This window comes from Rhinoderma darwinii, chromosome 1 (assembly GCF_050947455.1).
Source record: "Rhinoderma darwinii isolate aRhiDar2 chromosome 1, aRhiDar2.hap1, whole genome shotgun sequence".
In the NCBI taxonomy this organism is placed as follows: Eukaryota; Metazoa; Chordata; class Amphibia; order Anura; family Rhinodermatidae; genus Rhinoderma; species Rhinoderma darwinii.
This window is the reverse complement of record NC_134687.1, coordinates 91,149,432-91,271,327: the sequence shown is the minus strand read 5'-3', so window position 1 is coordinate 91,271,327 and position 121,896 is coordinate 91,149,432. Positions and strand designations below refer to the sequence as shown.

Sequence of the window (121,896 nt, the reverse complement as noted above, 5' to 3'; positions counted from 1 at the left end):
AAATAGCATTATAAGTGACAGCCAGCACGGTTTTACTAAGGACAGAAGTTGTCAAACTAACCTAATCTGTTTTTATGAAGAGGTGAGCAGAAGTCTAGACAGAGGGGCCGCTGTGGATTTAGTGTTTTTGGACTTTGCAAAGGCATTTGACACTGTCCCCCATAGACGCCTAATGGGTAAATTAAGGACTATAGGTTTAGAAAATATAGTTTGTAATTGGATTGAGAATTGGCTCAAGGACCGTATCCAGAGAGTTGTGGTCAATGATTCCTACTCTGAATGGTCACCGGTTATAAGTGGTGTACCCCAGGGTTCAGTGCTGGGACCCCTATTATTCAACTTATTTATTAATGATATAGAGGATGGGATTAATAGCACTATTTCTATTTTTGCAGATGACACCAAGCTATGCAATATAGTTCAGACTATGGAAGATGTTCATGAATTACAGGCAGATTTAAACAAACTAAGTGTTTGGGCGTCCACTTGGCAGATGAAGTTTAACCCCTTAGTGACCACTAATACGCCTTTTCACGTGAGTCACTAATGGGCTTTAGGCTAGGCTGACGCCTTTTCACGTCAGCCTAGTCTAAGTCCTGCACGGGTCTCCCGTGCAGGCAGGAGCCGGGGCTCTGCTGTCTGATGACAGCTGAGCTCCTGCTCCAACGCCCGCGATCGAAGTTTACTTCGATCGCGGCCGTCTAACCCGTTAAATGCCGCCGTCAATAGCGACCGCGGCATTTAACTTTGTTTACAGAGGGAGTGAGCTCCCTCTGTCACCCATCGGCGGCCCGCGAATGCAATCGCGGGTCTCCGATGGGCTGTCATGGCAGCCGGGGGCTTGATAAAAGCCCCCAGGTCTGCCCTGGACATATTCCTGTTAGGACGCGCCGGAGGCACGTCCTAACAGATTGCCTGTCAGATTTACACTGACAGGCAATAATGCTCTGGTATACGAAGTATACCAGAGCATTATAGCAGCGATCGGAATATCGCACAGTAAAGTCCCCTAGTGGGACTAATAAAATAAGTCATCAAAGTGAAATAAAGATTATTAATAAAAAGTACAGTAAAAAAATAAATAAAACAATTTTTTTCCATAAAAAGTGGTTTTATTTAGTAAAAGTGTAAAAAAAAAAAAAAGTACACATATGTGGTATCGCCGCGACCGTAATGACTCCATTAATAAAGTTAATATGTAATTTAAACCGCAAAGTGAACACCGTAAAAAAAACACGCAAAAAACCATGGCGAAATTGCAATTTTTTCCATTGCCCCCCAAAAAAGTCATAATAAAAATGAATCAATAAGTGCCATGCACCCCAAAACAGTACCATTCAAAACTACGTCTTGTCCCGCAGAAAACAAGCCCAAAAAATCACTACATTGATGGAAAAATAAAAAAATTACGGCTCTTGGAAAGCGACGATGCAAAAGCAAATAATTTTAGTTCAAAAGTGTTTTTATTGTGCAAAAGTCGTAAAACATAAAAAAACCTCTACATATGTGGTATCGCCGTGATCGTACCGACCCATAGAATAAAGGTAACATGTTATTTACGTCGCATAGTGAACGGCGTCAATTTAAAAACGCATAGAACAATGGCGGAATTTCAGTTTTTTTTATAATCCCCCCCAAAAAGGTTAATAAAAGTTAATATAAAAATTATATGTACCCAAAAATGGTGCTATTAAAAAGCACAACTAATCCCGCAAAAAACAAGTCCTCATACAGCTATGTAGACGAAAAAATTAAAAAGTTATAGCTCTTTGAATGCGACTATAGAAAAACGAATAAAATAGCTTGGTCATTAGGGCCTAAAATGGGCTGGTCACTAAGGGGTTAATGTAGATAAATGTAAAGTTATGCATCTGGGTACCAACAACCTGCATGCATCATATGTCCTAGGGGGAGCTACACTGGCGGATTCACTTGTTGAGAAGGATCTGGGTGTACTTGTAAATCATAAACTCAATAACAGCATGCAGTGTCAATCAGCTGCTTCAAAGGCCAGCAGGATATTGTCGTGTATTAAAAGAGGCATGGACTCGCGGGACAGGGATGTAATATTACCACTTTACAAAGCATTAGTGAGGCCTCATCTAGAATATGCAGTCCAGTTCTGGGCTCCAGTTCATAGAAAGGATGCCCTGGAGTTGGAAAAAATACAAAGAAGAGCAACGAAGCTAATTAGGGGCATGGAGAATTTAAGTTATGAGGAAAGATTGAAAGAATTAAACCTATTTAGCCTTGAAAAAAGACGACTAAGGGGGGACATGATTAACTTATATAAATATATTAATGGCACATACAAAAAATATGGTGAAATCCTGTTCCTTGTAAAACCCCCTCAAAAAACAAGGGGGCACTCCCTCCGTCTGGAGAAAAAAAGGTTCAAGCTGCAGAGGCGACAAGGCTTCTTTACAGTGAGAACGGTGAATTTATGGAATAGTCTACCGCAGGAGCTGGTCACAGCAGGGACAGTAGGTGGCTTTAAAAAAGGGTTAGATAATTTCCTAGAACAAAAAAATATTAGCTTCTATGTGTAGAAATTTTTCCTTACCTTTTCCCTTCCCTTGGTTGAACTTGATGGACATGTGTCTTTTTTCAGCCGTACTAACTATGTAACTATGTAACTATGTAACTAAAACGCACACGCTCGTATAAATCCGGCCTAAGTGTCTTTACCACTGTAGCGTTACAAACTACAATCAGTCCTAAGGACGAGACTTAAACATGAACCATTTATAAATATTACATAATAATGATCCAAACATGAAAACAATTTCACACTCCACTTGATAATAAAATGTCACTTTATTTGTCTAATACTTGTAAGCACGTCATTCTATAATTATTGCTTGTACTTGTTGCCAGGAAGGTTGATAAAAGATTTTATAAGTAGAGAAACAAAAACATTGTTAGAAATAAACGGCGCACTTTATGGTTATTTAATCTTACAACGGGTCACCAGAAAACCTGTTAGCACACTAGTGAGTTATGAAGCAGGTGATATAGGCTTGCACTACTTATTTTATGGCTGATGTTAACAAGACAGTAGGGTGCATTCTGATTTCAGCTAAAGGCTCTATAAGGCCTTGTTCACACAGTGCAGATTTTGCATGTGTTTTCAAGCTAACAACAGAAATGGTACTTAAACAGAAGAAATGTATAAAGGAAGGCCTTAGGGTATATTCACACGGCCTATGTTCGGCCTCCAAACATCTGAAAAACGGCATTCTGTTCCGACGGGCCGTTTTTTTATGTGGCCGTTTTGAAAAACGGCCGCGTAAAAAAACGGCCATGAAAAAGAAGTGCAGGTCACTTCTTGGGACGTTTTTGGAGCAGTTTTTCATAGACTCTCTATAGAAAACAGCTGCAAAAATGGCCGTAAAAAAACGCAGTGAAAATCGCGAGTGGCTTAAAACACGTCTGAAAATCAGGAGCTGTTTCCCCTTGAAAACAGCTCTGGATTTTCAGACGTTTATGAGTTCGCGTGTGAACATACCATAAAGAATTTCCTCTCCTGGATCCAACTCTGTTTTTGGCTCAAAAAATGCATGTAAATCTGCACTGTGTGAACAAGGCCTATCAAAGCTTCCCAACCCATTTTTAACATTAAAAATTTGTTTTTGCCACAGCACTATATTAATTTCCCCTCTGTACCAACCATGCTGAAAGCAGCCAAAACAATAAGCAATAATTTCTGTAGAATATCTACAGGATCTTCAAACATTCACGATCACAAACATATGGTTCAAAACTGGTAAAATTGGTCATAGACTAGTAAATCCGAAGTTAGAGCAGTAGACAGAGTTTGGTAATTACTTATTTAAAAGATTGGCAATCTTCTATTTTGTTGTGGCAGACATTTTTGCAAAAGAGACAGCAGGAAGCGCAGCCATATTGCTTGTCTCTTTTATTTCTATGTAAGTAAATAAAATATAATTACCACTTGTTTGACTGCTCCTCTAACTTCTGATTTACTAATATTTGCCAATTTTTTGTTTTGGGTGGAAATCCTTTTTAAATCAACCACATTCAGGACAAGGAGTAGTAAGGTCTGTAAATTAGTCATCCGTTAGCAATAAGGGTATGTGCACACACACTAATTACGTCCGTAATTGACGGACGTATTTCGGCCGCAAGTCCCGGACCGAACACAGTGCAAGGAGCCGGGCTCCTAGCATCATACTTATGTACGACGCTAGGAGTCCCTGCCTTGCTGCAGGACAACTGTCCCGTAGTATAATCATGTTTACAGTACGGGACAGTTGTCCTGCAGCAAGTCTTATTGAATGTTTTACTTATAGATCCTGATTTACCTTAAATACTAAAGGAGATCACCTCTCAAATTGCCCATAATGTGCTTACGATATCCATAAGAAGTTCATGTGAGCTGAAATAAATGTTTTTGTGGTTGGACAAATGCCGGAAAGTGTATTTGACACCAGTAGTATATGATCCATCAATACAACCGACAAATATTTGCTTATCAGATCTATTTTGTGACGCGTTGTTTTGTTTTTGTTACGTTAATCTACCTGTTCATATGGTGGTATTATACGATAAGCAATAAAACTATACTATGCATGACAATTTAATTTTAGTCAAATATAAATCAAATCCCAATGGGACAAGATAAGTGTTGGCTTATCAAATATTCTAGATCACCGGACGTGAAAGAACAATCTAGAAAACGGTGTTCTCTCTGCTCAGTCTTCTGCATATTTCTCTGTTGGAAACAAGTTGTGGATTATAAGGCTGGGTTCACACGAGCATGTTACGTCCGTCATGGACGGAACGTATTTCGGCCGCAAGTCCCGGATCGAACACACTGCAGGGAGCCGAGCTCCTAGCATCATAGTTATGTACGACGCTAGGAGTCCCTGCCTCTCCGTGGAACTACTGTCCCGTACTGAGAACATGATTACAGTACGGGACAGTTGTCCTGCAGCGAGGCAGGGACTCCTAGCATCGTACATAACTATGATGCTAGGAGCCCGGCTCCCTGCAGTGTGTTCGGCCCGGGACTTGCGGCCGAAATACATTCCGTCCATTACGGACGTAACATGTTCGTGTGAACCCAGTCTAAGAGTTCTTGGATCTTTATTTTACCGTAATGTGTATTGCCTTGTGTTGTAATCTGAAATTCACCTCTTGTCTCAATCATAGCAAAGATCAAAATGAGCCCTCCATTATGGTGCTGGGCTTGGCCTTCAAGGACAGAAGGGATTAGTATTGGTTTCCCCTAATGCGCTTTACATGACCCTTAAGCCAATTCCTCACCCTCTTTAAAGGGTAACTAAGCTCTTCAGAAAACTTCTGACATGTCATAGTGACACGTCAGAAATTTTGATCGGTGGGGGTCGGAGCACTGAGACCCACACCAATCGCTAATACGAAGTGGCAGAAGCGTTCGGGTGAGCACCGAGCCACTTGGTTTCTGATCGGCTTTTCTCGGAAAGCAGAGGTAACTGTGTACGGACTTAATAGAAAGTCTATGAGCCCGTACGCTAACTGCTCGGCTTCCCAGAGCGATTCTGCCTCTTCGTTTTAGCAATCGGTGGGGGTCTCAGTGCTCAGACCCCCACCGATCAAAACTTCTGACATCTCACTATGACATGTGAGAAGTTTTCTGAAAGTTTAGTTGCCCTTTAATACTAGCAATGCAGTTCCTATGGAGATGGGAGTCGGACATAGATTTTGTTTACCCAGTAAGGGACGAGACCAATCAAGGCTGGACCATCTCTCTCCAATTGCCCTATAGCAAGGACTACACTACATCGCTGACTGTTCAGATTGCTCATCTCTTGTGTTACAAAGATATTGGAAGGTCCTAAATGGCCATTAGAAATGATCAATATTTCCCCAAGGCCTAATACCGAAATAATTATTATATTGGACTATTTGTAGGCTAGATACTTGGCAAAACCCATCATTGGGAACTGATCTACCTCTCTACTTTAGACCTTTAAAAAAACAAAACTTTACCTCTGTTTCTTTCTTATCAATACTAATTTAGAAAGTGGATAATATTCTTGGCTGTAACATTATGCATACAACAGTTTATTACGGAGTAATATAATGAAGGTACTTCGTAAATCTGAATTTTCCATCAATATTTAAAATCACATATTTAGATTTTTATTCTATGTCCAATGACGATTACATTTCTATTTCCTAAAATGACAAACACATAAAATATATTAACTTTATAAGGACGTCCAGCTTCCGACAACTCTGCCAACAGTCGATCTTGAGCAGGCGCCAACCAGACGTTTTTCCTACAGTGGCTGCTAATAGATGGATGGCTCGAGTCCGCCAGAGCAAGAGCCGCTGCTTATTTCTGGGACATCCCCAATGGCGCATATAGTCAGGGAATGTCTTCATGATACAACCCCTTTAAATTCCTTACAATTGGCCAATGATGTCAGTTATATAAAACGGAATTGTGTTTAAGAGACAATTAGACTGACCAAACAAACAGGCACAGAAAGTCGGATATTAAAAAATGTGCTAAAAAATAATTATTTTATATGAAAGATAAATGTTGGAAAATCCTTTATCCTTAATCCTAGAAAAATGGCTAAATCCATAGTACTACAAGTGTGAAGAAAAGGGATGTCATTGTGAAAGAGTTCAGGATACTAGGATGTGCTCCACTTCTTAACATGCACTCCACCCTGGACCATGATCCGTTGTTCGGCTGTGGCTCCAGACCAAGAACTTTGCACATTATGTTGTAAACGTCAACTGATCTGATTGGTGCAGATCTAAAGTTTTCTCGAAAATCTGAAAAAAATAAAATTAAAAAAACATTAACTACTTCACTAACATTTGTATTTTTAATAAGCTTAAAAGTACCATATGCCCGTTATGTGTTTTTCACCTGCCAATTAATCACTGTTTAATTAAAATGTATGCAACTTTGTAATGTACTTCAGGTTTCATTTCCTTCTCAAAATCTCTGCTTGCAGTCAATGAATATTAAAATTCCTTGTTTACTTTCAGAGGCTGAAAAATTCTGCTCTAAAAATGTTCAACTGACACAGGTGCTGGACTTCAGGACAAGTTTCTCTTTTGTAACGACTTCCACTGCGTTTAGAGTCCCAGAGCCTTAAAAATGGCTTTTCTTTTGCATAACGTTATTGTAGAAACTTTATTTTGATTGATGTCATTGTAAGGGTTAATTCCTAAGGGTATGTGCACACGATAGCAGGCATTTACATCTGAAAAGACAGACTGTTTTCAGGAGAAAACAGCTGCCTCGTTTCAGACGTAAATGCTCCTCCTCGCATTTTGCGAGGCTTCTCTGACAGCCGTAAATTTTGAGCTGCTCTTCATTGAGTTCAATGAAGAACGGTTCAAATTACGTCTGAAAGAAGTGCCCTGCACTTCTTTTGACGAGGCTGTATTTTTACGTGTCGTCGTTTGACAGCTGTCAAACGACGACGCGTAAATGACAGGTTGTCTGCACAGTACGTCGGCAAACCCATTCAAATGAATGGGCAGATGTTTGCCGACGTATTGTAGCCTTATTTTCAGACGTAAAACGTGGCATAATACGCCTCGTTTACGTCTGAAAAAAGGTCGTGTGAACCCAGCCTAACAATCACGTGTATCAATTCTTCATCACTATTGCGATTAATCTAGGACATATTTACTAGCCAATTGGAATTGGTTAAATGGTTGGGTCACAGGCAAATTGGCGGTACAAGTGTATAGTAAAAAGCTATGTGCACCTTTTGAAAACATTTTTATATATATATATAAAGATTAAAATAATTAAACCTATTTAGCCTTGAAAAAAGACGACTAAGGGGGGACATGATTAATTTATATAAATATATTAATGGCACATACAAAAAAAAATATGGTGAAATCCTGTTCAATGTAAAGCTCCTCAAAAAACAAGGGGGCACTCCCTCCGTCTGGAGAAAAAAAGGTTCAACCTGCAGAGGCGACAAGTCTTCTTTACTGTAAGAACAGTGAATCTATGGAATAGTCACCGCAGGAGCTGTCACAGCAGGGACAGTAGATGGCTTTAAAAAAGTGTTAGATCATTTCCTAGAACAAAAAAGTATTAGCTCCTATGTGTAGAAATGTTTCCCTTCCCTTTTCCCGTCCCTTGGTTGAACTTGATGGACAAGTGTCTTTTTTTCATCCGTACTAACTATGTAACTATATATACATATATATATATATATATATATATATATATATACACATATACATATACACAGTGAAGGAAATAAGTATTTGATCCCTTACTGATTTTGTAAGTTTGCCCACTGTCAAAGACATGAACAGTCTAGAATTTTTAGCCTAGGTTAATTTTACCAGTGAGAGATAGATTATATAAAAAAAAAAAAAGAAAATAACATTGTCAAAATTTTATATATTTATTTGCATTGTGCACAGAGAAATAAGTGTTTGATCCCTTTGGCAAACAAGACTTAATACTTGGTGGCAAAACCCTTGTTGGCAAGCACAGCAGTCAGACGCTTTTTTGTAGTCGATGATGAGGTTTGCACACATGTTAGATGGAATTTTGTCCCACTCCTCTTTGCAGATCATCTGTAAATCATTAAGATTTCGAGGCTGTCGCTTGGCAACTCGGATCTTCAGCTCCCTCCATAAGTTTTCGATGGGATTAAGGTCTGGAGACTGGCTAGGCCACTCCATGACCTTAATGTGCTTCTTTTTGAGCCACTCCTTTGTTGCCTTGGCTGTATGTTTCGGGTCATTGTCGTGCTGGAAGACCCAGCCAAGAGCCATTTTTAATGTCCTGGTGGAGGGAAGGAGGTTGTCACTCAGGATTTGACGGTACATGGCTCCATCCATTCTCCAATTGATGCGGTGAAGTAGTCTAATTCTTGAACCGTAAGCCATAGACGCTAGATCTATGAACGGCATTAAAACTGTGTGTTCCAGCCAGAATGAAGAAATGGTAAATCTCACCCACGCTTAACCCCTTAAGGACGCAGCCTAGTTTTGGCCTTAAGGCTCAGAGCCCATTTTTCAAATCTGACATATTTCACTTTATGTGGTAATAACGTCGGAATGCTTAAACCTATCCAAGCGATTCTGAGATTGTTTTCTCGTGACACATTGGGCTTCATGTTCGTGGTAAAATTTGGTCGATATATTCAGTGTTTATTGGTGAAAAATTGCAAAATTTAGTGAAAATTTGGAAAAAATAGCATTTTTCAGAATTTTAATGCATCTGCTTGTAAAACAGACGGTTATACCACCCAAAATAGTTACTATTTCACACTTCCCATATGTCTACTTTAGATTGGCATCGTTTTTTGAACATTCTTTTATTTTTCTTGGACGTTACAAGGCTTAGAACCTAAACAGCAATTTCTCATATTTTTAAGAAAATTTCAAAATCCTTTTTTTTAAGGTACCTCTTGAGTTCTGAAGAGGCTTTGAGGGGCCTATGTATTAGAAACCCTGATAAAACACCCCATTTTAAAAACTAGACCCCTTAAAGTATTCAAAACAGCATTTAGAAAGTTTTTTAACCCTTCAGGCATTTCACAGGAATTAAAGCAAAGTGGAGGTGAAATTTGCAAATTTCATTTTTCTTGCTGAATTTCAATTTTATTCATTTTTTTTCTGTAACACAGAAGGTTTTACCAGAGAAACACTACTAAATATTTATTGTCCAGATTCTGCAGTTTTTAGAAATGTCCCACATGTGGCTCTACTGCGCTCGTGGACTAAAACACAAGCCCTAGAAGCAAAGAAGCACCTAGTGCATTTTGAGTCCTCTTTTTTATTAGAATATATTTTAGGCAGCATGCCAGGTTTGAAGAGGTGTTGAGGTGCCAAAACAGTAGGAATCCCCGAATAGTGACCCCATTTTGGAAACTACACCCCTCAAGGAATTAATTTATGGTTGTTGTTACCATTTTGACCGCACAGTTTTTTCACAGCACCTATTTGAATTGGGCTGTGAAATTAAAAAAATGAAATTTTTTCCAATAAGATGTCATTTGTGATCAAAATTTATTATTTTCACAGGGAACAATATACCCCATTTTGTTGCCCAATTTGTCCTTAGTGCGGCAATACCCCATTTGTGGTGATAAACTGCCGTTTGGGCCCATGGGAGGGCTCAGAATGAAAGGAGCGCTATGTGTTTGTTGGAGTCCAGATTTTGCTGGATTGGTTTTCGGGTGCCATGTTGCATTTGCAGAGCCCCAGAGGTATCAAAGCAATGGAAACCCACAGAAGTGACCCCATTTTGGAAACTACACCCCTCAAGGAATTCAAATATGGTTGTTGTTACAATTTTGTCCGCACAATTTTTTCACAGCACCTATTTGAATTGGGCTGTGAAATGAAAAAAATTAAATTTTTTCCAATAAGATGTCATTTTTTATCAAAATTTCTTATTTTCACAGGGAACAAAATACCCCATTTTGTTGCCCAATTTCTCCTGAGTCCAGCAATACCCCATTTGTGGCGATAAACTGCAGTTTGGGCCCATGGGAGGCCTCAGAAGTGAAGTAGCGCTGTGTGTTCTTTGGAGTGCAGATTTTGCTGGTTTGGTTTTCGGGTGCCATCTCGCATTTGCAGAGCCCCAGAGGTATCAAAGCAATGGAAACCCACTATAACTGACCCCATTTTGGAAACTACACCCCTCAAGGAATTCATTTATGGGTGTTGTGACCATTTAGACCCCATAGTTTCTTCACAGAACTTATTTGAATTGGGCTGGGAATTAAAAAAAATAATATTTTTTCCAATAATATGTCGTTTTAGCTCAAAAATTCTTATTGTCTCCATAAATAAAATACTACATTTTGTTGCCCAATTTGTCCTGAGTGCGGCAATACCCCATTTGTGACGATAAACTGCTGTTTGGGCCCATGGGAGGGCTCAGAAGGAAAGGAGCGCTATGTGTTTGTTGGAGTACAGATTTTGCTGGTTTGGTGTTCGGGTGCCATGTCGCATTTGCAGAGCCCCATAGGTATCAAAGCAATGGAAACCCACCAGAAGTGACCCCATTTTGGAAACTACACCCCTCAAGGAATTCATTTATGGGTGTTGTGACCATTTTGACCCGATAGTTTTTTCACAGAACTTATTTGAATTGGGCTTGGAATTAAAACAAAATTAATTTTTTCCAATAATATGTAGTTTTGGCTGAAAATTTCTTATTTTCACAAGAAATAAAATACCCCATTCTGTTGCGCAATTTGTCCTGAGTGCAGCAATACCCCGTTTATGGTGATAAACTGCCGTTTGGGCCCATGGGACGGCTCAGAACGAAAGGACCACCATTTGGCCTACTGGGGATTTTCTCGTGCAAAGTCATGTGTGCAGAAGCCCCAGTACAGTTTAAACCCGCAAGAAGTCACCCCGTTTTAAAAACTACACCCTTAAGGCATTCATCTAGAGGTGTAGTGAGCATTTTGACCGGAGAGATACACCCCATAAACTGTAATGTGGGTTCTCCCGGGTATGGCAATACCCTCAATGTGGTTGTTATCAGCTGCTTGGGCACACAGCAGGGCTCAGAAGGGAAAGATAAGGGGGGATAAGCTGTGCGGAGTGCATCAGGGTAAGTAGAATTGGGGTAAATTATAAAACAAGGGATGTATGATAAATGTTAAAACACTTTTTCATAGAGAGCTCTGGTTTTTCGGGACACGCGTTACATTGATATATTGTGTCCTCCCTTATACCCCTCTTATAGCAGACTTTGCACCTCTTTTGACTTTTTCCCTTCTTGCCAGTTTGGGGAACTTCTCCAGGAAAGTGTTGCCATGGTACGATGCGTGTGGCCTCGCTTCCAGAAGTACTGGGTGCCCCCCCCCCCCGTTCCTGGTCCCTAAAGATTAGGTTCTTGATAATCACCTCTTGAAATTCCAGGAAAGTTCCCCTCTGGCCTGTACATCGACGTAGCACGTACACATTGTACAATGCCATCTGTATGATGTGCCCGGCCAGCTTCTTATACCACAGCGCATGGCGCTGTAGGGCTTCGGGACTTGATCTGACAAGTCCACCCCTCCCATGTACCTATTGTAGTACAGGATGCAGTCTGGTTTAGGGGTCGCTGTACTGGTACCTCGTACAGGTACATGGGTACTGTTGTGACATCTCTCTTGTCCTTGTACTTGACACACAATATGTTGCTGCTAGAATGTGCCCTGCGCTCACCCCTTCTTGTTTGCCCTGCAGAGTCTTAGGGAGGCCTCTCAGATTTCTTCTAGCAGTGCCGCATGCCACAGGACTGGAAGCGAGGCAGTTGAAGAGTGGGACGCCGGTATAAAAATTATCCAGGTAGAGGTGGTAACCCTGGTCCAGCAGTGGGTGTACCAAATCCCACACAATTTTTGCATTAACTCCCAGTAAGCGGGGGCATTCTGGGGGCTGAGCACTGGTGTCCTTCCCTTCATATATCCTAAACCTGTATGTATACCCTGATGCACTCTCGCACAGCTCATACATCTTCACGCCATACCTTGCCCTCTTACCCGGCAGGTACTCGCGGAATTGAACCCTCCCTTTAAAATCCACCAAGGACTCATCAATAGAAATACACTTCTTGGTGGTGAATGCTTGGGAAAACCGGGCACTGAAACGGTCTAATAGGGGTCTCCGTTTATACAAACGGTCAAAACTGGGGTCATCTCGGGGTGGGCACGGCTCATTATCAGTATGATGTAAGAAGCCAAGTATTGCCTGATTTTTTATTTTTTTCTAGGTTACAGTTCAGTTTTGAAGTTGCTTTGATGGACCTATATATTAGAAACCCCTATCAAACACCCCATTTTAGAAACTAGACCCCTCAAAGTATTCACAACAGCATTTAGAAAGTTTATGAACCCTTTAGGTGTTTCACAGGAATTTAGAGCAAAGTAGAGGTGAAATAAAAAAAAAAATTTTGTCAGAAAATCCTCTTTATACCATTTTTTTTTATAACACAAAAGGTTTTACCAGAGAAACGCAACTTAATACGTATCGCCCAGATTCTGCAGTTTTGAGAAATATCCCACATGTGGCCCTCGGGCGGTAATGGACTGAAGCGCCGGCCTCCGAAGCAAAGGAGCGCCTAGTGGATTTTGAGGCATCCTTTTTATTAGGCACCATGTCCGGTTTGAAGAGGTCTTGTGGTGCCAAAACAGTGGAAAACCACCAAAAGTGACCCCATTTTGGAAACTAGAGACCTTGAGGAATTCATTGTAGTTTTCTTGGGGTGCATGCGGCTTTTTGATCAGTTTTTATTCTATTTTTAGGTGGCGTGGTGACTAAAAAACAGCAATCCTACTATTGTTTTTTTAATCTATTTTTTTTACAGCGTGCACCGTGCACTATAAATGACATATGCACTTTATTCTGCGGGGCGATACGATTACGGCGATACCAGATGTTTATAGTTTTTTTATGTCTTATGGCGTTTACACAATAAAATACGTTTTGTAAACAATCATTCACTTTTTGTGTTACCTTATTCTAAGAGCCAGAACGGTTTTATTTTTCCATCAATAAAGCCGTGCGAGGACTTATTTTTTGCGTAACGAACTGTAGTTTCGAACAGTACCATTTTTAGGGACATGCGACTTTTTGATCTCTTTTTATTCCATTTTTTGGGAGGTGAAGTGACCAAACAATTGTTATTGTGGTACGGTTTATTATTATTTTCTTTTACGGCGTTCACCGCGCGGGATAAATAACGAAATAATTTTGTAGTTCAGGCCGTTACGGACGCGGCGATACCAATTATGTATAGTTTATTTGTTTGTTTATATATTTTTATTAATAATAAAGGACTGATAAGGGAAAAGGGGGGATTTTTACTTTTAATACTTTTAAAACTTTTATTTTCTTATTTTTACACATCTTTTTTTAACTTTTTTTTAACTTTATTACTTTGTCCCATTAGGGGACTTGAGGGCAGGAGGCCCTGATCGCTATTCTAATACACTGCACTACATGCGTAGTGCAGTGTATTAGAACTGTCAGCTACTCACTGACAGCAAGCATAGTGGGTCCTGACGTTGTCAGGACCCACTAGGCTTCCGTCGATGGCAGAGCCGGACGCCATTGTTTGGTGTCCGGTTGCCATAGCCACCATCGCCAGCCGCTATCGCGTAGCAGGCTGGCGATTGTAGCTTAACCCCTAAAAAGCCGTGATCACTATTGAACACGGCTTTTAAGGGGTTAATCAGCGGGGACACAGCGATCGGTCCCCGCTGTAGGAGCTGTGACAGCTGCTGTACGAGACAGCAGCTGTCACAGCTCCTGCATGTGTCGTGAGGACGGCCGAAATGGCCGTTATCCCCGCGACGTAATAATCCGTCGCTGAGCGCTAACGATACAGTTAGCGCGACGGATTATTACGTCGCTGAGCGCGAAGGGGTTAAACAATAGGGTGCACTTACTGAGCGCAGGGACCGCCACCCAGTTGTATATAGATATATGCCTGTGTACAGTGTGGCAGTGTTATTTGTGCCAATAGCTGAATTGGCCATATTTTCGTGCCCTTAGCAGAGAAACACCGCCAAAACATAATGTTTCCACCTCCATGCTTGACAGTGGGGACGGTGTTCTTTGGGTCATAGGCAGCTTTTCTCTTCCTCCAAACACGGCGAGTTGAGTTAATGCCAAAGAGCTCAATTTTAGTCTCATCTGACCACAGCACCTTCTCCCAATCACTCTCAGAATCATCCAGATGTTCATTTGCAAACTTCAGACGGGCCTGTACATGTGCCTTCTTGAGCAGGGGGACCTTGCGGGAACTGCAGGATTTTAATCCATTACGGCGTAATGTGTTACCAATGGTTTTCTTGGTGACTGTGGTCCCAGCTGCCTTGAGATCATTAACAAGTTCCCCCCGTGTAGTTTTCGGCTGAGCTCTCACCTTCCTCAGGATCAAGGATACCCCACGAGGTGAGATTTTGCATGGAGCCCCAGATCAAGGTCGATTGACAGTCATTTTGTATGTCTTCCATTTTCTAACTATTGCACCAACAGTTGTCTCATTCTCACCCAGCGTCTTACTTATGGTTTTGTAGCCCATTCCAGCCTTGTGCAGGTCTATGATCTTGTCCCTGACATCCTTAGAAAGCTCTTTGGTCTTGCCCATGTTGTAGAGGTTAGAGTCAGACTGATTAATTGAGTCTGTGGACAGGAGTCTTTTATACAGGTGACCATGTAAGACAGCTGTCTTTAATGCAGGCACCAAGTTGATTTGGAGCGTGTAACTGGTCTGGAGGAGGCTTAACTCTTAATGGTTGGTAGGGGATCAAATACTTATTTCTCTGCGCACAATGCAAATAAATATATATAATTTTGACTATGTAATTTTCTGTTGTTTTTTTTTTTTATATAATCTATCTCTCACTGGTAAAATTAACCTAGCCTAAAAATTCTAGACTGTTCATGACTTTGACAGTGGGCAAACTTACAAAATCAGCAAGGGATCAAGTACTTATTTCCTTCACTGTGTATGTATATATATATATATATATATATATATATATATATATAACAGTGTATCAGTGTGATTGGTGTAACTTTTTAATTACTGTTTATTAAAAACTATTTTTACTTTTTGAGATACAGCTGCTTTGTATCCTGTATACAAAGCAGCTGTATCTAGCCCCGAAACCTGTATCCGTCAGGTCAGTGGGACTGACGGGTTTAGGGTCAGCAGGTCCTGCGTGTCTGCACAAGGTTTGGAATGAGCAGAGGCATCTTGCCTTAAAATGTCCAGATTCACTCAGTCCTCTAGATATACGATTTTGGGGAGGCTGTAAAACACTTGCGCCATACATCATTGCTTTCAATATATTAGTTAATATAAATGACATATTTGTGTACTAGCTCAAATGCATTGATCAATGCAAGTTTTTGTCATTGTAATATGGCAAGTTGGCTTTTCTGTTACTGTTGCTTGTTCTATAATAGTTTTCATGCATATTGATACATTAAATTATTGACTTTTGCTACTTCTGTGGTGTAGAGGGGTTTTCTAAAGAAAAAAAAGCTTATGGAAGTCAATGAAAATCATACACGGATAGGTCAACATTTCCATTTAGAAGACTTGAAATACTTGCCAAGTAGTTGTCCAGCTCTAGCTGCTGTGTAACACCCGCTGTGGTAATGCCTCCACCTCAGAGCTGTAGCTAGGCTTTCCTATGCCCGGGGAAAAGATTCAGTGTTCTGCCACAGTCTTGTATCTAAATACTCTGGCCAAGGCAGTGTGGCATGTTGGTGCCCCTCCTGTCACCAAACTCCCAGTGCATAGACCCATTCCCCCTCCTAACTACACCCCTGCTCCACATGAAGAAGAGTCATGTTGATGAAAGGCTGCAGAAGTGGAAGATATATTCATGCAACACAAAAAAGATATTTATATGACTGCATAGCAAAAGCAGAAAACATTGTGGCACTAATAAAAGAGCTGTAAAAAATGTAGTGTGTCAATTTCCATGTGTACAACTCCTTTGGTCTACTACTCTGTTATATGGTGCGACAGGATAACTTGAATCATCATAATAAAGAAAAAAAAAAGCTATATAGAAAATCAATATTTACCTGGGCCAGATGCCAAAAAGAAACCTCTCATGTCCATCAACTCATTGTCATATCCATGCCACCCATGCTGCCAGCCCTTGTTAGGCACTGTGCCATTATTCCAAAAGGGAAGTTTCTCTTTACTCTAAATAAAACAAAATGATTAGCACTGTACAAGACATACAATTGAAAAGAAGTATCGCATTATTCATGCCTACCTCAGCTATGAACCAGCCCTGTTCAGCTACCAGAGTGAACGGAGGCACAAATTTTCCCTTCTTGTAATGAAATCGGTCTGGAATTTGGTCCTTTTCATAGACGGTCATGTGCTCTACATCTTTCAACTGGTTGTACACCTGTCAAATGGCATAAGATATTTTGAGTAGATACTGTATCAGGTTACACTAAATAATGGGCAATCTGACAAACTATAGATATAAATTTTTGTCTTTATTTCTACTACATGATTTACTCTCATTTTGTCCTATTTTAGGATCTCTACCTTAAAAAGGTTTTCTGGTTTAGAACACCAATTTTCAAACACTGTATTAGAGAATTCATTGAGTTAATTAAAGGATATCCCTGATTCAGGAACCTCATCTATTAACCAGAGCAGACATGTAAAACATCTCTCACGCTACAGGACCCAACACGTCAATGCATTACATGGACAGCCCATCTCTTTAATAGGAATGGTGTAATGCATCACTTCACCTGATGTTGCGCTGTATGGAAATTGAACAATTGTTCCCAGGCTCCCACACAAATGAAAGCTGATCGCTAGTGACACCCTGTGATCAGCTTGTTGTTGAAAGACCCTTTTAACAAAAAGGAATTGACAAAAATCCTGAAACCCTCTTTAATCACTTATTTTGCAAACAAACAGGAGTTTGCTCTACATAATACCACCTGGTTGCTATTTTATTTATAGATTCCAATAAAAATATTCCACCATTATATGAGAAAAATGCGGCTAAATGAATACAATGAAATATATTGGGCTTCTGCTCTTTATGGTTTCTGGTCTCCATTTGCATTTTGCACTTTAAACTAAAATCATAGTTCTGCATAAAACCTTAGCGATGAGCTTTCTGGAACACACCAGAGAACGAGAATACGACTGAACGTACAGTGAACATGCAGTAAAGTTTAATGTAAAAGTCTAGAATGGTACCACGTACCTTGGTGTGCTTACCCTCTGCAGGCCACAGACTCACAACAGGACCTCTATCTTTTATTTGTAAAATGTCATTGATGTCAATATATTTTCCAAGCTCTATCACTTTCTCCATCCAGAATATATCTGTCATACCATGGTCAGAGAAGAGAATAACATTTACATTGTCCTTCAGTCCACTTTTCTACAAAACCAAACAAAAAGAATCATTACTCAATGTTTAACAACTTCACGCTGCCAATATGTAAATTCACGTCCTAGCCGCATATGCCCTGTGCAGCCAGGACGTGAATATACAGTCCTCTGCTTGTCAGCATTGTGAGAAACTAGACATGGACCGCACAATCCACAGTATATACGTTGATCTGAGCCGCTAGGCATAATTTAGAAACATGAACATGAGGTTCTTTGTAAACATTTTGATCAAACTGTATAAGCCCACTTGCCACTTCACGGCGACCTCTTTAAAGTGGGTCCCTACTCTAGCGGTTGCAGCACCGCATGGCGGCTACCACCACCGCAGCACCGCTCCTGCAGAGGGAGCAACCCAGCAGCCCAAAAGCACCCATGCCTTCAGACCGTGCCAAGCCTCCTTGGCTCTGGGCCACGTCCCCCCACAAGTGCAGCACTACAGCAACAGACACCACCATACAGCACCACAACAGTCCTCTGCTTGTGCCGGCATAGCGCGGAAGACAGCGCTCTGACACCGGCAGTGTAAGTGTACCCGGCTCCCGAGCAACCTGCTCTCTGATAGCGAAACAATTGGTTCGGCGTCTGAGCATGTGATCACCATGATTAACCCCTTCCCGCACCTTGATGTAACTGCACGTCAAGCTGTGAAGTAATTTCGTGCACCTTGACGTGGTTACGTCGGCTCTTTAAAAGTTAACCGCTGCGCGGCGCTACACCGCAGCGGCGGTTAACTGTGTAGTGAGTCTGCCCTGGTGTCCGGACAGAGTACAAGGGACCAATCGAAGCGGTTTGTCTGTACAGACTTATCAATTGGAGCTTAGCACATTAGAGCTCTATGTCACAGGCTCTGATCTCCTCTGTTGGAGTCAGGAAGTCGAGGAGATCAGAGCCTGCAGCCCTCGTGTGTAACAAGTGTTTAACAAAAAACACTTAAAACCCACATTAACCCCTTAATCGCAGTCCCAAATGGTGATCACCCCCTCCCCTCCTCTCCCAGTCTATAAGGGAGCTTTTCTTTTGTTACTTTTTTTTTTTTTAAATTAAAATAAAAACCTTTAGTTAGTTTAGTCAGATCTAGTCAGTGTTAGTCAGCGTCAATTTAGTCAGTGTTAGTGTCAATTTAGTGTTTAGTGTTAGTCAGCGTCAATTTAGTCAGCGTCAGACCGCTTATCAGCGTCAGATTTCCCATTAGCGTCAGACCACCTGTTCGTCATCGTTAGACCGCCTGTTCGTCAGCGTCAGACAGTTAGTCTCAGTCAGTTAGCGTCCTTCAGTTAGCATCAGTCAGTGTGTGATTGTCAGTTAGTCATCGTCTTTTTGCAAGTGTAGTTTAGTGTTCGTCAGTTATAGTGTCATAAAATAAAAAATATATATTAGTGTACGTTAGTGTTAGTATTTAGTGTTTTATGTAACAAAAAAAATTCTATTCTACATTTTTTTGTATACACAGTATACAAGTGTACATAAAAATTTACTGTACACAAAAAAAAAATGGCCCGCAAAACATTTTCCGCAGAGGAGGAGTATGAGATGCTGGCATCGGACACAGATACTGCGAGTGATGCTGGGTCCGCTTTTGTGCTGTCCTCTTCCTCAAGTGACACCGAGGAACCTCCTCTCAGTCGCAGGAGGGTTAGTGTTCAGGTTACACCTGCACCTGAACCTAATTGGTTGCCCCCAACCTCCTACACCCCCAAGTACCGGACTTTACTGCTGCTGCAGGGTTCCAAGTCCAGACAGCAGGGCTGTCCGAAATGTTTTTTTCAGCGCTTTTTTTCGGACAGCATTGTGGACAAAATTGTTGAGCAAACAAATCTTTGTGCTCAATTTATTGCGGTCAACCCCAGTAGTTTTTATGCCAGGCCATACAGGTGGCATCCCACCGACAGAGCAGAAATGCTGCAGTACTGGGGATTGGTCCTAAATATGGGCCTAACAAAGAAGCCATCTGTGAGGGCCTATTGGTCCACTGATATTCTTTACCACTGCCCCTTATGCCGCACCACAATGCCGAGGGCTCGTTTTGAGGCAATACAGAAGTTTTTGCATTTCAATGATAATTCCCAGTGCCCCCCCCCCCCAGGATGACCCCAATTTCGATCGACTCTATAAAATTAGACCCCTTATTTCCCATTCGGCCCAAAAGTTTTCCATGTCATATACCGTTGGAAGAGAAATTGCCATTGACGAGTCCCTGGTGCATTTCAAGGGAAGGGTGAAGTTCAGGCAGTATTTGCCCAACAAACGTGCCAGGTATGGCTTCAAGATCTACAAGTTGTGTGAGTCGGAGTCGGGCTACACACATACTTTTAGAATATACGAGGGAAGTGACAGTCAGATTGAACCCCCAAACTGTCCACCCGTCCTGACCACAACTGGGAGAATTGTCTGGGACCTCCTGCACCCACTGTTTAATCAGGGGTACCACATGTATATTGACAACTGGTACACAAGTGTACCCCTGTTCAAATGCCTGGCGGAACAAAAAATGGTGGCGTGTGGGATGGTCCGCAAAAACCAGAGACAGCTCCCAAAAACCCTTCTCGGCCAACCCTTGCAGCGTGGGGAGAGCAGGGCGCTCCAAAGTGAAGGGGTACTATTTTTGAAATTCAGGGACAAGAAGGAGGTGTTGATGCCAACATCCATTCATGATGCCACCTGCTCTCTTGTCCCTGTGCGTGGTGCAACACCCACCACCACGTCACGGCCTGTCTGCATCCAGGCATATAACAAATTTATGGGGGGAGTGGACCTTTCTGACCAGATGCTAAAGCCGTACAATGCCATGTGGAAATCAAAAATTTGGTATAAAAAACTTGCGGTGTACTTTATCCAAATGGCATTGTACAACTCCTTTGTAATATACAGGAGCACTGGTCGGGAGGGGACATACCTGGAGTACCAGGAGAAGGTGATCAAATCCCTTCTCTTTGGGAATGTGGCAGAGGTAGGAGAAAGTCCTGCCTCTGCAAGTAAGGATGTCCCCAGGATAGTTCCAGGGCAGCACTTTCCTGGTGAAGTGCCGCCCACCGCAAAAAAATCCACCCCCAGAAGAGGTGTCGTGTCTGTGCCAAAAGAGGAATAAGAAGACACGACATACCAGTGTAACATCTGTCCCACCCACCCTGGACTGTGTATGAAGGAGTGCTTCCGGATATATCACAACTCTCTGGATTTCTAAATTTTATTTTCATCCGTCCCTTTCATTTCCAATTACCTCCCATTTACCATAACCATTTCACCATTTAAAATTTGAACATCCCCATAACAAAAACAAAAAATTCCTATTACACCCCTAGATGAATATCTAGGATTTGTAATATGGTGTAGTATCTGCACAATTTTTTAGGCCTATGCAAACATGACATGTGCCCAAAAATTATCCAAGTAAAATAAGGCCTCAAAATCCTTGTGATGTTCCAATACTTTCTAGCCCTGCCATATGTCCAGCAACAGAGAATTAGGGCCAATTTGGGGGTGTTTCTAAACTCAGAAGAAATATCCTGATATATGTTGAGGTGCTTTTCTTCACTTGCATGCTCTGTGTCTGAAAAATCTGTCCTATAAATGAAACATTTGTGAAAAAATTGAAAACGTTCTTTTTCACTCCAGATATCCACAAGATTCTGGAAAAAAAAACTATGGGGTTAAAAAAGTGATCACACACCTAGAAAAAATTCCTTGAGGGGCGTTGTTTTCAAAATTGGGTCACTTTTGGGGGGTTTCCACTGTTTTGGTCCCCCCAGTGCATTGCAAACGCGACATGGCACTAAAAACTATTCCATCAAAATCCGCGCTCCAAAATCAAAATGACGCTCCTGCTCTACTGAGCCCTTCTGGGGGTCAAAACAGCAGTGTATTACCACATATGGGGTATTGCCGTAATCGGGAGAAATTGCTTTACAAATGTAGGGGTGCTTTTTCTCCTTTATTCCTTGTAAAAATTAAACATGTCTAATGTTTTTCAGAAAAAAAAACGATTTTCATCTTCACACACTTTTTCAAATAAATGTAACAAACAAACTGTGGGATCAAAATGCTAACTATACCCCTAGAAAAATTCCTTGAGGGGTGCAGTTTCCAAAATGGGGTCACTTTTATGGGGTTTTTACTGTTTTGGCAGCACAAGAACTCTTCAAACCTGACATGGTGCCTAAAATATATTCTAAAAAAAGGAGGCCCCAAAATACCCTAGGTGCTCCTTTGCTTCTGAGGCCTGTGCTTCAGTCCGTTAGCGCACTAGGGCCACATGTGGGATATTACTAAAAAACTGCAGAATCTGGGCAATAAAGATTGAGTTTCATTTCTTGAGAAAAACCTTCTGTGCTACAGAAAAAAAAATAATTACATATGCATTTTGGCAAAAAAAAATACATTTGTAAATTTCACCTCTAGTTTGCTTTAATTCCTCTGAAATGCCTAAAGGGTTAAAACACTTTTCGAATGCTGTTTTGAATACTCTGAGGGCTGCCGTTTTCAAAATGGGGTGATTTATGGGACTTTCTAATATATAAGGCCCTCAAATCAACTTCAGAACTGAACTGGTCCCTGAAAAAATAGGCTTTTGAAATTTTCTTGAAAATATGAGAAATTGCTGCTAAAGTTCTAAGCTTTGTAACGTCGTAGAAAAATAATAGGATGTTCAAAAAATGATGCAAACATAAAGTAGACATATGGGATATGTGAAATAGTAACTATTGTGTGTGGTATTACTATCAGTCTTCCAAGCAGATACGTTTAATGTTCGAAAAATGTTAACTTTTGCAAATTTTCTCAAAATTTTGATGTTTTTCACAAATAAATATTGAATTTATCGACCAAATTTTTTCACTAACATAAAGTACAATATGTCACGAGAAAACAATCTCATAATCGCTTGGATAGGTAAAAGCATTCCCAAGTTATTACCACATAAAGTAACACGTCAGATTTGAAAAAAATCGGCCTCGTCCTCAAGGCCAAAACAGGCTCAGTCCTGAAGGGGTTAACGAATTATGGTGATCTCTGAAAAGTTCGTTTGTAAACAATCTTTTCCCGCTGGTCATCTCCTTCACTCCGTCACAGTGTTTCAGAGAGAAGGAGACTGATTGAGAGAAGGCAAAAGAAAAAAAGTGTTGTGTAAATGTATATATATATATATATATATATATATATATATATATATATAGATGGCGTCAGGCACTCTTCCTGCATCTTTTCAGTTGTTCTGCGTCTCACAAATGTTCTTCTCTGTGATCCAAACACCTCAAACTTCGATTCGTCTGTCCATAACACTTTTTTCCAATCTTCCTCTGTCCAATGTCTGTGTGCTTTTGCCCATATTAATCTTTTCCTTTTATTAGCCAGTCTCAGATATGGCTTTTTCTTTGCCACTCTGCCCTGAAGGCCAGCATCCCGGAGTCGCCTCTTCACTGTAGACGTTGACACTGGCGTTTTGCGGGTACTATTTAATGAAGCTGCCAGTTGAGGACCTGTGAGGCGTCTATTTCTCAAACTAGAGACTCTAATGTACTTGTCTTGTTGCTCAGTTGTGCAGCGGGGCCTCCCACTACTCTTTCTACTCTGGTTAGAGCCTGTTTGTGCTGTCCTCTGAAGGGAGTAGTACACACCGTTGTAGGAAATCTTCAGTTTCTTGCCAATTTCTCGCATGGAATAGCCTTCATTTCTAAGAACAAGAATAGACTGTCGAGTTTCACATGAAAGCTCTGTTTTTCTAGCCATTTTGAGAGTTTAATCGAACCCACAAATGTAATGCTCCAGATTCTCAACTAGCTTAAAGGAAGGTCAGTTTTATAGCTCCTTTAAACAGCAAAACTGTTTACAGCGATGCTAACATAATTGCACAGGGGTTTCAAGTGTTTTCTAATCATCCATTAGCCTTCTAACACAGTTAGCAAACACAATGTACCATTAGATCACTGGAGTGATGGTTGCTGGAAATGTGCCTCTATACACCTATGTAGATATTGCATTAAAAACCAGACGTTTGCAGCTAGAATAGTCATTTAGCACATTAACAATGTATAGAGTGTATTTCTGATTAATTTAATGTTATCTTCATTGAAAAAAACTGTGCTTTTCTTGCAAAAATAAAGAAATTTCTAATTGACCCTAAACTTTTGAACGGTAGTGTGTAGAGATATATATATATATATATATATATATATATATATATATATTAGCGGTGCTGTCATGTCCCTCGACTTAGGTTTCTATTCACTGTCATGTTATGTTATATGCTCCTATTGCAGTTGCTTTGCTTTATTTAGTTTGTCCCTGCTATCTCCCTGTAGCTAGGCTCTGAGGTAATAGCTCCTCCCTTCTTTCTGTGCTTAGTTGTCTTTCCTCATGGTTCCCATACTGTGTAGTCATCTCCTGCTCAACTCTGGCAAAATATCATCTTTTCACCTGCTGGTTTGTGTACATTACAAGTATTTCAGCCTGAAAATAAACTTCTCTGGAAACTTCCCACGTGCCTCTTCAGCTGAGTTGACGCTATCTGACAGTGTCTTGGTGTAAGTACCGGTTCAATACAGACATATACAGTGAGATTGTCTCAAGGGCCCTACAACTTACAGCCTGGTCATGGAGTCAGAATAGTGAAAAGATGATTATATATCTGCCAGATCCAGCTGTATAGTCAGTGTGCAGCTCCTGCAGAGATAGTCACAGACAAGCAACTGCCTGCAGAAGAAATCATCAGTGTGTGTGACCCCACAGCATAGACCCTTCTAGCAAGCTAGCACCCCCACCTCTGTATTATCCACATCCTGTCTGTGAGGTGTCATGTATGAAGAGAACATTGCACAGTCTTCTCAAGGTGAACAGTACCTACAGTCAGAAGAAAGTATGGATCCTAGTCTGCAGTACAGTGAGAGAGCTAAACGCTCTGCTAAGCCTACATGGAAGGTTACAGAGAATCTAGAAGGTGCAAAACATGAACTTTCTTCTGCTGTCTCAAACTTCTGGCAAAGATTGCTGAGTCACATCTCCACCATCTCACAGCCTGCTCACAATGTTTCACCACTAGAGGGAGCTCTAGAACAGCTTTGTACAGCATATGAACATTATTCACTGAAAAGCCAGGAATATGTTGGCATTTTGAAGAAACTTAATACAAAGGATTCTTTAGAAGAATTTGAAAGCTTCCAGAAACTTAATTTGGAACGAGACAGCCTAGTATGCAAAATTAAGTCTAACACAGAGGCAAGAATCGCGCAATTACAGGAAACGTCGTCTCGCATTTCTAAGTCTACCAGTCGTTCAAAACTATCTTCTAAGTCAAGATCTTCAAAATATTCCACGCTCAGCGAACAGCTCATAAGAGCGCGGGCAGAAGCAGAGGCTACTAAAATACAGGCCGTCTTTGCGCAAAAGAAGGCAGATATGGAAGCCGATGCAGCGCGCCAAAAGGCGGAAATAGAAACTTTAAACAAACAATGCGAGCATGCCACAGCTATGGCAAGGTTAAAGGTTTTAGAAGAAGCTGCCAGGGGAAGTGAAAGAGACAGCATCAGTGTATGTGAAGTGGAGGTAGAAGATCCTCTTAAGCGCACAAGAGACTACGTACTAAGCCAAAACAGTGAACCTGTGATTGCTGCTAATGATCCTGACAGCGCAAATATTTCTCCAGAGCAACGGGGCACAGATTCTTCTGCAGCATTCTGCATCCAAGGTCAGTACAATGCATTACCAATTTGTCATCCTTACCTTTCTCCACATACCACATTGCACCAGAACCCTGCACCTCAGCAAGCTCATTACACAGACGCCCAGGTGCAATCCAATATGCTAGCAAGTCACCAGACTCCTGGCAACCACATAGTTCCAGTTCCATGTGTAGCTAAACCTATGGACTTTAAACTATCTCCTGGATTGAACGCCCGTGCAGACCCGTATTTCCCTATGTCTCTTAGCCAGAACACCGCAAATAATATTATCAGCACTACTCAGCCAGCAATACTCTGCCCAAAGTCAGAGAGAACTGACATGACAGAGTTTGCAAGATACATGGTTCGCCGCGAACTTACTAAAACCGGCCTCACAAGGTTTGACGACCAGCCTGAGAACTACAGGGGCTGGAAATGTGCCTTCAGAACCGTTATTAGTGACATTGGCATTACTGCTGCTGAAGAACTAGATCTGCTGATCAGGTGGCTCGGTCCACAGTCTACAGAACGTGTCAAGAGATTGAGATCTGTCCACATCGAGAATCCAACTGCAGGCCTCATCGCTGCTTGGGAGAGACTGGAACAAAGCTTTGGCAGTCCTGAAGCCATAGAGAATGCACTGTTTAAACGGCTGCAAGGTTTTCCAAAAATATCTGGCAAAGACAATGAAAAATTCCAAGAGCTCAGCGACCTACTCTTAGAGCTCCAGCTGGCCAAGGCAGACCCACACCTACCTGGCCTCAGTTACCTAGACACAGCTCGTGGGGTAAACCCAATAGTTTCCAAGCTGCCGTACAATATTCAAGAAAGGTGGACTACACTTGGGTCGAGATACAAAAAAGAAAAGCAAGTCTCCTTTCCTCCATTTTCTTACTTCTGTGAATTTATCAGGAACATTGCAGAATCCAAGAATGACCCAAGCTTTACCTCCAGTGAGTCCAGTGGTCCTGGTTCACCCCATCCTAAGTACGACAGCCCACGTTCTAACTATAGAAACCACAGAGGTCCAGTGTCAGTGAAAAAGACTGATGTCCTTCCCACACCCTCATCAGCTCCAGACAAGTACAACCAAGGTGAAAAGATTGAAAATCCTAATCGCCTATGTCCTATTCATAAGAAGCCACATCCTCTCAAGAAATGCATTGGCTTCAGAAAGAAACCGCTCCAGGAACGCAAAGAGCTTCTAAAGAAATTTAGGGTATGTTACCGATGTTGTGCGTCTACTGAACATTTCGCTAAAGACTGTAAAACTACTATTAAATGCATAGAGTGCGGCTGTGAGGACCATGTGCAAGCGCTCCATCCATCTCAATTCAGTCCTGCTCCACCTGCACATTCCACTCCTGCGATAAATCATGGCGGGGAGAATGCAGAGCAAGCAGCAAATCTTACTACTGTATCTTCTTCATGCACAGAAGTCTGCGGAGACGACCTTTGCGACAAGTCCTGCGCAAAGATATGTTTAGTCAACGTATACCCCAAGGGTCAACCGGAAAGGGCCGTAAAGGTGTATACCATCCTGGACGATCAGAGCAACCGTTCACTCGCAAGATCAGAACTCTTTGACCTGTTCAACTTAAAAGGAGATGCTTACCCTTACACCTTGGGTACTTGTAGTGGCATTACAGAGGTCTCCGGAAGAAGAGCCAGTGGACTTATAGTGGCTTCTCTCAACAATCAGGAGATACCCTTACCCACACTTGTTGAGTGCAACCAGATACCATCCAACAAAGATGAGATTCCTACGTCAGAGGCTGCTCTTCATCACACTCATCTAAGGGCTATAGCGAAAGAAATACCAGCCCTTGACAAGAGTGCAGAGATCCTACTTCTGCTCGGTAGAGACATTCTCAGGGTACATAAGGTACGCCAGCAAATCAACGGACCACATGATGCTCCGTTTGCCCAACGCCTTGATTTAGGTTGGGTTATCATAGGCAACGTCTGTATAGACAAGATGAAGAAGCCTACCAAGATTTCCTCATTTAAAACTCACATTTTGCCAAATGGTCGCAACACTTATTTTCAGCCATGCCCACACCATTACTGGGTGAAAGAGAAGCTGAACAACAGTAAGTGGCAGCTTGACCACCAAGATAATATGAACACATTCCTGTCCTGGGATGACAGTCTTGGAGCAACAGTGTTCAATTCTACAAGTGAAGACAATAAGTTGGCACTTGCAAGAGAGGATAAAGAATTTCTCAAGGTTATGGACAAAGAATTTGCTCAGGATGAGTCTAACAGCTGGGTAGCACCTTTGCCTTTCCGTTCCCCAAGACCAAAATTACCAAACAATCTACAGCAAGCAGTTTCGAGATTTTCCTCTTTAAAACGCACCCTAAAGAGGAAACCAGAGATGGAAAAACATTTTGTAGACTTCATGCAAAATATATTTGATAGAGATCATGCAGAACCTGCACCACCACTAAAGGAAGGAGAAGAATGCTGGTACCTTCCATCCTTTGGCGTGTATCACCCTCGCAAGCCTAATCAAATCAGAGTGGTGTTTGATTCCAGCGCTCAGCATGAAGGCGTTTCTCTAAACAACCTGCTCCTCACTGGGCCTAACCTAAACAACAACCTCATAGGAGTACTCATCCGCTTCAGACAAGAACCTGTTGCAGTAATGGCTGACATCCAGCAAATGTTCCACTGCTTCATTGTCAAGGAAGACAACAGGAACTACCTCAGGTTTCTATGGCACAAAGACAATGATGTCAACAACAAGGTCACAGATTACCGGATGAAGGTACACGTCTTCGGCAACAGCCCCTCTCCTGCTGTAGCAATCTATGGATTGAGAAGGACAGCCCAGGAAGGTGAGAAGGGGTATGGATCTGATGCTCGTCAATTTGTTGAGAAGAACTTCTATGTAGACGATGGACTTAAATCCTTACCCACAAGTGAAGAGGCAATCGATCTCCTCACCAGAACGCAGGCAATGCTGTCTGTAGCAAATCTCAGACTTCACAAGATTATCTCTAACAGCCAGAAGGTAATGAAAGCGTTCCCCTCTGAAGATCATGCAACCAACTTGAAAGACCTCGATCTTGGTTCTGATGTTCCTCCTATACAACGAAGCCTAGGTTTGCTGTGGGACATTAAGCAAGACACATTCACCTTCCAAGTGTCAGCCAGTGACAAACCTTTTACCAAGCGAGGAGTTTTATCTGTTGTGAACAGCATCTATGATCCTCTTGGCTTCATAGCCCCCGTCACCATTCAAGGCAAGAAATTGCTGAGACAGTTTACCACCGAGAACATAGACTGGGATACTTCTCTGCCTATTGAGAAACAACAAAGGTGGAAGATATGGAAGGAGTCTCTGAAAATATTAGAACAACTCCAAGTCTCACGTTGTTACGTTCCCAGCTCTCTTTCAGCTGCCATCAGAAGAGAAATACACATTTTCTCTGATGCGTCTATCGAAGCCATAGCTGCAGTAGCCTATCTGAGAATCCCAGGAACCAACAAGCCTCACTGTGGATTTGTCCTGGGTAAGGCCAAACTAACCCCAAAACCTGCACACTCTGTGCCAAGACTTGAGCTTTGTGCAGCTGTGCTAGCAGTAGAGATTGCTGAAGTTATTAAAAACGAAATGGACATTGCAATTGATTCATTTGCTTTCTACACAGATAGTAAAGTTGTGCTTGGTTATATATACAACCAAACAAAACAATTCTATGTATATGTCAGCAACAGAGTAGAACGCATTAGAAGTTTTTCTACTCCTGGGCAGTGGCAGTACATCTCCACTGACCTTAACCCAGCTGATCGTGGAACAAGACCTGAACCGGCAGCAGGCCTATGTGACATGTGGTTGTCACCTCCAAGATTCTTGTATGAGGATCCCTGTTTAATTCCTACCAACACCACCTATGAGATGGTGGATCCCGAGTCTGACAAGGAAATCAGGCCTACAAATACCACGCTCTTCACTTCTGTAATTCCAAAATTGAAGCTGAAGTCACATCGCTTTGAGCGCTTCTCAAATTGGTCATCTATTGTGCGAGCTGTTGCTCACCTAATTCATATCGCTCACTGCTTTGCTAAGGACACATCAGAGTGTCATGGCTGGCATATCTGTAAAGAACACCCTACTGTCGCAGACATCGAACATGCTGAAGAAGTCATTACCCGTTGTGTGCAACAAGAAGTATACAGTCAGGAGATTGACAATATTACAAAGGGTATCAATCTTTCCAAGAGCAGTGCACTCTTTGAACTGAATCCAGTGCTTGATCATCACAAATTGCTGAGAGTGGGCGGCCGTATAGTGAGATCTGATCTAAGTAGCAAGGAACAAAATCCTGTCATTATACCAGGTCGGCATCATATTGCTACACTATTGGTCCGACACCATCATGAAAGAGTGCAGCACCAAGGCAGACAGTTTACGGAAGGTGCCATCAGGTCAGCCGGCTTGTGGATCGTAGGGATGAAGAGATGCATCTCTTCCGTGCTCCATAAATGTGTCAAGTGTCATAAGTTAAGAGGAAGACACCATCAACAACAAATGGCAAATCTCCCAGCAGACCGACTAAGTACGGAACCGCCCTTTACTTATGTTGGGGTGGATGTCTTTGGCCCATGGTCAGTTGTTACACGAAGGACCCGTGGTGGAGTCGCAAACAGCAAACGGTGGGCTGTGCTGTTTACATGTCTCAGCATCCGAGCAGTACACATCGAAGTGATTGAGTCTATGGATTCTTCTTGCTTCATCAATGCCCTCCGAAGATTCTTCTCTATCCGAGGACCCGTCAAGCAACTGAGGTCTGACTGCGGCACTAACTTCGTGGGAGCCAGCAAAGAACTGCAGTTAGACAATTTCTTGTCTAACAATGGGTGCACATGGGTGTTTAACCCTCCACATTCGTCTCACATGGGAGGATCATGGGAACGCATGATTGGAATTGCACGCAAAATCCTTGACTCCATGTTGCTGGATCACAAGTCTTTGCTTACTCATGAGATCTTGGTCACCTTTCTTGCAGAGGTGTCCGCCATAATCAATGCAAGGCCACTAGTCCCAGTATCCTCGGACCCTGATTCCCCAGTTATTCTTACCCCAGCTACGCTTCTTACCCAGAAGATCGGGACTGCTGCAATCCCTCCGGGAATCTTTGACCACAGCGACATTTACCGACGCCAATGGAAACAGGTACAATACCTGTCCAACGTGTTCTGGCACCGCTGGAAGACAGAGTATTTGCACATACTTCAAAGCCGTTACAAATGGCAGACGTCGAGACCTAACCTCCAGGAAGGTGACCTTGTTCTTCTAAAGGATAAGGAAGCCCATCGCAATGAATGGCCAATGGGTCTTGTTACCAAGGTTATGCCTAGTGATGATGGAAAGACTCGAAAGGTAGAGGTCAAGGTGACCAAAGGAGGCTCAGTGCGAGTTTTCTTCCGCCCAATCACTGAACTAGTGCTTCTTCTTCCAAAGAAAGAAGGCACATAAAGGACACAGCCCCCAGCTGGCTGCTAGCTGTGTTATATTTGGAACACCTTACCATTTGGAATATACAGTGGGTTGGTGGAAGTATTGGCAAGTTGCGGCTTCCCCGATCCGAAGATGGGTTTCTTACTTGGAACTTGTACAAGCGGATACCTACTGTTGTGGACTATCGGCAACAGACTTGGACTATAACTATTGTCATTGTTTGCATGTTCCTTTTGTCTTTCAGGTTCCAGGATCCACTACTGGACATTATTCAAGGACATTCTTTCAAGTTTGATTTTATTGTGAAATCTAAAGATTTCAGACGGGGAGTGTCATGTCCCTCGACTTAGGTTTCTATTCACTGTCATGTTATGTTATATGCTCCTATTGCAGTTGCTTTGCTTTATTTAGTTTGTCCCTGCTATCTCCCTGTAGCTAGGCTCTGAGGTAATAGCTCCTCCCTTCTTTCTGTGCTTAGTTGTCTTTCCTCATGGTTCCCATACTGTGTAGTCATCTCCTGCTCAACTCTGGCAAAATATCATCTTTTCACCTGCTGGTTTGTGTACATTACAAGTATTTCAGCCTGAAAATAAACTTCTCTGGAAACTTCCCACGTGCCTCTTCAGCTGAGTTGACGCTATCTGACAGTGTCTTGGTGTAAGTACCGGTTCAATACAGACATATACAGTGAGATTGTCTCAAGGGCCCTACAACTTACAGCCTGGTCATGGAGTCAGAATAGGTGCAGCTACTGGACAGTGCAGAAACTCAGGTTTTTAAGCAACCAGGGAGCATGTACAGCAGAGAGGGTTTTCTCTGCTGGTGCTTGGGCTGTCTGATGAGCTTAGTTAGGCTTCACCTGAGACGGCTCTTTAATTCAGGTGTGTACAGTTGACACAGGGCTCTCAGTCTGGGGAAGACAGGCATGCTAGCCTGTGAGAGTCACCACCGTGTGAGGTAAAACTGAAGGTTTTGAGGTGCAGGGCACAAGGCTCAGTGTCACATAGTGAGGGACACTGAATGTGTTAGTTAGAGGCTGGACGGCCTAGGATTTATTTAGTTTATTGTTGTACCACTGACTGCTGTTGTGAAGACAATAAAGCTAGCTGCGGCTGGTTTAAACTTTTTTGGAGTGAACTTTCTATGTGTGCCAACCATCTCACCCGGGAGATGGCGATCCCATAAGCTAAGTGGTCCCCAAGTTGTCACAATATATATATATATATATATATATATATATGTAGAGATAAGCAGCACTCTGCAACAGATACCAACACGGTAATGGGTGCAAGCAGGTAATCCAGATCTGTGGATTATAAAACATAAACGAAAGAAATCCCACAGCACGCCGATGGTTCCAAAAAGTATGTGATTTATTCAGTCAACAGCTGCTACGTTTCCGTCCTGCTATAGGACCTTTTTCAAGCTTGAAAAAGGTCCTATAGCAAGACGGAAACGTTGCAGCTGTTGACTGAATAAATCACATACTTTTTGGAACCATCGGAGTGCTGAGGGATTTCTTTCGTTTATATATATATATATATATATATATAAAAAATGTGGGTGGCTGTACGCGTCTGCCAGAGGTATTTTTCTTCAGTGGCACAAACTGGGCACAAGATATTGTGCACTAAAATGGCACATCAGTGGAAAATTTTAATTTTCACTCTGCACCATCCGCTGCGCATTAACCCCTTCGCGCACCAAGACATAGCATGTCGTGGTGTGGGGGGGGTGATGTATGGAGTGGGCTCACGCGCTGAGCTTGCGCCAAATGCTGCGGGTGTCAGCTGTATATTAGAGCCGTGTCGGACTAACGGAAAGGAACAGCGGTCGCACTTTTACAGGAGCCTGTAAAAAATTTAAATATACTGCAATACGTTAGTATTGCAGTGTATTGTACCAGCGATCTACTGATTGCTGGTTCAAGTCCCCTAGGGGGACTAATAAAATGTGTAAACACAAAAGTTAATTATTATTAGTGAAAAAAATGTAATAAATATTTCAAGTCCAAAAAAAACACTTTTCACATTTTTTTCTCTAAAGTAATGTAAAAAATAAAATAAAAAAATACACAAAATTGGTATTGTTGTATCCATAAAAGTCAGAACTATTACAATATATCATTATTTAACTTGCATGGCGAACACCGTGAAAAATAATGAATTTAAAACGGCTAAATCGCTGTTTTTTGGTCACCTTGGCTCTAACAAAAAATTTAATAAAAAGTGCTCAAAAAAAAGTATGTACCAAAAAATGGTACCAATTAAAATTACAGCTCATCCCGAAAAAAATAAGCCCTCACACCACTCTATTGACAAAAAAATAAAAAAAGTTATGGCTCTTGGAAAGCAGGGAGGGAAAAATGAAAAAGAAAAAGCAAAAAATGGTTCAGTCCGGAAAGGGTTAATTACTTTCTAATGAAAAAACATTTATGACCACATGTGGGGTATGGCCGTACTCTTCACAAATGTTGGGGTGCTTTTTCCTCCTTTACCCTTTGTGAAATTGAAAAAAATTAAAATTTTTTGTGGAAATAATGTTGATATTAATTTTAACGGCCTAAGGCCGAATTCACACGAGCGTGTGCGTTTTGCGCGCGCAAAAAGTCCACAAAAGGTCTGTTTGTCATCAGCATATGATGCGTGGCTGCGTGATTTTCGCGCAGCCGGCATCATTATGACACTCTGTTTTTATGTTTGTAAACAGAAAAGCACGTGGGCCGTGTGCCGTGCGCGGTTTTCACGCACCTATTGACTTCAATGGGTGCGTAATGCGCGAAAAGCGGGCAAATATAGGACATGTCGTGCGTTTCAGGTGAAAATCATGGACTGTCTGAACATAGGTCCGTGCGACGTATTATACGTTCGTCTGAATAAGCCCTAATTCTAATAAACTCTGCAAAGGACTAGTGGGGTATAAATGCTAGATAGATTCCTTAAGTGGTGTAGTTTCCCAAATGGGGTCACTTTTGTGGGGTTTCCACTGTTTTGGCCTCTCAGTGGCTTTGAAAATACGACACGGCACCCGAAAACCATTTCAGCTAAATTTGAGCTCAAAAAGCCAAATAGCGCTCCTTCCCTTCTAAGCCCTGCTGTGGGTCCAAACAGCAGTTTATTACCACATATGACATATTTCCATAATCTGGAGAAATTGTTTTACAAATGTTGGGGTGCTTTTTCTCCTTTATTCCTTGTAAAAATTAAAAATGGCTAAGTTTTTTCAGAAAAAAAAGTAGATTTTTACCTTTACAGACTAATTCCAATGAATTCAGCAAAACAACTGTGGGGTCAAAATGCTAACTTTACCCCTAGAAAAATTCCTTGAGGGGTGTAGTTTCCAAAATGGTCTCACTTTTGGGGTCTTTACTGTTTTGGCCCCACAAGACAATTTTTGCATATTTTCTCCAAATCTTGGGTGTTTTTTTACAAATAAATATTGAATTTATTGACCAAATTTTTTCACTAACATAAAGTACAACAGGTCACAAGAAAACAAATCTCCGAATCACTTTGATAGGTAAAAGCATTCCGAAGTTATTACCACATAAAGTGACACGTCAGATTTGAAAAATCGGCTTCGTCCTGAAGGCCAAAACAGGCTATCCTGAAGGGGTTAAGGTAAAAGTAGATTTAACATCTAATTTTACCTTAAGATAAGGTAAATATATACAGCCCCAGAACCAAAGCCCAGTACATAAATATAGAGCCCCAGGGCCAAGCTGTCTTTAATCAGGCCGCTGTATTAACGCTGTGTATTTCCAAAGTTTATATCAGGTACTCAGCAGTGGTTGGTGCATTGCCGGATGGGAATACACTAGAGGAGTTGAATTTCCCCATGGATTGCTTGCATTTAAATAATCCAATCATTTCATACAAAATTCTCATTAAAGACAATTTATGTTCAGTAGGAAACACAAAGATAGTACAGGACAGGACAGATAGCAGCGTTTTCCGGCATATTTTCCATTCCAAACTGAGCTGTAGGGCAAATCCATTTATATGCTTGAATTCCAATGTATTTTAATCACCCAAATCAATAAAGTTTCAATTCTGAATTTCAATAAACAATATTTAGAAAAAAACAAAACACATTCCGATGACAGGGGATGACAGACATAATTTACCGTTGCGTAGGAAAGTGGAGTGAATTATTAGAACGAACGCCCTAGGAGCTTTAGGTCTTACTGATCGGAATGATCTTAGTGCACACTCACTTTGTATATGTGTTTTTTTTTTTTACCCATTTCTAGAGTTGTGCTGTTTGTTACAATGCTGTTAATTGGTATGCACAGATAAAAATAAAAAGGACGTACTCACGCCATGGTATTATGGGGTTTTAAAGTGTGAAGCTACACAAAACGACCATCGCCTTGCCTGTCTCTGTCCCATCCCATTGTCTTATGCATAAGCTGGCATAAAGAATAAAGTTTGGTGGGGGCCATAATGGCTTTCTGTCTTATTGGATATTTGGATGAACTTCACTGTTCAGTACTGGGTACTACTGTATATCATATCTCATGCCGTGTTTTTAAATAGCTTACATAGCAGTGCTGGTCTATTTTCTTTATCTTGAAGCCTTTCAGTTATTTTAGTATTAAAGGAGGCAGGGCGATAACGTCTTACTCATTTTCTGATAAAAGAGGGGCTGCCACCACAAATGCTTTAAAGGCTGTCTCACCACATTATAAGTGCTCTATCTCCTACATAATCTGATCAGCGCTGTAATGTAGATTACATCAGTGGTTTTTATTTAGAAAAACAATCAATTTTTACCAAGTTATGACCTATTTTAGATTTATGCTAATGACTTTCTTAATGCCCAACTGGGCAGGTTTTTACTTTTGACCAAGTGGGCGTTGTAAAGAGAAGTGTATGACGCTGACCAATCAGTAACCAATCAGCGTCATACACTTATCTCCATTCATGTACTCAGCACAGCGAGATCTTTCGAGAACTTACTCACACATTAACGTTACTGAAGTGTCTTGATTGAATAGACATCACCTCCAGCCAGGATGCGATGTCTATTCACAATCCAGACACTTCGGTAACGTTTGTGTGGGACTTAATGACAGCAAGCGTGATCTTGCGAGATCACGCTGTGGATGACAGCACAGCGTGACCTCGATGTGGTGTGTGAGTAAGTCACACACAAATGTTACCGAAGTGTCGGGATTGTGAATAGACATCGCGTCCTGGCTGGAGGTGATGTCTATTCACTGTCAGGACACTTCAGTAAAGTTAATGTGGGTGTATGTTACAGCACATCATGATCTCACGAGATCACGATGTGCTGAGGACATGAATGGAGAGAAGTGTTCCACCCGGATTGGTCAGCGTCATATACTTCTCTCCACAATGCCCACTTGGTCAAAAGGTAAAAACACGCCCAGTTGTCCATTAAGAAAGTCATTAGCATAAATCTAAAATAGGTCATAACTTGGTCAAAATTGATAGTTTTTCTAAATAAAAACCACTGGTGTTATCTACATTACAGCGCCGATCACATTATGTAGGAGATAGGGCACTTATAATCTGGTGGCAGAGCCTCTTTAAATCTGATATGCATCAATTTATGTGGTAATAACTTTGGAATGCTTTTACCTATCCAAGCGATTCTGAGATTATTTGTTTTCTCATGACAAATTGTACTATATGTTAGTGGAAACATTTGGACGATAAATTCAGTATTTACTTGTGAAAAACAGCAACATTTTGAGAAAATGATCAAAAATTAGCTTTTTTCTAAATTTAAATGTATCTGCTTGTAAAACAGATAGTAATACCACACAAAATTGTTACAAATTAACATTTCCCATATATCTACTTTATGTTGGCATCGTCTTTTGAACAGTCTTTTATTTTTCCAGGACATTACAAGGCTTGGAACTTTTCTCACATCTTCAAAAAAAATTTTATGAACCAGTTCAGTTCTGAAGTGGCTTTGATGGCCTTATATATTAGAAAATCCCCAAAAATCACCCCATTTTAAAAACTGCACCCCTCAAAGTATTAAAAACAGCATTCAGAAAGTTTCTTAACCCTTTAGACGTTTCACAGGAATTTACAAATTTCATTTTTTTTGCCGAAATTCATCTGTAACACAGAAGGTTTTACCCAAGAAATGCAACTCAATATTCATTGCCCAGATTCCGCAGGTTTTTAGAAATATCACACGTGGCCCTAATGTGCTGATGGACTGAAACACAGGCCTCAGAAGCAAAGAAACATCTAGTAGATTTTGAGGCCTCTTTTTTTAGAATATATTTTAGGTACCATTTCAGGTTTGAAGAGGTCTTGTGGTGCCAAAATAGAGTAAAACCCCCCAAAAGTGTACCAATTTTGGAAACTACACCCTGGAGGGACCAAAACAGTGGAAACCCCCCAAAAGTGACCCCATTTGGGAAACTACACCCCTTAAGGAATCTATCTAGGGGTATAGTGAGCATTTAGATCCTACAGGTCATTCCAGAATTTATTAGAATTACGCCGTGAAAATAAATAACAACATTGTTTCCACTAAAATGTTGCATTTTTTCATTTTCACAAGGAATAAAAGGAGAAAAAGCTGCCCAACATTTGTAAAGCATTTTCTCCAGAGTACGGAAATACACCACATGTGGTCATAAATGTTTTTTAATTAGAAATTAATGAAAAAGTTTCAGGATCCATTTTTTGCTTTTTCATTTTTGTTTTTCACTCCCCGCCTTCCAAGTGCCATAAAACTTTTTCCTTTTTCCGTAAATGGACAGGCGAGAGGGCTAATTTTTTGCGGGAGGAGTTGTAGTTTTTCTCTACATCATTTAAAGAGGCTCTGTCACCACTTTATAAGTGCCCTATCTCCTACATAAGGAGATCGGAGCTGTAATGTAGGTGACAGTAATGCTTTTTATTTTAAAAAACAATCTATTTTCACAACGTTAGGAGCGATTTTTGTTTATGCTAATGAGCTTTCTTAATGCCCAAGTGGGCGTATTTTTACTTTCGACCAAGTGGGCGTTGTACAAAGGAGTGTATGACGCTAACCTATCAGCATCATGCACTCCTCTCCATTCATTTACACTGCACTAGCGATATAGTTATATCACTATGTGCAGCCTCATACACAAGCCCTAACATTACTGCAGTGTCCTGATAATGAATACACATGACCATCCAGCCTGGACGTCATGCGTACTCAGAATCCTGACACTTCTGACTCTTTTCTTTGAGATTTCCAGCACGGAAACGAAATCTCGTTTAGCTCCGTAATCTCGCGAGATTTCGTTTCCGTTGCAGGAATCTCACAGAAAAGATTCAGAAGTGCCAGGATTCTGAGTACACATGACGTCCAGGCTGGATGGTCATGTGTATTCATTATCAGGACACTAGTAATGTTATGGCTTGCGTATGTAGCTGCACATAGTGATATAACTATATCGCTAGTGCAGTGTAAATGAATGGAGAGGAGTGCATGATGCTGATAGGTTAGCGTCATACACTCCTCTGTACAACGCCCACTTGGCCGAAAGTAGAAATACGCCCACTTGGGCATTAAGAAAGCTCATTAGCAGAAACCAAAATCGCTCCTAACGTTGTGAAAATAGATCGTTTTTTTAAATAAAAAGCATTACTGTCACCTACATTATAGCGCCGATCTCCTTATGTTTGAGATAGGGCACTTATAATGTGGTGACAGAGCCTGTTTAAAGAGGCTCTGTCACCAGATTTTGCAACCCCTATCTGCTATTGCAGCAGATAGGCGCTGCAATGTAGATTACAGTAACGTTTTTATTTTTAAAAATCGAGCATTTTTGGCCAAGTTATGACCATTTTTGTAGTTATGCAAATGAGGCTTGCAAAAGTCCAAGTGGGTGTGTTTAAAAGTAAAAGTCCAAGTGGGCGTGTATTATGTGCGTACATCGGGGCGTTTTTAATACTTTCACTAGCTGGGCGCTCTGATGAGAAGTAACATCCTCTTCTCTTCAGAACGCCCAGCTTCTGACAGTGCAGACCTGTGACGTCACTCACAGGTCCTGCATCGTGACGGCCACATCGGCACCAGAGGCTACAGTTGATTCTGCAGCAGCATCAGCGTTTGCAGGTAAGTCGATCTTACCTGCAAACGCTGATGCTGCTGCAGAATCAACTGTAGCCTCTGCTGCCGATGTGGCCGTCACGATGCAGGACCTGTGAGTGACGTCACAGATCTGCACTGTCAGAAGCTGGGCGTTCTGAAGAGAAGAGGATGTTACTTCTCATCAGAGCGCCCAGCTAGTGAAAGTATTAAACACGCCCCGATGTACGCACATAATACACGCCCACTTGTACTTTTACTTTTAAACTCACCCACTTGAACTTTTGCAAGCCTCATTTGCATAACTACAAAAATGGTCATAACTTGGCCAAAAATGCTCGTTTTTTAAAAATAAAAACGTTACTGTAATCTACATTGCAGCGCCTATCTGCTGCAATAGCAGATAGGGGTTGCAAAATCTGGTGACAGAGCCTCTTTAAAGTACCACAAAAAACATACTGGTAAACCTAAAAAAACATTATTTGCGATTCCTCCATTGTTTTTTGGATTTTGTTTTTACGGCTTTCACCTTGCGGTAAAAAGGACAACTTAACTTCATTGTACGGCTCAATATGATTTCGGTGATACCAAATTTATATAGGTTTTTTTTAATATTTTACTACTTTTACAAAGACAAAACTTTAAAAAAAAAAAAGAAGGTTTTTCCACCAAAATCTGAGCGCCATAATTTTTTTATTTTTCCGTGGATTGAGCGGTGTGAGGGCTTATTGTTTGTGGGACGAGCTGTAGTTTTTATTGGTACATACATCTTTTTGATCACTCCTTATTAAAAAAATTTTGAGAGCGAAGGTGACCAAAAAAACAGCTATTTTGATGTTTTAAATGCTTTCTTTTTTTACGGTGTTCACCGTGTGAGTAAAATAATGGTATATTGTAATAGTTCGGACTTTTACAGACGCAGCGATACCAATTTTGTTTATTTTTTATATTACTTTAGAGGAAAAATGGGAAAAGGGCTTTTTTTTAACTTATATTTTTATTTAACTTTTTTTTCCACATTTTATTAGTCCCCCCCTAGGTGACTTGAACATTAGATCACTGGGACAATACATTGCAAAACGAATGTATTTCAGTATATTGTCATTTGTACAGGCTTCTGTAACAGTGTGATCGCTGTTCCTGCCCGTTAGTCCCGGGTGTCAGCTGTAATACACAGCTGACACCCGCAGCATATGGACGGGGCTCCGCAAGATGTGCTATTATGTCATGGTGTGTGAAGGGGTTAATGCGCAGCGGATGGTGCAAAGTGAAAATTGCAATTTTCCACTGACATGCCATATTAGTGCACAATTTGTTGTGCCCAGTTTATGCCACTGAAGACATACCTCACAAAATGTTAAGCGGGTTCTCCCGGGTATGGTGATGCCATATTTGTGGACGTAAACTGCTGTTTGGGCACACTGCAGCGTTTAGAAGGGAGGGAGCGCTATTTGGCTTTTGGAGTGCAGATTTTGCTTTGTAGTTCTGTTTGGAGTTTTACTGGTATCTCAGTTTATAATGTGGGGACATATGTAAGCTGTCCAGATTATATCAGGGTATATAATAAGAGGGTATATTAACCCCTTCCCTCTTTGGCCACTTTTGACCTTCCTGACAGTGCCTCATTTTTCAAATCTGACATGTTTCACTTTATGTGGTAATAACTTCGGAATGCTTTCACCTATCCAAGCGATTCTGAGATTGTTTTCTCGTGACACATTGGACCTTATGTTACTGGCAAAATTTGCTCGATACATTCAGTATTTAATTGTGAAAAACACCAAAATGTAGTGAAAAATTGCAAAGATTAGCATTTTTCTCAATTTAAATGTATCGGCTTGTAAGACAGGCAGTTATACCACACAAAATTGTTGCTAATTAACATCCCCCACATGTCTACTTTAGATTTGCATCGTTTTTTGAATATTGTTTTATTTTTCTAGGATATTACAAGAAAATTTCAAAAGGCTATTTTTACAGGGGGCAGTTCAGTTGTGAAGTGGCTTTGAGGGCCTTATATATTAGAAACCCCCAATAAGTCACCCCATTTTAAAAACTTCACTCCTCAAAGTACTCAAATCAGCATTTAGAAAGTTTCTTAACCCTTCAGGTTTGAAGGGCTTTTGCAGTGCCAAAACAGTGGAAACCCCCCAAAAGTGACCTCATTTGGGAAACTAGACCCCTCAATGAAATTATCTAGGGTGACCCCATTTGGGAAACCAGAACCCTCAAGGAAATTATCTAGGGGTATAGTGAGCATTCTGACCCCACAGGTTTATTGCATAAATTATTGGAAGTAGGCCGTGAAAATTAAAATCTACATTCTTTCAAAGAAAAATGTAGGTTTAGCTAATTTCAGATTTTGCTGGATGGGTTTCTGGGCACGATGTCGCATTTGCAAAGCCCCTGTGGGACCAAAACAGTGGAAACCCCCCAGAAGTGACCTCATTTTGGAAACTACGTCCCTCAAGGTATTCACCTAGGGGTGTAGCAAGCATTTTAACCCTACAGGTGTTTTGCAGAAAGTAGTGTGCACTCGATGTTGCAGAGTGAAAATTGTATTTTTTCCATAGATATGCCAATATCTGGTGCCCAGCTTGTGCCACCATAACAAGACAGCTCTCTAATTATTATGCTGTGTTTCCCGGGTTTAGAAACACCCTACATGTGGCACTTTTGCCTGGACTATCGACAGGGCTCAGGAGTGAGAGAGTACCATGAGAAATTGAGGCCTAATTTGGCAATTTACACAGTATTGGTTCACAATTGCAGAGGCTCTGATGTGAAATAATTAAAGAAACCGCTGAGAAGTGACCACATTTTGGAAACGACACCCCTAAAGACATTTATTAAGGGGTGTAGTGAGCATTTTTACCACACAGGTCTTTTCCATAAATGATTGTGCTGCGGATGATGCAAAGTAAAAATTCAAATTTTTCCCAAGATGTGACATTTCAGTGGGAAATATGTCGTGCCCAGCTTATGCCACTGGAGAGACACACCCCAAAAATTGTTAAAATGATTCTCCCAGATATGGCAATGCCATATATGTGGAAGTGCACAGCTGTTTGAGCACGCTGTAGGGCTCAGAAGGGAAGGAGCACCATTTAGCTTTTGGAGCGTGGATTTTGCTTGGTAGTAATTTTATTTGGAGTTGTACTGGTGTTTCAGTTTATAATATGGGGGCACATGTAAGCCAGGCAGAGTACATCAGGGGCATAGTCAGGTGATATAATAATGGGGTAAACAATAAAATTATCCATAGATGTGTATTACGCTGTGACACAATCCTGTCAGCACAGGCCGGTGTCGCACTGATAAATGGTGTCCTTACTTATCTCCCATTTGGTCCACACTCCGCACCTTTGCAGTTTGGGGAATCTTGCTGGGGAGTGTTGTCTTGGTATAATACGGGCGCCCTCGCTTCCAGCAGATATGTTTGGGCCCTCCCCTTCCTGGTTCCCTAATTTTAGTGCCTTGATAATTCGCCTCTTGAAACAGAAGACATTTTCCCCTGGGGCCGGCACAACTGCATATTTTTTTTTCCTGACTTATTGGAGCCTTAACTTTTTTGTTTTTTTCCATAGACGTAGTTGTAGCAGTGCTGTTTCTTTGCGGGACGAGCTGTATTTATTACTGGTACAATTTTGGGGTACATGCAACTTTTTGATCACTTTTTTTTTGGGAGGCAAGGTAATCAAAAAACAGCAATTCTGCCATAGTTTTTTTTTAGGTTATTTTATACAGCGTTCACCATGCATTATAAATTACATCTGACCTTCATTCTTCGGGTCAGTACGATTCCAGCGATACCTAATTTATAGAACTTTTGTAAAAATAATGTATTTTTTCTGTCGCCAAGTTGTAAGAGCCATAACTTTTTAATTTTTTCATCGACGGAGCTGTCTGAGGGCTTTTTTTTTTTGCGAGAGGAGTAATAGTTTTTATAGGTACCATTTTTGGATACATGCAACTTTTTGATCACTTTTTATTACAATTTTTGGAAGACAAAGTGACCAAAAAAAAAAGCAATTCTGGCATTATTTTTTAGATTGTTTTTTTACGGCTTTCACTGAGGGACAACTAACATAATATTTTTATAGTTCAGGTAGTTACGGACGCGGCAATACAGAAATATGTATGGTTTTATTATTTTTTTACAATAATAAATTCATTGGTAAGGGAAATATGGCGATCGTTTTTTATGTTATTACTTGAAATTTTTATTTAATTTTTTACAACTTTTATTTTTACACTTTTCTTTAGTCCCACTAGGGGACTTGAAGGTCTAACTGTTTGCTTGATGTTCTAATACATTGCACTACCTATGTAGTGCAATGTATTAGAACGGTCAGTTATTCACTGACAGCAAGCCGATCATGCTCCAGCTCCGGTCGGGGCCTAATCAGCTTCCGTAATGGCAGACAGGAGGCCATTGTTAGGCCTCCTGTTGCCATAGTAGCAGTCGCCAGCCTTGCCATCGCATGGCAGCCTGCCGATTTGCTACAAACCACTTTGATTCAGCGATCACATTGGATCGCTGCATCGAAGGGGTTAATGGCAGGAGTCGGAGCTAGGTCCAGTTCCTGCCGATACATCGTGGTGTGCACTGTAACATACAGCGGACACCCACTGCTGATGATGCCGGCTCAGCTTCTGAGATGGAAGTTGAGCCGGCGCCATCTTGTCGATGGTACTGGAAGCCTTTTAGGCCCCGCCGCCGAGCGGGGCACAGGAGGCTTCCGTTGCTGGCAGACAGGGAGGTAAGTATTAGGCCTCCGATCGCCTTTGCAGCCCCCGGCAACCCAGCGATCACGTTGCTGGGGTGCCGGTGTCTAAAAACTCCTCACATGCTACGATCTCTATTGAACGCAGCATCTGAGGGGTTAATCGGCCGGATCAGATTCTAGCTCCCGTCCTGGCCAATACCTCAGTGTGCCAGCTGTAACATACAGCTGTCACCCGGTTGTGATGGTGCGGGCTCAGCTCCTGAGCGACGTAATGGTACAGCGCTTTGCTGGAAGCCCTTCCCGATTGCGCCGTATATATACGGCGCATGTCGGGAAGGGGTTAATGTGGTAAATAAATAATAATCCTCACATATCTGCCCAGTGTCGCAGTGATAAATGGTGCCCAATCTTATCCGCTTTTGGAAAGCTCTGCACATTTTGTGTCGCTATATTCCGAGAGCCATAACTTATTTTTCAGTAAAAAAAGCTGTTTTTTTTGGGGCATGGGTTGTAGTTTTTAAATGGTACTATTTTGGGGTGAATGCTACTTTTTATTATATATTTTTGGAGGTGTGGTGACCAAAAAATAACTATTCTGGGATTGTTTTTTTATCTTATTGTTTTGGGTCATTACGAACGCGGTGATACCAAATATCGTACTTTTAACGTTTTCATTTTTTTCCTATAATAAAAGTTTGTTTTTTAATTTATAACTTTTATAAAACATTATTTACTTTTTTTTATGTCCCACTATGGGACTTGAAGGCCTGCAGCACTGATCGCTGCTAATTACACTACCTATGTAGTGAAATGTATTATCATGGTCACTGTGACGCAGACAGTCAGGCTGGATTCACACGAGCACATTACGTCCGTAATGGACGGAACGTATTTCGACCGCAAGTCCCGGACTGAACACACTGCAGGGAGCCGGGCTCCTAGCATCATAGTTATGTACGATGCTAGGAGTCCCTGCCTCGCTGCAGGACAACTGTCCCGTACTGTAATCATGTTTTCAGTACGGGACAGTAGTTCCACGGAGAGGCAGGGACTCATAGCATCGTACATAACTATGATGCTAGGAGCCCGGCTCCCTGCAGTGTGTTCGGTCCGGGACTTGCGGCCGAAATACGTTCCGGGCTTCCGTACATGGCAGACCCGGAGGCCATTGTCTAGCCTCCAGTTGTCATGCCAACCATAGGCACTCCGCGCGATCGCATCTATGCTATATGCGGCCACCCAGTGGTTGTGAGGTGGACTGTCGTCTGTCAAGGGTATTGCTAGGATGTAGCGATATGGTATTCGATTAGTTTCATGAGAAATTGCAGTCAACCAAATTTAAGCAAAGTTAATGCTGGGCACATTTATATAAATAATGTGTTAAAAAATGTCTATGGGTCATTACGGTTAATGGAGATAACAAATATGTATCATTTTGATCACTTATAAATGCTATTTTTCTGGAAAATATATGTATTCATTCTTTAATTTTTTTTAGGTACAACCTAATAGGCACCTATATACGATATCCACGGGAGCCTTTTAACGGTCGCTGATGGGGAATCAAAGGGAGCCTACTCCCTTTGTTTTTATGTTTTTATGTTTCTATGGAATAATGGTTTATTAATTAAGAGTTATTCGAAGAAGCCAGTGTATATCGGAGAATAATTTTACTTTGCCGGGACAGGGTAACCATAAAAGTTTGTAATATACTTGATGTCCCAAAATCCCCTTGCTTCATTCACCTCTTCAACTCGCTGTGAACTCACCGCCAGTACTTTCTTTACAAGTCCTCGTAGTGACGGGACATCAATAGTGATGACAGTCTCAGCATGCCATAGCGATATTGCATCCACCATGACATGTCGAGATTCGCCGCACGTATTGTTCATCTTCGAAGCAAAGAAAATTGTTCATCTTTGCTTAGGATGGTTATTTTATGCCTTACAGTGATATACAGCAGCCGCATGGTCACATGAGTTTCTCAGCGTCAGTAACTACTTTTGTATAAAACATTGTATGCTCTCAGTGCTTGGAGTAAAATTTCAGATTTGCAGTAAATAAAGATCTTACTCTAATTTGTTGGTCCAGGTTTTGTAACATTTTATCTACTACTCTAGTGGCATTTTTCCTTTGCTCAGACCAGGGTCCAAAGTGATGACCTTCTATATCAACGCGTTCATAATAGATGGCAGCCATTTCAGCATTGCCATTCCTGTAAAATAATGAATAAATGACATCATTATAAATAAATTTAATTATTTATTAATAAATTATACAAAAATGCCTTCTAGACAAATATACAGGTTTATAAAAATAGTAATTTAGTTAAAACTGGTGGAATAATGAAATGTCTACTATAAAAAGCAGGTCATATTATGCCCATTTATTCATTCTTCAGAGAGCAAAAACAGCTTTGAGATTGTTGCTACATAAACCAGTGCTATATAAAATACTGCAAAGACATATGAAATGGGTTTTATTTTACCTCAGATTTTGAACAGCGTCATTGACTGCCCTTGTAAAATTAGCATCTGACGGAAAATTGTAATATTCACGGCAATAATTGGGTCTAATACCAAGAATTTCAACTTCACATCCTGTAAAAATAGTTAAAATAATAGTTATTTTTCAGCCACTCTTAGTATAAAGGTAATAGGATTATAAAATAACTATATACATGGATTAAGACTCTTGGATGGTGAGATATAATAATATTATTGTCAATATAAAGTATTGTCTGGTATTACACTTCTTTGTCCCATTATACGGGGACTGCCTTGTGGTATGACAAATAATCTATTGTCAGTTCAATTTTGGTTATATATTGTCTACTCAATGTGGGGAAGCTTCCAAATACAATTCTTGACTACGAGTTCTGTTTTCCTGTGTCCCTCATGTTTTCCTCAGTCATGCCCTTCATGTGTCCCAAATCGCCCCGAAAAACTACTGAAAATACGGGGCTGAATGCCTCCAAACATCTGCCCATTGATTTCAGTGGGAAAAACGGCGTTCCGTTCCCACAGTGCGTTTTTTACGCGGCCGTTTTTAAAAATGGCACGTAAAAAAAACGCCCCGTATAAAAGAAGTGTATGTCACTTCTTGAGCCGTTTTTAATGGTCTCAAAAGAAAAACAGCTCCACAAATGGCCGTAAAAAACACTTAAAAAACGACTGAAAGTCAGAGGCTGTTTTCCGGTTTTCCCTTGAAAACAGCTCCGTATTTTACAGCCGTTTTTTGTTAAGCATGTGAACATACCCTTACAGTTGAAGCCCGGGGTTAGAGAAGCGTGACCTGGGGCAATCAGCTACGACAATCCCTTTAAAGAAAAGTGTCTCAGCCTCTCTTCGTAGTACTTATTATGTGGTTGTCTGAGAATAGGAAAAGAGATCAGTTTTTTTTCTAGAATCCGCGCCATGTCTGTCCATGTGCTGTATCTGGCACTATAGTTTCACGCTGTTCATTTAATGGGGATGAGCTGCAATATCGAACACAGCCATTGGACAGACATGGTGCTATTTCTGGAAAATATAGGAGATCTAGATTTCTAATCCTGGACATCCGTTTAACCTCAATATGGAGCCTCAAGATTCCAACTTAGTTTTATCCGCTAAGATATTATTTTAGAGGGAAGGAATAGTTTGTTTATAGGATCCTGAAGTAACTACTGTACAAAAAGAGGTTGTAAAGTATCTGCCAGACACAACTTCTGCGTCGACGCCCGTGGTTAATCAGTCTGCACCTGCTCCTAAGTCTGATAGATCTGCTACCACTCAGGCTGGGAGGCTGAGGAGTGGGAGAGCCTATCACAGCCTGGCCAGACGGAGCTAGCTCCCGCCCTCTGTCTATTTATACCTTCATTTCCTGCTCCTCCTTTGCCTGTGATTCTGCCTGTTTCCTGGCTTTGCTGCTGCTGCTTGTACGATTGTCCTCTGCTTCATATTGACCCTGGCTTTACTGACTACTCTCCTGCTCTGCGTTTGGTACCTCGTACACTCCTGGTTTGACTCGGCTCGTTCACTACTCTTGTTGCTCACAGTGTTGTCATGGGCAACTGCCCCATTTCCCTTAGCTTCTGTGTATCCTTGTCTGTTTGTCTGTTGTGCACATATTGAGCGTCGGGACCGTTGCCCAGTTGTACGCCGTCGCCTAGGACGGGCCGTGCAAGTAGGCAGGGACTGAGTGGCGGGTAGATTAGGGCTCACCTGTCTGTCTCCCTACCCCGTCATTACAGAGGTGTTGCAAAAACATATCTGAGTGGGCCCCCCTAAAGCATGTTTACTACGGAAGAGGCACATTCTAATTATATACCAGCCATAATCCCTGTATATACCAGCCATCATCCCTGTATATAACCCCTATCATCTCTGTATATACCAGCCTGGCTAATATATACAGGTAAGATGGGGTTATCAACAGGGATGATGGCTGGTATATACAGGGATGATGGGGTTATACAAGGGGATGATGGCTGGTATACACAGAGATGATGGCTGGACTACCGATTATCCCTGTATATAACAACCATCTTCCCTGTATATAACAGCCAGACTACCCCTGCCGTATAGGTTTGTACGGCGTAGAACTACTGCTCCCAGCATGACCCAAACAATGGTAAGGATTTGCTAGGAGTTGCAGTTTAAAAAAAATAAAATAAAATCATACCCCCTATCATCTCGTACCCCCTACAGTACTGATGAGGCAGAATAAACATTTACATTAAGTGACTCACCGGTGATCTCTTTTCTTCTCCTTCCGGTTCAGACCTCTATAATTAATTCTGCCAGCTACAGCCCATTTCTGCAGTTTGCTGCTCAGATGTCTTCAGCTTCTCAATTTTCAAAGAATTCTGCACCTATAAACGAAGATAAGATTCTCATTGTGCTACACACTGCACACCTAAATATAATTACGCCATACACTGTGTCCCTGATTATAATAGCACTATACACTGTCACACACACACACACACACACACACACACACACACACACACACACACACACACACACAAACACAGTGCTTCCTGTAGATAGTGGCCCACATACAGCCCCCTGTAGATAGCGCCCCACATATAGCCCCCCACATATAGCCCCCCTGTAGATAGCGCTCCACATATAGCCACCCCCGTAGAGTGCCCCATATGAAGCACCCCTGCATATAGTGTCCCACATATAGCCTCTCCTGTAGATTGTGCCCCACATTTAGCTCCCCCCATAGATCATGCCACTCACACTTTTAAGTGAAAAAAAACCCCAAACTTTACATACTCACCTTGATCCCGTCCCCGCACCGTTCTGTGTCAATGAAGGCCGGCTCTCTTCTGAGCAGGTCTGCTGGAGCTGAACGACGCTTGCATCGTTGAAGGGTGTTGATTGGCCGGGCAGAATGACTTGCCCCCCCCCCAATCATTGCCTTTCAACAACGGAAGCGCTAGCGTCGTTGAAAGGAGCCGATTGGCGGGGCAAGTCATTTTTCCCTGCCAATCAGCGTCATTGTTAGGTGCTGAATTGTCGGGCACGGAACGTGCCCTGTCATTCAGCACTTTTGCATGTAATTGTATCTGTGTCATATAGACGCAGGTACAATTACTGAAGGAGTGGGTGGTGGCAGCTGGTTTCAGTTGCGCTGCAGCCCCCTCAGACAGGCAGCAGGCCGTCCTGTGTGGCGTGGCCGCGGCAGGGGAAGCCGGAGCGGCGGTCATGACACGGGCGGTTGCAGTTTGCCCCACCATCTCAGAGGGTCCGGGGCCACTGTCCCCACGCTAGCTACGCTACTGGACACCCCTGATGTTACACTCAGTAAATTGCCAGCTTACTTTATTACAAAACATATCTAAGCTTGTAGCATTATCTGTATAAGAAGGCACACGATGAGTCTCAGCCCTTTAGTCAAATGGTATAGGGCTGCTAAGGCAAAGAAAGATAGAATGAGGGTATGTTCACACGGCCTATTTACGGACGTAATTCGGGCGTTTTTGCCCCGAATTACGTCCGAAAATAGCGCCTCAATAGCGCTGACAAACATCTGCCCATTGAAAGCAATGGGCAGACGTTTGTCTGTTCACACGAGGCGTAATTTAGGCGCCGCTGTCAAAAGACGGCGCGTAAATAGACGCCCGCGCCAAAGAAGTGACCTGTCACTTCTTTGGCCGTAATTGGAGCCATTATTCATTGACTCCAATGAATAGCAGCGCTAATTACGCCCGTAATGGACGCGGCGTTCAAGCGCCTGCACATGCCGTTAAGGCTGAAATTACGGGGATGTTTTCAGGCTGAAACATCCCCGGAATTTCAGCCGTAACGGACGCCCTCGTGTGAACATACCCTTAGGCTGGGTTCACACGACCTATTTTCAGGCGTAAACGAGGCGTATTATGCCTCGATTTACGCCTGAAAATACGGCTCCAATACGTCGGCAAACATCTGCCCATTCATTTGAATGGGTTTGCCGATGTACTGTGCCGACGACCTGTAATTTACACGTCGTCGTTTGACAGCTGTCAAAAGACGACGCGTAAAATTACAGCCTCGTCAAAAGAAGTGCAGGACACTTCTTGGGACGTTTTTGGAGCCGTTTTCTCATAGATTATTGAAAACAGCTCCAAAAACGGCAGAAAAAAACGGACGCAAAAACGGCGCGAAAAACGCTGCGAAAAAAGTGAGTTGCTCAAAAAACTTCTGAAAATCAGGTGCTGTTTTCCCTTGAAAACAGCTCCGTATTTTCAGACGTTTTTGGCTCAGCGTGTGAACATACCCTAAGGGTATGTGCACACGTAGTGACCAAAAACGTCTGAAAATACGGAGCTGTTTTCAAGGGAAAACAGCCCCTGATTTTCAGACGTTTTTTGAGCAACTCGCGTTTTTCGCTGCGTTTTTGCAGCGTTTTTTACGGCCGTTTTTGGAGCTGTTTTCATTGGAGTCTATGAGAAAACAGCTTAAAAAACGTCCAAAGAAGTGTCCTACACTTCTTTTGACGAGGCTGTATTTTTACGCGGCGTCGTTTGACAGCTGTCAAACGACGACGCGTAAATAACAGGTCGTCTGCACAGTACGTCGGCAAACCCATTCAAATGAATGGGCAGATGTTTGCCGACGTATTGTAGCCCTATTTTCAGACGTAAAACGAGGCATAATACGCCTCGTTTACGTCTGAAAATAGGTCGTGTGAACCCAGCCTAAAACGAGGCATAATACGCCTCGTTTACGTCTGAAAATAGGTCGTGTGAACCCAGCCTAAGGGTATGTTCACACGAGGGCGTCCGTAACGGCTGAAATTACGGGGATGTTTCAGCCTGAAAACATCCCCGTAATTTCAGCCGTAACGGCATGTGCAGGCGCTTGAACGGCGCGTCCATTACGGACGTAATTGGCGCTGCTATTCATTGGAGTCAATGAGTAACGGCTCCAATTACGGCCAAAGAAGTGACAGGTCACTTCTTTGACGCGGGCGTCTAATTACGCGCCGTCATTTGACAGCGGCGCGTAAATTACGCCTCGTGTGAACAGACAAACGTCTGCCCATTGCTTTCAATGGGCAGATGTTTGTCAACGCTATTGAGGCGCTATTTTCAGACGTAATTCGGGGCAAAAACGCCCGAATTACGTCCGTAAATAGGCCGTGTGAACATACCCTAATACTCCAATACTGTGACTGATCTGACTTTTTGTATGAGAATTTTGAAGCCCATTTTTACAACTTTGGCTGGCTGAAGAACTTTCTTTTCCTTTTCTTCTCGTCTAGACAGAAAACTGCAGGAGTCTTTACAAGATCACTTTGTACCTGCAGTTAGAATATATCACCTCAAATTTCATGTGAGGTTTAGAAAAACAAGTGGTCAGTATTCATTTCCCTGGTATAATCAGCTCTTCAGATTCTATAGTAGTTATTTACGGGTGGTGGGGGAGTTCTACGCTTCTTGCTGCCTCAGGCAAATAGTGAATTAATGCCACCTCCTCAAAATGAGGACTTAAAAGTGCAATGACAGACTGTATACCTGCCAAAATTCTTCCACATGCAGTCATGGAATGGTGCAATCTGAGGAAAGGTTCTAACCCTCTCCTCTTGTTATTTCTTCTAGCAGTTCCAATGTTTGTTTTAACATTTCATGATAAATTGTATTCCTTTATTACGATTGGTGGTCCTACATACCCAGCCAAGAGTCTTCTCTACAAAAATCTTTACTTTACTTTTAAAAAAGGACCTGGCAGCTCTCATGGCATGTCTGTTTTAGTAAATACTTGTATTTCCCATAGCATAGCAATTCTGAAGCATCTTTACTCAGAACACCACATTGTGCTGTTCCTCTGTTATTCCGCCTTGTAAATAGGGTGTTTTCCTACACAGTTGGACATGGTCAGCACTGATTTGACAGTGCCATACGGTGCAGGAACACATCATATTGTCAAGGATATGGTAGCACCCAATTTATTCATACTTTACCAGGAGGAATAACAGAGGAAATCCACAACAAGAGTGCTAAGAAAAGAACAAGCAATAGTTTTTTCCTCGGAAATGCAAATATTTACTATTACAGACCTGTCAGCAGAGCTGCCAGGACTTCCAACTATTTGCAATTCAACAAATTTGAAAGGGCACAGAAGATGATTAAAACTGCAACCGCAGTCACTATGACACCGCTGAACAAAAAAAAAAAAAAAAAAAAGAGAAGAGAAGAGTAAAGAAAAATACTGTTTTGCCACAGTGAGGTAACGCAACAGCTCTCTGCTGTACCATTACCGCCCATGTGAATGTACACCTAATATTTTAGTATAGTCTAATTTTAGTGAAAAATGGATGTTCATGGACTCAAACTGATCAGAGTATAAAAAATAGTAAATTCTATAACTGACGAGCATTTCCTCCAACAATAAAAATAATCAGTCGTTTCCTCTTCATTCAAGGTGGTGTTTATGATCATTTATACAACCTAACACGTTATCGCTTACCGTCCGTTCTATAAAAAAACAATTCACTTCAAAACGAAATAGCTAATTAAAATAAGATAAATGTGTCTTATAAACAATAACAAAAATTACCTGGCCAATAGTACATAAAAACTTTCCTTTTTGCTTTTTCCATTGTGACCCAAAGTGGCTCTGATGCATCCCACCACATTGGCAAAAGACTATCTTTATTAGTACCAATATCAAATGACTTGTTAGTCTTCTGATCCCACATAAAGTTTCCAATCATTTGATGAACTTCACAGTGCCGCCCTGCAGGAACACAAATTGTATTGCAGTTAATTACCCCAATATAAAATGTAATCATAATTTACTTACATTTCCAGTAATTATTGTGTTCTCTATACAATCATATTCGTTGTTTCAGCACACAGCATTTACAGTTTTAAAGCATGGGATAATAAAGTCAGTCCTCATCTTTTTTCTTTTAGAAACAATGTGTGAAGTTCCAACTTTAATTAAAATCTACAACTGCTACTTAGAAACCATCAACAAGCTGGTGTTTATGAATCTCTTATTCTTATGGTTTCTCCATTTAGTGTTGTTTGGTGTTTAAATGGGAGAAAGTGCATAAATCCATGATTCTTCTAGGCTTCCATATGTAGCACTATCATATACAATAGGAGCTATGCAGCAGAAGATGCATACTAAATACGAGTTTCTAGGTGACAGAGCACAAGCAATGATTAGAATAAAAATAAAGCCATTAGATCCATCAACAGCAGCTAGCCTACTAATGCACAGTTTCCAGGTAGAAAGTCTAATTGTGACAGAAGTCACATTACTGGGCTGCTTTCCACTGTACCGAGGCTAAAAATTTATATAACACTGTAACATTCCAATAGTCTTAAGAGTCACTTGAAAATAAAAGCATAGACCTACCAATGATTTCCTCCTCTAAGGCAAAGGTTTAATTTGGCACCCCATACCAAAAATGTAACACGTTTGCAGGGAGGAGACACATTGTTTCATATGTAATCCTCCCCTAGCCCTGTATCTAAATGCCCTGTTTATGACAGAGGATGAAGAGCCAGCATTACAATATTTAGGTGGGGATGAAAGGAGCTTCTATCATCATGGGAGAGGGATCTTTACAGTAAGAGTATTTTAACTGGAATGCTCTACTAGAAGAGGTTACTATGACAAAAACAATACAACATTTTTTTTGTAGACTGTTTTGACACTTGACTTGTGCAGGTTTAATTATGGTGGACTAGAAGAACTCTTGATAAGTGATAGGGGGCTGTACCTTCCCCGCATTGAATGTTGGGAGGAGAAAGAATTTTGCATTCATGGCATACTTTCGATTAACCAAAAAAACATAAGCCCCAACAGGCTTCAAACAGTTAATATACAGTGGAGGAAATAAGTATTTGATCCCTTGCTGATTTTGTAAGTTTGCCCACTGTCAAAGTCATGAACAGTCTAGAATTTTTAGGGTAGGTTAATTTTACCAGTGAGAGATAGATTATATATAAAAAAAAAAAGAAGAAAATCACATTGTCAAAATTATATATATTTATTTGCATTGTGCACTGAGAAATAAGTATTTGATCCCCTACCAACCATTAAGAGTTCAGCCTCCTCCAGACCAGTTACACGCTCCAAATCAACTTGGTGCCTGCATTAAAGACAGCTGTCTTACATGGTCACCTGTATAAAAGACTCCTGTCCACAGACTCAATGAATCAGTCTGACTCTAACCTCTACAACATGGGCAAGACCAAAGAGCTTTCTAAGGATGTCAGGGACAAGATCATAGACCTGCACAAGGCTGGAATGGGCTACAAAACCATAAGTAAGACGCTGGGTGAGAAGGAGACAACTGTTGGTGCAATAGGAAGAAAATGGAAGACATACAAAATGACTGTCAATCGACATCGATCTGGGGCTCCATGCAAAATCTCACCTCGTGGGGTATCCTTCATCCTGAGGAAGGTGAGAGCTCAGCCGAAAACTACACGGGGGGACTTGTTAATGATCTCAAGGCAGCTGGGACCACAGTCACCAAGAAAACCATTGGTAACACATTACTCCGTAATGGATTAAAATCCTGTAGTGCCCGCAAGGTCCCCCTACTCAAGAAGGCACATGTACAGGCCCGTCTGAAGTTTGCAAATGAACATCTGGATGATTCTGAGAGTGATTGGGAGAAGGTGCTGTGGTCAGATGAGACTAAAATTGAGCTCTTTGGCATTAACTCAACTCGCCGTTTTTGGAGGAAGAGAAATGCTGCCTATAACCCAAAGAACACCGTCCCCACTGTCAAGCATGGAGGTGGAAACATTATGTTTTGGGGGTGTTTCTCTGCTAAGGGCACAGGACTACTTCACCGCATCAATGGGAGAATGGATGGAGCCATGTACCGTCAAATCCTGAGTGACAACCTCCTTCCCTCCACCAGGACATTAAAAATGTCTTGTGGCTGGGTCTTCCAGCATGACAATGACCCGAAACATACAGCCAAGGCAACAAAGGAGTGGCTCAAAAAGAAGCACATTAAGGTCATGGAGTGGCCTAGCCAGTCTCCAGACCTTAATCCCATAGAAAACTTATGGAGGGAGCTGAAGATCCGAGTTGCCAAGCGACAGCCTCGAAATCTTAATGATTTACAGATGATCTGCAAAGAGGAGTGGGCCAAAATTCCATCTAACATGTGTGCAAACCTCATCATCAACTACTAAAAATGTCTGACTGCTGTGCTTGCCAACAAGGGTTTTGCCACCAAGTATTAAGTCTTGTTTGCCAAAGGGATCAAATACTTATTTCTCTGTGCATAATGCAAATAAATATATATAATTTTGACAATGTGATTTTTTTTTTATTTTTTTTTATATAATCTATCTCTCACTGGTAAAATTAACCTAGCCTAAAAATTCTAGACTGTTCATGACTTTGACAGTGGGCAAACTTACAAAATCAGCAAGGGATCAAATACTTATTTCCTCCACTGTATATACTGTTTGAATTTAGCACATTTCATGTGTTCGTGCAGTAGTCCCCCATGGTCTCTTTCTCAGCACATTAATGTGTTGCACTTAACTAGTGACCGCGGCAGTTTTCCTTTAAACCTTTTTCTGTTTGTGTTACCAATCTGCTCTTATTAAAGGGATTGTATAGTTTAGAAAACCCATTCTCATACTATATTTAGGAATTCTGAGGTTAACAGAGGGTCTTCTGCTCAGGATCCTTATGTCTTGGCTAGAGTGGACAGCAGCTACAAAGAGCATCTCTCGCTCTAGAGGATGAGTGCTGTCCTGCATTTCACAGACAACACATTGATTTGAATGAGCACTGTGTAATGCTTGATTTCTCCTGTGGTGGCGCTGCAGTGGAATTAAACACTTACTAAAATGGATCGCGACCAGGAAACTTAGTCATGGAGGTCTGAACTGGATGGATAAGAAAAAATATGAAAGAACGACTTGAATCCGAGAAGACGTCACCTGTGAGTCACTACATGTAAACATGTATTCTCCCCAATGACTGATCAGTACTATAATCACTGTATGATCTGCATTCAGCTGATGGGTGGAAGAATTATTTTTTGTGGAATAGCAACTCCCAGCATATCCTTACCATTGTTCAGGACATACTGGTAGCTGTAGTTTTATGCATTACAAAATTATATGGCAGGGGTTAAAGGGGTTGCCTGGGTATGGTGTGGCACCCGGACCCTGCATCTATCATATACTGATGACCTATCCTGTGGATTGGTTATCAGTATGAAAAACCACCCTGAAAAACGGAATTAGAAAATTATCTCTGTACTGAGCTGTATTTGTGCTGGTGCTGTATATATGTAATGAGCTTTGTTCCGGTGTTGTATATAAGTACTGAGCTTGGTTCTGTTGCTGTATAGATGTACAGAGCTTTGTTCTGGTGCTGTATATATGTACGGAGCTTTGTTCTGGCACTGTATGTGTGCATTTGCCAGGAAATTTGTTGCCGCTTACTGTGCACGCCGCACTGTCCCCCCACGTTTCTCACAGTGCACAACCTAACTAAATGGGCTGAGCACGCTTAAGATATTAAGTGCGCACATAAGGTTCTATACATAATGGGTGAGTTTTATATAATGTGTGGGCACGTATGCTTATGTGATTTTATATATATATATATATATATATATATATATATATAGTGTGGCAATGCAGTTAAACATTCTGGACAGGGAGTTTATTTAGAGTTCACTTTAAAATAGGGTGTATTTGAAATATTGTAGTGGCTTTATTTGGTTATTAAAAGAATTTTCCATGGCACGATACACCGCGCGACAACCCCCCCCCCCCCCCCCACACCCACACACACGTAGGTCTTATTCGGAAAAACAGAGAGCTTGTTAAAAATTGTAATCCCACCCCTGTCCTCAGCATTGCTTCTAGGGGAGAGTATGGTGCCATATGGGGACACTATATGATGGCACATGGAATGCTTACAGCTCCGTAATACACACAAGTAGTGCCATCATATGTGACATTGCTGCATGCATGAGCCCTAACGTGTATTTCATGCCAAATTCTAACATGTTGCAAAATCGGATTGGTTTCATTAAGATCTAACATGTTGAACATTCTGATGTACAATAGACGTCAAGAATGACGGACTTCTAACTCATTTTATCAATAAAAGGTTTTAATGCAGACCAATGTTTATCAATAATTACATTAACCCCTTCCCCCTGCATGCATTCTGGGCCTTAACCCCTTCCCTCTTTAGCTACTTTTGATCTTCCTGACAGAGCCTCATTTTTCAAATCGGACATGATTCACTTTATGTGGTAATAACGAGTGCTTTCACCTATCCAAGCGATTCAGAGATTGTTTTCTTGTGACACATTGGAGTTTATGTTACTGGCAAAATTTGCTCGATACATTCAGTATTTAATTGTGAAAAACACCAAAATTTAGCGAAAAACTTATAGAGAATTTCACAAGAAAAACAATGGTGTGCTTGGTTTTAACGTTACTTTATTCTTTCATGAGTTACATATAGTTACATAGTTACATAGTTACATAGTTAGTACGGCTGAAAAAAGACACATGTCCATCAAGTTCAACCAAGGGAAGGGAAAAGGGAAGGAAAAATTTCTACACATAGGAGCTAATATTTTTTTGTTCTAGGAAATTATCTAACCCTTTTTTAAAGCCATCTACTGTCCCTGCTGTGACCAGCTCCTGCGGTAGGCTATTCCATAAATTCACAGTTCTCACTGTAAAGAAGCCTTGTCGCCTCTGCAGCTTGAACCTTTTTTTCTCCAGACGGAGGGAGTGCCCCCTTGTTTTTTGAGGGGGTTTTACAAGGAACAGGATTTCACCATATTTTTTGTATGTGCCATTAATATATTTATATAAGTTAATCATGTCCCCCCTTAGTCTTCTTTTTTCAAGGCTAAATAGGTTTAATTCTTTCAATCTTTCCTCATAACTTAAATTCTCCATGCCCCTTATTAGCTTCGTTGCTCTTCTTTGTATTTTTTCCAACTCCAGGGCATCCTTTCTATGAACTGGAGCCCAGAACTGAACTGCATATTCTAGATGAGGCCTCACTAATGCTTTGTAAAGTGGCATTATTACATCCCTGTCCCGCGAGTCCATGCCTCTTTTAATACACGACAATATCCTGCTGGCCTTTGAAGCAGCTGATTGACACTGCATGCTGTTATTGAGTTTATGATTTACAAGTACACCCAGATCCTTCTCAACAAGTGAATCCGCCAGTGTAGCGCCCCCTAGGACATATGATGCATGCAGGTTGTTGGTACCAAGATGCATAACTTTACATTTATCTACATTAAACTTCATTTGCCAAGTGGACGCCCAAACACTTAGTTTGTTTAAATCTGCCTGTAATTCATGAACATCTTCCATAGTCTGAACTATATTACATAGCTTGGTGTCATCTGCAAAAATAGAAATAGTGCTATTAATCCCTTCCTCTATATCATTAATAAATAAGTTGAATAATAGTGGTCCCAGCACTGAACCCTGGGGTACACCACTTATAACCGGGGACCATTCAGAGAAGGAATCATTGACCACAACCCTCTGGATACGGTCCTTGAGCCAATTCTCAATCCAATTACAAACTATATTTTCTAAACCTATAGTCCTTAATTTACCCATTAGGCGTCTATGGGGGACAGTGTCAAATGCCTTTGCAAAGTCTAAAAACACTAAATCCACAGCGGCCCCTCTGTCTAGACTTCTGCTCACCTCTTCATAAAAACAGATTAGGTTAGTTTGACAACTTCTGTCCTTAGTAAAACCGTGCTGGCTGTCACTTATAATGCTATTTATTGTCACATAATCCTGTATATAGTCCCTCAATAGCCCCTCAAACATTTTCCCCACGATGGATGTTAAGCTTACTGGTCTATAATTACCCGGGGAAGACCTAGAGCCCTTTTTGAAAATAGGCACCACATTTGCCCTGCGCCAGTCCCTTGGCACTATACCAGTCACTAGAGATTCTCTGAATATTATGAAAAGGGGGACAGAAATAACTGAACTAAGCTCTTTAAGAATTCTAGGGTGTAACCCATCTGGTCCCGGAGCCTTGTGCACATTTATTTTATTTAATTTAGCTTGGACCATCTCTACATTCATCCAATTCAGTATATCAACTGATAGATTAACAGCACTGGCACCGGCTACATCAGCTGCTCTTTCTTCTGTTGTATATACAGAGCTAAAGAACCCATTTAGTAACTCTGCCTTCTCTTGATCCCCTGTGATCAACTCCCCATTACCATTATCTAGGGGTCCTACATGTTCAGACCTTGGCTTTTTTGCATTTATATGCTTGAAGAATTTTTTAGGATTTGTTTTACTATCCTTGGCCACCTGCCTTTCATTTTGTATTTTTGCTAATTTTATTACATTTTTACAGATTTTATTAAGCTCTTTATATTTTACAAAGGCTACAGCTGTACCCTCAGATTTGTATTTTTTAAATGCCCTTTTTTTGTCATGTATTGCCCCTTTCACAGAAGGTGTAAGCCATGTGGGGTTTAATTTGAGTCGTTTATACTTATTACCTGTAGGAATAAATTTTGCACTATAATAACTCAAAGTAGATTTGAAAATCTCCCATTTATCATTTGTTCCATTATTTGACATTAGTTCTTCCCAGTCTATATCCTGAATTGCAGCCCTCATCCTGGGGAAATTGGCTTTCTTAAAATTAAATGTTTTTGCCCTCCCAGCCTGCGTTTGTTTTTTACAGTATAGGTAAAATGTAACTATATTATGATCACTGTTACCGAGGTTTTCACGAACATTGACATTCCCAACAAGATCTGCATTATTAGAAATGACCAGATCCAACAGAGCTTCACCTCTAGTCGGGTTTTCCACAAACTGGCCCATAAAATTTTCCTGCAACAGGTTGAGGAAATGTCTCCCCTTTGCAGTTGAAGCCGAACCATGACACCAATTAATATCCCGGAAATTAAAATCTCCCATTATCACTACAGTACCCGCCTGTGCAGCCCGCTCCATCTGTTTATATAGCTGACCTTCCATCTCCTCAGTTATATTGGGGGGTCTATAGATTACACCAAAAGTAATTTTTTCAGTGTTTACCTCTTTTTCTAGTTCCACCCACAAGGTTTCAACCTCCTCACAGTCTTCACCCACTATTGTCTCTTTCACACTCGCCTTCATATCACTTCTCACATACAGACATACACCACCACCTTTCCTATTTGTCCTGTCTTTACGAAAAAGTGTAAAACCCTGTAGATTTACAGCCCAGTCATGTGAAGAGTCCAGCCATGTTTCAGCAACACCAACTATATCTATATTTTCTTCCAGTATCAAGGCCTCCAGCTCCCCCATTTTGCTTGCTAGACTTCTGGCATTTGTGAACATACACTTTAACTTGCCTGTCAGTTTTTCACTTTTATTATCAGAAATGTGATTTGACATTAATCGGTCCTTTTTATTTACACTGATGTTTTGCAACGAAAGGATCTCCTTATCTTGTTGTCTAGTCCTCTCCCCACATTCTGTTTCTCCCCCCACCAATATAGTCTGACCCCTCTCTAACCTGGCTACCCCTTTTTTTTTCTACATTGACCTCCCTCCTCAGCCCTAGTTTAAATACTCCGCCACCCCAGCTAGAATTCTCTCCCCCAGCACAGCGGACCCCCTTCCATTTAGGTGCAAATCATCTGCAGAATACAGTTTGTACCCCAATGAAAAGTCAGCCCAGTGCTCTAGGAACCCAAATCCTTCTCCTCTACACCAAGACTTCAGCCATGCATTTAACTCCCTAAGCTCCCGCTGTCTTTCCTGTGATGCGCATGGCACAGGCAGTATTCCTGAGAATACAACCTTGGAGGTCCTTCCCTTCAGCTTGTAGCCTAGTTCTTTAAAATTATTCTTAAGGCTCCTCCACCTACCATTTATTCTGTCGTTGGTACCGACATGGACCACGACAGCTGGATCATCACCAGCCCCTCCCAGCAATTTGTCCACCCGTTCCACCACATGCCGAACCCTGGCACCAGGGAGACAGCAAACCATTCGGTTGAGGCGGTCTTGGCGACAAATTATTCTATCCGTCTTCCTGATTATAGAATCCCCTACAACTATCAATTGTCTTGGCTTGCCTGCATTACCATCCCGCCGACTACTAGCTGGGCTGTTCTCCCGGCTGTTAGGGAGATCAGTATCCACTAGGGCTGCCTTTTCTGAGACTGACACCCTCGCATCATCACCCAACCTGGCAATTTTGCTTGGAATGCCAGAAACCGGATCGGCCTTCCTTGTCTTTGACCCCTTTCTACTGCCCCTAACTACATTAACCCAGCTACTTACCTGATCCTGCTCACCCATGTCTTCACCCTCCAGTTCTAACCCACTAACTGCATGCTCTGTGAGCAGCAAGCTCCGCTCAAAATTGTCTATCCTCCTCAGTGTTGCATTCTGCTCCTCCAGATCTCTAATACGAGCTTCCAGGTGAACAACATGCTCACATCTGCCACAGAGATATTCACCCTGGAACTCCGGCTCCAGTCGTGTATACATATGACAAACTGTGCACTGAAGAAAACCTCCAATCTTGCTATCCATTATCCAAGTTACACCAAAACAGCGAACAATTGTCAAAGAAAAAGAAGAGTACTTACTGGGGCTTCAACTCCTCTTTTCAACTCCGGTTTTAGAACTCCACTTAGTTCACAAGCCACTTAAACCACCAAATGTGTTCAAAGTGCTGCCCATTGTGTTGGATTGTCAATGCAACCCTCTTCTCCCACTCTTCACACACTGATAGCAACACCGCAGAAGAAATGCCTCCCGATCTGACCCCCTTAGACTTTTATCTTTGGGGTCATCTGAAGGCAATTGTCTATGCTGTGAAGATACGAGATGTGCATCAACTGAAACTACGGATACTGGAAGCCTGTGCTAGCATTTCTACTGCGGTGTTGCTATCAGTGTGTGAAGAGTCGGAGAAGAGGGTTGCATTGACAATCCAACACAATGGGCAGCACTTTGAACACATTTTATAAGTGGTCAGAAACTTGTAAATAACTCATGAAAGAATAAAGTAACGTTAAAACCAAGCACACCATTGTTTTTCTTGTGAAATTCTCGATGAGTTTGATGTGTCACATGACCCTCTTCCCATTGAAAAAACTAAAGTTGGGTATAAAATGGCCGACTTCAAAATGGCCGCCATGGTCAACACCCAGCTTGAAAAGTTTCCCCCCTCCCATATACTAATGTGCCACAAACAGGAAGTTAATATCACCAACCATTCCCATTTTATTTAGGTGTATCCATATAAATGGCCCACCCTGTAGAATGACGCAGAATCCACCCCGAAGCTTTCACCCAATTCTCAGCGGAAAACTTCTCCCCCAACTCATTTTCCCACTTCAAACACATTAGAAGACTTCCTTGCAACACTGCTATTCAGAAGAAGATCATAGCTGCAAGAGAGTCCTTTATCATACCCCTGCCACTGAAAAAGAAACTTATGGAATGACGACAGATGAAGTGGCCGAGCAGGGAACTCTATAGATTGTAGCAAGTGTCTGAGTTGAAGATATTGGTAAAATAAGCCACGGGGAATATTAAACCTGGATACTAAATTCTCAAATGACCGCATAATGTCTCCGTAAAAAAAAATCAGAAAGACTCATCATACCCGCCATCTTCCAACGAAGCAGAGCCACATTTGGGACAAAAAATGGCACGGCCTGAAATCGGAATCTGGTCAAGACTTAAATGTACCCAATGTTTTTTGCATATATACGTTTTCCACACCTTCAGTGAGTCATAAGTGGTTTGCAATGTCACCATGGGTAAGCTGGCACGTACATAGGATGCAGCCATATGGATTTTTAAGGACGACTTGGAGAACTCCTCTCCTTCTAACCGGGCCCATAAATTAGTGGATGGAGAACTCCATAACGAACGCAATTGATCCATAATAGCAGCTACATTGTAGGCAACCACGTCTGGAACCCCCCCAATCCTCCCGTTTTAACTTTACAAAATAATACATTTTTAACTACTCTCGCTCTTTTGCCATTCTAGATAAAGTTAAGAAACAATTTTTGAATTTGTGAAGCAAGAGGACCAGGTACAAGCAAGGGAATAGTTCTACAATTGTACAAATATCTAGGAAGTAACAACATTTTGACCAAATTAATTCTAACAATCCATGACAACTGAAATGTATTCAATCGCATACATTCCGACCTCAATCCCTCAATAAGATCCAAATAGTTGTTATTTAATATTTGAGAGATCGAAGAGAATAGATTTATACCTACGTATGGAAGTCCTGACGTAGCCCAAGTCATTTGAAACTCTGACAGGGAACTTTTAAGTAGGGAATCTATATTAATAGCTAACAATTTGGAAATATTCCATTTATAGTAGGATACTGCCGAATACAACAAAATAATGGACATTACTTCCTTCAAAGACACAAGAGGAGAGGTACAGGTTAAAATGACATCATCCGCATTGTAAAGGGAAGTGTTTTATATATTTATATCTATGTACATGTAGTATATAATATATATATATATATATTTATTTATTTTTGTCCCTCCAGAAAGGTGTCATCTAATCAGACACCCTGGGGGATGTAAAACAAACAATGAACTAATCCAGGAAGCAGGAAGTTCCAACTGCCCTTCCATCCCCCTACTAGATAATGGAATTCCATGAGGCCCAGGCCCCCTCCCTTTCACGTGCATGAGCCTGTGAGGTCACACAGATGTGCACGGGGGGGGGGGGGGGGGTTTAAAAGGACAAACAGTCCCAAAGTTCTTTCTCTTATTTCCTGCTACCAAAAGACTCCACTTCCCTGCTTTACCTGTTTAACCCTTTCCCACCATTTACCTGCTACACAGCAACCCATTCCCCTTGTTAACCCATTGCTGAACCCTTAGTGTATAGGGAAAGTTATATTAGGAGGGAGTGGGACAGAAATAGTGAGCGTGTATTGTATTGTAGCGTAACTATATTCATATGTATGTTTAGGTATGTGGGTGGAGGCATAACATAGGATACCGTGTTTATACTGTACTACGTATAGTGTGAGTATACTCAGTATATATTAACGTGTTATATGTATTGGGGTATACTGATACTATACTGTGATCAGTTACTGTGTTCTGTGTTTAGTTTGGTGTATTTTATATGTAAGTGTGATTATTGTTAGTAATAAATATTACCCTTTATTTACTATACAATTGTATTTATTGTACTGTCTTATTCCGTAGAAGCAAAGCAAAGCAAGTAGACGTTAGTATAAGGAAAAGGTAGGGGAACTAGGCATAACCCTGTGGGCGACCAAGTAGGTGAAACCCAGCTATTATACCAGCCCTTTTACACACGTGAGTGTGTAGTGAGTATTCATTATATATATATATATATATATATATATATATATATATATATATAGTTATATTATATATCTTGAGTCCTTTTTCACGCATATAATCCTATTTTGAGATCTCCCGTTCCTACCTTAATGCTTGAAATGCTATTGGAACTACGGATCATTTCTGCAAAGGGTTCCATACATAAAAGTAAAAATCAAGGGGGATAAAGGGCAGCCCTGTCTAGTCCCATTAGTAATTGATATATCTCTGGACAAAAGTCCAGAAGAAAGGACCCTAGCCGACGGTGTAGAATATAGAGAAAGAATGGCCTTTTTAATAAAGGAATTAAAACCAAATGTATCTAACGTACCTTCCAAATATTGCCAGTTTACTCGATCAAATGCCTTTTCGGCCTCCAGGGAAATAAAAAGAGACGCATTGGTGGACTCTCCTGCTATTTGGATCAGATCTAAGATTCTACGAGTTCTGTCGCTGGCTTGACGTCCCTTTACAAACCCCACCTGATCCAACGCTGTCAAGGAAGGCAAACAATTATTCAACCTATTCGCCAGGAGTGTAGCATATAATTTTATGTCACAATTTAAAATAGGAGTCTGAAGTCTTCCCAGGTTTAGGAAGAGTGAAAATAATGGCCTTTGACATTTCTGGAGGAGGTTTGGGATTGGCCGCAAATTCCTCAAACATAGTTTTCAAGTAGGGTAAGAGAATTTCTGCAAATGAGCTATAATATTCATTCGGTAGGCCGTCAGGGCCGGGAGACTTATTGTGTTTCACCTGAAGAAGTAATTATCTTATTTCATCAACAGAAATAGGAGCATTTAACTGACTAAGCTGCAACTCAGACAATGTAGGAAGTTTCACCTTCGCCAAAAAGGCATTAACAATTTCTCTAGACACCGCAGGGATTTGAATATCATTTGATGAGATTATATAAAGAGCTATAATAATCCGCAAAGGCGTCAGAAATATCCTGAGGATCGTAAACTCTTGACCCATCTGACTTTAACCAAGCAATTTTTGATTTCGCTATATGTTGTTTTACTCGTTTAGCCAGTATTTTACTTGGTCTATCTCCCTGAACATAGAAGTTCCATTTTAGCTTTTTCAGAGTTTTTTCATACATGAAAAGCTGATGTACACGCAATTTTTCTCTAGTAGTTCTTAATTCATCCCTCACGGACTCTGAAGGATTCAATTTCATCCGAGATTCCAAAGATTGTATATTGCCAATAAGGGTATCAAATTCCTTAGTCCTATCTCTTTTAGCCCTAGCTGCGGCCTGAAGAAACAAACCTCTAACAAAGGCCTTATGTGTACACCAAGAAGCTCGGGAGATGAAGCAGTAGGAGAGTTAATGTAAAAAAAACTCCTCCAAAGCTTGTCCTATAGATGACAAGAGTGTTGGAGAATTTAATAGGAAACTATTTAGGCGCCAGGGAGATTTAGGAAGTGAGGTATATTGATCCGAAATTAGGAGGTCATTTGGGGCATGATCTGACCAAGTAATTAATCCGATGTTAGATGAACGAGAATTTAAAAGAACCTGCCTATCAACCAAAAATAAGTAAATCCTAGAATACAATTTGTGTGGCGAAGAATAAAACGTGTAGTCTCTTTCTGAGGCGTGTTGATAACGCCAAACGTCATGTAGTTCTTCCTCCCCTATCAATGAATTTAATTCCGGAGTTAATCTATTACTTCCATCCGAGCGGTCCATATCCTTATTTACCACTACATTAAAGTCTCCACACCTTATTAACCCCCTTTTTGATACAATTTGGCTTTTGAGATCACTTTCTTAATAAAAGCTATTTTTTGAACATTAGGAGCATACAGTGAAACCAAAGTATAAACAATATTATCTAGTTCACACACCAAAATTATAAATCTGCCCTGAGGGTCGGAATAGGATTGAAGACATTTAAACGCAATAGTTTCTTTCACAGCAATAATTACCCCAGCATTTTTTTACATCGCTAGACGCATAATACATATGAGGAAACTTTCTGTGCCTAAGTAACTTACACTCTCTCGTGGTTAAGTGAGATTCCTGTACACATAAAATATCACAGGAAGACTGGAGAGCTTCTTTCCACACCAGCGCTCTCCGGAAAGGGGAATCCAGACCATGGGCATTAATGGAAAGTAGCTTAAGACCAATCAGGATTTATGAGAGAAATACCATTAGATATGATACAGCACACAATAAAAAAGAAAAAAACAAAACAAAGTAACAAAAACCATAAGTAATACATCAAAATTACCAAACAGGATATTCCCTCTTTCAGGGAAAAGAGCATGGAGACACAAGTTCGGCTTTCCTGTAAAGTAAAAGTTACCGGAACAGGAGAAGGAATGGAGAACGTCCCGGATGCATAACGAAAGCCTTGACGAGAACGTATTATCTCTGATGCGTAAACCATTAGACGGGCAACCTTCGTTTGGATCTCCCTCCGTTATCGGACCATAATGGGGCAACAATCTCCGGTCTGATGCTGGTAGGGCGGGTAGGACTCCGTGAAGATGACGACAACAGATTCCAAGAATGAAAAAGCTCTTTCACTGCTGCTGGAGTGAGACAAACATGTTGTTTTCCTTTATTTGGAATGATGAGTTTCACCGGAAATCCCCACTTGTATAAAATAGCATTATCCCTTAGGATTTTTGTCGAAGAAGCAAACTCCTTGTGTCGTAACATGGTTGCTGCTGAAAGATCCGGGTATAGAGCAATTTCTTTAAATCTTTCTGGGAGGTCAGGAGAAGATTTCAGACATCTCAAAAATTTGTCTTTCACATGAAAGAAATGTATGCGTGGAATCGTATCGCGAGGAAGATGTGCAGCAATGTGTTTGGGTTTAGGTATGCGAAAAATTCTATCAATTAGAAGCTCTTGAGTGTTTTTTTGTGGCAGAACAATGGCCATCATATCTGTAAGGTATTGAGGCAGAAGATCCGGAGTGATCCCCTGATGCGGACATTGTTTCTGCGGGATCTTTCTTCTGGATCCAAAACTTTACTGGAAAGTCTCGACACCTCCTCCTCTAAGGTCGAATTAGCATCAATGAGCATATTGTGAGATTTAACAAATTCTTCCATCTTATGCTCCATATGATCTGTTCTGGAAGCAATAGCTTGACTATCTGTTCTCAGATGTCCTATAACTTGTCGTATATCTGTTTGGAGTGATTCTCTCAATGAATCCAAAAGCCTTTTAATAGTGGGTTCAGAGACCGGTTGAAAGTCCATCTCATCATGTATGTCAGTATCCACAGATTCCGCCCTGGAAGAAGGAGAAGGTAAAGATGGAGTAAAAAGGTATGTGTTTTTTCACACCAGATTGTTGAAAAGAGGAAGGATTGAAAAACTCAGTAAGTTTAGCCGGTTTGGCTTTAGTATTTCGTTTGGATGTGCCTCCCATTCTCTCAATGTAAAGCAGATGAAATGTAGACAGATGATTACAATGTACAGTGTGCTTTTAAATTGACCAAACAGGCAGTATGTCCATATAAAACTGTAATGTCGCTACCACAGATTTCTGAGCTTGCACTCAATACAGGTACAACCACTGCTCACTGACCTGAGAATCTTCTTCAATATGTAACCATAGGAATGTAGTGGTGCTTTAGTAAACTAGCAGTGCAATCCCACGTAGTCCTAATAGTAAGTTATGCCAATGGCTATATGCTTGAGGTACAACGAGGCTCACCGTCCCCTCTTCCTGACACTAGGACCGAACCAAATAGTCTCCCTGCCGCTGCCACGTGTTCAAGCAGGGAAGACCCCCACAGAAGATGGCCACCAGAGTCAGTGAGATGAAGCCAGAGGAAGTGAGTGCTGCAATCTCCCAGGGGCCCTCCACCACATGTAGCTGCCGGCATATACCCGATAGCTTCACAGCATCCCTCACCGTCTGCTCGTTGTGTCGCAGGCAATGATCCGGAAGACCTTACCTCCTTCGCCACGTGTTCAAGCCGGATGGCGCCAGGCATAAGTTGGCCGACCGAGGAATAAGGATGGCGCCAGTGAGTATCACTCCTCCGCTCAACTCTCCCCCTCCACGTAGCCCCCGGCAGGTAACCGCGAGACTCCCAGCACCTCTCACCGTCCTCTCCGCTGTCACAGGGCTGGTCTTGAAAGCCTCACCGCCGCTGTCGCTGGAACGAGCAGAGAAGATACAGTCGCCAACGGGAACAGCCACAGGTGAGTTCCGCTCTCCACCAACACCCCGACACAGGGTTAGACAGGATCCTTACTTCAGGAACAGTGTTATATCCCTGTTGCCCAAATCCAAGAAGTTGTTGCGGTTTAGTTGAGCCGGTTTAGGCTTTCAAATCCAGGAGCTCAGCAACTATGTGGCTTCCTCCATTCACATCCAGGCCACGCTCCCGCAGAAATTCATTTTTAATCCATTTTTTTTGTAACACAAAGTTTTACCAGAAAAATGCAACTCAATATTTATTGCCCAGATTCTGCAGTTTTTAGATATATCCCACATGTGGCCCTAGTGCGCTAACGGACTGAAACACAGGCCTCAGTAGCAAAGGAGCACCTAGGGGATTTTGGGGCCTTATTGTTATTAGAATATATTTTAGGCACCATGTCAGGTTTGAAGAGGCCTTGTGGGGCCAAAACAGTGGAAATCCCCCAAAAGTGTCCCAATTTGGTAAACTACACACCTCAAGGAAATTATCTAGGGATATAGTGAGCATTTTGATCGCACAGGTTTTTTACAGAAATTATTGGAATTAGGCCGTGAAAATTTTCAAAGAAAATGTAGGTTTAGCTAGTTTTTTCTCATTTCCAGAAAGACTAAAGGAGAAAAAGCACGGTAAAATTTGTAAAGCAAATTTCTCCCGAGTAAAACATTACCCCACATGTGGTCATAAACGGCTGTTTGGACACACGGCAGGGCTTAAAAGGGATGGAGCGCCATTTGGCTTTTTGAGCTCAAATTTAGCAGGAATGGTTTGCGGAGGCCATGTCACATTTTCAAAGCCCCTGAGGGGATAAAACAGTGGAAGCCCCCCACAAGTGACCCCATTTTGGAAACTACACCCATTAAGGAAATTATCTGGGGTATAGTGAGCATTTTGACCCCACAGGTTTTTTGCAGAAATTATTGAAAGTAGGCACTGAAAATGTAGGTTTAGCTAATTTTTTCTCATTTCCACAAGGACTGAAGGAGAAAAAGCATAATATTTGTAAAGCAATTTCTCCCGAGTAAAACAATACCCCACATATGATCATAAACGCCTATTTGGACACACGGCAGGGCTTAGAAGTGAAAGAGCGCTATTTGGCTTTTGGAGATCACATTTAGCAGGAATGGTTTGCGGGGGCCATGTCGCATTTGCAAAGCCCCTGAGGGAACAAAACAATCAAAACGCCCAAAAAGGGACTCCATTTAGGAAACTACACCCCTTAAGGAATTCATCTAGGGGTGTAGTGAGCATTTTGACCCCACAGGTGTTTCATAGAATTTATTAGAATTGGGCAGTGAAAATAAAAACAATCCTTTTTCTTCAATAAGACGTAGCTTTAGCTCAAAATTTTTCTTTTTCTCAACAAAAAAAGGACAAAAAGAACCCCAACATTTATAAAGCAATTTCTCCCGAGTACCGCAAAACCCCATATGTGGTCATAAACTGCTGTTTGGGCACACCCCAGAAGGGAAGGAGCGCCATTTGGAGTGCAGATTTTGCTGGATTGGTTTCTGGGCGCCTGTGGGACCAAAACAGTGGGAAACACCCAGAAGTGACCACATTTTGGAAACTACACCCCTCAATGCATTCACCTAGGGGTGTAGTGAGCATGTTAACCCCGCAGGTGTTTTGTAGAAATTAGTGTGCACTCGATGTTGGAGTGAAAATGGGATTTTTTTCCATAGATATGCCAATATGTGGTGCCCAGCTTGTGCCACTATAACAAGACCGCTCTCTAATTATTATGCTGTGTTTCCCGGTTTTAGAAACACCCTACATGTAACCCTAATCTTTTGCCTGGACATTCGACCAGGCTCAAGAGTGAAAGAGTACCATGTAAAATTGAGGCCTAATTTGGCGATTTACAAAGTATTGGTTCAAAATTGGAGAGGCTCTGATGTGAAATAATAAAAAAGAAACACCTGAAAAGTTACCCCATTTGGAAACTGCACCCCTCAAGGCATTTATTAAGGGTGTAGTGAGCCTCTTGACCCCACAGGTCTTTTCCATAAATGAATGCGCTGTGGATGGTGCAAATTAAAAATTTATATTTTTCCCTAGATATGCCATTTCAGTGGCAAATATGTAGTGCCCAGCTTATGCCACTGGAGACACACACCCCAAAAATTGTTAAAAGGGTTCTCCTGGGTATGGTGATGTCATATATGTGGAAGGAAACTGCTGTTTGGGCAAGCTGTAGGGTTCAGAGGGGAGGGAGCACCATTTGGCTTTTGGAGGGCGGATTTTGCTTGGTAGTACTTTTGTTTGACTATTGCTGGTGTTTCCATTTATAATGTGGGGGTACATGTAAGCTGGGCAGAGTATATCAGGGGCATAGTCAGGTGGTATATTAATGGGGTAAACAATAAATTGATCCATAGATGTGTGTTACGCTGTGACACAATCCTTTCTGCACAGGCCGGTGTCAGACTGATATATGGCGTCCTTTCTTATGCCCCTTTTGGTCCACACTCCGCACCTTTTCAGTTTTGGGAATTTTGCTGGGAAAGTGTTGTCTTGGTATAATACGGGCACCGTCGCTTCCAGCGGATAGGTTTGGGCCCTCCACTTCCTGGTTCCCTAATTTTAGGGCCTTGATAAATCGCCTCTTGAAAACAGAAGAAATGTTCCCCTCGGGCTGCACAACTGCATATTTTTTATTTCCTGACTTATGGAAGCCTTAACTAATTTTATTTTTTCATAGACGTAGTGGTATGAGGGCTTTTTTTAGCGGGACGAGCTGTAGTTATTATTGGTACCATTTTGGGGTACATGCAAATTTTTTATCACCTTTTAGCCTATTTTTTGGGAGGCCAGGTAACCAAAAAAACGCTATTCTGGCATAGTTTTTTTAGTTCTTTTTATACAGCGTTCATCACGCGTTATAAATTACATGTTACCTTTATTCTGCCGGTCAGTCCGATTCCGGCGATACCTAATTTATAGCACTTTTTATATGGTTTACAACGTTTCGCACAATAAAATTACTTTTGTAAAAAGAATGTATTTTTTCTGTCGCCAAGTTGTGGGAACCATAACATTTTAACTTTTTTGTCGACGGAGCTGTATGAGGGCTTGCTGTTTGCGGGACGAGCTATAGTTTTTATAGGCACCATTTTTGGATACGTGCATTTTTTTGATCACTTTTTATTCCAATATTTGTAGGGCAAAGTGACCAAAAAACAGAAACTCTGGTATAGTTTTATACAGGTTTTTTTACGCTGTTCACCGCGTGCAATAAATAATATAATATTTTTATATCTCAGGCCGTTATGGTCGTGGCGATACCAAATACGTATGGTTTATTATTTTTTTTTTCAATAATAAAGGACTTGATAAGGGAACAGGGTGGTTGTGTTTTATTTTATTACTTGAAACTTATTAGGTTTTCAAAATTTTATTTTTTTCACTTTTTTTCAAGTCCCACTAAGGGACTTGGAGGTCCAACTGTCCGATTTTTTTTTTCTAATACATTGCACTACGTATTTAGCGCAATGTATTAGATCGGTCAGTTATTCACTGACAGCAAGCCGATTAGGCTTCGCCTCCCAGCGGGGCCTAAACGGCTTCCACAATGGCAGAGCAAGAGGCCATTGTATCTCCTGTTGCCATAGCAGCACTCGCCAGACCTGATTGCCCGTCAGGGCTGGTGATCTGCTAGCAACCACTAAGATCCAGCGATAGCTTTCGATCGCTGCATCGAAGGGGTTAATGGCAGGGATCGGAGCTAGCTGACACACGGAGCTGTCATGTATCTTTTGCGGGCTCAAAACGCAGCGTTTTTTGCGTGCGCAAAACGCACACGCTCGTGTGAATCCGGCCTCAGATGCAGGGCCCCAGAAAACAGTAATCTTATACAGTAGAAGATTACTGTCTGCTGGGGCCCTGTATCTAAGCCTGCTATGTGGTAGGCTTAGATACATGGTCTAACAGACAGTATCACACATTGGCCCTGTATCTAAGCCTACCACATGTGTTGCTCAGGTTTTTTTTGTGTTTTTTACAGGTTTGGTCGCTGAATTCAAGGACTACTTCGATGATGGCTTTTTTAATTTTCAATAAAATGGTTAATGAGGGTTATGTGTTTTTCTTTTTATTTCTATAAAATATTTTTTTTCTCTGTCCTTGTATTTTCTTTTAAACTTTTATTATTACCGCTTCAGTAATGGCCACTGGCTGATTGACAGTGTCCATTACTGAGTCAGGGCATAGTGTTAGCCGTTGCAGAGGCCACCACCAGGGGTGCCGAGAAGAGCCGGGTACAATCCAGTAGACGACCATCTGTAGCGACGGTCGGCCACTGGGGCGGCCGCAGTCTGGTATTATTAGGCTGGGAAAGGCCAGAAACAGTGGCCCGTCCCACCCTGGTAATGCTGCTGCTGCTGTGTTGTGTCTGGCTGGTTATGAAAAATGGGGGGGACCCCAAGTCATGTTTTTTTTTTTTTAAATGGAAAAAACTACCTCCCATTTTTCATAACCAGCCAGATACAACACAGCAACGGCAGGCAGCATTACCAGGGTGGGAAGGGCCACTGTTTCTTGCCTTTCCCAGCATAATAATACCAGCCTGCGGGCGCCCCAGTGCCCGACCATCACTACAGATGGTCGGGTGCTGGATCATACTCTGCTCTTCCCGGCACCCTTGGTGGTGGTGGGTACTGGGGTAATAATGGGGATTAGCGATAGCCTCTGCACCGGCTAACACTAAGCCCCACCTTAGTAATGGATGTTGTCAATCAGCCAGCGGCCATTACTAAGGTGGTAGTAATAAAGTTTAAAAAATACAAGGACATTTTATTGAGAATAAAAAAAGCCGTCATCGAAGTAGTCCTCGAATCCGAAGTAGTCCAACAGCCGGACCTGTAAAAAACCTAAAACACACAAAAAAATTAGTAACACATAAAGCAAAGCAATTACACACACACACACACACATTTTTGGGGGGGGATGAACATATGTTAGTACAAGGATACTTACTGCTGGGGCCCTGTATCTAAGTATATCCTATAAAATGTTTTCATATTCACTGTCTAGTTTGTGCCTTTATACCGTGGCTGCTCGAGTTGCATCGCAAAGAGGCCCATTAAGGCTCTGTCGCCCAAGGGCCCCCCTAAACCTGGAGCCGGCCCTGTGGAACCCAATGGACAAACTGTCTGCTAAGGATTTCCACTGCGGACTGTCCGCAGCGGAATTCCACAGCAATTTCACCACGTCTGAATGTGCCCCAAGTGTGTAATAATAATATACACACAAATATACATAGGTGCATGTATGATTTTTGTAATCATAATTCTTAACATAATAAGCATAAATCATAATAAAGCTATACATTTTAATTTTGCTATTATGTTATTGTATTTTTTTTAGCAATTTATTTTTGTATTACTTGAAATCTTTATATGGTTATATTATTGATTTACTGTATAGTGACATTATTAATATCTAAGGTATATGGCGACATTTATGTGAACAGTATATGGCAGAATTATTAACGTGTACAGGATATAGCAGCATTATGCGTCACACTGTATCGCGGCTTTATTGGTTTGTACGGGGTATATAGCAACATTATCGATGTACAGAATTTAACAGTATTATTGGTTTGTACAGTGTATACAGGGCTCAGTTTTGCAGTGACGTGAAGGAATACTTCCGCAGATTGCGGCTAAAATAATTATTTTGAACAAAACAGATATGACATTACAAGCTGGGATGGAAAAAGAAACATCAAGAAAAATGAAAAACTGGACCCCCACAACCCGGATACACTCAAACTCTGCATTACTACATAGACTGTATCAGAAAAAAAAGTTAAATCTGAGATCTTGGACTAACAGCACAAAGTAACACACAATCTCAGCACGGAGGAAAGAAACGCCACAAAATCAATAAAATCCTCCAAAGATGTCATCATTAAGCCAGCTGATAAAGGAGCAGGGGGGGGGGGCTGTAGTAATCCTGAATACATCCAGGGGGCACACAGACAACTCTCAGACAAAAAATTACTACACCCTGCTTAAAGGAGACCCCACCAAACAATACACAGAGGAACTTGTCCAGATCATCAGAAGTTTCAACGCTGTGTCCGACAGTGTACTGGACCAAATGCCAGACAATCCCAGAATAGGTACTTTCTACATGTTACCTAAAATACACAAAGAAGGCAATCCAGGGAGACCAAACATTTCAGGTGTTGGGACTTTGACAATATTTCTCGCTGGGTGGAAAATCTTCTAAAGCCCTTGGTGAGGCACACACACAGTTATGTCCAGGACACCACAGACATCCTTTACAAAACTTTCAGCTCTAGGTCCACTACCAGAGGGAACAATAGTGGCAACTATGGATGTGGAGTCTATGTATTCTAATGTCCCCCATGAGGATGGCAAAGGCGCATGCCAACACTTTCTTCAGAAGAACAATCTAGCGACATAGTCAGCCCTACAACTCATCAGGTTCGTACTCTGTCAAATGAAAAATAATTGTGATAAAGATATATATCTGCAGTGTATGGGAAGTGCTATGAGTAGCAGAATGTCACCACAATGTACGAATCTGTTCATGGGCAACTAGATGATGAGTTTTATCAACCTGTGCAACTAAACCTCTAGCATATTTCCGGTATATTGATGACCTTCTGATGATCTGGACAGGCTCTTAACATGAACTGCTTTCCTTCCATAAAAAAAAACTTTAACAAGTTCCATCCTACTATCAGACTCACCCTCAACTACTCAACATCTCAAATACATTTCCTGAACAATACCATGCAAACCACAATCTACCATAAACCTACAGGCTGTCCAGCATATCTGAGATGGGACAGCTTTCATCCAAGACACAAAGAAATCTATCATCTACAGCCAGACTCTGCGGTACATACGGATCTGCTCAGACAGTGAAGACAGAAAACAACACCTGCTATCACTGAGAAATACATTCCAACAGCAGGGATACCATCCACGGATTGTAGATGATCAGATCTACAGAGCAACAAGAATTCTTCTGGAGTACAAAGAGAAGGAAGACAAAAGCAGGGTGCCCCTAGTGGTCATATACGACCCCCAAATTGCTGCTGATCTCCAACCTATATTTAACAAAGACAATAAACTGAATGAAATATTCCCGGATTCATGTTTCCTTGCATACAAACAGCCACCCAACCTAAGGAATCTCCTAGTCAGAAGAGCCCTCTCGTCACCTTCAGAGACTGGCACTTTTCCATGCAACAGTAGAAAATGCAAGACCTGTACCAACATCTTGTCATCAAACACCATCCACATACCAAACACCCAACAGGACTATAAAATCAGTGCCACGTTCTCCTGTACATCCTCCAATGTAGTGTACATGATACTGTGTACAAGGTGCATCAGTAAAGGAGTCTACATTAGAGAAACTAAAGAAAAACTACAATCTAGAATGAATCTACATAGACCTACAATAAAACAGGAGGTGGATACACCCGTGGGAAAAAACATCTCTGGACCAGACTACAGTTTGGCAGATTTAAAAGTCCTAATTCTGAAGGGTCATTTTAAGAATGACAGAGACAGAAAAATTTGGGAATTCAAGCTGATCATAAAATTCCAGTCATTGACCTGGATTTATGAGCCAATTCATGGACACACCAGATCTCCCATCAGACTGACTTCAGATCCTGTAACTCCTAAGTCATCACCCCTATAACTTCAGTTTTATTGCCCCTGCTTATCTTAACCCCTTCCCGACATCTGCCGGGGGCTCCCGCAAACCACAGTACAGTTACGTCACGGTAAGGGTATGTTCACACGGCCTATTTACGGACGTAATTCGGGCGTTTTTGCCCCGAATTACGTCCGAAAATAGCGCCTCAATAGCGCTGACAAACATCTGCCCATTGAAAGCAATGGGCAGACGTTTGTCTGTTCACACGAGGTGTAATTTACGTGCCGCTGTCAAATGACGGCGCGTAAATAGACGCCCGCGTCAAAGAAGTGACCTGTCACTTCTTTGGCCGTAATTAGAGCCGTTATTCATTGACTCCAATGAATAGCAGCGCCAATTACGTCCGTAATTGACGCGGCGTTCAAGCGCCTGCACATGCCGGTACGGCTGAAATTACGGGGATGTTTTCAGGCTGAAACATCCCCGTAATTTCAGCCGTTACGGACGCCCTCGTGTGAACATACCCTAATGGTGCTGGCTCAGAAGCGGACCCCGCACCATCACCGCCAGATGTTAGCTCTATATTACAGCTGACACCCTCCTCTAATGGCCAGGACCTGAGCTGGTGTTCGATTAACCCCTCAGATGCTGCGCTCAATAGAGAGGCAGCATCTGAGGGGTTTTTACCCGACCGGCACCCCAGCGGCGCAATCGCTGGTGTGCCGATGGTTGGTATGGCAACCGGAGGCCTAATAATAACCTCGGTGTCTGCCTTGTACGGAAGCCTATGAGGACCCGCCTCAGGCTTGCAGTCAGTGAATAACTGACAGCTCTAATACACTTCACTGCGTATGTAGTGCAGTGTATTAGAATAGCAATCAGGGTTTCAGGCCTTCAAGTCCCCTAGTGGGACAAAAAAATAAAAAGTTAATAAAAATGGGAGAAATTGCTGCTAAAAGTTATAAGCCTTGTAACGTCCTAGAAAAATAAAAGAACGTTGAGGAAGAATTTTTGGCAGGACCAATCCCTTAGAATACGAACACACACAGCGCGTTCAGGGCAGATACGCTGCACCAATCTGCGCAGCGTATCTGCCCTGAACACCACAGGGAATGCAGTCAGAATTGTTATTTTTTTTTTAAATAAATTTTAAAAAAAAAAAAAAAATTACACAGTGCATTTTTCTGCTGCGTAAAGCAGCGCCGGAAAAATGGAAGAAGAAACAACTTCATACTTACCACCTCTCTCTTCTCTGCGCGCTGTGATTGGCTGCAGTGGTCACATGGGATGAAACGTCATCCCAGGAGACCGGACCAGAGAAGAAGCAGGGAACTCTGGGTAAGTATGGAATGGGAAAACAGGCAACAGAAGAACAGCATTAATTGACATGCCGTGGTTGAGGAAACCGCACGTCAACTTATGTGCGTTTTTTGGCAGCTTTTTTCCGCTGTGTGGGGATGACATTTGTTGAAATCTCACCCACTGTCACGATCTGTGGGTATGTGGACCGAGTAGGCCGGGGAGGCAGCTGGCCAAACAACAGAGCATCCAATAATACAAAGTCCAGCACAGGGGGTACCTGAATAGTCCAGACAGTCGCAGTGGCTAGGCACAGATGATACTTTAGACGGCAGATGATGCAAAGCGTGGCAGGTGACAACAGGCATGGTGTAACACAGCAGGCGTGACCAGAGGCACAATCTGACTCCACTTCTAAAGCACAGGAACAATTGTAGAATGGGATACAGGTAGCAGGTACAGGAACACTGGGAACAGGATAACACTAAGAGACCATTTGCAAGACTAACACAACAACGTTCAGGCAATGAAGGAAGGGGCAGGGCCCTTCTTATAGTCCAGGGGGAGTATGGGCTAACTAATGATTCACTTCCCTACTGGACACAGCAGGATGAAGCGAAAGTGAGCTCTGGCATCTCCTGAGGAGGAGATGTTGACCAACGCTCATGGATCCACGGCTGCAGCCGTTGGGGGTGAGTAATCCCGACGGTCCGTGGCCATGGTGGTTACAGTATCCCCGCTCTTACGCCCTCACGCTTCTTGGGGCCAGAGCGAGAGAGAAACATCTTCATGAGGGTAGGAGCAATGAGGTTCTCCTCTGGCTCCCAGGACCTCTCTTCTGGGCCAAACCCCCTCCAATCCACCAAATAAAGAGTTCTTCCTCCTACGTTTTTGGTGTCCAAGATCTCCTTAACCTCGAATGTATCTGATGAACCGCTGGAGGCAACTGCACGACTAGGAGTCTTGGTGTAGCGGTTCAGGACCACAGGCTTCAGGAGGAAGACATGAAAGGAGTTGGGGATCTTGAGGGTGGGAGGCAGCCGAAGCTTGTAGGAGACAGGGTTGATCTGCTGTAGGATCTCGAAGGGTCAGAAGAACACTCAGCCACATATTCCTAGAAGACAGCAAGACCTTGCTACCTGGAAGAAACCGAGGAGTCTCTCTTCTCATTGTGTCTGCCTTTCGTTTGATGCAGTTGACCACCAGCAGAATCGGGTTTGCTGCCAGATCTGTAAGAAGTCCGTGAATGCAGAGTCAGCTGCAGACACATGGGATGTAACTGACACCGGGAGAGGAATTTGTGTTATTTGGCCGTAAACGATGATGAATGGGGTGGCAGCAGTGGACTCGCTTGTGTGGTTGTTATAAGAGAACTCGGCCCAAGGAAGAAGCTGTACCCAGTCATCATGCTGCCTGGAGATGAAGTGTCATATATAGTTCTCCATGAGCTTATTGATTCTCTCGACTTGACCATTGGACTGGGGATGGTAGGCTGAGGAAAAGTCCAACTTTACATCGAGGAGTTTATAGAGGGCTCCCCAGAACTTTGAGGTGAACTGAACCCCCTGATCAAACACGATATGCAGAGGTAAGCCATGCAGGCGGAAGATATGTTGGATGAAGAGGAGCAGACGGTAGGCTTGTCAGCAGAACAAAATGAGCAATTTTTTGAGAATCGGTCCACCACAACCCAGACCGTACTGCATCCAGCAGAGGGAGGCAGGTCTGTGACAAAGTCCATTGCTATATGCTGCCAGGGAGCATTGGGCACAGGCAGTGGCTGAAGCAGGCTTGGAGTGAGCAACTTTGTTAGCCGCGAACACCGTGCAGGACTAGACAAAGTCCATAATGTCTTTGGGCCACGTGGGCCAACAGAAATGACGAGCAATCAGGTCTCCGGCTTTACGGGCAACCGCATGACCTGGCAGTTTAGCACTGTGTCCCCAGCAAAGAATTCTTCCTCTGTCTGCCAGGTGTACAAAAGTCCTCCCCGGAGGGATTTCTCTAACTTGCAGGGGGTCTCTAACTTGCAGAGGACTCCATGGTGTCCTCTGTTTCGAATGACCTGGACAAGGCATTGGCCCTCACATTTTTGTCGGCAGGGCGGTAGTGGAGCTCAAACTGGAACCGGGCAAAGAACAGTGTTTTTTTATATATGTCCCCTTGTTTTTATCTGTTTTGAAAGAACAGTGACCACAGCCGTTGGGCCAACTGGAGATAGGTGAGGTTCTTGTAGTCGGTAAATATCAGCATGGGATGAGCTGCGCCCTCCAGTAGATGTCTCCACTCCTCTAGAGCCAATTTTATGGGCAGTAACTCCCGATCCCCAATAGAGCAGTTGCGCTCTTCGGAAGAGAAACGTTTAGAATAATAGCCACATACCACTGCCTTGCCTTTGGGACCTCTCTGCAACAGAAGTGCGCCTGCACCAACAGAGGAGGCGTCCACCTCCAACGAAAACGGTCGAGACACATCAGGATGATGGAGGGTTGAGGTTGACGTGAAGGCACTCTTTAGGCTATTAAATGCAGATTCTGCCTCTGGAGTCCACACTTTGGCGTTCATTCTCTTTTTGGTGAGGGTAGAGATGGGCGCTGTCAGTAAAGAGAAGTTTGGGATGAACTGCCAGTAGAAGTTGACGAATCCCAGAAAGCGCTGTATGGACCTTAAGCCTTGAGGGCGTGGCCATTCCAGGACGGACTTTACCATCTCAGGATCTATCTTGAGGCCTTGATCCGAGATGATGTAGCCCAGGAAGGGTAGAGAATCTCTCTCAAACATGCATTTCTCCAGCTTGGCATATAGGCGTTCTCCTGAATACCTGAATAGTCCAGACAGTCGCAGTGGCTAGGCACAGATGGTATTTCAGACTGCAGATGATGCAACGCGTGGCAGATGATACCAGGCGTGGTGTAACAAAGCAGGCGTGACCAGAGGCACAACACGACTCCAACTTCTAAGGCACAGGAACAATGGTAGCACGGGATACAAGATACGGGAACAGGATCATACTAAGGGACCATTTGCAAGACTAACACGGGTAAACACAACAACGCTCAGGCAAGGAAGGAAGGGGCAGGGCCCTTTTCAGGGTATGTTCACACGCAAACGCCAAATACGTCTGAAATTACGGGGGTGTTTTCAGGTGAAAACAACTCCCGAATTTCAGACGTAACTGCAAGTACTCAAGTTTTTTGCGGCGTCCATTACGGACGTAATTGGAGCTGTTTTTCATTGGAGTTAATGAAAAACGGCTCCAAAAACATCCCAAGAAGTATCCTGCACTTCTTTGACGCGGGCGTAATTTTACGCGCCGTCTTTTGACAGTGACACGTAAAATTACACCTCGTCCGAACAGAACATCGTAAGACCCATTGCAAGCAATGGGTAGATGTTTGCAGACGTATTGGAGCCGTCTTTTCAGGCATAATTCGAGACGTAAAACGCCTGAATTATGTCTGAAAATAGGTCGTGTGCACATACCCTTATTAGTCCAGGGTCGGTATGGGCTAATTAATGATTCACTTTTTGTGTGTGCGTGCTGTCCCTTTAAGGCCGGGCACGAGCGTGCGCGCGCACTCTACGGGACACAGCAGAATGAACCGGAAGTGAGCACTGGCATCTTCTGAGGAGGAGATGCGGACCAGCGCTCACGGATCGATCCATGGCTGTGGCCGTCGTGGGGGGGGGCGGGAGCGAGTAATCCCGACGTTCCGAGTCCATGGGCGTTACACCCACACTGCTGCTACTTTAATACGCTGCAGGTTTTTTGCAATTAATCGGTTGCGGAAAATGTGCAGTGTTTACTCCGTGTATGTTTGCGCCCTCAAAGTGTCTTGGCTCTACTGATAGAATGCCAAGCTTAACATGCCACACCTGGATTATTTAAACAGTTGCTATAAATCAGGTGTAAAACAGGTGGGTGGGGGAATCTCTCAGCATATGTAAACCCCAATTGATACTTGCCTAGTATTTCACCTGATCTACTGTGCTTGTTGTAAATATATGATTTAAATAAAGCGGTGACTATTTAAACACCCATGGTAGAAAGTTTGTATTTTTTTGTTTTTTTATATTGGGTAATTTTGCTCGGGGGAGGGTTGATAATATATTTAATTTTAGACAAGTCGGAGTTCTATGAATGACAGTACAATTCATAAAGAAACACAAACATCAGGTTTGGGCACATTAGAGTGGAAGAAGGGGCACAGATATAGCGAAGTCAAATAAGTTTCATGTACAAAAGGAACATAAAAGTAGAGATGGCAAATTTCTAAGCAGAAGAAATAACATGGGAAGTGTGTTACTAGTTATCAATAACCAAATCTGCTTATAGTGTTTCATCTCAGGACTGCAGATAAAAAGAAAGAGAGAGACTGGAGGGCAGGTGAATTTTCTGCGGAGACACTAAAGAGATGGGAAAACCAAGAATGAATGGTATTTAGAAGCAGGGGTTAATACAATATTTTGTGCCAAATTTCACTGATAAATCCAGAATATCAATGCTTTTTTCCACGGTCGTCATCATGGGATTAGAAACTTTAGTAAGAACATTTTTGGTGGAATGCAAAGAATGAAAACTTGGGTGTAAGGGGTCAATTACACAAGCACAATGTATTCGCAGAATTCAATACAGATGAGGAGAAGTCAGGGAGCTGTACATGTGTTGCTGTTTAACAATTCCGCTGTTTATTACAGAAGAGGCAACAGTACATCCAAAAGCGACACGTAATGGCAAGAGCAGTGAACACGTTGTTTCACTGACATAAAACTCCAATCTGAGGAAAAAAAAAAAAGCTCTGTGTAAGGCCAGATTCACACGAGTGTGGGGTAACCTGGATGTGAAAAACGTCACGTTTTTCACGTCCGAGGTGCCCCCGTGCTAGTCTCGTTTTCACAGATCCCCATAGACTTGAGCCTATGGAGGGATCCGTGAAAATGGAAGATAATAGGACAGTTCTATTTTTCAACGGACCCTTCACACGGTCCATTGAAACAACGGCCGTGTGAACGGCCCCGTTGAAAAACATGCGTCCGCGTGACGAACGTTGTTTTAACGGCCATCACACTGACGTATTCAACACTCGCGTGAATAAGGACTAAGGCATTATTGACGCGAGTGTACTTTACGTACGTGTTTTATCAGTTTAAATAACTGACCAATGCAATTTAATGGGTCTATTTACACATCAGTGTTCTTTCACGGACCGTGTGTTCATTATGTGAAACTCACCACATGTCCTGAGCGTGAAGACAACAGACAGAACAAGGACGACATCGACATCTGTGTTTCATGCATCAGTTGCTAAAGAAATGCATAGAAAAAAAAAGTAAAACCAGGAAGTGCTCGCAGAGGAGAAACACGGATGAGAAAAACGGATTATTAAAACCACATAACCGCAGCAATTTGTGGTAAAATCATAGATGGCTTTTGCTGCACAATTCTAGGTCTCGCAGCAACAATGTCACCATCTGAATATATGCTCAAGTCACTCTCACATGGCCGTATTTTGGTCAGTATTTTGCATTAGTATTTGGAAGCCAAAACCAGATGTGGAACCTACACAGAGAAAAAGTAAATGGGAAGTTTTACACCTCTTCCTTGTTTTGGATCCACTCCTAGTTTTGGCTTACAAATACTGACGCAAAATACGTGTGTAAAAGGCAATATTTTTTCTCATGGTGGATTGACACACGGGCAGATTTACTACATTGCCTGCGTTTAGGCCCACGTTTTGTGCCTGCCTGCTCTAAATTGACGCTGTCTTTGGGTACATTCACACGAACGTGACAGATTTACGCACGTAAAAAATGTGCGGGAATCTGTCCGTGTGCGATACGTTATTGCATCTGACCTTTGCGAGTGGCATGTGTCTTACACGCACTCGCAAAGCACTTTTTTTCCAATGAATTGACGCGCAAATCACCGCACAGCACTCTGTTGTGCATCCGGGTGCTGTGCATGGTTTTCACGCACCCATGGACTTCAATGGATGCGTAGGTGTGTGAAAACGCACCAATATAGGGCATGCAGTGAGTTTCACGCAACGGACACACGCTGCGTGAAAACTCCTGCATGTGTTAACAGCCCCATTGGAATCAATGGGTCCGTGTGCTGTGAGTGATTTCCATGCACAGCACACGGACGAGTGTAAGGGCATGTTCACACGCACTGTTTTCAGATGTCATTCAGGCGTTTTACACCTCGAATTACGGCTGAAAAAATGGCTCCATTACGCCTACAAACACCTGCCCATTGCTTGCAATGGGTTTTACGGTGTTCTGTTCCCACGAGGTGTTATTTTACACGTCGCTGTCAAAAAAGACTTTTTTCATTGACTCCATTAAAAAACATCTCCAATAACGTCCGTAAAATATGCCGCGAAAAACGTGAGTTGCTACAAAAACGTCTGAAAATAAGGAGCTGTTTTCAGCTGAAAACAGCTCCGTAATTTCAGACGTATTTTGCTAAGCCGTGTGAACATACCCTTAGGGCACGGCCAGACGTGGCGGAATTGCTGCGGAATTCCGCTGCGGACCGTCCGCAGTGGAATTCTCCAGTGGCCGTTTTTTAGAGTTGTTTCAATATATTTTTAGGCAAGTTAGTTCAGACGTTGCGGAAAACTCTGCTGCGGACCATAGGCTGCGGTGCGGAATTTTCCCCTCGCAGCATGCACTGTCTGTTGCGGAGAAGAAGCGGAATGTCACTGCAGATTTCAGCCTTTGCAAAGCAAAAACTGAAATTTGTGGCAAGTCCGCTGTGTTTTCTGCAACGTCTGAATTACCTGTCAAATATGCAAATGTTGGTGCAGATTCGTTGCGTAAATGCCCCAAATCTGCACCAACGTTTGCAGCGGAAAAACTCCGCCATGTCTGGCCGTGCCCTAAGGGTATGTTCACACGGCGGGGGTCCGTAACGGCTGAAATTACGGGGATGTTTCAGCCTGAAAACATCCCCGTAATTTCAGCCGTACCGGCATGTGCAGGCGCTTGAACGGCGCGTCAATTACGGCCGTAATTAGCGCTGCTATTCATTGGAGTCAATGAATAGCGGCTCCAATTACGGCCAAAGAAGTGACAGGTCACTTCTTCTACGCGGGCGTCTATTTACGCGCCGTCATTTGACAGCGGCGCGTAAATATACGCCTCGTGTGAACAGACAAACGTCTGCCCATTGCTTTCAATGGGCAGATGTTTGTCAGCGCTATTGAGGCGCTATTTTCAGACGTAAATCGGGGCAAAAACGCCCGAATTACGTCCGTAAATAGGCCGTGTGAACATACCCTTATGCTCATCTGAAAAAGGCCTAACTATGAGACCGAATTAGTAAACGTGGGCCACTGTGTTTTGCTGTGTTTTGTGTATTTTTCGTGGCATTTTTAAAAGGCATTATTTGATGCGTTTTTTAGTGCGGTCAGCTGTTACCTTAATGTCTACAGTGAAATATAAAATGCACTACATACAAGTGCATTTTGGTTTGTGTAAATTTTGTGGTCAATGGGGTTTTTTCCCCAAAGGCAGCATGGTCTGGGTGTGGCATTTCTCCCATAGGCTTCTCGATAGAAAACAAAAAAAACAGGGAAAAAAAAAAAAAAACACCACAAAAAAAACTTACAAAATGACACTAAACAAAAAACTCCTCTAAAAATACCGGAAGAAACGCTGTCATATAGTCCTGATCTCTATTGTTTGAAGTCGATCATTGTGTTACCAGATACATCGCCACATTGGGTGTGTGTCTATAGTGGCATTTTCACTTCTAAGGCCAGATTCACACGAGCGTGTGCGTTTTGCGCGCGCAAAAGGTCCATAAAAGCTCCGTGTGTCAGCAGCATATGATGCGTGGCTGCGTGATTTTCGCGCAGCCGCCATCATTATGACACTCTGTTTTTATGTTTGTAAACAGAAAAGCACATGGTGCTTTTCTGTTTTCATTCATAGTTTTAACTACTGTAGCGCGCATCACGCGCGGCACACGGAAGTGCGTCTGTGTGCCGTGAGCGGTTTTCACGCACCCATTGACTTCAATGGGTGCGTGATGCGCGAAAAACGGGCAAATATAGGACATGTCGTGAGTTTTACACAGTGGACATACGCTGCGTGAAAAATCACTGACAGTCAGAACGGCCCCATTGGCTAACATAGGTCTGTGCGACGCGCGTGAAAATCACGCGTGTTGCACGGACGTATTATACGTTCGTCTGAATAAGCCCTAACTTTCAGACCCACAAATACAGGTAGATGTAATTTTAAAGCTTTCGTGACAGGGGGAAATAGAAACCTTTGTAACAAAACATTATAGAAAATATTTCAGTCCTATGTCGCACTAAGCTGCAACTTGGAATTAAGAAAAATGTAAAATCCTATCTTTATCCTAAGACTTCGTTCACATTAGTGTCATGGCTTCCATTTGTAACAGAGTCACGTCAGCTATGCTGGATCCATTATGAAACAAATAGCAACAAAACATGATGGACCCAAATTCACTTTAATGAAGTCTATCACAGTTACGTTGGGGCACGTGATGGTAAGAATATATATTATATTTAAAAACGTCTACTGGAAATGCAAGGATAAAATCGCTTCTATAAGCAGCACTCACCTGTCATGAGAGTGTAGTAGTTTGGATAGGAGAGGCTGGGGAAGTCTGGGGTCATATAATCCACCTTGACTCCACTTTGTACAAATTTCTTAAAGCCAGGAAGGACTTCAAGTTCTTTCTCGTTAATATAATCATATCTAAGACCATCAATCATAAACAGCAAAAGTTTGTTGCTTGCTAAGGATGTGGCGGCCAGGTTGAGGGTGAGGAGCAGGATAGAGAAGGTTCTGTATGGTGCCATGGCTTCAGCTGGATGTTTCCCCAATGTCATTGCTGCTAGTGACTGAATCAGATATGAGAACTACCGGCTGCTCTACATAAAGGGACGGGCTTGACTTTGACTGAGCAGCAGCCCTCACAGATTGCCGGCTTCTACAATGTGTAACCCTTTGTGATACAGGTGACTGCTGACCGTGCGTTCATTGCCTATGATCTATCACACAATACCATTTTGTTGAATAGTCCTCTGCATTACAATAGACGGAGGCAGTGTGAGGACAGAAACTAACAGACTACAGATGAACCATATCTGATGTGATGTTACTCGTCTGCTGGATTATGTAGCGTTCCATTCTTTTGCACTCGCCGATAAGGGTATGTTCACACGCAGTGGTTTCAGACGTAATTCGGGCGTTTTACGCCTCGAATTACACCTGAAAAAACGCCCTTAATATGCCTACAAACATCTGCCCATTGCTTTCAATGGGAATTACGATGTTCTGTTCCCACGAGCCTTTATTTTACGCGCCGCTGTCACAATACGGCGCGTAAAATGACGGCTCGTCAAAAGAAGGGCTGGACACTTCTTGGGTGCTACAAAAACGTCTGAAAATCAGGAGCTGTTTTCGTCTGAAAACAGCTCCGTAATTTCAGACGTATTTTGCTACTGCATGTGAACATACCCTGAGGCCTCTTTCACACGGCAGTATTTAGGTCTGTATTTTTGTCAGTATTTGGAAGCTAGTACCAGGAGTGGGTCCAGAACACAGATGATATGCAGTCTTTTTATTACACTTTTTCTCTGTGTAGGTTCTACTCCTGGTTTTGGCTTTTAAATACTGAATTAAAATACTGAACACAATACTGCTTGAGGGTATGTTCACATGCAAAATAAAAACCGGCTGACAATGACCGAGCTGCTGTCAAGGGAAAACAGCCTCTGATTTTCAGCCGCTTTTGTAGCTGAAAATTTTTTTTTAGCCATTTTTTGTATTCATTTTTGTAGCTGTTTTTCCATTGACACAATGAAAAATAGCTCCAAAAAGGTCTTCAAGAAGTGACATGCTCCTTTTTACATGTTTTTTTTTTTTTTTTAAAACAGCGGCCTAAAAATATGCCCCGTCTGAACTAAACTCAGTTTTTCTCATTGAATTCAATGGGCAGATGTTTGGAGGCGTTAAGCTAGCGTTTTACAAGGTGTATTTCGAGGTGTTTATGCCCCGAAATACGCCTGAAAACTCTGTGTGTGAACATACCCTGAGGCCTCTTTCACACGGCAGTATTGTGATCAGTACTTTGCTTCAGTATTTGGAAGCCAAAACCAGGAGTAGGACCAAAACACGAAACTACTTTTTCTGTTTATTTTCCAATCCAAATGGCTTTAGCTTCCAAATACTGATGCACGATACTGACCAAAATACTCCCGTGTGAACGTTTTCTGAGGGTAAGCTCACATGCAGCAGAAATCCATGCACCTGCTGCGGAAACAACCCCATTCAGATGAATAGAACTGATTTTCACATTTCTGCAAAAAAATGAATTCAAACTGGATAAAAAACTTGATTTGTGATATAATAAAAAATTATTTTAGTTCTTTATATCTAATCCTTCTGGTACCAAAGAACCAATGTAAATGACTTATGAAAGTAAAGAAATTGTTCATTCATACCGCGTTCAGTATTTATGTTTTGGGAGACCATTTTCTGAATGAAAAAAAACCTATACAGCAATACAGCACAGTATACATTTTTTTCATCTATACTGTTGTATTGGAAAACCACTGCTTTCAATACAATCAGTGCTTCGTCATTCCGGCATATCCAAAGCCAACTGTATGCTAACATGATAACCCTGGTCTTATGTTTGCCCATTAAAGAGGATCTGTCACGTCCTCTGACATCTAAAACCAGCTGGATAGTTTATCAGCAGTACTGAGTGCAGCGCTGGTTTTCTTTTCTTTCTGGCTGCCCGCATTCCCCTGAAATCAGTCCCGTTAGTTTCGATGACCTGTATGAGTAGACTGCCAAATGGGCGGTCCCCGGCGCTCAGTGTCAATCTTAGTCATAGACACCAAGCGCTGCTGACCGCTCACTTGACAGTCTATTCTTAGGGCTTGTCCACACGTAATGGAATTGCTGCAGAAAATGTCTGCAACTATTCCGCAGAAACTAGCAGACATTACGCTGCGGAAAAACCACACCATTTTCCTGCATTTTTTTACTGCAGAAAATGTGGAATTTCCTGTGTTTTTTTCAATGCTGAGTGATGGTGACATCTCAAAAAAACGCAGCAATTCAGTCCACTTTCTGCAGCAGGAATTGACATGCTATGGTACAAAGAATACGCACCGCAGGTCCATTTCTGCAAAATTTTACGGAGCGTGTGGATGAGATTTGTTAAATCTCACCCACTTTTTCTGCTACTGTATTCTGCTGCGTATCATCCGTCCGCAATTCCGGATGGAAAATACGCAGCAATTCTGCAACGTGTGGACAAGCCCTTACAGGTCACGGAAATTAACGGGACTGAAGCAGAGTTGTGGAATGCTAGAAAGAAAAGTAACCCAGTGTCAATCTGGCTACTACATACGATAAAGTAATGGCTCATTTTCATAAGGTTTTGTTCACACAGGTTAGTTATTGATGCATTTTATTTTAGTCAAAGTCAGGAGTAAATTCTAAATATTATGATATATTATTATATATTATAACTATACCAGATTGGATCCTGGTTTTGCCCAAAAATTTTTTACTTCATAACTGCATTATGTGAACAAAGACTGTCAAGAACAAGATCAGATCCAGTCAGGGGAAATCTGTAAAACTGGTTTAGGGCTGTTTAGAAGCATATGGGCTTGTTCACACACAACGGACTTGGTGCAGAAAATTTCTGCAGCAACTCCGATGAAAGTCTGAGGTTATGTTCACACCGTAAACGCCCGAAAAACGGCCGAAAAATCGGAAGCAAAACGCCTCCAAACATCTGCCCATTGATTTCAATGAGAAAAACGGCGTTCTGATCCGACGGGCCGTTTTTTGGCATGAAAAAGAAATACATGTCACTTCTTGGGACGTTTTTGGAGCCGTTTTTCATTAACTCTATAGAAAACAGCTCCAAAAACGGCCTTAAAAAAAGCTGCAAAAAACGCCTCGAAAATCGCGAGTGGCTCAAAATATGTCTGAATATCAGGAAATTTTCCCTTGAAAACAGCTCCGTATTTTCAGACGTTTTTTAGTAAGCGTGTGAACATACCCAAAGGCTTTCCGCTGCAGCAAAAATGCAGCATTTCCTGTGTTTTTTGCGGCAGAAAATGGTGCGTAAATTGCTGCGGTTTGAAAATTACGGACCGCAGGTCAATTTTGGCTCAGAAGTTTTACGCAGCATGTGGATGAGATTTGTTAAATCCACTATGCTGCTACTGTATTCTGCTGCATTTTTTCTGTCTGAAATTCCGGAGCGTGTGGACGAGACCTAAAGGTGCAGATTTACTAAGACTAGTGTTATATATGCCAGTCTTAGGGTATGTTCACACGAGGGCGTCCGTTACGGCTGAAATTACGGGGATGTTTCAGCCTGAAAACATCCCCGTAATTTCAGCCGTAACGGCATGTGCAGGCGCTTGAACACCGCGTCAATTACGGGCGTAATTAGCGCTGCTATTCATTGGAGTCAATGAATAACGGCTCTAATTACGGCCAAAGAAGTGACAGGTCACTTCTTTGACGCGGGCGTCTATTTACGCGCCGTCTTTTGACAGCGGCGCATAAATATACGCCTCGTGTGAACAGACAAACGTCTGCCCATTGCTTTCAATGGGCAGATGTTTGTCAGCGCTATTGAGGCGCTATTTTCGGGCGTAATTCGGGGCAAAAACGCCCGATTTACGTCCGTAAATAGGCCGTGTGAACATACCCTTAGGCTATGTGCACACGATAACTGCATTTACGTCTGAAATTACGGAGCGGTTTTCAGGAGAAAACAGCTCCTGAATTTCAGACGTAATTACATGTACTTGCGTTTTGTGGGGCGTCCATTACGGACGTAATTTGGAGCTGTTCTTCATTGGATTCAATGAAAAACGGCTCCAATTATGTCCCAAGAAGTATCCTGCACTTCTTTGACGAGGCTGTTATTTTACGCGCCGTCTTTTGACAGCAACGCGTAAAATTACAGGTCGTCGGCGCAGTACATCGGCAAACCCATTGAAATGAATGGGCAGATGTTTGCCGACGTATTGGAGCCGGGTTTTCAGGCGTAATTCGAAGCGTAAAACGCCTCCATTACGCCTGAAAATAGGTTGTGTGAACCCAGCCTAAGTATGAAACCTGCATGAGTAAAATTTGCCTAATTTATTAGGAGGTGCACGCCTTTTTAATAAATTTGTTGCATCTTCTGCTGTCTGTGCGCCAGAAAGGGAAATCTACGTCAGCCACAGTACGAGCTCGCGTAGATTTCCCATATAATTTACTCCAATTTCTGGTGTAAATTCTAGTAAATGTGCCGGTCCGAGGGTGGCCCTGCCCCTTCTGATAAGCTCCTGTGCTAATGTTGCATCATTGGCATAAATGCATCAAAAGTCACACAATTTTTACGCAAATTGCATTTGTAACTTTTCAACACGAGAAAACTAGTAGAACTTTTGATAAATTCCCCCCATTACTAAGCCTCTAAACTATAAAGACAAGAAAGAAGTGTAGGTAGGGGTGTAGCAATAAGGCTGGGTTCACACGACCTATTTTCAGACGTAATGGAGGCGTTTTACGCCTCGAATTACGTCTGAAAAAAAGGCTCCAATACGTCGGCAAACACCTGCTTATTACTTTCAATGGGCTTTACGATGTACTGTGCCGACGACCTGTCATTTTACGCGTCACTGTCAAAAGACGGCGCGTAAAATTACAGCCTCGTCAAAAGAAGTGCAGGACACTTCTTGGGACGTAATTGGAGCAGTTTTTCATTGACTTCAATGAAGAACAGCTGCAAATTACGTCCGTAAAAGACACCCCGCAAATCGCGAGTACATGCAATTACGTCTGAAATTCAGGAGCTGTTTTCTCCTGACGTAATTGCAGTTATCGTGTGCACATACCCTAATGGATGCAGAGGTAGCTGTCAGAGGGGCTAAAAGGCCTGACTATGATATAAGAAACCCTTAGCACATGGTAAGTGGGGGACTGTACATATTTTGCATTGGGGCCTATGCCTACATCATGTGAGCTCTTTAAGGGAATATTATATGGATGCTACATAATATTTGGACATTATATAGTGGTATTATATGGACTATGTATGGCAAAATTATCTTGGTACTATATGGCGTACTATGTGGGCTGAAATTGCAAGACAAATTATCTAGAAATGGCATGTTGGAGCTGCTGCTTTCTTCCAAAAACAACATCACACCTGTTCATAGGTTGTGTCTGGTATTGCAGTTAATCTACTTTGAAGTGACTGAGACTGAGCTACAATATTAGCGTATGTTCACACTGCCTATTTTCGGCCGTTTTTTTGACCGTAAACGTCCGAAAACTGGATGAAAAATCGGAAGCAGAATGCCTCCAAACATCTGCCCATTGATTTCAATGGGAAAAACGGCGCTCTGTTCCGATGGGCCATTTTTTTTACGTGGCCGCGTAAAACAACGGCTGTGAAAAAGAAGTGCATGTCACTTCTTGGGACGTTTTTGGAGCGGTTTTTCATAGAAAAGGAAAACAGCTCCTGATTTTCAGAGCTGTTTTAAATAGAGTCAATGAAAAACACCTCCAAAAAACGTCCCAAGAAGTGTCCTGCCCTTCTTTTGACGAGCCGTCATTTTACGCACCGTATTTTGACAGCGACGCGTAAAATATAGGCTCGTGGAAACAGGACATCGTAATTCCCATTGAAAGCAATGGGAAGATGTTTGTAGGTATATTAGGGGCGTTTTTTCAGGCGTAATTCGAGGCGTAAAATGCCAGATTTACGCCTGAAAACACTACGTGTGAACATACCCTAAGGGTATGTTCACACGTCCTATTTACGGACGTAATTCGGGCGTTTTACGCCTCGATTTACGTCCGAAAATACGGCTCCAAACCGCCGGCAAACTTCTGCCCATTGAAATCAATGGGGTTACGATGCTCTGTGCACACAGGCTTTTTTTTTAAGCGCCGCTGTCAAAAGACGCCGTGTAAAAAGACGCCCGCGTCAAACCAGTGCATGTCACTTCTTGAGACGTAATTGGAGCCGTGTTTCATTGACTCCATTGAAAAACAGCTCCAATTACGTCCGTAATTGACGCCGCGACAAACCTGAGTACGAGCAATTACGTCTGAAATTCAGGAGCTGTTTTCGACTGAAAACAGCTCTGTAATTTCAGGCGTATTGGACACTGCTGTGTGAACATACCCTTACACATAACCTGTGGGCAGGTGGTGCTGTTTTTGGAAAGAAAGCAGCAATGATTTTACTTCCATCACCGTTTTCACGGCCGCTTTTGACGGGTCCGTGAACCCGTTTTAGCGGCCGTGTGATTTCCGTGTGCACTCCCGTGTGCACTCCGTGTTTCCGTTTTCGTGCGCCGAGCATGGTACTGTCCAGGGTGCTGAAAGAGTTAATGGGCTGCACTGATGGGCGGTAACTCTTTCAGAACCCTGGACAGTACCATGCTCGGTGCTCGGAAAATAAAATGTTAATGTAATAACATTTTTTTTTAAAAATACGTTCATACTTACATTCCTCCTGTCCGGCCTCCAGCGATGACGTTCAATCCATGTCGCCACTGCAGCCAATCACAGGCTGTAGTGGCGGTCACGCACGTCAGGATGACGTCAGAAGGCCGGCCTCCAGGGATGACGCTTCATCCCACGTTACCGCCTCTGCAGCCAATCACAGGCTGCAGCGGCCTCTGCAGCCAATCACAGGCAGCAGCGGCCTCGGCAGCCAATCACAGGATGCCGCGTCACAAAAGAAGGTCGGACTGGAGGAAGAAGAGGGACTCGTCACCAAGACAACGACCGGGTACGTATGAACTGCTTTTTATTTTATTTTTAATCAGCAGCCTCTTTTCTCTATCAGTTATTGATAGAGACAAGTGGCTGCCGATTAGTGTAATATTTTTTGAATGTTTATCTGCCCGCCCGGCGGTTGCTAGGCAACGGCTCCGTCACACACGGACGGCACACGGATGCCTTCCGTGTGCCTTCAGTTTTTTTGACGGCCCCATTGACTTGCATGGGCCTCACGGAATCCCGGACCAAAGTAGGACATGCTCTACTTTGGATCGGAACGGAGTAACGGACCGTCAAAAAAACTGTAGTGTGCATGGCCCCATTGAAATTAATGGGTTCAGGGCGCTATCAGTGACAAAAACGGATAGCACCCTGAAGGAAAAAACTGAAGTGTGCATGAAGCCTTAAAATCAAAGTAGAAAACAGACACAATAAGAGAAGTGTGTATATATATACCGTTCAAAAGTTTGGGGTCACCCAGACAATTTTGTGTTTTCCATGAAAACTCACACTTATATTTATCAAATGAGTTGCAAAATGACTAGAAAATATAGTCAAGACATTGACAAGGTTAGAAATAATGATTTTTATTTGAAATAATAATTTTCTCCTTCAAACTTTGCTTTCGTTAAAGAATGCTCCATTTGCCACAATTACAGCATTGCAGACCTTTGGCATTCTAGCTGTTAATTTGCTGAGGTAATCGGGAGAAATTTTACCCCATGCTTCCAGAAGCCCCTCCCACAAGTTGGATTGGCTTGATGGGCACTTCTTGCGTACCATACGGTCAAGCTGCTCCCACAACTGCTCTATGGGGTTGAGATCTGGTGACTGCGCTGGCCACCCCATTACAGATAGAATACCAGCTGCCTGCTTCTGCCCTAAATAGTTTTTGTATGATTTGGAGGTGTGCTTTGGGTCATTGTCCTGTTGTAGGATGAAATTGGCTCCAATCAAGCGCTCTCCACAGGGTATGGTATGGCATGGCGTTGCAAAATGGAGTGATAGCCTTCCTTATTCAAAATCCCTTTTACCTTGTACAAATCTCCCACTTTACCAGCACCAAATCAACCCCAGACCATCACATTACCTCCACCATGCTTGACAGATGGCGTCAGGCACTCTTCCAGCATCTTTTCAGTTGTTCTGCGTCTCACAAATGTTCTGTGTGATCCAAACACCTCAAACTTCGATTCGTCTGTCCATAACACTTTTTTCCAATCTTCCTTCAAGCTTTTGCCCATATTAATCTTTTCATTTTATTAGCCAGTCTCAGATATGGCTTTTTCTTTGCCACTCTGCCCTGAAGGCCAGCATCCAAGAGTCGCCTCTTCATTGTAGACGTTGACACTGGCGTTTTGCGGGTACTACTTAATGAAGCTGCCAGTTGAGGACCTGTGAGGCATCTATTTCTCAAACTAGGGACTCTAATGTACTTGTCTTGGTGCTCAGTTGTGCAGCGGGGCCTCCCACTTCTCTTTCTACTCTGGTTAGAGCCTGTTTGTGCTGTCCTCTGAAGGGAGTAGTACACACCGTTGTAGGAAATCTTCAGTTTCTTGGCAATTTCTCGCATGGAATAGCCTTCATTTCTAAGAACAAGAATAGACTGTCAAGTTTCACATGAAAGCTCTCTTTTTCTAGCCATTTGGAGAGTTTAATCGAACCCACAAATGTAATGCTCCAGATTCTCAACTAGCTCAAAGGAAGGTCCGTTTTATAGGTCCTCTAAACAGCAAAACTGTTTACAGCGGTGCTAACATAATTGCACAAGGGTTTTCAAGTGTTTTCTAATCATCCATTAGCCTTCTAACACAGTTAGCAAACACAATGTACCATTAGAACACTGGAGTGATGGTTGCTGGAAATGGGCCTCTATACACCTATGTAGATATTGCATTAAAAACCAGACGTTTGCAGCTAGAATAGTCATTTACCACATTAACAATGTATAGAGTGCATTTCTGATTAATTTAATGTTATCTTCATTGAAAAAAACAGTGCTTTTCTTTCAAAAATAAGGAAATTTCTAAGTGACCCTAAACTTTTGAACGGTAGTGTACATACACACACTATAACATTACGGCATTGTCCTGACAATGAATATACATTACCTCCAGCCAGGACGTGATGTGTATTCAGAATCCTGTCACGTCTGAATCTTTTCTGTGAGATTTCCAGCAAGGCAAACGTAATCTCGTGAGATTACGATGTAAACTGTCATTTAAACGATATTACATTTGCCTTGCTGGAAATCTCACAGAAAAGATTCAGACGTGTCAGGATTCTGAATACATATCACGTCCTGGCTGGAGGTAATGTATATTCATTGTCAGGACACTGCCGTAATGTTATAGTGTGTGTATGTACACTACCGTTCAAAAGTTTAGGGTCACTTAGAAATTTCCTTATTTTTGAAAGAAAAGCACTGTTTTTTTCAATGAAGATAACATTAAATTAATCAGAAATACACTCTATACATTGTTAATGTGGTAAATGACTATTCTAGCTGCAAACGTCTGGTTTTTAATGCAATATCTACATAGGTGTATAGAGTCCCATTTCCAGCAATGAGTAGCGTTATAGTGTGTGTATGTAGCTGCACATAGCGATATAGCTATATCGCTAGTGCAGTGTAAATGAATGGAGAGAAGTGTATGATGCTGATTGGTCAGCGTCATACACTCCTCTGTACAACGCCCACTTGGTCTAAAGTAAAAACACGCCCACTTGGGCATTAAGAAACTAATTCGCATAAAGCTAAAAATCGCTCATAAAGTGGTAAAAATAGATAGTTTTTCTAAATAAAAAGCACTGCTGTCAACTACTGTACATTATAGCACCCATCTCCTTATGTAGGAGATAGGGCACTTATAATGTGGTGCAGATTCTCTTTAAGGCCAAAACAGGCTGTGTCCTTACGGGGTTAAGAACTAGCAAATGAGTGTGATTAATTTTTCAAATGCCATAACAATTAAACATTTTTTATCACCTGGTCACAATTTTTTGCCCCTGTGCCTGTTGCTTTGTTAAAAGGCACCCCACGTTTTCTATGTTTGGTTATGTGTCCGAGCAGTATGGCCCACGGTTGTGTGCCGAGAAGGGGGCTAACGTGCACGATTGTTCCCTCGCGGAGACGAGATAAGCACAATGGAGACGTGGTAATGACATGTATAAACTCTCGTTCTGTATAAAGGCACAGAGAATGTATTATTTTTTATGTACTTATCTGCCTGACTTGCAAGTCAGTATATGCTTTTCAAATGCACTAAGTCGCCTGAGATGACTTTATGTTGTTATTTTGTTGTTTATACGGAAAATTAATAAAAACAAATTAAAAAAAAAAAAAAGGCACCCCACTTCACCATATATTTTCTTTTTTTTTTTTATTGATGTGTAAATGTTTTAAAATATGATTTTTCCTATTATTTCCACCTCTGGCTACTAAAGAAATTTCGCCTGCATGTCCATTGGTGCATTTGATGGGCTTTTACAAACATTACATTTCTTTGTCAGAGTGTTAGGCGGGATTCACACGACCGGGTCGCGTCCGAGCCCGAGTGCCGGCCGGTAAAATCGGCCATTCTGCCCGGCCGGTTTGCATAAAGTTATGCATCCGTGCCGGGCCGGGCAGATCCGGACAGTGACATCATCGGCAACTCCTGAAGGGGAATCCCCATGTGTTCGGGGATTCCGCTTCTGGAGTTTCCCCTGATGTCACTGCCCAGATATGGACAGAGACATCAAGCGCTCTGTCCAGGAGCGGAATCCCCGAACACACGGGGATTCCGCTCCTTCAAGGAGCTAAGTGCGGCTAGCACATAGCAGAGCGGGGAGATACCTCCCCGCTCTGCTATAGTGGCGTCGCTACAGTAGTAGCAGCCGCAGCAGCTGCTAGCGGCGCCATCAAAGGTGTCGCCGGGCCAGGGCGCTTTTAACAAGCAGGAGAAGGGAGCCAGCGCAGCGCTCCCTTCCACCTGCTGTACACCCCGGCCCTGCCACACCGTGTACAGCGATGCCATTCGTCAGAATGGCATCAACTCCTCCTCCTCACATGCACTCTGCGCTGTGAGGAGGAGGAGATAGAGCGCAAGAGCCGGAAAATCCGGCCGTCACTCGGGACACATCCCGGTGATGGCCGGGTATTACCCGGCCCCATAGACTTCTATGGGAGCCGGGCGGCCGGGTACCCGGGCGAAAATAGAGCATGTCCTATTTTTTGACGGGCGGTTTTCCCGGCCGTCAAAAAATCGGCCGTGTGAATAGCCCCATTAGGAGTATATTATTCCTAATGCAGCCGGGTGCCGGCCGATTTATGAACGGCCGGCACCCGGCCGGGAAACCCTGCCGTGTGAATGAGGCCTTAATCATATTATGTTGCTTAGTAGCCAACAATATTTAACTTTTTTGCAGAAGAAACCACAAAATGATAAATAAATACAAAAACACTTGAAAAATGTGTACACACACATACAACACAAAAACAAATAAATGTTGTAGTAAATGCCATGAGGTAGGGAAATTTGAATAATTATTTGAGCTACATTCATTTTCAAAGGGTCCTGAAGGTGTCGGGTGAGATTGTGTTTAGTTTGGCACTTGGTGACTGAGAGCAGGCATTCCCTGACTTTGTGAGGTATTCTCTTCATTTGCAGAATATGAAGAGAATCCATGTGGAGGAGATGACTAATGTCCCACTTGGGGATCATAATAGAAGTGTGGGTAACCTGTTTGTCGGGAATAGTTTGGCCCTGGATTTTGAGAATATTTATTCTCTTCCATAGTTGGATGACATGGTTGGTTGGAAGGTCTGCCCCTAGGCAAGGTTTGTGTGTTGACACAATTGCTTGTAGGCCTTTGTTGACTGGATACACCAGATGGGTTTGATGATGAATCATACTGATTAACAATGAAACGGATGGGGTTTGAAAGGGTGTTTGAAAAAAATCCTTACATCCCAAAATAAAACTCCTACATCTAGTACGCTCCGGCTCAGACATAGCACATAAACGTTCCCCCACATTGCGGCCAAAATAATTTCCATCCTCAGCCCTTTGACAATGGACCAGGGCAAAAAGTCAATTTTTGACATCTTGCTCTAATTGTGTTCTGTGCTGCATAAACCCTTAAGGGGTTGGCCAAGAAAAAAATATTTTCTAATTTGCCTTCCCTAAAACCCCCTACTAACCTCATAACCAGTTTCTGTTTGATCTCAATTGTCACTGCTGCTCTTTCTGTTTGTTTACATCCCTTGCTTCTAGTCCTGGCTGTTTCCTGTCTTGTAATCCCCCATACCCATGATCCCTTGCTCTTTCGGCATCTGAGGAGACAGTTTACAGGTCAATCCCTAATTACAGTCACCCAGCTCCCTCCCTGCACACTGTCACACACACCCAGTAATAATCACACAGAGATGATGGGGGTTATCTACAGGGATTATGGGGGTTATATACAGGGATGATGGGGGTTATATACAGGGATGATGGGGTTATATACAGGGATGATGGGAGTTGTATACAGGGATGATGGTGGTTATATACAGGGATGATGGGGGTTATATACAGGGATGATGGGGTTATATACAGGGATGATAGGAGTTGTATACAGGGATGATGGTGGTTATATACAGGGATGATGGAGGTTATATACAGGGATGTTGAGGGTAATACACAGGGATGTTAGGGTTATACACACGAATGATGGGGTTATAAACAGGGATGATGATGTAATACACAGGGATGATGGGGGTTATACACAGGGCTAATATTACTCCATCATAACTGTATACAACCTGTATGTAACCCTCATCATCCCTGTATATTACCTCATCATCCCTGTATATAACCCTGATCATCCCTGTGTATTACCTCATCATCCCTGAATATAACCCTCATCACCCCGTGTATTACCTCATCATCTCTGTGTATTCCACCATCATCCCTGTATATAACACCATCATCGCTGTGTATTACCTCACCATGCCTGTATATAACCCCCATCATCCATGTGTATTACCTCACCATCTCTGTATGTAACTGCCATCATCCCTGTGTATTACCCCATTATATAACCCCCATCATCCCTGTGTATTACCACATCATACCTGTATATAACCCCATCATCCCTGTGTATTACCTCATCATCCCTATCCCTGTGTATTACCACATCATACTTGTATATAACCCCATCATCCCTGTGTATTACCTCATCATCCCTATCCCTGTGTATTACCTCATCATCCCTGTATAGAAGCCCCATCATTGTTTTTTCCTTTTTTTTTCATGGTACCACTTATTGTACCATATAATGTACTAGGAAATGGGGAAAAATTATTTGTAGGATGAAAGTGGCAGAAAACAGCAATTATGCTATTTTTTTTAGGGGGTATTATTATTACTACGGTGTCCAGCAGGCGGTAAAATCAGTTTTATCAGTTTTACCACTTTTACAAAAAAAACTATTTGCTATAAAAAAAAATCGATTTAGATCGTCATATTCTGAGGGCCATAACTTTTTTTTAGATTTCCGCCGATTTACCGACGTGTGGGCTTATTTTTTGGGGGCAAGCTGAAGTTTATAATGGTACCATTTTGGAATAAATGCGACTTTTTGATCACTTTTTATTTTATTAAGATAAGGTGACCAAAAACCAGCTATTTGGGTGTTTTATAATTTTTTTACAAGCTAAATAACATTATACTGTAATAGTTCCGAATTTTATGAACACGGCGATACCAGTTATGTTAACATTTATTTTTGTAACATTACTTTAGGAAAAAAATGTTAAAATTGATTTTTTTTAAACATTTAATATTTTTTTTTTTTGGGAACGTGGGAAAAAAAATAAAGCTTTCTTAATTTTTTTAGCAGTCCCCCAGGGGACTAGAACCAGCGATCATTGGATCTCTTACATGATATACTGCAATACAAATGTATTGCAGAATATCGTGTTTCATAGGAGTTCATATGGCTTTATAGGAGTACAAGAAGACCATCGGTACTCCCACGGGCATGTTGAGGGAATAAAAAAAAAGGAGACATCTGTAATGGCAGGGGGGTAGGGAAACAGACAGTGAGCCCTAATCTACCCACCACTCAGTCCCTGCCTACTTGCAACGACCCGCCCTAGGCGACGGGGTACAACTGGGCGACGGTCCCTACGCTCAGTAGGTGCACGACAGACAAACAGACAAGGGGACACAAGCAAAGGGAAATGAGGCAGTTGCCCACGGCAACACTGTGAGCAACAAGAGAGGTGAACGAGCCGAGTCAAACCAGGAATGTACGAGGTACCAAACGCAGAGCAGGAGAGTAGTCAGTAAGCCGGGGTCAGTATGAAGCAATGTCAAATAGCTAGGAGCTGCAGCAAGGCCAGGAAACCACACGAGAAGAATCACAAGCAAAGGAGGAACAGGAAAGGCAGGTATAAATAGACAGAGGGCGGGAGCTAGCTCCGTCTGGCCAGGCTGCGATAGGCTCTCCCACTCCTAAGCCTGCCATCCTGAGTGGTGGAAGATGGAGTCAGTCTCAGAGACATAGAACCAGGTGCAGACTGATTACCCATGGGCGTATACACAGAAGTTGTGCCTGGCAGATCCTTTACAACATCAGTATCACTAATGGAACATGGTAGGCCGCGTCAGACTGGCCCACCGGAGGACCAGAGGATCCTCCGGTGGGCCCAGGCAGCGATCTGCTTTTATCCGGCAGCGGAGCAGAGAGACATTGTCTCCCTGCCTCGCTGCTTACTCTTGTAGGCAGGTCTGGCGTTAGGGTCCCCTGCCGACTATAGCAGCCATAGTGGCTGCTATGGGGCCCATAGCATGTGCTAAGTGGCACGGGCCCCCTCATGCCCGGTGGTGTCGCTAGCACCGGAGGGGGCCCTGGTGCTAGCAACTGCCACATTCACTTGTATCTGCGTCCGAATATACAATTGAATAGTATAAGCTGCAGGCCTAATATGGCCACTGCCGGTGTGATTACGTTATTGCATCAAGCTGGCCTACGACATCTGAGACGGTGGAGTGCTCCGTCCGTCGTGGGAACGGGGCTAGGTAAGTACTACTCCTGCGCTACTCCTCACAATTCAACAAAGATCTCAAACAATCTTTTTCTTGTAGGGAGAGGATAAGTCCTGCAGTAATGGAACCCTTGGATATATATATATATATATATATATATATATATATATATATATATATATATGTTTCCAAATGTAAATGTTTTTCTTCTAAAAATCAGACGACACACAAGTTCTAGTTAAAATGTATCATTTATTTCTAATACCTACAATTATCACTAGTTTTACCCTACAACCCAATTTATAATATTACTATTATACTATTACTAGTTATAATGTCCCTATCTCTAAAGATGTTGATCCAGAGCAGTGCGAAAACCCCTGGACACTTTCAGCCACTCTATGTCACAGGGGGGAAATTATTAGTTATCTTACTAATATTACAGCACTAATTTAATTACTACTACGATTATTTATTGTTTAATTACTAGTTTATTTTTATTCTTTTACTAATGATATTATTATTATTATTATTCCATTTCAACTAATATTAATATCACTATTATTAATGCTATTACTATTATAACATTATTATTACTTTATACTATATTATTATTATGATGTCCCTATGCCTATACTGTTGATCCAAAATAAGGCGAAAAACCTTGGACGCTTTCAGCAAATTTGTGTCACAGGGGGAAAATTCCTTCTTGACCCCGGGAAAAGGCGATTAAAACAAATTATCTTATAAACAATTATCTTACTAATATTACCGAACTAATTTAATTACTGCTACATTTCTTGTTAATTTAATTACTATTTTTTTTAATTCTTGTATTAATGATAGTATTAGACTATAACTATTCTACCATTGCAACTACAGGCGATATTAATAATACTATTACTATTATAACACTATTATTACCTTATACTATATTATTATGATGTCCCAATATCTTATAAAGAGTTATCTAATACTACAGTACTACAATCACTATTAATTTAGTTACTAGGTTTTTTTTTATCCCTTAGTTACTGATAATATTAGACTGTAACTATTCTACTATTGTGTCTATTATTAATATAACTATTATTAATCCTATTACTATTATGACACTATTATTACTGTTATACTATATTATGATGATGTCCCTATGACTATACTGTTGATCCAAAAGAAGGCGAAAAACGCAGGACACTTTCAGCCAATTTGTGTCACAGGGGGAAAATTCCTTCTTGACCCCGAGAAAAGGCGATCAGTCCGAGGACCCTGGATCAAACACCCTACTTTTATTAACATCTATCTAATTATTATTATTAATAATATCATCATATGTATCTAACTACTGTTTGTATCACATTAATATTATTTATTTTTTTACTAGACTATAATCCTTTTTATACAACCAAACTAGAAAAAAGATGATGGATCACCAAAGGAGACCACTACATACGCTATATAAGTAATAAAGAGTCATAGTGACATGGGAATAAGGAGCTATTATAAAATATAACAACAAGATACATAAAAAATCTCAGTCAAAAAGGTAAGCCCACCGCTCACTGGTAGGTATAATGAGGGGTGAATCCCAATGGAAAATGAAAGACAAAGTAACATATTGGAGATAAATATAGCAAAAATACAACACCCATCAGAATAAAACTGAAAGTAATATGTATATGTATGTGTAGCTAGAGACTGCCTATTCTGTCAATGAATGACATAGGAGTAAAAAATAGCTCACCCAAGTCAAGAGTATGTCTGGTCACCTCACCTCAGACGCGCGTTTCAAATTAGTTTTCCTCAGGAGGCGTGAAGGTAGGTGTATGCCAGCACAAGATAAATGGAAGGTGTACCAATCACATGTGATAAAAGCTACAACATGGTACAGGGGAAACAAAAGATGAAAGCTGAATTACTTGGAGGTGTGATACGTTATGCAACCCCGCCAAAGGAGTCGGCGCATGCGGAACTCTCCTCTATCGGGAAATGCATCCACCACTGAAGCCGTTTGATGTGAAGGCAGGGGAGACCCGTCCCGCTGTGTGAACAGCTGAGAAGAGCGTCACCCAGCCACACACCCCTGTGCGACCCAATGGTAAAAGCTGATGAGAAGAGCTGTCAACGCATGCGCACAGACGGCCAGGGAGCCGATGCGGGAGGCAGACCCACACACGACTAGACCGCAGAATATGAATAAGAGTTATCCCATTGTAAAGAGAATACAAAATATTATGTACTAAATATGAAACAAGCATCCATGCCGACCAGCACGTCATGATTACATTATGCATAGAGGTATAAAATGTCCATTAACCAATACAAGGTATACAAGACACTATTTAACTAGGTGTTAATTGTATTGAAATACAGTGAACATCCACAACCCAATATATCTAAATGTGTAATAAAGAAGTGCCCCTGCCATATAAAGCAGAGATAAAGTGCATCAGTGCCACTAAGAAATGCAGCTATATTATATCTTTGAAAATAATAAATTAAAAATAAGTGAACAGATACAGTAGAAATAGACCAATATATGAAAAATACATATAATCATATAAAAATAAAAATAAAGTGCAAATCTTCTAATCAATACAAAGACCCCCAGAATTGTTGGAGGATATAAAGGTGCAGCAATATTTATATTGCGATAAAGTGCAATCAGAATAAAGAAAAACGTAAAAAACATACGAAATTATATAATTATGCAGAAATTAATCAAATTATGAATGAGACAAACTAATGAACTGAAAACATTAAACAATCACAAAGACATGTGATCAACCCATTTATGTGTTAATATGCATTGGATGCCATAATAGTAAAAAATCATGTATTTTGATAGACTAGTCACAAAGATGTAGAGTGTTTCAAAAGATTGTTCCCCTCTGTATGGAACATGATTTATCCCGAGTGTGCTTCTGTATTATCTATCTAACAGAATGAACAAATTAAAATTAAGAAACCAAAGAATAATACAGAAAAAGAAAGAAAAAAAATGTAATTAAAAATGAATAATACTGGACAAGCAATGGAAAAATTCACAGAAAAGCCTTAAAGCCAAAGCTCTCATTAAGCCCTGAAGGGGCCATGGTACCAAACTTATATATACAGTGGCTTTCCAACTGTGCCAGCCTTTTGCCCCAATTACCTCCTCTAGATCCGAGATGCAGTCTGTCTATCCCTCGGCAGCGAAGTAATTTTGGATTGGATAGGTGAAACAGTTTCAAGTGTCTTGGTATGGTTTTGAGTTTAGTATCATCCTCCTCCGTTGTGGCTTTTTCGATGTCTCTAATGTGTAACCGTACTCTCACCCTGAATTCTCCGGTGGTAAGTCCCACATATATTTTGTTGCAGGGACAAATGGCATAGTAAATAGAAACAGAACTGTGTGAAATATGCTGTGTGATTTTAAAGATTTTTTGATGTTTTGCATCTTCAAACTCAAAAGATTGATCTATATTTACACAAGCCTTACAAGCTCCACATGGGAAATAACCCCATTTACGCCCTTTAGGCCCCATGCACATGAACGTACTTTTGCGGCCACAATTCCCCGCAAATCCACAGGAGAATTGCGGCCCCATTCATTTCTATGGGCCCATGCACACGACCGTGGTTTCCACGGTCCATGCATGGCCCAGTAGCCTGGTCCAGGCTGATAGAAAATAATGGACGCGGTCATGTGCACAGCCCGCGATTTGCGCCCGGCTCGCAGGTGACACTCCGTGGCCGGCCGTCCCGAAAATCACAGCCGTGCACATGGCTACGGTCGTGTGCATGGGGCCTAAGTACCTAAAAAATTCAAGTTCTCAGGCACATAGTGACTATCAACCAGATGGTCTGTAATATTTTTAGCTCTTCTTGCTGTGATCTGTGGTTGTGGAGATAAACTTCTTTCAAGTATTGGGTCTGCTAGGAGAATTGGCCAGTATTTTCTAAATATTTTGATCATGTTAAACCATTGAGAATGCTTTCTTGGAAACGAAGTTTTAGATCCTCTGATTAAAGTTTATATTTCTTATCGGTAGAACAAATCCGTTTCAACCCGAAAGAATTGTCCCACAGGAATTCCCCTGATGGTAGAGGGTAAATGTGCAGATTTGTCATGAAGCAGAGAATTCACTACTGTAGCCTTTCTAAAAACATCCGTCTCTCGAATTCTAAGAAGTCAATACTATTCCCACACGTATATGTTAGTTTAACATTGATTTCATTATGATTTAGCCTCTTCATTAGATATGCAAGCTCTTCCTGAGTCCCTTCCCAGATGTAGAGGACATCAGCAATGTATCTCATCCAATTATGGACTTGTTCTATACCAGGAATGGGATCAGTGACAAAAGATCTCTCTTTCTCAAGCTCCCAAAAAATAAATTTGCAGATGACAGAGCTCAGGTGGCCCCCATTGCAGTGCCCTGTATTTGTAAAAAGTAGCAGTCCTTAAAAATATAAAAATTATGCTTGAGAATAAATTCTAGAAGGACCAGTAATACCTAACATAGATCTTTATTCAGGTTACATGATCTCAATACCTGGGACACTACCTGGAGGCATCTGTGTGCCAGATTGACGTATAAAGGGATTCAACATCTCCAGTGACAATTAACATGTTCTTGTCCATTGTCATGCCTTCCAATCTATTTAAAACTGCTGTGGTGTCCTTAATAAAGGAAGGCAACTCAGAAAACAAAAGTTTAAGATAGAAGTCTATAAAACAGACAGACCATCTCACACATGCCTTCATTCCCTGACACTATAGGTCTTCCTGGAGGGTCAACAATATTTTTGTGAATTAAATAAAAGGTTGGGACCCTGGGGTTAGAAATATACAGGGTTTCATGTGTAGATTGTGTTAAGATGCTCATCTTCAAAGCTTCTTCCAAAATGTCAGAAAGCTGTTTTTGAAAAAGAGAAAAGCATTACTAGTTAATTTTTTTTATAGCATGTGTTATCGTTCAAAAGTTTGAATGTCTGTTTTTCATAAAGATGTTTTGGCCAGAGAACAATATTATCCCCCTTATCAGCTGGCTTAATTTCTATTCCCTTCAGACTTTTCAACTCCCGCAAAGCTTTACTTTCTTGAAAAGTTAGGTTGTCTTGGCCATACCTCGGTGACAAAGCTTCCAGCTGTTTAATCACAAGATTAACAAAAATGTCTACTGATGGACATCAATTTAATGTGGGAAATTTATCAGATTTTTTGCCCTTAGGCAAGAGGGGAGATACATTACTCACCAGTTCCGTTAAAAATTCTAAAACTGGCAAGGCTGACAATTCTTCCTCTGTGGTAAAGACAGATCCAGTTTTATTTTTATGACATAATTTTTTCAAAGCAAGTTTTCCAGCAAACAATTGCAGATCTTCTTATTGCTGTGAATGAATCAAGATCATTACAAGGAGAGAAATTCAAACCTTTGGATAATAAACTCATTTGTTCTGATGTCAAAGTATGTTCTGATAAATTAATTACCTGGGGCCCATCATTCTTCCTGAGTTTCCTTTCGTTAAACCCTTTCAGGACCAGGGGTCATTGATGCCTCAATGACCAGGCCTAAATTTAACGTTTTGGCATACATTCTTTTAAACTGTCATAACTTTTAAACTACTTTGCATTACATAACAATTTTTTTTACAACAAATCACACTTTCAAAAAATATGTAGTTTTACCACATATGCAGCACATATTTTATATTACAAACAAACATTTGATCAGATTTTTTTTTTATTTTGGCTATATTTGTCTGCCTTTTTAAATTTGTAGAAAATTTTAATCAAGGCCTAAAATGTAGTAAGCTACTTCTCCTAAGTTTCAGGATACCACAAAAATTCACGCAACCCTGTTATGACGCCCAGAGACAAACATGTACTTTTTAACATTCAAGTTGCATTTTTCGCATGAACCATTTTTTGATGTCACACTGTCTTTGCATTTCGCCTATGGAGCAAAAACATCAAAAGTGACCTAAAAAGTACTCTACTTAGTAAAGTACACCACTTCTAGTATTCAAAGAGGGGTCTATTGTAAAATTGGCACTTTAATTTTTTTTCAGAAGCAAAATTTATTCCACCCACCCTCGTAAGTGGCTACGTTTGTATGAAAACACAAAATAAGGAAAAAAAAAATTAAAAGAATGATGGTATATATTTCTAAAGTTGCTGATGGGAATTAAAAGCGGACCTCAGTGTGGTAGGTTCTATAGCATTCAATGAGACACAGTGGTGGCAGGGAAGGGCAATCAGGGCAATGATACCGAGTATCCCTCCTTATGCCCCTTTTGGTGCAGACACGGTATTTACTCTGTGGATATTTTTGGTTTGCTGTTGCAGGGATCGGTGCCACAAAGTGCCACCCTGTGAGCCTATGCACTTCCTCTGATTCCAAGGGAAGAGTGTGGCCTCTGGTAGTAAACAGGATTTTTTCAAAAATAATTCCCTTATACATAAGAAATGTCTGCGTGGCACCTGACTGTTTATACAGGACATATGAATTGTAAACTGCCATCTGAAATATGTAGATAGACAATATGTTATACCAGGTATAAGATCTTCGCATAACTTCATATGGCTTCAAGACCTGGTCAGAGAGGTCAACGCCATCCATGTTTTTGTTGTAATCAATAATACATATGGGCTTTTTTAATTTTATTGGATGACCTCTTTTCTATAATTGGCATAGTGGCATCAGTGTGCACAGTAGTCAACATGAACACGTCTTTCTTATCATGATAGAGAAGCGCTAGCATATTGCCGCAACGGAGAGAAGCAGATTCCCCTTTTTTAAGCTTTTGGCTCTTTAGATCAACTGGAAATACTTTTCTTATGGCGGATAGTGCCATAGGCCCCTGTATTGGCCGCTTGGAGTCTTTGGAATAGGGGGAAGCGTGAATAATAGTTGACCACATATAACTTGTAGCCTTTGTGGAGCAATGGGCCCATTAACTCCCAGACAATCTTGCCACTTGTTCCGATTTCTGGTGAGCAACCTGGAAGATCTATCTGACTGTCCTTCCCCTGGTATGCACGAAAATCCAATGTATAGCCTGTGTTGCTTTCGTATAGCTTATACAATTTGATTCCATATCTGGCACGTTTTAAAGGGATATACTGTTTAAAATAGAGTCTGCCCTTATATTTTACCAGGGATTCATCAATTGAGAAATTTTGGCTAGGTGCATACAGATTCAGAAATTTTTGAGAAAAATTGTTTAGAAGAGGCCCAATCTTGTATATACAATCATAGTCTGCAAATAAATTTGGGGGGCACTGACAATTGTCATTATAGTGGAGAAATTTTACCAAAATCTCATAATGGGTTCTTGGCATAACTTTGGCAAAACCTGGGGTCCCATGTATGGGGCTTTCTTCCCAGTAGGATCTTATGCTTTTTTTTTTTTTTTTTACAATGCCCATTACTAGTGTAAGCATCAGAAACTTTTACATTTCATTTTTATTTGTGGGTGTCCATTGTACACTTACGTAGAAGGAGGACGGGTTGGCTAAAAAAAATTGTTCAGCATAGATGTTTGTCTGTTGAGCAAATAGATTAAATAAATGGTCATCAAAAAAAAGATGAAAAGATTCTAAAGGGCCAAAATCTGTAACATCAACTGTTATGCCAGGGTCAACAGTAAATTCAGGAACAAAAGGGGTGCCAGTACTTGGGGGTTCCCAATGTAGAGCCAACTCCTCAAGAACTTCAGGTTCTTGGCCATGTACCACTTCCAAATGCCTTTGCGTTTCTGCGCTAGTAAAAGGCTGACTTTATAAATTTTGGCAACTGGCTTTTGCCCTTTTTGCACTGGGGCCAGTCATAGCACTGTCATCAGTGCAATCTGTATCGCTTTTATCAAAGCCTTCAAAGGCAATGTCGCTTTCTGAACTTAGTTCACTGTCCATGCATAATATTGAATAGGCCTGTTCCACGGAATAATTTTTGCGTGACATCCTTATTGGTTTACATTTTTTTTTGTACTTTTTAAGTTCACGTTAATAATTGATAACAACACATCTTTTCTTTTTATAACTGTTCACTTATAATGAATTGCAATTTACTCGCCAAACCACACTACAGATCACTCCTCAGAACAAATGACAATAAATTAATTGTGATTACACTAAATAGTTAATCTATGAATTAATTAATTAATTAACTAACTAACAATTTGCTATCATGCTAACTAACCTACATAGTATATCATTTCTATATACTCTGAAAATGTGTATATATATATATATATATATATATATATATATATACATACTTTTATATATATATATATATATATATATATATATATATACACACAATTGTATGAATGTATGTATATATTTTTCACTTTTCTTCTGTCTTCTCTCGATCAGTCTCCTTCTCTCTAAAACACTGTGACAGAGTGAAGGAGGCTGACAGGAGATGACAAGCGGGAAATGAAAATATAAAAGCGCCATACACTGCACCTCTAACAATAATAGCACCATAAACTGTGTCCCTGATTATAATAGTACCATACTCTGAGTCCCACACACACACACACACACACACACACACACCGTGCCCCCTGTAAATAGTGCCCCCATAGCCCCCCTGTAGTTAGTGACCCCCATAGAGCCTTTGTAGACAGTGACCCCCATAGAAGCCCCTGTAGATAGTGCCCCACATACAGCCCTCTGTTGATAGTACCCACATATGGACTCCAGAGCTGCAAGGCAATAGTGCTAACCACTGAGTCACCATGTTGCCCTACATATAGCTTCTCCTAAAGATAGTGCTCCACATATAGCCCACCGCTGTAGATAGTGCCTTACGTATAACCCACCCCTGTAGACAGTGCCCTACATATAGCCCCCCAGTACATAGTGCCCCACAGGTAACCCACCCCTGTATAGTGTCCCACATATAGCCCACCCCTGTAGATATTTCCCTACTAATAGCTCCCCCTATAGATAGGGCTCCATATATAGCCCACCTCGGTATATAGTGTCCCACATATAGCCCACCCCTATAGATAGTGCCCTACAAATAGCTCCCCCTATAGATAGTGCTCCACATATAGCTCATTCCTGTGTATATAGTGTCCCACATATAGCCCACCCCTGTAGATAGTGCCCTACATATAGCTTTCCCTGTATATAGTGCTCCACATCCCGACATATAGACCCCCCTGTAGATAGAGCCCCCACTGTAGATAATGCCACTCACAGTTTTAGTAGAAAAAAAACAACAACTCTACATACTCATATGATCCCGTTCCCGCTCTGTCCGGTGTCAATGCAGATCTGCACTCTTCTTAGCAGGTCTGCTGGAGCTGAACGACACAAGCGGCGTGTCGTTAAAAGGCGCTGATTGGCAGGGCAGAATGACTTGCCCCGTCAATCAGCACCTTTCAACCACGGAAGCGGCGCGATGACGTCATCACACCGATAGCGTCGTTGGAAGGCACTGATTGGCGGGGCAAGTTATATTTGCCCCACCAATCAGCATCATTGTAAGGCACCGAATGGTCGGGCACGGAACGTGCCCAGCCATTCAGCGCTAATGCATGTATTGGTACCTGCAGACGCAGGTACAATTGCTGCAAGAATGGGGTGGCTGTCGCTAGCACCGGGGCCCCCTCCGGTGCTAGCAAAGCCACCGAGAATTAGAGGGCCCGTGCCGCCTGGCCCATAAATGTTAGAGGCTCAGCGGCGCAGGCCTCGTAGTAGTGACACTACCGCTGTAGAAGTCATAATGGCTGCGAACGACACCACCGGGCATATGGGGGGTGAATGTCGGCGGGCGGCACGGGCCCCCTCATACCGCGGGCAACGTAGCAGCCACTACGGCTGCTACAGCGGTAGTTACTCCACTGAGCCTGGGCCTGTTTATTTTACTACCAGAGCATGAACGGTAATAGTTAACAAATAGTAATCTGGGATTTGTTTCCTATATCCCTCTCCAGACCGCAATAAGTTTCAGGACCAACTTCTCTTCACAGATGACCAAGTGACTGCACTGATCAGGTAACATTTGTATGATTTGTGGCGGTCAGACTTGTTCCCAATCATTGCCCTGTGTAAACAGGACCGGATCAGACAATGAACAAGCAAACGCCCGTTCCTCGGCTGATTTTATCTTTTATGTTGCCCTCAAAATCATTGTTGTCGGCACCACGAGCACTGGGTCTTAGTGTTCGTGCTGACACTGTTTTTAAAGGGCCAGCACACGGCAAAATTATTTCTTAGCTTTCCCTGGCGATAAAGGTTCTGCCCGTTCGTTCGCTCGTTCGTTCCTTCCTTCCTTGCCCTTGGTTTATACTAGCTCGTCTATTGGATTAGTATTTTGACCTCAGCCTGTACCTTTGACCATCCATGCCTGTCGCCAGCCCTGAGCTCTTGCTAAGTGACCCATGACGAACATTGCCGCCTGCCGTGATAACTTGCTATGTGACCTGTTACACACCTTCTCGCCTGCCCTTTCTTTTGCTATACCAGACCACGCTTACGTGCACTACACCTGTTATGTTGGTCGTCACCAAGGGAAACTACTCTGGAGGTAGCGATCTGGGGTTCCCTTGCAGTGAATTCAGATGCATAGCTAAAGGCTCATGGGCCCTGGTGCAATAATAAAGCTTGGGCCCCCCTACCCCTCCACACTAAACCCCTAAGTACGTATATGCCCAGGCGCCTTGCCCAGTGGCCCCTATGGATGCCACCACAGTATAATGATCCCCTAGCTGCCCCCACACAGTTTAATGTCTCCATAGCTGCACAATACAGCATAATGCTCCCATAACTGCCCTACAGACAGTATAATGCCCCCTATAGCTTCCCCCACACAATATAACGCCCTCCATAGCTGCCCCAAAGTATAATGTCCCCCATAGCTGCCCACAGACCTTATAATGCCCCCATAGCTTCCCCCACAAAGTATAATACATCCATAGTGCCTTCCATGAGTGTATAATATGCCCCATAGCTGTGCCCACAGTATAATACCCCTCATAGCTGCCCCATACACAGTATATGACCACCATAGCTACCCCCACAGTATAATGCCCCCATATATCTGCTACCATATCAGCCCCCTCCTATACCCAGTATAATGCCCCATGTGTGCCTCACAGAAAAACAATAAAATAATTACTTACCTATCCCCGTTCCCACGATGAGTGGAGGAGATTCTTCTCCTCATTTGGCCTGTTATATGAGTGACTTGACACAGACAGGCGTGATGACGTCACTACATTGCGCCTGTCTATGCCGAGCCGCTCATTGCTCACGGCACAGTGAATGCTGGAGCAAGGAGCCATCAGATCCTTGCTCCATCATTGAATTCAACTGTGCCCTTTATGTCGGTATACTTTTTTTTAAAATATACCGAAAAAGCCTAGTCAACCATGCTTGCAATAAGCCTGATGCTGCAAAAAATCGTATTCTTTCGTGGTGTTCATTTTATTACAAAGAGAGTCATAATGTATGCAACTGTATAGACATACTGGGTCTCCCACCAATCAGTAGAATGAAGGGGTCTCCTTCATTGTTTACACAGCCTTAGCACCATAAATATGGGTGCAGCCCTGCCTTGTGGAACTCAGCTTCATTACCAGGCAAAGTAGTCCATGCGGACAAGACGCTGTGCCTGTGTAACCAGTAAGTCCCAAAGAAGTACGTACAGTGAAGGAAATAAGTATTGATCCCTTGCTGATTTTGTACGTTTGCCCACTGTCAAAGTCATGAACAGTCTAGAATTTTTAGGCTAGGTTAATTTTACCAGTGAGACATAGATTATATTAAAAAAAAAACGAAAATCACATTGTCCAAATTATATATATTTATTTGCATTGTGCACAGAGAAATAAGTATTTGATCCCCTACCAACCATTAAGAGTTCAGCCTCCTCCAGACCAGTTACACGCTCCAAATCAACTTGGTGCCTGCATTAAAGACAGCTGTCTTAAATGGTCACCTGTATAAAAGACTCCTGTCCACAGACTCAATTAATCAGTCTGACTCTAACCTCTACAACATGGGCAAGACCAAAGAGCTTTCTAAGGATGTCAGGGACAAGATCATAGACCTGCACAAGGCTGGAATGGGCTACAAAACCATGAGGCTTTATTCAGACGAACGTAAAATACGCGCGTGCAACGCGTGTGATTTTCACGTGCGTTGCCCGTAGCTATATTAGTCAATGGGGCCGTGCAGACATGGCAGCGTTTTTTGCGCAGCGTTGCTCCGTTGCCAAAAACTCACGACATGTCCGTTGATTCAGCGTTTTCAACGCATCACGCACCCATTGAAGTCAATGGGTGCGTGAAAACCACGCATGTCGCACGGAAGCACTTCCGTGCGAACTGCGTGTTTGCGCAACAGCTGTCAAAAGGATGAATGTAAACAGAAAAGCACCACGTGCTTTTCTGTTTCCGAACATCCAAACGGAGTGTCTTTGCGATTAGCGAAGCCGGACAAGCGAACCGAACTTCACCGGGTTCGGCCGAACTCGATTTGGCCGAACCCGGCAAAAAAATTATCGGTACACGATGTCAGGAGATAGTCACTGTCCATGGTGCAGAAAGAGTTAAACTGTTTCAGCACCATGGACAGTGACTTCCGATCCCAATAAACATGAACCTGTAAAAAAAAAACGAAGTTCTAACTTACCGATAACTCCCGGCGTCTTCCTCCAGTCTGACCTCCCGGGATGACAATTCAGGCCAAGTGACAGCTCCAGCCAATCACAGGCCAAGCACAGGCTGCAGCGGTCACATGGACTGGCGCGTCATCCAGGGAGGTGGGGCCCGATGTCGAGAGGCGCGTCACCAAGGACGCGTCACCAAGGCAACGGCCGGGAAGTTCTCGGTAAGTACGAACTTTTTCTTTTTTTCAACAGGTTTTTCGATATTGTGTTCGGCATTCACTGTCGAGGGTGCTGAAAGAGTTAGCTCTTTCAGCACCTTGGACAGTGACGGGCGTCGACTAGCCTCATCTCTATGATGGCGGCTGCGCGAAAATCACGCAGCCGCGCATCAGACACGGATGACACACGCAGCTGTCAAATGGTTTTTGCGCGCGCAAAACGCCGCGTTGTTTGCGCGCGCAAAAACGCAACGCTCGTGTGAATCCAGCCTAAGTAAGACGCTGGGTGAGAAGGAGACAACTGTTGGTGCAATAGTAAGAAAATGGAAGACATACAAAATGAATGTCAATCGACATCGATCTGGGGCTCCATGCAAAATCTCACCTCGTGGGGTATCCTTGATCCTGAGGAAGGTGAGAGCTCAGCCGAAAACTACACGGGGGGAACTTGTTAATGATCTCAAGGCAGCTGGAACCACAGTCATCAAGAAAACCATTGGTAACACATTACGCCGTAATGGATTAAAATCCTGCAGTGCACGCAAGGTCCCCCTGCTCAAGAAGACACATGTACAGGCCCGTCTGAAGTTTGCAAATGAACATCTGGATGATTCTGAGAGTGATTGGGAGAAGGTGCTGTGGTCAGATGAGACTAAAATTGAGCTCTTTGGCATTAACTCAACTCGCCGTGTTTGGAGGAAGAGAAATGCTGCCTATGACCCAAAGAACACCGTCCCCACTGTCAAGCATGGAGGTGGAAACATTATGTTTTGGGGGTGTTTCTCTGCTAAGGGCACAGGACTACTTCACTGCATCAATGGGAGAATGGATGGAGCCATGTACCGTCAAATCCTGAGTGACAACCTCCTTCCCTCCACTAGGACATTAAAAATGGCTCGTGGCTGGGTCTTCCAGCACGACAATGACGCGAAACATACAGCCAAGGCAACAAAGGAGTGGCTCAAAAAGGAGCACATTAACCATGGAGTGGCCTAACCAGTCTCCAGACCTTAATCCCATCGAAAACTTATGGAGGGAGCTGAAGATCCGAGTTGCCAAGCGACAGCCTCGAAATCTTAATGATTTATAGATAATCTGCAAAGAGGAGTGGGCCAAAATTCCATCTAACATGTGTGCAAACCTCATCATCAACTTACAAAAAACGTCTGACTGCTGTGCTTGCCAACAAGGGTTTTGCCACCAAGTATTAAGTCTTGTTTGCCAAAGGGATCAAATACTTATTTCTCTGTGCACAATGCAAATAAATATATATAATTTTGACAATGTGATTTTCTGTTTTTTTTTAAATATAATCTATCTCTCACTGGTAAAATTAACCTAGCCTAAAAATTCTAGACTGTTCATGACTTTGACAGTGGGCAAACTTACAAAATCAGCAAGGGATCAAATACTTATTTCCTTCACTGTAGATCATCACAGAGACTTTTGGTTGTAGACACAGATTATTCCATGCTTTGCACAAGTTCCCTGTTTCCTTATTTTTTAAAAGCGGCAGACGACTTGATGCAATGATCGCAAGAATTCTCAATATGTGGAAATTATTGTAACTGTTATGGAGCTTTTATTCAATAGGTTAACAGTGAAGTCATGGTAACCTGTGATTTTACTGCAATGGGACAAGTAGGTTATTTTAGCTAAATTGAAAAAAATCTATTATGACCACAAGCATTTTTATGTCACTGTCAGAGGTTTATCTCTCATAGCAACAAAGGATCAGGAATGCTAAAAATCCAATATCAAATGTTTCCTTCTATTTAAAATGGGTTTGAACATGTTATCAGTACCCCTTGATGCGAAAGGTGTGTCAGGGCCGTTTGACCAACTGATAAATATGCATAAGATATTTATTTATTTATGACTTTTGGATGCATATACGGAACCTTTGAAGAACTATAGGAGTCTGGTCTGGGATCTAAAGTAATTTAGGGGTTTGGTCTGCTGTCTGAAGAAATTTAGGGGTCTGGTCTGAAGTCTGAAGTAATTTAAAGGTCTATTTGGGGGTCTAAAATTAATCAAGGAGTCTGGTCTGGGGTCTGAAATGAATTTAAGGGTCTACAGTGGGGTTTTAAATTTATTTAAGGATCTGGACTGAGGTCTGAGTAATGTATGGGGTCTGGTTGGGAGTTTGAAATTAATTTAGGTGTCTTGTCTGGGGTCTGAAGTAATATTAGGCTCTGGGGTCTGAAGTAATCTAGGGGTCTGGCCTGCGGTCTTAATTACTTTATGGGTCTGGGTTTTTGAAGTAATATAGGGGCCTGAAGTAATATTGGGGTCTGGGGTTTGACGTAATTTAGAGGTCTAGTCAGGGGTCTGAAATTAATTAAATGGCTGGTCTAGGGACATAAATTTATTTAGGTGTCTGGTCTGTGGTCTGAATTTATTTAGTGGTCAGGGGCCTGCATTTATTTAGGAGTCTGGTCTGGGGTTTGAATTTGGGTTGCTATAGAGGATGGGGGTGGGCTGCAGTTGTCACTAGAAGCTGTCATAGCGGTCTGGGACAGATGGAAAAGTAAAGGAAAGTAAACAACTCCAATCAGTGAAGACATCACCTGTGAGTCACTGGGTGTAATTGTTGTTTATTCTACCTGTGTCCCATCAGTACTGTATTCACTTGCATAGTCTGCAGCATGATAATACTCTACAGAACGCATGTGTAAATCAGGTATCTTACCACTATATAATCACTGTATTGCGTTATATTGGTATTGGGATAGTGATATCGTACACTTGGCCCTAACTGAAAAAGCTGACAGTCCGACAGTCTGAATAGGTGTTGCTGTGTTCCACTTTTTCATCTTGTGTTGGCTGTGTGGCTTACATATTTAAGTGTGTAGCAAAAGGGGTGACCAAACAAAGCAAAATTGGCTGCAGTGCTCCTTCCCCTACATTTCACTCCAGTAGTTCCGCATCTAAGCCCCCGGTAGCAGGAGGAGGCCGCATGACGGGGGTAAATAGGAAGGGGAGGAGCCTGAGTGACACAAGGTCGGGACAGACAGCGCTCTAGTTTGAGCGCCAATCTATACGGAAGTCGCGAGAGGAGCTGTTTTGTCCTTTGCTCGCTCCGTCACCCTGCATTCCCGCATTCTCCTGCGCCTCACTCCACCATGGCTGACATCCAGGTGATACTGAAACAGCTACGTTCTATGGCCGACGAGCAAGGTGCAGATTGACTGAGGACCCAGCTCGCCAGTCTGGTCAGCGGCCCGGCTGGGCCTGGTTCACCCAGTACCGCGGGTGGACCGTTACTAGATGGTGAGGTGAGGAGGAGGAGACTACGGGGGGTTAGCAGGACTGCGTTACCCAGGGCGTTCGGCGTCGAGGAGGTTGCAGTTGCCGCCCCGATTTAGCCACACTCCTAGGGTCCGGCACAGGGTTGGGAGCCCCTCCAGGGACCCTGTAGACCGGGGTGCTGCGCCCCCTCCCACAGGCCGAAGGCCCCGGTCTGGCAGGAATTCCGCTTCCTGGTCGGATCCAACAGTAGCAGGTGGTTTGGTCCCCATGAGGCGGTGGACGCCCCCTGGCTCCAGGCCAGTCTCTGGAGGCCGGCCTGGTAATGCACTTGTCGGGTGGCCCGCCTGTTCATGTGAAGGAGGCTCCAGCACCTCCCGTCTGCCATGGTCGGTGGTCATTCAGGGGAACAGCGGTGGGCGGTGTCCCACTGGCTCCACGTTGGATTGACTATGGCCTTCCAGGGCTCTATAGTTGATGGCGGTTTCATCTCAGGCGGAGAGTGACAGGAGTTGCCCTTCCGGTTCGACTTCATCGCAGGTTCTGGAGGAGGATTGTGACCATCGAGGTGGATGGCTGGATGATCCGGTGCTTCCGGCTTGTGGGATCACAGCTCCTGTGCAGTCCGGTGAGTCCTTGTCTTTTTCTTATTCAATCCATGCCATTTTAGGACCCCGGGGTCGGGGGGAGTTTCCCTGGGTGGCAGGGTGGTTGAGTCAGGTGTTAGTGGGGTTGGTTTGGAGGATGGTGCTGCAGTTCGTGATTTATTAGGTAGTGTGCGGGAGTTGCTGTCACGGTGCGAGCGGGTAGGGTTGTCGGGGGAGCCGTCGCCGGTGGCTGCTTGGGGGGCCTATGGGGCCGCCGATATTGGAGGCGGGTGTTTCCTCTGAAGCGGGTGTGTCGGTGTAAAGGATCTGCCAGACACAACTTCTGTGTCGACGCCCATAGGTAATCAGTCTGCACCTGCTTCTATGTCTGTGAGACTGACTCCATATTCCACCACCCAGGATGGCAGGCTTAGGAGTGGGAGAGCCTATCACAGCCTGGCCAGACGGAGCTAGCTCCCGCCCTCTGTCTATTTATACCTGCCTTTCCTGTTCCTCCTTTGCTTGTGATTCTTCTCTGTTGGTTTCCTGGCCCTGCTGCAGCTTCTTGAACTACTGATCCTCTGCTTGTGATTGACCTTGGCTTTTCTGACCACTCTTCTGCTCTGCGTTTTTGTACCTCGCTCATCTCCTGGTTTGACTCTGCTCGTTCACCTCGCTTGTTGCTCACGGTGTTCCCGTGGGCAACTTCCCTATTTCCCTGGCTTCTTTGTACCCTTGTCTGTTTGTCTGTGGTGCACCTATTGAGAGTAGGGACCGTCGCCCAGTTGTACCCCGTCGCCTAGGGCGGGTCGTTGCAAGTAGGCAGGGACTGAGTGGCGGGTAGATTAGGGCTCACTTGTCTGTTTCCCTACCCCGACATTACATAATCACAAGCCCATATACCTAGTCTACCCTGGTCCCTGACACTACTATGGACCCCCTTGAGACCCTGGCTCAGCAAATGCAGGGCCTCTCCCTACAGGTCCAGGCCCTGGCTCAGAGGGACAACCAGCCTGATGATGCCCTGGTAGTGCCCCTCACCTCAACTCTTGAACCCCACCTCAAGTTGCCTGACCGGTTCTCAGGGGACCTGAAGATTTTTTCTCCTTTCGGGAGAGTTGTAGGCTCTATTTTCACTTAAAGCCCCACTCCTCTGGTTCTGAGAGCCAGCGGGTGGGTATAATTATGTCCCGGCTCCAGGACGGGCCCCAAGAATGGGCCTTCTCCTTGGCTCCTGACGCCCCTGAACTTTCCTCCGTTGATCTTTTCTTTTCTGCTCTTGGGCTCATTTATGACGAGACTGACAAGACTGCCTTTGCCGAGAGTCAGCTGGTGACCTTACGTCAGGGTAAGAGACCTGTTGAGGAGTATTGTTCTGACTTTAGGAAGTGGTGTGTAGCTTCTTGGTGGAATGACCCTGCCTTAAGGTGCCAGTTTAGATTGGGTCTGTCGAACGCCCTGAAAGACCTGCTAGTTAGCTATCCCTCTTCTGACTCCCTAGATCAGGTTATGGCTTTAGCGGTACGACCTGACCGACGTCTCAGGGAACGACGACTTGAACGTGTTTGTGTTTTCTACTCTGACTCCCCCATGATGCCTCCCGAGGTTCCGTTGCTTCGTTCTTCCACGGAAGACTCGGAGGTACCTATGCAACTCGGGGCCTCCGTGTCCCCCCAACAACGTAGAGAGTTCCGCAGGAAGAATGGTCTCTGCTTCTACTGTGGGGATGATAAGCATCAAGTGAACAACTGTCCTAGTCATAAGAATAAGCAGCCGGAAGAACTTCCGCGCCTAAGTGACCATCGGGGAGGTCACTTGGGCGCACAGGTATTTCCCGTAAATATGAAACGTAATAAAATCTTGCTTCCCTTTCAGGTCTCTTTTGGTGGTAGGTCTGCTACCGGCAGTGCCTTCGTGGATTCAGGGTCTTCTGCTAATAATATGTCTGTGGAATTTGCTATGTCTCTAACTATGCCATTGATTTATTTGCCTAAAACTGTCCCGGTAGTGGGTATCGACTCCACTCCTCTTGCTAATGGTTATTTTACACAGCATACCCCTGTTTTTGAACTCCTTGTGGGCTCCATGCATTTGGAGCAGTGCTCTGTACTGGTGATGCAGGGATTATCGTCCGATTTGGTTTTAGGCCTTCCCTGGTTGCAGTTGCATAATCCCACTTTTGACTGGAATACTGGGGATCTTACCAAATGGGGTAATAAATGCTTGACGTCATGTTTTCCTGTTAATTCTATTTCTCTCCCTGAGGAGGTGAACACTCTACCTGAGTTTGTTCAGGACTTCGCTGATGTTTTCTCTAAAGAGGCCTCCGAAGTGTTACCACCTCATAGAGAATATGATTGCGTAATTGATTTGGTACCAGGAGCTAAGCTCCCTAAGGGTAGGATATTTAATCTCTCTTGTCCCGAACGTGAAGCCATGAGAGAGTATATCCAGGAATGCCTGGCCAAGGGTTACATTCGCCCCTCTACTTCTCCTGTAGGTGCTGGCTTCTTCTTCGTAGGGAAGAAGGATGGTGGTCTTAGGCCATGCATTGACTACCGAAACTTGAATAAGGTCACTGTAAGGAACCAGTATCCCCTTCCTTTGATTCCTGATCTCTTCAATCAGGTTCAGGGGGCCCAATGGTTCTCTAAGTTTGATCTACGGGGGGCTTATAACCTTATCCGCATCAAAGAGGGGGATGAGTGGAAGACTGCGTTTAACACGCCCGAAGGTCATTTCGAATACCTCGTCATGCCCTTTGGGTTGTGTAATGCTCCTGCGGTCTTCCAGAATTTCATAACTGAGGTTTTAAGAGACTACCTGGGGGTATTTCTTGTAGTGTACCTTGATGACATACTTGTGTTTTCCAAGGACAGGTCCTCCCATATTGAGCATGTCAGGAAGGTGCTCCAGGCCCTTCGGGAAAACAAACTGTTTGCTAAGACTGAAAAATGTGTGTTTGGGGTGCAGGAGATACCGTTTTTGGGTCAAATCCTCACTCCTCATGAATTCCGCATGGACCCCGCCAAGGTCCAGGCTGTGGCGGAATGGGTCCAACCTGCATCCCTGAAGGCGTCACAGTGCTTCCTGGGGTTCGCTAATTATTACAGGAGATTTATTGCTAACTTCTCGGTCATCGCTAAGCCTCTTACGGATCTCACTCGCAAAGGTGCTGATCTCCTCCACTGGCCTCCTGAGGCTGTCCAGGCTTTTGAGGTCCTTAAGAAGTGCTTTATCTCGGCCCCAGTGCTGGTTCAGCCCAACCAAATGGAGCCATTTATCGTGGAGGTTGACGCGTCCAAGGTGGGAGTGGGGGCTGTCTTGTCCCAGGGTACCAGGTCCCTCACCCATCTCCGCCCCTGTGCCTACTTCTCCAGGAAATTTTCGCCCACTGAGAGTAACTATGATATTGGCAACCGCAAACTCTTAGCCATTAAATGGGCATTTGAAGAGTGGCGCCACTTCCTGGAGGGGGCTAGGCACCAGGTTACGGTCCTTACCGACCACAAGAATCTGGCTTTCCTAGAATCTGCCCGGAGGCTAAACCCGAGACAAGCTCGATGGGCATATTTTTTACC

The 121,896-nt window shown here is 42.5% G+C and overlaps 1 protein-coding gene across 1 annotated transcript; it reads right to left on the bottom strand.

Moving 5' to 3' along the window:
* Positions 1-6,525: 6,525 nt before the first annotated feature.
* Positions 6,526-86,656, bottom strand: ENPP6 (ectonucleotide pyrophosphatase/phosphodiesterase 6). Its single transcript, XM_075849645.1, has 8 exons — positions 86,416-86,656; positions 52,863-53,042; positions 46,313-46,424; positions 45,898-46,039; positions 17,727-17,906; positions 16,764-16,901; positions 16,567-16,690; positions 6,526-6,795 (listed from the first exon to the last, which is right to left on the bottom strand). The coding sequence occupies exons 1-8, from the start codon at positions 86,654-86,656 to the stop codon at positions 6,590-6,592; spliced, it is 1,323 nt and encodes a 440-aa protein (XP_075705760.1). The 3' UTR covers positions 6,526-6,589.
* Positions 86,657-121,896: the final 35,240 nt, after the last annotated feature.

Excerpts from the sequence above, each read along its gene's own strand:
- ENPP6 (XM_075849645.1), bottom strand. The coding sequence starts at position 86,656 with ATGGCACCATACAGAACCTTCTCTATCCTGCTCCTCACCCTCAACCTG. Across the intron at positions 16,691-16,763 it reads AGGGCTGGTTCATAGCTGAG|AGTAAAGAGAAACTTCCCTT; the intron begins GTAGGCATGAAT and ends TGTTTTATTTAG. Across the intron at positions 6,796-16,566 it reads CTTTTTGGCATCTGGCCCAG|ATTTTCGAGAAAACTTTAGA; the intron begins GTAAATATTGAT and ends TATTTTTTTCAG.